General features: G+C 47.8%; 4 protein-coding genes across 7 annotated transcripts; 3 read left to right on the top strand and 1 right to left on the bottom strand.

Annotated features, from left to right (window-relative positions):
* Positions 1-42,710: 42,710 nt before the first annotated feature.
* Positions 42,711-55,012, top strand: LOC144153319 (uncharacterized). Its single transcript, XM_077684969.1, has 4 exons — positions 42,711-42,716; positions 43,847-43,885; positions 52,550-52,654; positions 54,653-55,012. The coding sequence occupies exons 1-4, from the start codon at positions 42,711-42,713 to the stop codon at positions 54,959-54,961; spliced, it is 459 nt and encodes a 152-aa protein (XP_077541095.1). The 3' UTR covers positions 54,962-55,012.
* A 19,676-nt stretch (positions 55,013-74,688) lies between these two features.
* On the top strand, positions 74,689-100,250 carry LOC144153320 (uncharacterized). Its single transcript, XM_077684970.1, has 6 exons — positions 74,689-74,701; positions 79,129-79,281; positions 92,694-92,929; positions 98,525-98,710; positions 99,330-99,467; positions 100,095-100,250. Exons 1-6 carry the CDS (start codon positions 74,689-74,691, stop codon positions 100,248-100,250), a joined length of 882 nt encoding a protein of 293 aa, XP_077541096.1.
* A 9,252-nt stretch (positions 100,251-109,502) lies between these two features.
* Positions 109,503-111,599, top strand: LOC144151942 (FAST kinase domain-containing protein 5, mitochondrial). Its single transcript, XM_077683121.1, has one exon. The coding sequence runs from the start codon at positions 109,700-109,702 to the stop codon at positions 111,563-111,565; it is 1,866 nt and encodes a 621-aa protein (XP_077539247.1). The 5' UTR covers positions 109,503-109,699; the 3' UTR covers positions 111,566-111,599.
* Positions 111,600-115,931: 4,332 nt separating this feature from the next.
* On the bottom strand, positions 115,932-140,683 carry LOC144151943 (protein FAM76A-like). 4 transcript variants are annotated; one of them, XM_077683124.1, is made up of 9 exons: positions 140,460-140,683; positions 130,023-130,087; positions 127,990-128,050; positions 127,758-127,913; positions 123,749-124,032; positions 120,968-121,045; positions 120,240-120,390; positions 120,016-120,117; positions 115,932-119,054 (listed from the first exon to the last, which is right to left on the bottom strand). In XM_077683124.1, the coding sequence occupies exons 1-9, from the start codon at positions 140,541-140,543 to the stop codon at positions 118,956-118,958; spliced, it is 1,080 nt and encodes a 359-aa protein (XP_077539250.1). In that variant the 5' UTR covers positions 140,544-140,683; the 3' UTR covers positions 115,932-118,955. The 4 variants fall into 4 exon arrangements, with proteins under 4 accessions (XP_077539250.1, XP_077539249.1, XP_077539251.1 ...); XM_077683123.1 differs by having other exon boundaries at positions 127,990-128,053; XM_077683125.1 differs by lacking the exon at positions 140,460-140,683 and adding an exon at positions 140,186-140,295 and having other exon boundaries at positions 127,990-128,053.
* Between the last annotated feature and the right edge of the window lie 3,496 nt (positions 140,684-144,179).

The following is a 144,179-nucleotide window of genomic DNA, read 5'->3' on the forward strand; positions in this document are numbered from 1 at the left end:
TTTGCATTAATTTGGTCTACGTACATTTTTATGCTCGCTCTGTCGATGATACTCTCGTTAAAAACGATTACTCCAAACTTTTCCATGCTAAGACTTACCCGATCTTGCGGTCCCATGGCCACAGGTATTAGTGAAGAGCTTAATAGCCCTTCTGTGGGCTACAAGACAAAAAAGTCTTGTGCGTGCCATAACGCCAGAATACACGGTTCACGTGCGCTGTTTCCTATTACTTCCAACTTATCTTTGGGCATACGAATGAGCTCTCTCTAGCCCATGGTCTCTCCACTCGCTGTCACTGCTTATCTCCTTATCTGTCGCGGAGTATAAGTGGTAACGACAGACAGGCGACTGTCAAGAAACATTGATTGAAGCATATGTAAAAGTAAACTTCCAAGCGCACAGGCGTCATTATAATCACGAAAATTGGCTTCAATCATGCTTCGCAATGCAAAAATACAAGCACGTCTATAGAGGCAAGCCCTGCTAACGCAAGCCGCAACGTTACTGGGTCATTTCCGACATTTGACACTGTTTTCTGGAATTAGGGAAGCCGTTTGACGACGGTGATGCTTATCATAAGCAATATTTTACCTTGCACACTAACCTGAGAAATAGCATTGTTGCAATGTCTAGCACTAAGCACCAATAATCTGCAAAACATCCTGCTGATATAAATACGCTTAATAATTATTTAATAGATTCTAACCTATAGTACGAAGACAAAACGTGATGCCAAGCGTGAAGCAACCGTTTACCTCCCTGCGAAATTCGCAAAAAAAAACAAAGAAAACGCTACAGGGCACTCAATGACCGCAGTTTTATATTTGGGACGGTGACATAACTTCTCAGAATGAACGGGAAAGAAATTGGAAAAGAAAATGTGGAACACCTGAATGGAGAAAAAATTCGCAGTAGACGGGCAGGCATACGCACTTTATGGTCCACCTTATCGTACCCCAACGTTTAGCCAAAAATTCACTTTGTGTAACGTACGCTGTGTATAAGCAAGTTATCCGGCACTTTGGCATTAAATAACATAAATGGTATGTTTTTAACAATGAAGCATGTTCTGACAGGACGTGCGGGTTCAGTACGAACGCCCAGAATTTGTGAAGAACGAATTAAAACCACGCAGCAAAGTCAGGGGCCAAATATTGCAACTATCTTGCGGCCGTTAGCGGAGATTTTTACATCTTCTTTGATCATGCAGCGAAAAAATGTCCTAAGGTAAGAACCCCACCCACGTCCCTGATCGAGCAGTGAATATAGGTAATTAACTCGAATACACACTCGTCTTTGACTGATTAGGCAGGTAATTTAGGCGCTGCCCCATGCGTGTTGCACAAACCGATGAAGCATAGAATTTAAGAACTCCTTTTTTCCCGAAATGACCGTTAAACGACTGTTAATTAATTGACCCGGTGAAGTGTATAAGTAAAAGATAACGCTGTTCGTTTTTTCTTCGCTCAGAAATTTTTCTGCGGCTGTATCACCTGCTGGCATTACAGTGAAAATAAAATTTCTGCACATGATGTCGTGTTGTCTTGGGTTACCCGCTCGGCGTGCTGGACACGTCAAACAAACCTACAATTCCGCGTCCTCGCCACATCCTAAGTTGCCGGTCAGAGATGTTACATAGTGCTAGCAACTTCGCTAAGAACCGTAGCTGCGGGGGCCCATACGACTACCTTTGAAACAGCTTCAGTCCCAAAGGGACCATACCTACGCATTGATAATGAAATGGCTCAGATTTAACACTTGTAAACGCACTTGTCACGAGCGAAAGCGAAGACCATGCACACAGTGTTTCGTGCAAGTCTGCCGTTGGCTGCGTCTAGCAGCCGTGAGAATTACCTCCGGGAAAGTCTCACGGTAGTTTCCATGAAAGCTGGCTGATATTACGTCCCAACGTAACCTAACATACCATAACCTCATCGAACCTAGCGTAACCTAACCGAACGTGTCATAACCTACCCAAATCCAGCCCAACTGCGACAAACCTAATCTAACCCAGCCCAACGACACAATTTAACCCATTCTGGAAGTCCGTGCGTCGATCTCATGAAAAAAAAAGTACTAACAAAATCACGATGAACGAAAAATTCGGTAAGTTAAAAAAAAAAACATCGCAATGGCGGACTCGAATTGTAGCATTCTCGTTTAAAACCCCAGTACTATACCAAAGCGCTACAGGGGCAGCTGCATACTCGGCTTTTTAGGGAATATTGATCCCATAGAATCTCCGCGTAGCGTGCTTAGCCAACTGCCGTAGCGTGCTTAGCCAACTTAGGCGACTGCCGTGAGAAATTTCTGACGGTAATTCTCAAGGTTGCCGGGATAATACACACCACCTTTGCCTTTGCTTGAGATTTCGCAGCCTGTCGTCTAGCTATATCTGCTGGATGACTGGATTCCTCCTCTCGCTTGCGCTGAGACAGCCCTGCCGGCGCGCCAGTAATGGTAAAAACGATGGACCAAGCGTCGGCTAAGCAGCGTTAAACACTTGCCTAGCCACGGCATTCGCGTCAGCTGAAGTTCACGCCCAGATTACGCAGCCCTGTCTGAGCGATCAAGTGCAGTACCGTGGTGCCGCTGTACCGTGGTTACCGCAGTACCGTGGTAACGTGGTACCGCGGCAGCGAGGCCCCGAGCGAGTGATGCGACAAGCAAGAAAGGCACAGCGTGCACGTCGGCGGCTGGAGGTCTTTCGCAACCCGGTCAGTGACCTTGAAAGATGCAGCGTTGCGGAGCTGAAAAACTCGTTATTTGCAGTGCGCGGAATGCTAAGCATCGTGGCGCACTTACCCAACGATTTTGAGCATGCCTGAGATTTAGAGAACTGGTTGCGTAAAACAAGAACCCGACCGCTACTTGTGCAGGCAGCACCTGGGACAGCAACGCCCACTGACACGCAATGGATAATGGGGATGGTGACGAAAGAAAAAAAAAAAGGCGCTTTCAATTTGATTAATCTGAAGGCGACGATGACGACGCTATTCTTCGCATGGGTGATATCTTTATAAAAAGAGGGAGTGACGTAGCTGGTGTACATCCACGTTCCGTTTGTCTTCACATAAAACTTTGCTTCGCATTTACTTTAAGCTTACACACTTCGCAAAAAGATAAAACACGGGGATTGGCCCGAAGTATCGCGGTGGTGACAACGGAGACGAAGTTATTCGGGTAGATGATGACAGCTACCGCGAAAACGCAGTCGCAAGGCGCAACTTACCAGTGGGATCATTTTTATTTTAGGTGCGGAGTACCTTAGGAGCGCACAATGCCCTTCCGCGTCCGTGCGCACACCATTTACAATCGCAAAATTCACACAGGCACCGGCAGGATTCGAGAACGAGTCAGGTAGACCTTACAGAGTTAGTGCCAGTCGTCTTACCCATTGGGCTACGACCGTGAGCACTAAGAGAGAGACCAGTATCATTAAAGACTATTCTCTCTCTTAGTACACGAGTCAAACGGCTTACTCCCTCAACTGTGACTGTGCGGACTACCTTAAGAACTCCCAATGTCCGTCCGCGTCCATCCGTGAGCACACTACCATCAAGCGAAAATCAAGCGAAATGCGATTTGAGCAGTGAGTTGGAGTTTCATTTAGGGAATAATCTAGGCGCAACTCACTGCTCAAATCGAATGATGGTCGGGGCGCAAATCGGTTGTCACTCGGGGCGCAACTTGGATGTCATTTCGAGTCCCCGTAGCCTACTCCGCACCCTCGCCATCGTCCACGGAGTGGAGATGCTGCCATTTTTCCGCAGTTGTGAAACGCTACTTCCCTCGCTATGCTGAGATACTAAGAGACTTCGCAGCTGTTGTTTGTCACTCCCCCCTCTGCCCCCCTCTGATGGTTCAGGGGTAACAACCAGGGAGTAGACACGTGCTAACCGTACGGGCTCAGCCAGCTCCAGTGGATTGGTCAAGCTCAGCTGATTAGAACTGGAGAACATTTCTGTCCGTCGTCAGAGATCTTACCGAACTGTCAGTCTTCTTACTGCGCAGAACATTAATTAAACGACGTGATAGGCTGCGTAGTGTGCCTAAAGATATTCTTGCACAACTCATCAATGAGGCGAGACCTTATTTCAGAGCCATCATACCACTCATCCCGCACTGATCACCAGCATAATGTTGCCATTCCTTTTTGCCGTACGTAATTATTTTTAGCGGCCTTTTTACCCAGAACCTGCGCTGAATAAAACCACTTACCTGCTTTCACCGTAACCATCCAAGTTCCTTCATTGTTTAAAACTGCGATTACTCAGCACTTTTTGTAACCATCTGCAGTGTTCTTTTACTGATGTGTTTTGTTTGCTTGTTTGCCGTGTGCATATCCGTTCTTTTTGTAGTTTATTTCTGTTGTTTTTGGTCTTTTTGCTTCTTCCATTTTTTTCTTTTTTCCTTACTTTTTATTTTTATTTTTTTCCTTTGTGTGCATTAAAATGCTGTTACCCACCCCTCTGTAACACCATATGGGCCTTGAGGGTATTCTAACAAACGAACAAACAAACAAACAACAGACCCTCAGTTAGGTAAGTCAAATCCATGGCCGCCCCGGAGCCCGGATAGGCCGGAGTGGTTGTCATAGCCGGGATTACCCGCATTCCTGAAGTGTGTTGATTGGTGGTAACCGGGCTCAGTTGACCCGCACTCGTGGCACTTCGAAAGACTGGGCTTTCCCCTTCACGGCCGTAAGGCCAGTTTTCACACACCCGCTTAGCCGCTGCACTCGTAAATACGGCGTTGCCCGTGGGACACCGCATGGAGGCGGGTGTGGACCGGGGGGAGCGTTCGCCGTCTGCTACTCTTCCCCCCGGAGCAGATGGTTAATGCTCCTGGTGCCAAAAAACCTCTCCCTTTGCAGTATCTTTTAACGGGGGTGGTGGGGGTGGATAAGCTTTTAACGCAGTCTTGAGAGCCGTCCGACGGCACTAGAGCTCAGCGCTACAGCCGTGGCCAGAGCGCCATCCGACGACATCTTAATTTTTAAAACTAGGCTGGCACAAGTCAGCGCGTCTGCCGTTTTGGGGTGAAGGTTCTGTCTTAGCTTCATGTCACTAATGGCGGTTGTGCGATTCCGGCTCTTGCTTCCGCTTTTTCTTTTTTTACATCTTAAAAGGGCCATAAATACAAAATGCAAGTTTCGTTTATTCAAAATATTGCTTGGTCAGAATCATGCTGGCACCACTTTTAACATAAATTTCGCTCAAATAAGCTGTATAATTAGGAAAAAAGGGAAATGGCCATGGGGACCCACTAGCTCATTTCCCGCAACAGAACCTATGATGTCATACCAGCCAGCTCTGCGATTGGCGGAAGCCGGAAAAAGCAAACGCGAATTAGGCAGGGCTTATAAGCTTGCTGAACGTGCTTTTTGAGCTTAAGTTAAGGGCACATTCTTTCAATATCAGTAAAAATAGTGGGACGAACAGTGAAAGTTACGAAAGCACACGTAAACATACAAGTACCGATGCGTACTGCTGTTGGTACTGCGCGCACTATGCTGCTTTGTTTAGATGCACAGCCCTGCGGGGCTTTGGGGTTGTCTCAGACGACACTGGCCGACTGACGCAAGCGACTGTGTCTTACGTGACCATATTTGTCGAGCGAGCACGATGTGTCACGAAACGATTTTTTCCATGAACAAAAACATGCCAGGTTTAAATACGGTCAAAAGCAATCCAAAAGCCGAAAACGACTTGCCGCGGTGTGGTGGTGCCATCTAGGTTGACTAACAGTAAACAAGTCTCCGTTCCGCACCAAGTTTATATGAAACACCTTTTCTTATGATGTCATTGCAAACGTCGTTCAAACACACGTTCTGGCGTGAGAATCAAAATTTTAGCTTAAATTGATTACTTTCGCAGTGAATAAAGCATCGTTTCCTTCCGGAAAAGCGCTGGGGCACTATAGAACCCAACATCTTTCCAATAAAACAAACTTGTATTTTGTCTTCATGGCCCCTTTAATTTTTAATTATAATTTTCTTGACTTCGGTTAGTTTTTGGTATTTTAAATGATTGTATTTTGTTCGTGTGGCTATATTAGGTTAGTGTACGTTACGTTGCGCTAATGGAGGGTGAAATACTGCCAGACGCGGCATTTTGTCACCAAAACGTCGGTGGACGTCGCTTTAGGGGAGTCGGACGGCCCTCTAGACACAGGCAACTTTTAATGTTAGAAGGGAAAAGAGAGTGAGGGGAACAGGAAGAGCCAGGAGATCGGGGGCAGAAGCGCGTGTTTAGGGGCTGCTGAGGCTGTAGCCTCTACCCTCGCCCTCTCGGCCGGCATGAGCTGATCAGAGTGGTGGACTGGCCAGTGCGGCCTCCCAAGTCTCTGGAGTAGTCGCGTACGTGTTGTTACTCCTGGGTCATATGCGAAGGCAGGCCGAGGGGGCATGAAGTAGTGTTGGTGGTTCACTGCGATTTAAACAATTGGCATCTAGTGTGTCATTTTCCTCAAATATTAAGGCCAATCGAGACTTTTGAATGCAAGTGTTTGTGTTAACAGAACGTAGAGCAGTGGCGTCGTTGGCGTCTAATTCAGCGTTTGGTCCCGGGAAGCATCGCTTACTGGGTCGGATTGTCTCGAGGCGCTCGCCAAAGGGTATCGCAAAGTTAACGTGGTAGCTGTGATCTGTGACGGGTCGGTAAGGTGAGTAAGCTCGCGCAGCACCTTATGTGCGGCTGCATTTCGCCGACGTCCCTCGTTTCCGGGGGTCTAGGTGATGTGTATTTTGTTTAGGTGATATAGTCTCCGTGGTCTCCGTGAGACTCTCCCTGTCACGAGGAGTCGCACAGCTCGTCGTGAATCTGTGATGACATTTAGCCCACTGCTGGTGTGCTCACCCTGTCATAGTGCCAGTATTAAGGCGCCCGTTTCGGCCTCGCCTGTGCTCGAGTGAGTACAGCTACGTACACACTAGCGTCGAACTTGCCGTGCCGCCCTGCCAACGGCTGCCAGCGGCGTTGCGCCGCAGCCTTCACCCGCAGTGCGGCGTGAAGCCGCTGGTGGCCGTCGGCAGGGCGGCACGGCAAGTTCGACCATAGTGTGCACGTATCTTAAGGGTCGGTGAATCGAGGACTCTCCATTGGTTGTCCACCACTACGAGCATGGCAGTATTGTTCGCTGCCATGCACGGATCAGTGTTGATGGTGTTGTTGTGATCTCGACATTTTTGGCGCAGAAAGTTGGTGGGATTCATGTTTTAGGCACAGGAAGAATTTTGAAGGATTGGCGTTAAGGTGTCATAAAAAAGCGCATTGTGCCATCTACTGGCACGTTTGAGTGGGCACGGAGCAAGGCTCACGCTATGCAATTTCACGCCTTGCAGTTTAGTGAAAGCCATTACTTGTGCGCTGGAAAAAAGCAACAATCCTTGTCTAGTGCTGTTCCCGTGCCCGCAAGTGCTCTTTGGGGTAGTATGAGAGAGAGAGAGAGAGAGAGAGAGAGAGAGAGAGAGAGAGAGAGAGAGAGAGAGAGAGAGAGAGAGAGAGAGAGAGAGAGAGAGAGAGAGAGAGAGTCATCTTTATTTTGAAAACAAAAAGGAGCACATGGTCGGATTCCTCATTTCAGGATCCCGTTATCCCGTTGGAGCTTGGTGCCTTCTCCGCACGTTCCACCAGCCGAAGCTGAGTTTCGCTGCTGGGTTTCTTGATATGGGGTTTGTTCAGGAGATGTAGGCTTATCCCGCCCCCTTCCCCCAAAACTCGCGGTTATACGGTTTCCGACCGAGCCTCTGGAACAGAAGTAGTGACGATCGACAAAACCGTTGAAGTCACACAAAATAGAGCAAGTTCCTCGAAATACCGCGAAATCCTACGACTGCTGACGAACGTTCACGGTGACTCACTTGATCAATCGACAAGGCATAACGAACTTGCTCCGCATGTTCTTGACATGAAAACCCCCCAGAACGACATTAGGGAAAATTTAGATTACATCAGCGACAGACTCTCTACCCTTGAATAAAATCGCTTGCAATTGACAGTCTTTCCGCAGTAGTGTCTCAGGCACAGACTGAGTTTTGCAAACTTAGCAACGCAGCACAATTCTCCGGGACACTCCAGAAATAACCTCGAGGGCCGTCCCCGCAGGAATGTGGTATCCCAGGCTGCAAAGAAACATGGGCGGAAACTGAAAACAAAGTTGTGGCGATCTCGTCTATCTGCCCAGATGAGGGTTTCAACCCCGATAGCAGTGAACAAGCGCGCCGGCTCGGCTCATACTCGCAATTTCGATGTCGACCGGCATTCGTTAAATTTAGTCACTACAAGACAGGAGAAAAAGTTATTTGACTGCGCACTCAACTGCATATCGGTAGACCTTTCCGTTAGTATAAGATTGGCCCATGAAAAGCTAACGAAATTTGCTAAATCACAGCCTGTCTTTCCGGCTTTCCAGCTCAAAGATGAAGAGTTGCACATGAACAAGAAGTGATATACTTACTGCAACAATCAAAGGAATGAATGGCAAACCTCAATATTGAATTACTGACCACTTGGCACATACGTATTCACGCGATTCTAAGGCACCCCCGATTGTAACGCGCGGGTGAATTTACTCAGGAAAATTTGAAAAAAAAATTTTTGACAACATTTTTCCACCACCACGCCGATTCTATTCCGCAGACGTAAAAATATGACACCACGTACCTGGCAAAAGACGTTTTAATTGACGCGTGCAACTGTGGCCACAAAAATTCTTCCGCTTCATAAATTTCTTTATTCAGCAGCTCCTGTTGGTATTAAAACGTGATGAGAGAACTGTTCCAAGCCCCTTGACTTTCATAATTTCAAACGTTACTGGTGTTTGATTCAATCACTGCTCGAAGGCTTGCAAGAAAATTCGGTTGTGTTTTGTGTACGCCAATCGTATACTCATGTCTCCGGAATCATCCTCGTGTGTGTAATTTAGCTCGGTTCCCCCTGCTCTCGGCAAGTAAACTTACCATGCGCTTGAAGGGCGCTTGATAGGGTATCTCTTCGAAACCATAACAGATTCGAGCTTTAATTAAAGCAGCATCCAAAATTCAGGGAAGCTTGCCGTCACGCGGAAGACGTGAATGACGAAGTTTTAGGTGATCATCGAAGGACCCAAAGTTTAGTTTATTTTCAGTGTGTTGTTTTGGTTGATGTTGGCGGCATGTCATTTCAATGACGTTATGTTGAGCAAGGCCAGAATGAGATCGTCGTTTTCGTAAGCCTCTCTGCAAGGGCGACATTTGGTCTCTAGCGTATGCCTTGCACGCCGAGCCTTTCGAAGCAGAGAGCCTTTTCCTCGGCCGTGCGGGCTATCCGCTTCCCGGCCATGTGGAGTCAATAATGCTCTACAGCAGCTTGCACATTGAAGTAGCGGCTCTGCACGAGGACGAACGAACGAGGGACGTGCGCTATGGCGTGTCTTACTCGTTCCGAGCAAGTGTTGCCACAATACGGCGAATGCTGGAGTTTTTTTTGTTTTTTTTTTTTGGGGGGGGGGGGCAGTAGTAGTAGTAAAGTCCTTTGGTGGGAAGGAATGGCCGGTTGGCCAGGGGGAGGGGGGGGGGAATGGGAATATCAGAGATGGAGGAATAGCACTTCTTGAATCTTCAAAGGTCGTGCAAACAGCTTCCAGGTGAGGCAGTAATTGTCCAGTTTGAGGGGCCGACTGGGTTGTAGGCCCCGGCTCACACTACTCGAGCCAGACCGCTCTCAAGGGAAAAAAAAAATTCCCCCGCATTTCCCCGAAGGGGAGTATGAGGAAGTGCGAAGCACGGGGTGATGCTATGAGGGGGAGTTTGTTGAAGTTTGGTGGCATTTTGCCCGTTAGTTACATTAACACCCCCACGTGATCACGTTCGGCTTAACACGCCTCGTTTGTCCCTCTGCAGAAATCTTGGTGAATTAACGTGTATGTTCGAGAGGAGGAGCGCACCGCACCGCAGCGCACCGCAGCTGCGAAGCGCCGACCGGAGTGAAGGGAGAGGAGGCGCAGTCACGTGAGAGAATGCAGAACTAGCGGGTTTGTAGTATCACGTGTACACCACGCAGTTATCAAGCCGCTATAACGCCGCTGAGTCGCCAACGCACGCCGCTGACGACGTAGTTTGAATTCGTTAAAGATATAAGGCGCGTTACTAACACTGATATCAACGTCGCGTTTGTGGCTTAGTCGGTAGAGCGTCGCGCTGCGGCCGCAAAGTCCGCAGATCGAAACCTGGCGCGGGATGCTGTTTTTTTTTTATATAGTGTAGTGGCTGGCGCGCCGAGAGAGGGTGTTGCGAGCTGGAGAGTAGTAAAGGGGCTTTAGAAGAGTAGGCGAGGGGGGAGAGGAGGCGCTATGCGAGCGCGACGATTCAGGCTCGCTTAAGAAGTGCATTCGCACTTATTCCTGGCCAATCTCCCACGTGGGTATGTGCAATGTCAGCGGCCAGGCAGCGCGCGCCCATCTCCCCCCGTTGCTAAGGAAGACGAAAAGCGCGCGCACCCGCAGCTGTTGCTATGCGGACGGCGGAAGGTTCGGGGTCGCTTATAAAGTGCATTCGCACTTAAAAGTTCCTAGCGCGGCGAGGAATTGAGGGTGATGGTATGGAGGGATTATCTGGGGAAGAACCATTTGGGAGTGCACGTTCGAGAATATATCGATGGTGTGAGAATGCAGCACAGTGCCAGATTGAATGGTTTAGGTCCGCGATAGAAGTCGCCGAACAGTGCGGACAACGTGGCGGTGGTGACTTCCCAGGGTGAATCAATTTGGCTATGATGTGAGTGGTGAGAGCAGCGTTGGCCAGAGTCTTATTGATAAAAATTTCGGCTGGGCGTGGTAGAGAAGGGACGCCGTTGAGGTAGCCAAGCGGAGTTCTTGATGATAGGCGGCATCGGCGCGCGTGGCGAGCGTGGTCCAATTGCAGGTGAAAGGAGGTGGGCGAGACAGTGTTGGCCATTCTCTCTAAGTGGGCATGCTTAGCCTGACGAACGTGCGTTCGAGGCACCCGTGCACGAGCGCTGGGCGTTTTCTTGGTATTTTTAACTGCGGACACTATGCACAAGCGATTTGTTAAACAGCTTCGCTGTTAATATGCGCAACAGCTAGATAAGCTATGCCAACTGGAGAGTGGCTACGCCAAAATTACCTTGCGTGATGTCGAGCGGTTGTGTGGATATATCGGATATATCTGCTGGATATTGTCACGTGCGTAACTGTGGGATAACGCCATGATAAAGTAGGACGCACAACAGTCTTATACGGGCCGTGTGATGGCACGTACCCACAAACTCGTCCCCACACGTACCCACATGTATGGCGAACAAACCAAAACACGAGCCGCTAGCCAACGCGCTCCTTCGTCGTCGTCTGCTGTGCCGCATCACACGCTACGTGCCCACGTGGGGTGTTAGCCTGAGCGTCCTACTCTATCGTGGCGTTAACCTGAAGTTGCGCACGTGACAATATGTGGCAGAACTTTTTAACACGAAAAGAAGTGAGTGAAAGTCTCTTATTCACACAAGAAGGGCCCAGGGGCCGGAAGGGGAAGAAGGGGGGAAAGGGAAGGGGAGAGGCGGTCAAGAGGTGATGTTCATTTGAAGATCCTGGAGAGGAGTAGTCAGTTCCTGAATGCACAGATAGGGGTGGTAGACCCCGGCTGAACTACTTTTGCGAGGCCACTCTCGGGAGCGACGCGCCCAAGGGCAGCAAGGAAATCGGGGTCGCTGAGTGTCGTTGGAGGTATCTCGCTTGGATTGGGTAGGGCATTCAACAGGATGGGGCGGAAGGATTGGTACGCAGAGCAGTGCCAAATAAGGTGTGTCAGATTTGCTATTGTAGCTGTGTTGCAATATGGGCAGTAGGCCGGAGGATCGCCGGTCGGGTGATGCCATTTGCGTGTGATGTGGGGAGTCAATGCAGCGTTCGCGCGAAATTTGTTAATAAAAACTTCGGCAGGACGAGTTAGGGATAGGACATTATGCGGGACACCTACAGGAGTGGCAGCGGCAAGGCGGTTGTGCCTAGCCTGGCGAGCGTGATCCAGCTGTTGCCTGAGGAAGAGCGGGGGAGCAGGGCTGCACCCGTGGAAGAGTTACTCGAAGACTCTCCTGCGCTGCCTCATGGGCAGCCTGAATGCCGGAACCCTGAGCCATGGGTCCCGGTATCCACGCAACACGTGCAGAGGTACTATTGCGATCAAGCAGACTAATCATATTTATTTATTTTTTTTATTTATTTATTTATTTATTTATTTATTTATTTATTTATTTATTTATTTATTTATTTATTTATTTATTTATTTATTTATTTATTTATTTATTTATTTATTTATTTATTTATTTATTTATTTATTTATTTATTTATTTATTTATTTATTTATTTATTTATTTATTTATTTATTACCCACAGCGCCACGCAGGCATTACAGCAGGAGGGGGGGGGGTTACAAGCCAAATAATTGAAGAATAAAAAATACAGCGGATATCAAATCGCAAAAAAAAGCAATCGCTTAACGGGGATATGGCACTGTGAAAATTGAAAAGAATATAGGTACATATAATTCAGTACTACACATGTTGACAACGAAACAAACTGCGCATTTCCCTGCGCAGTTTCATACCATAAAACAGCATGAAAACCCATTTTTCGCTTAATAAGGTCAACGGTTAACAACAAAGAAAATGCACATTGCACATTGCAAAAAAAGACACTTCCGCCGCACACACACACACCCACACACGCACAATAAAGCCCTGTCACATTCATCAGTTCTTTTTGGTTGATAGCACAGTTTCAGACAAAGCATCGTAAAAAGAGTTGCTTCCAATGCGCGACACGACTGCTGACGATAACCGATTCCACTGCCTGATAGTTTTGGAAAAAAAGAACTTGCAAAGGATGCAGTGTTGCATTTGTACTCTGGCACTTTGTAGGCATGGTCCAACCGCGCTGATGTATAATGCGGTGATGCAATGTACTCTTCTCGCGGAACACCTGTTTTAAAAGAGTATACTTCATGGAATAATTTCAGACAGAGCTTGCTTCGGCGGTGTTCTGATATTTCCCATTGCAATGTTTGTTTTGAAAATGTTGCACTGTATTCTTTATTTCTCGCATGTTTGCCTAATACATATCGCACCGCGAGGTTCTGAACGCTTTCTAGTTTTTGTTTGTCAATCACAGTCGAAGGGTCCCACACTGTACATACATATGCATGTTGAATCTGGTGAACCAGAGGGTGATCGGAGAAGGGTTTCCGGAGCTCACGTAGCGCCATTTGGGAGTCAGTCAGGAACCCAATGCGGAGTGGTAATGGGGCAGTCAAGTGGTCGAGGGCTGCGAGGATGGCATGTAGCTCAGCGTCCATTATAGAAGTAGTGGATATTTGTCCAGTGCGAGCGCCGTCTAAGTTAGGTAAACCCGGACATCGCCAAGCCAGTCCCACGCGGCTAGCAGACATGCTCGCGTCTGTGTAAATGTCTTGTTCATCAGGGAGTTTAGCCGCCAGAGTGAGAGAAACAGCATGATGGCGAACTCTTGATCAGGATATTGGGACACTTATGCGTTGCAGATTGTCAACCCCAAAAGTCGTTTCCATGGAGGAGAGGGAGGCTGCGGTAGGGTCTTGGGGAGCTCCATTTGTGAGTCCCAAGCTGTAAGAGCCGCACCCTGTCAGGTCAAGAAACGGCCATCTTCGTGCAGTTGTCGGGTTTCCTCGAGGAGCGGTTCGAGCGGGGGTACCAGGGCTGATTGATTCAGTGCTTCCGTGCGGGTATGGCGCGGAAGTCCGGTAATGGGGCGAAGAACAGCCCGATAAAGAACCTGAAGATGTTTCATATGCACTTTGTTGAGCTTATAGACAGGACCGCCATACGTGAGTCCACTCATTGCCATTGCTGGAGTAAGCGTAAGGCAGGCTGACTGGCATGCTCCGCCGTACTCGTTCGACATACGCGAAATGAGACTAAGCACGGGTTTCTAGTTGCGCTTAAGTTGGCTGATCCAACACCTAGCGCTATTGTTGCACGCCAACCGTACACCTAAAATACGAAGTTTCCCACTTTTAGGGGAGACTGGCGTGTCGCCGAGGTAGATGACCTTGCGCATATCCAGTAGGAGCTGATGGCGACCATGAACAAGGAGAAATTCCGTCTTTTCAGGGGCAATCTCAAGTCCCAGTGTCGGAAGGATATCATTGAGGCTGTTAGCGGCACCTTGAAGTTCGTCCAACATGTGATCCGGGTCGGAAAATTCAGCGGCTTCTACCCAAACCGAGAGATCATCTGCGTATATAGCAAACCGAGCGGCAGAGCCTCGTTCGAGCATACGAGCAACCCGAGCCATGACTAGGTTGAAAAGCACGGGCCCAAGGATAGAGCCCTGGGGCACGCCCCTATCCACGTAGTAGGTCAAGGGGCTCCTTCACGGATTCGTGCTGCTAAGACGAATGGGCCGGTTCTCAAGAAAATTACGTACCCAGTTTTGGGCCCCCTGACTAGGGAATGCCTAAGCTAACTCCTCAAGAATAGCAGCCTGACTACACGATCGAATGCTTTGCGCATGTCAATTGAAAGGACGTAGTCAGGGTTACCTGCACAGGAGGTGCGATTGAAGACTGGTCGTAGCAGCCAAAGACAGTCTTGGGTACTCAGATTTGGACGAAAGCCCGTCTGCGTCGGATGAAACCATGGTGAGACATACACGAGATGATGTTAAAGGTGATTATTAATGAGGCGTTCTATGACTTTACAAAGCACCGGGGTTAAGGAGATCGGTCGGAGATTAAATAGATTAGCGGAATCTTTGTTCGGTTTGGGTATCGGACGAATGTGCGTAAGTTTGAGTTGTGTTTTTTGTGTTTGTGTTTGTGTTTGTGTTTCTGTGTGTTTTTTTTTTCATTTCAATAAAAATTTCTCCCTCTCTTTCTCTCTTGAATATTTCTGACAGGCCACTATACTAGCATAAAAGGAGCCCCTCGGAAAAACACTGGGACCGGCCATTATGCCGCACCTCCAGAGAGGAAGGCTGGACGCCATGATGGATATGTCACCAATCCAGCGGCTCTCCATTGAAGCCCTCCTCCTACTGAAAAGCCGAGTCGCAGACCTACACAAGAACAGGCCAAAAGCTAGGATCAAGTTGTTTTGAGGAAAGCTCCAAGACTATGAAAACATAGTATACGCCTACGCCTGGACGTTTGAAAGGACGAAGGCAACAACTGTCGCAGTGTACTACAATGTCAATCGCTGTGACTTCATTACCCTGCACACACAGGAAAGGAAAAGCGGAAATCGTCGTTATAATCCGCTAAACGGAACCATGATTAACCTTCGTTACATAGCCTAAAAAGCCATTACTCTCGTGGCTGCAGGCATAGTACCTAAATAATTGAGGAGGATTCTTGAATCTACGAAGATTAAAGTTAACTGCAACAAGGTTGCGAATTGGGCGAGTTGGAGTGCGTTCATAATGGTCAGCGCAGACGAAAACTGGACAAGAAGAGTAAGGACGACACAAGCGCAGCGTCCTTACTCCAGCGTCCTTGTGTCCTCCTTACTCTTCTTGTCCGGTTTTCGTCAGCGGTGACTATTATGAATGAAAGTTAACGTCACATTGCAACCATGACACGGCGGACTGGAAGGGAATGATGCAGCCGATAAAGATCCACGCAAACTGCAAACTCGCATACCGTGCTCCAGGTTGACCACGACTACCACACTTCTCTACCCCCAAAATATAATATTGGGAACTTCTCCTCATCCTTCGCCTAGGAACACCATCCTTTCCCGTGCCACAAAAGGATCTAAGCGCCGAATAACTGCAAACTAGGCGCACGATACAACCCAATTAATATTCAATAAGTTTTGATGGGCCAAGATGTGAAATAGGGAACGTGGTGCATTAACCTTAAACTGTGCTAAATACGGGCAAACAACCGCTCTATTGACGCGACGTGGTCATATTCAAGGATGTGCTCAGGGGCGAACAACTTCCATTCAATTTCACACAATAAAACTCTTACTCTCTCTCTTTGTGTGTGTCTCTCTCTCTCTCTTTCTCTCTCACTCTACGTGTGCTGTAAATAAACCAAAACATCCAGTTAGGCCACAACGCTAGAGAATAAAAATGGCAGCATCTCCACTCAGTGGATGATGGCGACGGTGCGGAGTACGGGGACTCGAAATGGCATCCCAGTTGCACCCCGAATGACATGCGATTTGCGCCCCGACCGTCGTTCTATTTGAGCCGCGAGTTGCACCTTGAATATTGCCTAAATGGAACTGCGACTCATGGCTCAAATTGAATTTCGCTTGATTTTCGCTTGATGGTGGTGTGCGCACGGATGGACGCGGACTAACTCTGTCTGGTCTACCAGACACAGGCTCGAATCCTGCCGGTGCCCGTGTGATTTTTGCGATTGTAAATGCTATGTGCACGGACGAGGACGGACATTGTGCGGTCCTAAGGTACTCCGCACCTAATAAGGTAAGACACTGACACTGCTGCCACCTGCTTGCTCAACCTGACCAACACAGCACAGCCGCAATCTTTCGTGCCGACATCCTAAACCACACAAGCGGGAATGTCGCCTGCCTTTCTTGTGCCACAGTGATCAGAGCTCTTCGATGTAGGCAGTTGCGAAACTCCGCCTCAAAAAACGGCCCGCACCTGGACCCCCCCTGCTTTGGATCGTGCGTACCGTGGCGGGACTGCGGCCGCCGCATGCACTATCCAAAATACAAACTAATTATTGAAACTGACAATTTAACGTTAAATTTTGTTTTAAAGTGCATAATTCTTGATTTTTGTGCCTTCGTAAGTTATTAATTGCTATCTTATTCCGGTTTTTAGGTTGCAGTTATTTCTGCGTCCGCGCATCTGTCTCGACCAATTGGCGATTGTGCGGGCACTCCGGCACAACATAAGTCCGGATTGAAGTACTAAATTTGCAGTAATAGTTTGGCCTACAGCTCATTGTATATCAAACATAATCTAGTAGCCGATCAAGCTGCTCTAAATAATCAATTTCAGCTTGCATAAGCCGTCAAAGCGACTTATTTATTGTTTTGCCGCCAGAAGACCGAGGAGGACGCGCAGCAGACGACAGGGCGCAAGCGACGGTTGACCCCATGGTCGCATTTCTTTTTACTATTTTTGCTTTCTATGTATATAAAACACTTGCATAGTTGAGTACATTGGGCTCCTTTGGCATAACAAGTTTACGTAAGCACTCAAATACCTTTTTTCACCCAGGTCGTCGAGCGGCGAAGCAAGTTGTATAGTTTATTTTGTCACCAAAAGATGGCGCCGCTGTAAAACACGATTCAAAGCAGTGGACCAATCGTAGGGCCACTTTTTGACGCATAGGGCCTATGAGGAGTTTCGCAACTCCTACATCAAGTAACTCTGACAGTGATCATTGTGGCTAATATATCTATCGTCGCTGAACTGCAATTCTCGGAAAGCATAAATGGTAAAGGCACGACACCAATCCAGAACGCTCCCTCAACGCCGAAGTAACGCTATCGCGCCATACATCTAAAGACCTAAACGTAGATGTCACCTGGAACATTTTTCCCCAAGTCGCATCGTCCATAAAACTGCTTCTTTAAATGACACTTATAAAGGCAAAGCTCGAATATGCTGCTTCAGTATGGGACCCTGGCCCTGCTTTTTTGGTTCATAAACTAGATATGGTTCAGAATGATTTCACCCGTTTCCGTTTCATTTTTCTTCAACTGTAGTACAGCAGCCAGCATAAGTTCTGTAAAATCAACACTTAGATTACAAACCTTAGCACTACGACAAAAGAATGCGCGCCAATCCACCCTGTGAAGGTGGTTGGAAATCAAAGCTCTAAACGACGCCCATAATGATTACCCATGCGACGTCACTTGAATTCACACACGTGGCTCTACAAAAAAAATTCTTCCTGCGTGGTGTGCGAAATAAACTTTTAAAGAAGGGCGATGACCCCGTGCCGGCGCCGGTGCCCGCGGAGGCCGCAGACGCGGCCGCGGAGACCCCAGCGCCATCTCTCGCCCCCGCCGCGGATCCTCCCGCGGCGAAGTGCGAGGAGGTGGCGCCGCTCGTCGGCACCCCGGCAAAGAAAGAACTCAAACTAAAGCGTGGCAAACTGTTCGCATGGCGACGCAGTGAAACATCCCCCTCGCGAGGGGCACGATCAAATGCAGAGCATTTCCGGGGGCGCACGACGTTAAGTAGTTTGCGTTACGTTAATGTTGTTGCACTTGTGGCAACTGCCGACGAGAGAGCGCTCGTCAGCAGTAATTTGAATGAGTCAAGGATATAAGGCGCGTTCGTAGCCTCCCATTATGTGTCGGCATTGTGGCGCAGTGGGTAGAGCACCATGTACATTGCGTTCAGCCCGCAGGGTCGAGGGATCGAAACCAGGCGCCGGATAGTATTTTTTTTTATATAGTGTAGGGGGAGGGGTGCGGACAACGACGGTGCGGACTACGACGGGACAACGCGGCTGACATCGTGAGTTACTGAAATGCTCTGCATTTAAAAGTGAAACCAGAGACAACTGAGACAACTGAAAAAAGGTCAAATCAATGCATAATCTATGAATGGTGGTTGGCTGAGTTGTATTGGTAAAGCACAGGAGTGGATACTTTTTTTACAAACTGAGAGGAAGCTCAAACCCGGTGTTAGACGATCTCACTTCTCCGCCTCTGCCGCTGCCGACAGAGGTGACAAGATCTGGGGCAGAGACGGAGGAGACATGAGGTTCCACGCGTTGGTGCGATCTTCCTTTAATTTTTACTGACTCCTAGTGCAGGCGCAATGCGCGCAAGCGGCCGCTACACGCACCGTGGGCGGAGCGCATAGCGGCGTCAGAGGTCGCGTGAATCTATTCAGCGAGGCATTCAGCGAGAACCTAGGGTTTAAACCCGCAGATGTGCTCGGTGAGTGCACCGTCTGTCTCCCCCGTCTCCGCGTGGGCTCGTAGATCAATCAGTAGGACAAGGGGCTCTCTCTCTCTGTTTCTCTCTTCGTTCCAGGTGTGATTCCTGGCGGTGCCAGTAACTCCTGTTATTTCTTCCAGGGAATTTTCTCTTGACCCAACGGTCGCGACAGAACCCTTGGGGGTAGAGGTAAAAAGCTTCGTTTAGAAATGTCTCGTCTCTGCCTTTTGCACAAACTTTGCGATCATTTTCTTTAAAAAAAAGAATTCCTTCATGCCCTATTTACGGGTCTGAATGACGTGACCATGAGCGCAAAGTTGCTGTCCCCTCGTAATCTTTTCGTCTCTTCTTTATTTCCCGCGCGCTTCAATAGGCTCGATTGATTGATTGATTGTAGGGTTTAACGCGCCGACGCAACGCAGGCGATGAGGCGCGCCGTAGTGGAGGGCTACGGATTAATTTTGACCACCTGGGGATCTTTAACGTGCGCCGAAATCTCGTACACAAGGGCATTTTTGCTTTTCGCCTCCATCAGAAAAGCGACCGCCGCGGCCGGGAATCGAACCCACGACCTCGTGTTCAGCAGCGCAACGCCTTAGCCACTGAGCCACCACGGCGGGTTTCAGTAGACTCGAGTCGTCTTACAACCGCCATAGCTGCTGTAGATAACGTGAATGAAATTAGGCCTGTTCTCGCCGGGGAAACTGAGATGCCTAGCCTTGCAGAGCGTGTTTTTTTGTTGTCAAATGCCCCTGTTGTAAATTTTTTGAACTATTACTGTATAACTCGTGTTCGATGTCGAAACTATATTTTATTATTTATGGGTCTCCTTGAAATGTATATGTATTTTTCACTGTTCACCATTTCTAATTGTTCATGTATTTCCCACTTCTTCTTTAATGCTTCCGCCCTGAGGATGCACGTAAATATATATAGGGAAAACATTCCGCTATTCCGCAGCAGTAGTAATAGTTTTAGTAATAGTAATAGTAATAGTAGTAATAGTAATTTATTCCTTAATTAAGGGCCTGTAGGCAAGGAAAAAGGGGTAAGATACATCGGTTATAACATTGTTCAAGGAGGGTGGAATATTATTCATCAATATCTGCAGGAGGATTAGAGCTGTAGATAAAGGCAACGGCAGTGGCTAACACCCAATAGAAAACACTACTAACAAGAACGAGGAACAACCAATAAAAAAGCAATACCGATTTCACAGTTAATTACAAAAGAAAATGCATAATTTATGTTTGAGGTTAGCAGGGATGAAAACTATCGCCCAGATTTTTCTAAAGCATGTGCTGTCAGTGCATAATACTATATCGTCTGGTAGTGCATTCCAAAGGGTTATTGCGTAAGGAAAAACGAAGCCTGGAAATGCTGTTCGGTGGGGTGTCTGTGTTATCGGGTGGGTGTGGTTTAGGTGAGCTGTGGTTCGTTTAGGGGGATTTAATAATTTGTACGTTTATAGCGGATAACAGCACACGCCATAAAGGAGGCATAGATATGATAGCGCGATTATGCGTCGGATGGGAATTAAATGGACAGTTTTAGGGCTGTGTCGCTAGTGTCTGGGTAATATAGGCAGGGTACAACGCGAACTGCACTGTTTTGTAGGGCTTCAAAGCTAGTGGTCAAATATGCTAGGAATGTAGGTCAGATTGATGAAATGTATTCAAATTTTGGTCGGACGAACGTTAGGTAAGCTAGTTTTTTTTTATTCCAGCAGTGCATTTCAGATTGTGTCAGAGTTAACCAAGAGTCGATGCTACCGAACAGAAAGTTACGGCGCGTAGCATCGATGTGTCCAGGCGCAGATTGGTGTTTAAAAAAGAGCAATGTGAATTTCGGATTGAGGAATTTTTACTGGGAAGCAGTATATGTCTCCGGTCCCCCGTTTTCAGTCCGGTGAAGCCGATTTACTCGGCGTCGCTCCGGGGATCCTCCTCGCCACCGCCGACTCCTCTTTCACGACAGTTATTACAATGGTTATTCCCCTCGCCAGCACCGCTGCCTCGTGCGCAAAGTGCGTAGTCGGGTGACAGCGGCTGTAGCGCCATTTTCAGACAATTGCGGAGAATTAACAGCTGCGCGAATGGCTGTAAAAACGCCCAAAAGCCGCCGGCACCGCCGCCGCTTAGAATGTAGCCACGGCCGTTGCTGCCTGAAATTCGACCTCGACCACTAGCAGAGGGTGCCTGCCGGTTGAAAGTAACTTGTCCCGTTTGAACTCCGCCGTGAGCCTAATACATCTTCAGCTTGAAAGCCATTCCTAGCAACATTATCACGTCGGTGACCCTCATTGACCAGCTGGTCATAGTTCTTCTGGCGGAAGGATAATAGTAGATCTAATCTGGCCGCATATAAAGTATTTCTCTGCCCCTTCGCCGGTGTGTGCGATTATGAGTTTATCCCCGGTTGCCAGTTTAGGTGTGCACGGGTTGGCGGTGGAGAAACGGGGCATGCACGCACAGCAGGGCTTAATGCCGCTACCGATGACATACCTGTTGTGGTGGTGGGAGATTTAAACGTGGAAGTCTTATGGCTCAATGCTCCCTGTCAGCTGTCTGCCGCAATCGAGCGGTTTGGGTCTGGGTCAGTGTGTTGCACAGACAATAAGATGCCTACGACTGGACAACAAAACGGACACCCACGTGTGTGTCCGCTCGAATAAAGGCCGACGCGTTCGAGGTGTTCCCGCGATATGGGACAAACGCATGTCGTTCGCTTGGAGGAAGAAGAGCGGAATCTGAAAATACCTCAGCCAGAACAGAAGCTTGAACGGGCGCGAAGACAATAGAAAACCGCTGCCGCCGCCATCGCTGCCTCAAGTTCCAGCTGGCCAAGTAGCTGCGAATCCCTCCCGAATGAACTGTAACTGGCCCGTTTGGAATGCCGACGTGGGCCAATATTCCTTTTCAGCTTAAAGAGGGTTCAAAGCGACATGTTTGACAGTGTCCTTCCCTTCAAAGCACCCGCTTATGAGCGGTTGGCGGTTTATGAGTGCACGGGTTGGGAGTGCAGGGAAGGGGGAGGAAAGCGACCAGCTCGAGGTTTCATGCGGTTACCGATGACATGTCCGTTCTGTGGGCTTGAGGTTTACACTGGGCCGTCAAAAAGACCAATGCGACCGGTCTGGTGTCCTGAGTGGTAGAGTGGATTGGGTTGGCATGTTACCCAAACAGTAAGATGCCTACGACGCGGGTGGGAATAAAAGGCAACAGCTCTACATCTGTCCGCTAGGATAAAGCTCGGGTCTTTCCAAATTTCATTCAGATAATTGGCTAGGAAGTATGCTCAGTCGTAAATTACAAACAATCGTGTTTTGTTTCGTGGACACAGTGGAGGGCGTGAAGATTTGCAGGTCATTAGTTTTCACAGAGTGGAAAGGCGCTAATTTTTTATTCCAGTGTTGCAACGCTGTTAATTCCCATTAGTGTGCCTTCGAATTCGCACGTTTCTATGTCTTTTTCGTAGGGATCAGACCACCCAAGCCTATTCAAGGCGCTATTCGATGGAGTTTTTTTCAGCCAGCAGTACTAGTTACCCGTAGCAGAAACGCAGATGTCATGAATACGGGGTGACAGGGTTCAGTTGCTATATTTTGACGCACGGAAGTAATAAAAACTCTTTGATTAACGAGGCTTTTTTTTTCTATTGGACCACAGGGGCAGGGTTTTGTTGTCAGCCTCAAATTTTGTCAGCCTCAAATGTAACCCTCCAGAAATTCGAATTCAATTCAATGCAGTTTATTTCTACTTTTACAAGAAGCGGGCACCGGAGAAACATCTAGTGAGTGCTTGACTAGCTCCGTGCCCTGCGTATTTCGACAGCGGCAGCAGAATAACACATTCGGGCAGACAGAAAAATGGAGCGAAACAGCAATTACAAAAAAAATTTCAAACAACATTACGAGAATTTTAATAATGATACAAAAAATTCGCCTCAAGTATGATATCACAATGTATAGGCTTGAGAAGCTCAGGAGAAAAATAAATGCCGGGCCATCTCCACTAACGTGAAACTTGGGGAGGAGCGAAGCATGCAGTGTATAAGTGTGTTCTTGGCGCCTCGGCGCTGTTGCCAACGGAGATGAAACCGTTTGTAGGAAGAAATATATAACTTTGCTGTACAAGTCTCTTTTGTTTTGTAGCACTAAGCTCTCAGTTGCGAGGCGTAAACGAGTGTCGCGGTGTATTATAGGGGCGAAGCCCGTTAGGGGCTGAGGCTGTTGGTTTCTCCTGTCGTCGTCGTCGTCGTCGTCGTAATCGTCGTCTCATGTAGTCACGGTGCTAAAAAACTGGGAAGTTTGTTTACGCCTCGCGCTAGCACGTAACGCGTACTAAAAAACGCCGGGACACTCGTTTACGCATCGCGCTGAGCGCTTCGTAACGGGTACTAAAAAACACCGGGGCAATCGTTTACGCCTCGCGCTACGGTGGTAGTGGTGATTCATTAAGAAGACAGGGAAGAGAAAAGAACTGGGGATATTGTTGAACTCAACGGGGAGTTCACCCTCATGCAACCCAGTCCAGGGAAGGGAAAGGGGGTTCAAAGGATAGGAACACAGAAAGCGAGGGAAGAAAGAGGTGAGTGGGGTACAGTCTATGCAGCGTTCGTCTCGTCCACGGCTCGACGGCTACAAACGATGCACAAGAACTGTAACAACCAGGAAGTTGAGGAGGTGCTGAAAGACCTCCCGTCGGAAGGCGTCCGGACCCGTTGGGAAAAGCAAGTCTTCCAGCTTGTGGCTTGGTGCACCGAGTCGCTGGAGGGCGGCCCGGAGTTCTTCCCTCGCGGTGTCATGCTAGTGGCAAGAGCACAGTATGCGCTCGAGCGTCTCGGGCTCTGGGCATTCGGCGCAGCTGTAGGATGCTCTCTCTCAACACCGGTTTGATGAGCTGCAGAAGCGGCTCCAGCTGGGTGACGTGCAGGTTCCGGAGCATCTGATACGTCACCCCGTCTATGTCAGGGGCGCTCCGCCGCTTGGGGCATCGATCCATGGCGGCCCGCAGCTCCCGGAGTGTGATGTCTCCACCGCAAATGGCCACCACTTGCGGATCCTGGGGGACCGCCGGCAGTACGTGCAGCTGGGCCGCAGCGGCAGGTGAAGCCGGGGTGAACTGGTCGGCTAGCCGCTCTGCCAAGGCCTCCTCGGTGATGCCCAAGGAAATGCCAGAGGCTTCGTGCTTCAAGGACAAGAGACTTTTACAGCAAAGCTGTATACCTCTACCTCCCAACAGTTTCACCTCCGTTGGCAAAAACGCGAATGCGACAAGAATACACTTATACACTGCATCCCTCACCCCTCAGGTTTCACGTTAGCGGAGATGGCCTGGGATTTTTTTAGCACGCGTTACGAAGCGCTCCAGCGCGAGGCGTAAATTTAGTACGCGCTACGTTCTAGGGCGAGGCGTAAACGAGTTTCCCGGTGTTTTATTACCGTGACCTCATGAAACGAAGATTACGACTACGATTGCGACGACGACGACTACAGGAGACACCAACAGCCCCAGCCCCAAAGGGGATTCACCGCTAATCGGATTCGCCCCTAAAACATGGCTACTTGCACAACATTACACTGAGTGCAAAATTTATTGACGGCGGATGGACAGCAGCTTTCTGCTATCTTACGTTTGAACAGGCGTGCTTACAGGCAAAACTTCACGACGTCAGTAGATATTACGAAAAGCGGTAGTAGAGGTGTAGTGCGTGTTTCTGCTAGTTCATAACATTTCGCATAGCAGTGAGTGCCGCGGAAAAATATATTTCTTGGCACCTCTCAAGTAGGCGGTGAGTATCCAGAACAAAGTATCTCAAGCACGAATACAGTCAGCGACATTACAAATCCCCCAAGCAACACTACAAAATTCAGTTCAAAACTCTTGGTGTTCAAACCTGCGGCTTGCTTACTGCTGTTCAGTGTGACAAGCGCGCGACGATAAACAAACTTAAAGTTCACCAGAGCCGTAGGTGCTTCGAACAGCCCTCCTTCAAATGCTTGCGTGGTAACCCTGGCAATGGCGTTCTTGAACGGAGATCTAAGAGTAACGACAGGACCCGTGACCCAGTTTAAAGTATTTTGGCCAAGCCACACATAACCGATCGCGTCCAGAATTTGCGTCAAATTTTCGGTGAGTTCTTGCGACAATTGATCCATGACATACACGCGCTTTGAAGACCTCCTTACAGAATTCTCCTCCCAGCATGCTCCTGTAGTGCCAGGCATTTTGTATATTACTTTCTTGCGCCCGTACAAGTTGTGGTTTCCGCAAATCAGGTAATATGATGTGTACCCTGACGTTACTTTGTTCGAGATGGTGGGAAACTCGGGCAGCCGTCCTCTAGTCGGAATATTCTCGAGCATACTCATGAGCGCGCTCCTGAATGCGCTGGACATAAGGAGAGATTGTAAGAGCCACGCACCAAGGAGAAGTCTGAGCGATGACTTAGTGGAAGTTGCTGTGACAAGCGTCGCGCTTTGATTCAGTAAAGACGACACGAGCCAAGCAGCCACTCCTACGGCTCCGGTTTTCTGATAACCATAAAAACGCGGGTGAATGGTAAGAAACAAACAAAAGCATACATAACAAATGACCAAGCCCAGCCACAAGGGCCATTGGAAAGCAAGAATCAGGATAGCAGTCTTAGGAACGCGAGGTAGTTTTCTTGCGAAATGTTTGGCTTCAGCTGAGCCTGTCGGACGCACAAGGGTTACATGAGGATGCATCCTGCGAATGGGGCGCACCTGGCGCACAGTGCTACCCGGATTGTAAATCACGCCGTACGGACCTATGCATTTGAGGAAGTGTCTCACGAAGTCAGCATCGGTGGTGTCAAAAACGCTGCGTTCTTTGACAGTGACTGCGGCGTTTTTGTAGTGGAGAGCATCGATGAATACCCTGATACTGGGCAGTTCACATGTGGTTGCGTAAAGACAGTGCAGTGACAATGACGCGTTACCAAGTGGCTGCTGTGAGAACCGTGTCGAAGCGGCGCGTCTGTTTGCACTTCCAGGAACGAATGACTCGCACTGAGAATCTTCGTGGCGATGAACAGAAACCTGCTTGTCATTATACTGTGCGATGTACACGTCCACTTCTCGGAGGTAGACGCACAGAGGATCCCGCGAGCGAACACCGCAGTTTCCACGTGTTCGGTTCATTAGGTCGATTATCATGTAGCTGGCGTATTTTGGTGGCGTTCGCCTCATGTGTGTGCCCCAACTTGTGTGACCGCAGTCTGTGAACAAGAGGACCCTGCGGCAGACCTCATGTTTGAAACTCCAGTCGATAACCCTTTCCATGTGGCAGGCGGGCGGGTCGTCCGGAACTCTTTTAAGGTCGGTGAAGAACATCTTTGGTGGCAGCTTCTCGTTCTTCAGGAACATCTGCACGATTTCGAAGTTCCCCTCCAGACAACATCGAGGGATGACGACGTGCAGCTCCATGTTGTGGGAAAAATTAGGCAGCATATGGAGCAGCGACTGGTCTTCGAGGAAGTTTCCGAGGTGCTTTGTCAGGTGTACATTGGATGTAAACACTTGTTGATACAAAGCGCAGAGAATTAGGTACTTAGCACATCTCATTGTGCTGACAAATCACTGTGGCAATTGTTTCTAAGGTCTTCCAGAATGCGAACCCTGAAAATGGCGGAAATATGTTGGCGCCACTCGTCATTCGTTAGTAATGCAGGCTATTGTTCTTGGCCCTTTAGCACGTACGCATAGATCAATAGTGGAGCCGTTCGAGAGAACCTTAGTTTGCCATGGCGGGCCGGTCGGCGCACGCGATTCACTTTTCAGAGGGCAGCGAACTCGTCTTGGCGCACTTGGTTTAACCATGCCTCACTTGTGGAGCCTTGGGGATTGGCAATAAAAATGAACATGAAAATGGCGGCACTCTGTCTAATGGCCGCACGGCGTAAAACAAAGCGGGTTCCTCCCAATACGAATATTTCTAAAAGCAGGGGCTCCGTGGTTCATTTGAACTTCTACTTCCATTAAACCGGACTGCGATTTCGCACGGTTTATTTATCTTTTTTATTCATAACTGGGGGGAAAACGGCGTGGACAGTCAATACACGTGGACAAGGTAGACAAATATAACGGCAGTTCTTAGACGCGTGATTAAGGTTAGAGAACCGGCAAACTTCTATGCAGCAGGAGGAAATCAATGCGGCAGTAATGCTGAGAATTTTACCCGTTCATGAAGTGGCCTTTCTGGCTGCACTTTAAATCAAGGCCGTGTATTGGGTGGGTGTGAACTAGGCTCGCGGATGTTCAGTGAAGGGGTTTTATTCATTTTTTTTCTTGATTTCGGGTGACAGTGCTTGCCATAAAGGAGGTATAAGCGGCCGATATGACGGGGGAATCAAATATCGGAAAGGTATTGCGTATGATTAGGGCTGGTGCGGTGTTTCTGGGATATATTGGGAGGGGTTAAAGCGAGCTGCACGATTTTCCATTACTTCTGAGCGAGTTGTCAAATATGCCTACGATTCATGCTAGACTGATGAAGCGTATTCGAGTTTTAATCACACGTACGTTAGATAAGCTAGTTTTTTTGTTTCAGTGGCCGAGGATTTCAGATTGGTTCGGAGGTGCTTAAAGTTCTTGATGCCTCAGAACAGATACTGCCGATTTGTAGCACCCACGATAATGATGGGGCCATGTGAACGCCGAGGTATTGATAAGATGCGAGCGGAGTTCTTGGGACATAATTAATATCCTAGGTCTGGTGGACGATTGCGCGTTTACGAGAAAATGAGACTAGTTTATATTTCGACAAGGTAAGGGGCATAAGCCACGCATTTCACCATAATGCGATTGTGTCAACGTCATCAAGTAGCGTCGTGGTATCCTCGGGACTTTGAATAATAGAGTACACAACACTATCATCAGGGAAAAGCGAAATGTCATTGTTCAATTTTGATATCAGTGGTCAAATAGTTATTTCGATTAGAAGTAGTAGAGATAGACGCGTATGGATGGAGAAATAGCCACGGCGTCGGGAGCGAGAAAATTAACTTGGTGATAGTAGGATGTCTCGTTCGGCTTACCGGGTGTTTGCAATATTATGTTTAGGAGGTCATATTGTAATGTAATTGTAGTATTAATAATTTGTTATTTATTAATAATCATTAATAATAATTAGTAATGGGTAATTGTAATATTACATCCAGTAGTCCACGAACGGCACTCAGGCGACATACCGTAAAAACCCGCGTATAATACGAGGTATTTTTCCAAATTTTACCATGTAAAATTTGTGCCTCGTATTATATGTCGATCCCAAAGTTTTCAGCCGAAAATTTGCACTTTCGGTTTCGGCATCAGCGGAGGGTGCGCCATCTTGCGGTGGCGTAAGCTGGCTGCGGCTTCTCTCAGCTGGCACCATTTTGATTGTTTTGACCACTCGAAGGATCGGCACGTTCACCACAAGTCTATCACGATGTCAGGTGCGCGAAGGCAGTATTCGGCTGCAATTAGAAGAAAAGTTATTTTATGTGCCGAGACCATCCCGAATTGCGCCGCATGACGGCAGTTCGGCGTCACCGAAGGCAGCATTCGCGGGTGGAGAAAGCAACTGGTGCTTGACTGGATAAAGTCTGTGTGGTGTCGGCGGCCTGGAGCACTGTTAGGGGTTCCCGTCAGTGGTCGTGTTGGACGCCTTTCGCTGCCACCTGGCTGATTCAGTGAAGAAGTTGTTGCGCGAACCCCGCACCGAACTCATTGTCATTCCAGGAGGAATGACATCCCAGCTGCAACCGCTAGACGTTTGCATCAACAAGCCTTTCAAAGACTGCATCAGGTCCTGCTACCAAGAGTGGATGAGGTCAGGAGACCCGTAAGTGACAGCTACCGAATGGCTGACGCGGGCCTCTCCAGCGGAGCTTTGTGGCTGGATCGCGGATGCGTGGGCCAGCATCCCAGAGGAGCTCGTCAGTCGCTCTTTTAAGAAATGCGGCATCTCGAACGCCCTTGATGGCACTGAGGACCCCTTTCTGTGGGAAGACATTTCCAACAAGGCGACTTCCGGAGACAGCGGCAGCGAACTTGACGATGTCTGAACGGACGTCGGGAGACAGTGCCAGCGAAAACTGACAATGACTGAAGGGTTGAAGGGTAACTGCAGTGCAAATAAATGTTTTCTGTGCTCTTTACCTCGTATTATATGCGGATGAAAACTTTTTTTCTGATTTTGCTGTCCCCGAATTACACCTCGTATTATACGCGGGTTCGTATTATACGCGGGTTTTATACACCTTCCCCCCAAAATTGAAGAATAAACAAGAAAAGTCTGCCAAAGAACATTCAAAATGTGAATAAAGGTATCAAAAATGACGAAACTGTAACGCCCTGCATTTGCACAAACTGCAGATTTGGCGGAAATAACACCTTTAGTTGTTATATCATAAATGAAGATGATAGTGGAAAAAAAAGTTGGAAAACCTTACATAAGAAACAAAAAATAAAATGTTCACTAAAATGAGTTGACAAAATCGAAAATATCCATCCTATACATGTCCCCCAAAACCGAACGGCCTGTGGTTTGCGGTTCTTTTCTTTGCCCGGCCTTTTGCGCTGTTTTTCTTCCTATTACAAGCGCCAACTGGCCCTTCAGCAAATTCTCCTGTAAACAAAAAAGTACGCAAAACAACGTTAAAAATAGCGTGAAATAAAAGCGTGAACGGGCCAATTCTGCAGCTCGCTTAAATTATTCATGTGGGAGAGGTTTTTTGCACTTATCTCACCCCGACTATTGTGATTCTAGCCACTCAATGAGTCGTAGCTTTTAGTCCTGTTGGGCGAGAATCAGGACTGCTCTCAGTAGGTTGTCCGTTCTGGTTTTAAACCAACCGGCTGAAGTGCTACCCTTCACTGAGTAGCTAGAACCACCGTAGTCGGGGTGAGCCCAAGTGCAAAAAACCTCGCCAGACTCACATAGGTTTCGAGCGGTGAGATTGTGTCCTGCTGTTAGCATCCCGTTATATGCTTCCGTTTGCACCGCTTCCGCCGTCTCTCTGTTAAAATGGCCGAAAAACTTGGCTGATCTCGCAATTAGCACAGCGTGAACTCTCCTAGTTCATAAACATGCTTCGCTAGCTTTGTATTTAGCGTGCTCCAAATACTCTTGCAGGCATACAGCGGTGAAATTGTGTCCCCCTTTTCCTTCGACATTGTCCTTTTGCCTTTGCGTCATTTCGTTTTTTAACACGAAAGTGTTTTATGCCGGGGTCCACCAAGCTCTCACGACGTCATATCCGTCACGGAAATGACATCGCCAGAAAAACTTCGATTGACGTGGCTGCATCCAGATTCGAGCCACAAACTCTTTTGCTGCAACGGGAGGTACGAAACGCGCTCCCGACGGCGCTATGAACAGACGCGTATATGGGACGACGAACGCGCCTTATATCCTATCTTTGGGTGGAGACACGTATGCGTTGACGCCGCCATTTTGGGTCACTCGCTCGCTGCCGCAGCAAGTCATAGTATCAAAACCACGCTGTAGTTGCCGCCGCGACGTGGTTTACTTGCGAAGTATCAATCGTTTCGTCTGTTTCGCGTCGCTGGGTCTTGTAGGAAACTAAAATAACAGCGCGGTAAGCACTTTGAGCCAATAGCGGCCGCAAGGGACCGTCCAAAGGGTGTCTCCACCCTGTATGGCGGCGCTGCTCCTTTGGCTGCAGTGGACCTTGTGTTCACCAAACAATTCGCCGATAACCGGTTTGGTTTAGTTCGCACGGACGGTTTGCGGGCGCCTGTGGTTTCAGTAGGATTTACGCAATGCTAAAGCGCGTGCAATCCAGTGCCTAACGTTGATGCGTATAACGGTGCAATATAGCGATGTGCAAGTTCATATCGATGCACAATAAACATTCAACTGCTCCTGTGAAGGCACATTTCACTTTCGTGTTTTACTGGTTCCTATGGAAGCGGGAACAAACACATTTTTTGTTTGCTTCTCTTGTTCTTCTTCTCCTGTTCCTCTAGAGTATTGGCGAGTACTCACGCAGGAGGGATCATTTTCTTCTTCTCTTTCGTCTCCTTCCTAGACCTTGTAAGTGCATATTCGCTGTTAGCGTAAGTGTGCTTTGCTATTTATGTCATTAACCTTCTAAGATTAAGGCCGAAAGTTGTGCTATGTGGTAGTCACTTAGAACCATATTACCAGAGAAAAAAAGACAGGGACCTAGAGAGAAGCAAGCAGCTCGCGATTGTGCTGTTTTCTTCTCTCTCAGTCCCTGTCTTTTTTCGCTGATAAAATTGTTCTAAGATTGCTTCCTGTAAGCCTCAACACACGTTCTAACATACACTTCTTAGTCGAAGGAAGGTCGCACGCATTCCCTAAGTCGTCATTTGAATTGCTGTGGCGGGGGGGGGGGGGGGGGCAATTCCTGACAAATCCTTGGGAGGGCCTGCTCCACCGTACAGTTCCCTTCACAAGCAATGACACCGCTGACTGTTTTCCGACGTTCGAGTGAGAAGTGTGGATGGTTTAGATTTTAAGTGCGAATGCACTTCTTAAAGGGCTGGTGAAGAGCTTTTCAAAAAAATTTTGTTGGGGGCATTACATTATGGTTTTCCTGTCGCTGAATTCGAAAAACATGTTTATTTGAAGTGTAAATACACCCAAACCATCTTTTTTCGTCAAAACAAACGACCCCTGCCCGAGGGCACGGTGAGAGCCCTGGCTGCCTTTCGCGATTGGCTGGCGGCAGATGACGTCATATTCGTAAGTGCCGGCGCTGCGGGGACCGCACGGCCTGAAGATATCATTCTGTTCCCGTTCAGATACGGGCTAAAAGGTCCTCTGGTGAGTGGAGGGCTCACACAGTCTTTCCTTAGAATAGGAGAGCCTGAGGGAAGTATAAACAAAACAGGTTCGCTCGCGGCGAGCATTAGAAAGGGGTTCTCCCCCGACGACTCATGGCCGACTTGTTTCTCGGATGCAGGGAAGTTGCGCAGATATTGGTTCGCCGCTTTCACTACCAGCGCTAGCCACAATTCCTAGCACAACTTTTCAACCCACCATAATCCCCATCCTCGAATGTGGAACTTTGTTTTTACATTTGGACAGGCGGCAACAAGCTCTGTGCAGCGGCCTGCGATGCGCACAGGCAGCTCGGCCGCCGCCGGTCGCCGCGTCGCGCAGAGGTGCTGGTGCCGGGTCGCTGCTCGGCCGGTCAGCGGAGCGTGGCATTGCTGCACATACGCATGTTTTAGAATAGGGGAGTTGAACGTTGGTCGCCCCCCAAAAGGTAGAGGAACCCAAGCGCAGCACGCTGGTCCCCGACGAGCTTTAGAACACCTTCCCCAACAGCTCCAGCCGGCTCAGGTTGCACGGATCGCCGGTGATGTAGGGAACAAGTTTAACACCAAGGGAGATAGTTGGTCGCCGCTATTTCTACAATTGCGAATGACTATCCTTAACACAGTTTTTCACCACATTATCATCCCCTTTCTCGCATGTGGAACCTTATTCCTACGTCGATAGTCATTCTAGCGATCGGTGCTGCGCTCATTCTTGCGCGCAGGTAACGCCATCTTTCGGCTTCTGGCCGCATCTCTTGCTCGGGCAGGCCGGTCGACGAGCCTCCGCGACGGGTCGGCGCTCCGCATCGCGATACAAATTCGATCACCTCTTTCGAAATCACTTTCGATGACAATCCCCAGCACAATTTTTCACCACACTATCATCCTCTCTTGCACGTTTACCTTGCTTTTCGCGACAGCCTTGTTTCTGGACGGCAGCGAAGAGCGGTCGCTGCCGCGGCATGTGTGGTGCGAGCCGTTTCGTGCGCCGTACGGGCATGCACGACCGGCGAGTGTGCGGAGCACTTCCGCGCGCAGAAAACGCTTCATGCTTTCAGCTTGCTTGATTTCTTCTTAAAATCTAGCTATTCTGCTAAGCTGTCGTCACAGCCAACAACGTTGATCGAGAAAACGAGCAAGAAGTTCGGGAAGCCCAGAGCGCTGTGGTCCCACAAATTTTCTAATTCCCTTATAATAATGGATCAGAAACCCTGGGTACCTCCGTATTTGTTTGAGGCCGTCGCTTCGCGTGTGAAGCACAGAGCAGCCGACGACACGGCCGGCCCCGCGACTACTCGTGAAGGCAATGTAGTAGCCACGGGCGCTCGGGTAGGAAATTTCTGGTATCTAGGAGTCGCTTTAGGGAATCACACAGTAGCATTACGGTTAAAAAATCGACGCGGAAGCAACTTCAGACAATGATGATTAATAAAATGCAGATTACACGCCTGCTTAATTCGGAACTTCGCCCATAAAACTGGGACACAGCAAAGCGGCAGCGCACGTCGCTGGCCGTCTTCCGAATATGACGCTACTTCCGGTCGCTGCCTCTCAGTTTCTCGCTCTTCCGGCGATGCGGCAGGAAGCAGTGGGCGGGGCGTAGGGTCAGCTTTAACGACGAATACCGCTGTCCCCAAGCTAAAAATGACCAAAAAAACTTTACAGGCACAAACTGACCAATGTAATAATTGTAAAAAGTAGAGTTTTGCCCGGTTTTAAAAGTGCTTCAGTAGCCCTTTAAGCGAGCCTGAAGCGTCCGCCGCCGTCCGCATTCCGCCGCCGTCCGCATAGCAACAGCTGCGGGCGCGCGCGCTCCTCGTCTTCCTTGGCAACGGGGGGAGATGGACGCGCGCTGCCTGGCCGCTGACATGGCACATACCCACGTGGGGGATTGGCCAGGAATCTCCTCGTCTTCCTTGGCAACGGGGGGAGATGGGCGCGCGCTGCCTGGCCGCTGACATGGCACATACCCACGTGGGGGATTGGCCAGGAATCGGGCGTGAGAAGGGCTAATGCACCCGCTTAAAGGAGTACTGACACGAAATTTCAAAGCTGAGATCCGCTCTAGCAATGAAGTGCAACGACAACACAAATAGGTGTCTGTGCATGGCACATACCCACGTGGGGGATTGGCCAGGAATCGGGCGTGAGAAGGGCTAATGCACCCGCTTAAAGGAGTACTGACACGAAATTTCAAAGCTGAGATCCGCTCTAGCAATCAAGTACAACGACAACACAAATAGGTGTCTGTGAATAAATGCATCTTTCTTTCTTTGTAGTTGTGTGTGTGTGTGTGTGATCTCTCTTTCGCGAACATTACCGAACCGCGCAAATTCAACTCCTGCATTCGCACTTTCACATTCTTCCCCTCGGGGAAATGCGGGGAATTTTTTTAATTGCTGCAGCCCTGACTGCAATTGATTCGAGCTTTGTATGCGTCACTGATTGCCTTCCATGTAGCGCCTAGACACCCTGCGGGAAAGCCAACTTTACACAACGGGTTTCACAAAACAGTGATGAAGATAAGCGAAGGCGCATCAAGTGTCTAAAAAAAATCAGGGAAGCTTGCACTCACGTGCAAGACTTTAATGGCCAAGCTGTTGTAGGTGAGCGTTGCCGGACACATAGTCAATTTGGGTGTATCATTGTTTACCTGGGTAGATACAGTGCTAGTAATCGTCGTCATATGCATCGAAGAGGGCGTCGTCTTCTCAGCGGCTAGTGGTGGATGCAAAGTCATCCTCAGCATTGTAGACTTCCACCAGCTCAACTGGCGAACCTCGCACTAAGTCGGGCAAAGCGTAAACCATAGCGAGGATGCAGGGTTTCTTTATATGTGAGCATTGAATGACGTATCACCACGCATCAGTTCAAGTGTCAACCTGTTTATTTTATTTTAGTAGTATTCATCGTCATATGCATCGATATCATCGTGTTGCTCATGCCATGCATTGCATGCGCGATAGTGCTTGGCGACAACGCGGAGTTTTCTTTTTTCTTTTGCTAAAGCCACTGCGGGAGCTGGGAATTCGGCGGTCGTAGCGAGGCACGTGCTCACGAGCGCTCGCGTTTTCTTGGTATTTTTTTAAACGCCGGATTCACGGCTTGTACAACCGTTCCGCTGTTAAATCTCTTCCCGTTGTCTGAATCGAACTTGGGTCCCTCGCGTTGGGAAGACGACGCCTATGTTGCCAATGGTCGCCGCCTCGACGAAAACGACGGTGACAAATAGAATTTATAGCATCTCGTATGTCACTCCATTCCTATGACGAGAATAGCGATAGCGATATTTTCCGGGCGCACAAAACGCTGAGGCGCAAACCGTATAGATTTCCATTAGCTGCGCGTCGCAGTAGAGTACACTAGAACTTGCTCATATAGCTTCTGCACCTGGTTTTGCAAGTTGTATAGTGCGTGGATGCGTGGATGTGCGCGCGAACTCGAGTGGAGAGTGTGCGCTTTCTTGCATGGGCGCTACATGGTAGTTGAGCCTTAAACACTGATCAAAACGCTTTGACTGCTCCAGGGTACAGGGGACCGGCATCATTCTTTAAACCGGTTACGGAACACAGAAACATATTGTGGCCCCATAGGGAAAAAAACGTCGTAATAAACTTCCTACCACTTTCTCGGGCACGGATGTATGATATTATCTACTGGAGTGGCGGTGGAATCTGGAACTGAAGTGGCTGGAGCTGAAGCGGTGGAATCTGATGTTAGCTTTCGTTTTGGCAACTTTTTGTTCGTCATTATTGCACTCATTTTCTTTTCTTTCGTCAGCGCAGCAGGTAATATTTTATCAACTCTCCAACATTACGTGGCAGTTTTAGGCCCACTGACCGGATGGCTGCACTCTTATGTTTAGGAAGTCGTAAAGCCTTACTTTATGAGTTGTCTACTGGTGGGATATAAAGCACGAGGGAGGGAATACCAGTCCAGTTTTCAACTATCATACCTTATCGGAAAAAAAAGGCTCTCTACATAATTAGGCTTAATACCAGCTAAAGATCGGTATACTTCATCAATACAAATAAAACTATCAGGAACTAGTCCACGTTGAGCGCGAAGAGGAAGAATTCGGTGGCGTTGTCTACTTCTTCCGTTGACACAGCGCTGCGGCGCGCACCATTTGGCTGGTGTGTGGTGCCGTTTTCTACAGCCAAGTTGGCGCCCATGTAGTCGCCCGACACGTTGGAGGAGAGAGCGCCCAGCGGCTTCTTGGGGTGTCCCTTGGCATGTCCCAAGCCGAGCAGGGCAAGCAAGACACCCACGAAGCCGGCCAAGGCCACGCAGCCGCAGTAGCAGAAGAGACGCCGTTTCCTTTCCCGATGCTCGTCACTTGACGTCTACGTTACACAGGGAGAGCAGAAAAAGAGTGAAACTCGGGCGACTAGAAAGGGCGCAAGTGCTTCCTTCCAAAATGCACCAGATAAGTGGTTGGGTTGTTACAAACGGACACTTACGCATACAGTGCTACACGGCAAACAGGGAGGATATACAGGTTGCGACAGAGAGACAAAACGCGATATATATATATATATATATATATATATATATATATATATAGTGAGAGAGACGATAGCGTTTGTCCAGTTTCTTAGATTATTTAATACCCAACAGTTTCGAAAGGAGGACCGTCCTCCTTTCGAAACTGTTGCGTATTAAATAATCTAAGAAACTGGAAAAACGCTATCGTCTCTCTCACTAGGCTATACGCCGCTGAACTGGCCCATTGAACAAGATACCCGACCAATATACATATATGTATATATATATATATATATATATATATATATATATATATATATATATATATATATATATATATATATATATATATATATATATATATATATATATATATATATATATATATTGTTACGTTGCCAAAGACGAGACGCAGCTGTTTTGAAGAAAAAACAAGTTTATTGGAGCGACCTTGCACTCCCCTAATAACTCAAAGAATACACAGGCGGCGAAACAGCAGTCAACAAAGTGACGTGCGTAAACTGGTGTCGGCAATTCGAATGCCGCGGCATCTGCTCAGAGGTAATTTATCACTCGGCGCGAGGGTTCTCTGGAATAGTCGAATTGTATCGAGAACACTGTGGATCAACGAAGATTATTCTAGGCTGTTACGTTAGTTCAGAACGCTCTCCCTATCAGAAGAGATTAACACATGCAGCACAGAAAGAAAGAACGGAACACGCGCCTCCCGTGGCGCACACAACACCGATAACACAGACCGGCGCAGCCGGGCGGTAAAAGCAAAACACAAATGAACACAAGAAAACTTCGAACAATCCACTTCCTTCTCTCCTCTCACCTGGGTACCTACCCCTATATAAAGCGTGCCAGCCAGGCGAGAGTCTGTGCTGACTAAGGCAAGTCTCTTTGCTAAAACGTTGGCAACAATCGTGGTTTGTACCTTGTTGGAAGCTTTCTTATAGATATATATATATATATATATATATATATATATATATATATATATATATATATATATATATATATAGCGAATAAGAAAATTGGAAATGAGGGGCTGAGTGAAATAAGACAGAACATCAGGGTTGGCAGTCAAGACAACCTCGGAAAGCAAAGGGGAGGTTGTGGTGCGTCATAGAAACAGATAAAGAATTTTTGAGCCAGAAAGAAAGTGGTGAAAAATTGCCCGCCGAGTGGGATCCGAACCCACGACCTCCAGAATACCGATCTGGTGCGATAACCACTACGCTACCGGCGGTGCTGTTTCCCCACCACTTTCTCAGGTATTTATGTTAAGGTATTTTTTGTTTTCCTGCACTTAGGGGTGGTAGCCAGCGCCACTCGGACTACTCGGGGTGAAGGGGACCTTATTATTAACCCCCGGGCCGTGACTCGAGTGTCTACGACATGTCAAGAGTGGTCGACCAGCGTTGAACCCTCAGCTACCTTTGGCACCAAGACTGCCAGAACAGAGGCCCTCGCTAAGCATGTAGCGAATCAGAAAATGGGAAATGAGGGGCTCAGTGAAATCAGACAGAAAATAAGGGTTTGCAGTCAAGAAAACCTCGGAAATCAAAGGGGAGGCTGTGGTGGGTCATAGAAACAGATGAAGAATTTGTTGAATCAGAAAGAAAGGGGTGACAAAATGCCCGCAGGGTGGGATCAGAATATATATATATATATATATATATATATATATATATATATTATTCGAAATTTCTTCTGGTCCCAACCCAAACGCATGCATTTTTGGCCGCATTGCTCGCAGCGCTCGAACAGGTTAACCCGCTTAAAATGAAGTGGAGAGCGGAGGCGTCGCCGAGCGGCGGCGAGTCAGGCTGTCATCATGGCAGGTCAACGCAAGCAGGTGTCTCCCTGGTGATCTTCTCGAGCCAATCATGCTCGATTAGCGCTATCTGAGTATAAAAAAACGACCCGAATCCGTGGTATGGCAACTGAATTTTGTTCCTAGACATTAGTCAATTGCGTGGACGCGACGTTGTGTGAACACTGACAATCGAACCATAGAAGTAGCAGTGCCGTCGACAACGCGGCGCCGAAAAACTTGTTTTGGAAGCTTCAAGGCTTCACACACCGGGAAAAAATTCCCAGTGAGGCGAAGAATCGGCAAGTGTTTTTCCTAATTAACAATTGCCTCAGTCACGGGATGATCGACAACCTCAACCGCGGCGGCCGCTTTTCTGATGGAGGCGAAAAGCAAAAACGCCCGTGTGTACGAGATTTCGGCGCACGATAAAGATCCCCAGGTGGTCAAAATTAAACCGGAGCCCTCCACTACGGCGCGCCTCATCGCCTGCGTTGCGTCGGCGCGTTAAACCCCACAATCAATCAATCAATCGACAACCTCAAGGAGGTCGCTTTACTGCAACCTATGGATCAGGGTATCATTAAAACCACCCGGAAGATGTACCGCAAGGCTCTTATGCGGCGCATGCGCACAGCGTATGACGCCAGTAAGACGTACAACATTGATTTCCTCAGTGCGATCCATTTTCTCAACTTTTCATGGAAGGAACTCGCACCTTCATAGGTCGCCAACTGCTTTGCGTACGCCGGCTTTTTCCGCACCGTTGTCAGCGACCCAGACGATGACCAGCCTGGCGATGACCGGACTGGCAGCGATCTACACGAGGCTGTTCATAAAATTGCTGGCCAAGAGATAGAAGGCGACTTCGAGACGTTTGCGTTGGCGGACGCTGCAGCTCCCGTGGTCGCATCAACGACGGATTCGGAGATAATTTACACTTGGTGGCCCCGACGAGGACGAAGAGCAACGTGAAGTGGCAACTATGGTGCGGACGCGGGAGTTCCTACGCGTGCTGTGAAATAAAGTTGAATGCATAGGCGGTGACCACAGCCTCATGCAGTGCTTGGTCAAATTGGAGTAGGGGTTGCTCGCGTCCGGCAAGAACATTAAACAGCCAAAACGCACCGTCATTTTTTACCTTAACAAACATTTTGCTTCACTAAATACCTTGTGTTTTGGTTCCTCGCAGTTCTGGCGCAATTAAAGATCAACTTTCTAGTTTTTCTCGATTGGTCGCTTATATCGAAATACCGCTTGCTTCTCCCGTTGTAGGCACCTCTCGAGGCTTCTCGTCGTCCGCATGATCAGCTGCTTCGTCCACAGATATATCAACAATGCAGGCGTCGGGCCGCATTTCGGCAGCGGAAATATCAGCCTCGTACAGCGCGTACTCCGCGTAAATGTGCCGTTCATAACCTTGTTCGCAGCGTAGACGAAGCTAAGCCTTCAAAAGGAGACCTTATCAGCTGCCTGCAGAGAAATTTGTTCTGTGCCCTGTCTGACAACTCTGTTTTGAGGTATTTGTGGTACCCCGAAAAAATGTTTCGAGATAAAGGGATTGAAACACATAGTCCTGTGGGGGTAAACTCACGGTGAGGGAAAGTTAGAACCATTTTGGTTTTTGATACGCGGTTGGCCCTTTGTTGTAAGGATAAATGAGCAAATCTCGCACGCTCAGACACATGCACACGCGCACACGGACATAAAGAACTCAGCGCATCCGCAAAACTTTTTGTTGTGGGCGTTGCCCTGCTGATAGAAGAGTGATAGCGCATGTATCTTATAAGCTAGTCTGTTCGTCTTCGTGAAGCTACTGTCAGGGATGCCAGGTTGGGCTATAAATTGCCAAATTGGGATACTTGATTTTGTAGTTGGCGGGGAAAATTGGTCGTGGGCTATTTGGCTATTTTTGGGCTATTCTGTATTACGTCCTAAAGTCTTAAAAATGCTTTGTTTCAGACTTTTCGACCCACCACTTTTGGGCTGGCTCGAAAGAAAAAGTAAACGAATCAGTCACAGCAGGAATGTGGTGCGAGCTCGTTAATTTCCTGGATGCCAAAAACAGCGCTGGTGCCCGAATGTTTCCGTTGCTGTCGCAACTAGCAATTTCACTGCTCACGCCGCCAGTGTCCAATGCTGCAGTAGAACGAGTGTTCAGTCAAGTCACTCTAACAAAAACTGACTTGCGGAACCGAATGTCCATAGAAACTTTGGAGAACATTCTACATGTAAAATTTGGAACAACGAGAAGTGTAAAGTGTTGTAAGGACTTTGCATCATCCGACATCTTTTTGGATTGTTTCAATACCACCGCGATGTACACTGTTCAAGCTGTTTGTACTCCAAACTGATGTTTGGTTATATAACTTGCTCTCATTCTGTAAATATGTCAAACTTTTAGCATTAGTCATCTGATAAACGTTTCAAATTAATTGTGTGTGCAGTTTTCTCCTTTGGCTATTTGGGCTATTTCAAAATGTCAACATTTGGCTACTTTTGGGCTATGGAGCTCAAAACATTTGGCGGGTTACTCTCTGAGAGCCTGGCATCCCTGGCTACTGTTCGGAAATAGCATTTCCTCTCTTCCCTGACCACGTGGAACGGCTAATTCCTCGAGTACAGTTCGATTTAAATTATCGTTTATTTAGGCAAAGTTATAAATTTGAAAAAAAATCCCAGACGTTTTCGCTATTATTCTTCGGAATTAGTCATTGAAGGAGATTGTAGGGTGCTTCGGACGTTTATATAACAAGAAGAACCTCAGTATTGAACGATAAGAAAGATCCACCGAGACGAAAGATCCAAACGAGCCTGAATATCGACCGAGACGAAATATCTGCAGAGACAGAAGATCCAATTCAGTCTGAATACCCACAAAGACGAAAGATCCGACGAGACAGAAGATCTAATCCAGCCTGGATATCCAACGAGATGAAAGATTTAAAGAGATGGATGATCAACTGTTGGATCTTTCGTTTCGTCGTATCTCTCGTCCCGCTGAATATTTAGACGCTGAATCGTTTTGTAAGGTGGACGACCGCTTGCCGCTGACACCCGCACTACTAGAGAACTGTAAATATTAAGTCAAGTTTCTCGCATCACTCACTAAAATCGCTCCTTGTGGTTGCCTCCTTATATATTCTCCGTCTGATAACGTTTCTAGCGCATTGTGGTTTTTCTTGCAAAAACTAATTCATCGTGTATTCCTTACCGGAAGAACGTCGGTACTGCCTGTTGTGTAGTTATATATTTTGCCTTGAATAATCCTGAGGTTTTCTTCCCGCTTAAAAAACGTTATGTTTCATGGCAGCGCGCTTAGTAGTTTGGAATGGTCTTGCTTACCTATACTTCGTGAGCAAGCATTTTTTTTTCCTTTTTTTTTTTGCCGCGCGGTTGAATAAAGTGGCAAACAAACAGAAAGACAGGCCAAATTTTAGCGTTTAGAGGTTTAGAAGACGTCTCGCGGTTAAAAAACTGACTATTCTCTCTAAAAAGCGTCATTCGTCGATACCGCCATGAGTTTATGATTGGCTCGATGTAAGCTTCGCTAAAGCAGGGTGAGCCGTCGCTGTAGAAGAATACGAAGTAGAAGTGAACGATGACCGACACAAAAAATTCACACATCATCAAACGAGCGCACAACCGAGAAGAGGCTAGCGGAGACCGGCATTTTTAGCAGCGGCATAAATGGCGGTTTCTCACATTTCCGGTCATAACCCTCCTCAGGAAACAAACAGGGGAACAATGTTTCTTCAGGTATTTGAGCTTCTTCGAACAGCAACGTTCGTGGACGCCATTTTGTGTGATCCTTAGCTTCGAAGCAGGAAGGTGATACGTACGTCGTCGTTGTCAGACTCGCCGTACCGGGAGAGCTGGGAGAGGTGGAAAGAACGCTCCGCGCGGATCGCCTCAGGGGTCTCCGTGGTCGAACTCATTGTCCCTGCCTGCGTGTACGAGCCGGCACGAATAATGCTCCTGATAGACGTGTTCGCCCTTCATGGTTGCTTTAGTATATAATTTCGGAACCTGGCTTTCACGAAGTGCTACTCTAAAGGCTCAGTGTTAGGCCACTTGTGCTTCTAGGAAATCTCTGTCGCTACTGATTTTCAAGTATACGACAGCAAAAACAGTGCGTGAAGTCTGCAAACTACTTTCCCCTTTTATCCCGGTATAGCATCAAACGCCATTTCGTATGTAACGCTACGGTTAGAAATAAACTGATACATACGCGGTCGCGCAGCTAAAGCGCTGTCGTTAAGACTTCGACGAATCCAACAAGCATGAAGGAGGCACTTTGGTCACCTGGGTTAAAATCCAGCTGTGCGCTTTCGGCGAGGAATCTCCTCCGGCTAGGCCTTCGCGCAGTTGTTCTGATCCTATACTCATGCTTGTGGCGATGAATGCAACAAAGATTCTTTCGGGTCGGGTCCTCACCAAAGGCGATGGGATCAATAAGCCCGTCTCCCACAGTTTTCAAGTTTCTTCTTCATCTTTTGTTGGTTGTTGATGACGGCGATGATGATATTTCTGCTATGACTTACGATGATGCTGTTGCTGATGATGACCTTCAATGAATGGCACTTTCCCGCGTGCTACTGCTCGCTCAGAAGCGCAACACGCACCATCAGAGAAACGTTTGACCAAGGCTTGACACAAGGATAACCAGATGGAAGTGCGAAATCATAAGTTAGAGCAAAAATCAGACGGGGAGAATCTCAACGAGAAATATATGAAGGCGTATGAGCACGCGTTTTTTTTTTTTTTTTTTTTTTACATAATCGTGATTCCTCCCAGGTCGCAAAAAGGATTTCCCAGAATTCAGTTGACTGCCTCTCGACAGAAGATGGATCGGCCGGCATCTGAGAAGAGAAATCCGGGAAGGCTTCAGCTTCCCCTTCCTCCTTTCACCCAGATTTTTGCAACATAAAGTTGCTATCATTTTCCTCATCATCAATATCACTCCAATTATTGTCACCGTGTCCGACCTCGTTTGTATATTATCTCTTCTACCTGGTTCCCCTCAGCATCTTTGCCTTGATGGCAAACCTGTCGAGCCCAGGTCTCCCGCAATTGTAATGCGTGCATGCTGAACTTCTTTGTATGTAACAAATAAAGATTACCAACACCAGGTAAATGACAGGGATCTCTTGGCCTGCTCTCATGGGTTTTTAAGGTAGTCAGCCTCACAGCGAAGGGGTGCTATTAAAGCTGAGCGTCCTTTTCCTCACTGATGGCGACCCCCCACGCCAAAACGCACCGCAGAAAGCCAACCTTCTCTGACGATGATGATGATGATCATGGGCGAAGGGAAAGATGGTTGAAATGGAAAGCTTTTTCTGGTCGAAAGACAATGTCTTGAAAGTCCAATATCCAAATCGTTCCACCGAAAACGCACTACCGGAAAGCTAACCTACACAATGTGTGTCCGCAGGGGCACATGAAAAACATAAAGAAAATCAACGCATCCCATGGTGGGTACCGAACCTGGGTCCTTCGTTTTATGAAGCTGCCATACCCCATCGCGCTACTTCGACACGGTAGAAACGGTTCATATTTTAGACTTTTCACTTTGATTTAAGAAAGAGATGGTTAAAACGCGAACCATCCTTTTTGAGTTTTAACCATCTTTCTCTCAAGAAAGGGGCTCAAGTGTTTTAGGTGGATACGAATTTGTGCCTTGGAAAAATAAATTAATAGTAAATGTGGCATTAATTGTGTCGACACATATTCCATTTGCACCCAGCATCCTTGGGGCTTATTTTCCCGCTCTGACTGGCCCCTCACGCTACCTGCGGTTATCAGCCGACTGGATACGTACCTCGAAGAACAACGTACATTTGGGTAAGTTTGTACTAAACTGCTACAGCGCTTGGAAAAGTGGGCGAAGATGCTAGCTGCACCGTAGCAAGAGTTTGGCAGCTGCTCCAGCCCGAGGCCTTCTGTGATGCTGTCATGCCTGTCGATTGTTCGCCCCGTGAAAGTGCTGCTGGAGTTGTATAGGTCGGGACTGATTGTAGGGTTTAAGGCGCCGACGCAACGCAGGCGATGAGGCGCGCCGTAGTGGACGGCTCCGGATTAATTTTGCCCACCTGGGGATCTTTAACGTGCGCCGAAATCTCGTACACACGGGCGTTTTTGCTTTTCTCCTCCATCGGAAAAGCGGCCGCCGCGGCCGGTAATCGAACCCGCGACCTCGCGCTCAGCAGCGCAACGCCTTAGCCACTGAGCCACCGCGCCGGGTATTGTTTTATAGGTCGTATTCACTGACGTCGCTCGCATGCCGTCAACCATTGGTGTCGCCTTAACAACGGGGACAAGTAGCCACCATCATGGCGGCACACGCCACAGGCCCATGGGCATTCCTCTAAGCACCATGATCAGGCCGTTCCACCGTGATCAAAAGCATTACCCTGTACTCTAAGCAACGTATTACAAGTGTCCCTAGCCGCGGTGGAATGCGCTCTCAGCTTTCACGGTTCCGTTGCGAGTATTCTATTGCGGAGCCAGCGGATATCTCATCGCGCTGTTTTCGCATTCTAACGCTCTCGGAGAGAGAGAGAGAGAGAGAGAGAGAGGTCACTTTAATTAGTAACAGATGTACAATACCGGAGCTTAATTTTGATTTGCATCGCGCTGGTCTCACCTCCTCCGGTCTTTGTGCTAAAAGAAACAATTGAGCACTTTTTCTTGTACTGATGGGGATGTTAGTTCATTCGGAAACGGTATCTAGCGGCAGCAATTCAACGTATTGGCCTTACTCGGTTGATGCCCGTGCTCCTTTCGTTCGGGGACACATCCCTGGGGTTTTGTCATAAAGGCATTATTGCGGCCATTCACGCGTACATATCAGAGACTAGACGCATGTCCTGCTAACCCGTTCAAATTTTTTTTAGTCTATGCTCCCAAGAATTGCATCAATCGCTGATTCTTCCGTAGATGTACTATATAATTCGGTAACCCTTTCCCCGGGCATTATAGCCCAAAAAAGTCACCCAATTTTTTGTGGCAATCCCCCACGTGTGTATGTGCCATCATAAAATGAACAACAACAGCTCACGCTCCGGGCGCCGAGTTAGCGCTGCCAAAGGCAACCGGTACTATAGCTGCACCTCGTTTTGCCGACTGTCGCGAACAAGCCTTCAAAACCGTAGGATTGGCAATCCCACCGAGCCTTAATGACTGGCTTTATCCAGGCAGTTCCAATCAGAGCGAAGAACGGCGCCTGCTCGTCGCTCTACGAAACTTCGTCGAGGACTCTGGTCTTCACCATTTCATTTAATTCCACACCCAATTGGATGTACCATTGGATGTATCCTACTTTTTCCCCAACTCCCATTACCTAATCCCTCTCCCCTAGACACCAAAATTCGCTAAAGCGTAACATGGCGTCTTTGTATCCCTTGTACATAAAATAAATGCGTGTTACCACCACCACCCGGGGACGGCTCTAGGAAAAGGGAAAGGCCAATTTCTCGAGGGAGGGACAAAATAAGGGAATTCGGAGGTAAAGAATGGACTAGAGCGGCGCGGGACAGGACCGGTTGGAGGTAGTGGGAGAAGAGGCCTTCATTCTGCAGTGCACCTAGTGGGCTGCTGCTGATTATATGATGACGCAACAGCTGGTTCCGCTGACCAGGAAAAGGAACCCGAGGTCTGCTGTTTCTCCTGAGTTGCACCACGTGGGCAAGCTGCGCCAATTTCTTGCAATCTTCTATTTGACAAAACCTCTATTCCGGGATTTAGTACACAGTGTGTTTTTCCTGCGCGAAGTATCAGAACCCGTGGCGGGCCCAACATAACAAGTTCGAATTGCTATTTAGGGCAACAATTAACTAGTACTTGTTACTTACGCTTTTAATTACAACGGTTGGGCGTGTGAATGTTATGTGGATATTGTAAAGGATCATCAGTCAACCCCATATCCAGCGTTAGATTTCCGAAAATGCATTTGCTTACTGACCTATGGGCTGAGTACCTCAGTCCCCCGGACTCGCGCACCCGGAGCTCGGCGGCGACAAAGCGCCGCTAACCCACGCGCTCATGTTGCCGTCACTCAAAGTTGTGCATGTCACCCGTACGTCGCGCTTCTTTCCGTTCGCGACAAGGTGAAACCACGGCCGGGCTATACTCGGTGACAACTTAAGAACGGCACCGGAAGTTGCCGCTGTGCCTTATCACCGTAGCCGGATGTTTCTCCGCGCGGCGCAAGTAGGTCGTTACTGGGAATATTTTGAACATGGCGTGAGCCGTTCTTGTAATTTTTTTGACTTAATATGCTTATAAACGACTCCAGTGACGACAAAAACACTGCGTGAGACAAGGCAGACGATATCACGCATGCATAGCAAACCCCTTTCAAAACGCGCGCGCTCTGACGTCACGGGTCCGGCGCTTTGGCGGAGTGATACACTACATGAGGTGGTGCCGTTCTTGAGTTGTAACCTATGTTGTAACCGAGTATAGAGCGGAGGCCTCCGCTCTAGCCCGGCCGTGATAAAGCGCGGCGTACGTGTGACGCATACAGCTCAGAGTTACGCTAACACGGGGGCATGGCTTTGTGGCGCTTTGCATTCGCCGAGCTCCAGATGAGCGCGTCCGGAGGACAGAAGTACGCAGCCCACAGGTGTGCTGGCAATAATATTGTTACGGTGCAGCTTTCCTTTGCGAAGCGCTGAAGCCACTGCTCTGACGAGAAATCCCCCTGCACGGCATAAGGCCAGTCGTGGAGGACGACAAGGACGACGATCGGTGCGGCGCCCGGCAGAAGCTAAAACGGTCATGAGCTGTGTCTCCGAGTTTTTCTTTATATGAACAATCTTCCCCTCCCCTTTTCCCCGTGCCCCACACCAGTGCCTATTGGCCTCCTCCTGTAATAAAGTCATCCATTCCATTCCATTCTTTTTGTAAATAGTGTAAATACAGCTAATTCTAACGGCGTCTACCTCGTTTCAATATGTACGCAAATAACCGGATACACGATTGACTTACGATCCCCTACAAGTTCCACGTTACAATCACACACCTAAGTGCAGTAACTAAAGAGTTAATTAACAAGTTCCCGTCAATTGTTACCGTAAATAGCAATTGGAACACGTATCATTGCGCACGTCTTGGCCTCTCATAACTTCGCGACAGAAGAACAGTTTTACCTACGAAAGTCAATTTTTAGAATTAACTAAAGTCTTGCCTGCAGTCTTGCATGTGCCGTTTTGTTTCCGTTAAAGATTTGTTAAGAGTACTTAGTCCTTCACCTGGCACTCCTGTTGGGCAATTCAGCTGTCAACGACTACGGAAGACAAATATGCACTACTATTTTCCTAATTCCCTATGTTTTCGTCTTTGCAACATTCTTAGCGTTTGGTTTTTTTCTCTAGTTTAGGATTAGGAATATTTATAGATGGGTAGCTAGCAGAGGTAAATATTTCTCCGATTGGCACGTGCTACGTTTATGTGCGAAGAGCAGTACACCAGAAAGCATCACGAGAAGATGAAGAAGAAGAAGATAAACAACCTGGGGGCGGTTTATTCTATCGACTCTCTAGGGCACAAACCCTGCCGTAATTTCTGTTGCCATTGATCGCAAAAAACATGAGCCAAGGGTCAGGCGAACAGCTCGGAGGCCACAACAAAGGGGGCTCTTCGTCCCAACCGGACATCGGAAAAGCACAGGTGACAACGCTGTTACGTGCATCGTTTGATCTTTTGAACATTCTAACCATTGTTTACGACCAAGAACGCATGAATTTATTGGCCCTTTGTTTGACTATTGTAACTAGCCAATGAATCCTAGCATGAACACTCGTATACTTGGTATTAGTAATCGGGGGTGAAGTCTATGTCTACATTTACACGTAGACTAATGCAATAGGCACGAAATCTTGAACCCTACGGGTAATGCTTATGCGCTCTACCGCACATGTTCAGTACCGGCTACAAAAAATGAGTGCCGGCTTGTCTTCGAACAAGCCCACACTCATTCGTCAGAAGTTCTACCTCCGAGATGTGTCTTGAGTCTAGAAGTTCCAATCCAAACGCTTCGATTTCTTTTTTTTTTTTAAGGTAACTACTCAGTTTACAAGATTTATGAAGCTGGAGCAAATAGTAGTTTTAGGTGTCTATCGACGTTGGGCTCGAGTATGCTGTGCTCTGCACACTGGGACCTCAATCTTTCAAGGCAGTTAGAAGATTGATTGTCGAGTTTTCTGCAGCGAAGTTACGCCTCGGCTATCAGGCGCGCTGTAGTGGAGGGCTCCTGATTAATTTTGGCCACCTGGGGATGTTTAACGAGCGTGAATCTGCATGGGCAGATGGCCGTTTTACCTTCTAAGCAGACACCGCGGCCGGGATCAAACCCGTGTCTTTGAACTCAGCAAAACAACGTCTCAGCAACTGAGCCACGGTGGTGGGTGAAGGAATACACTGAATTTATTTCACTTACACACAGTATTTTGTTAGGTTTGGGTGGGGTGGTACTTTTGCGTCGCTGTCGACACAAACCCACAGGTAGATGTGTGAAATGCTATACAACTATGCTCGTTGCTATGCTCGTTTCTATGCTCGTAGTCTTTTCTACAGTCAAACCCGTTTATAGCGAACTGCAATATGCACCGCAATTAGTTCGATATATCCAATTGTTCGATATAGCCGAACCCGCCTATAACGAGCTTATTGTTACGAGTTCGTAATCCGCGGGAGTCCACCCACAGCCCCCCCCCCCCTCCTCACCAACTCCGCCATCCGCGTATGCAGAAAGGAACAGAACAGTAGCCATTACCATACCAAAATAATCAATTTATAGCAAGTAATAAAGCTACTTTCCGCGTTCACTGCCCACGATGCAAAAAAAAAAAGCGGCGATTTTTGTTTTCACTTTCGTTTTGGCGGCTTCAACTAGCATAGCATTCCCTACACGAAACATTGTTCGCACCAGTTCGAGTCCGTGTCCTGAAAAATCTAACAAGCATTGGCGGAGCACATCGACTGCCGAAAGCGCTTCATTATAAGCGTTTGACGGATTGCACTCGCGACATCATCGGGAACGTTGGCGAGCTCTTCCCACAGTTCACCGATGCTGCTGTCTTGGTCCGGACTCGCTGACAGGGCGGGTTCCGTCGCGAGTCCCGAGCGTCAGAAACAGTTACGGAAAGTATTGGGCGTCACGTCGCTCCGTGCGAGGCGCAATGTCTCAGTCGCGGCTCTTGCTCCGTGGTCGCGGCCAATCCACATCTCAATCGCCGCTCCGAGATCATGCCTTTCAGCGGCCATTCAGGCGCCCAGAGTTCGATATATCGGATGTGAACTTCGTTATAAGGAATATGTTTCCCATTTACAGTCAAACCCGGCTATAACGAACCCGGATAGAGCGAATTATGCTATATATCGAACAAAAATATTTCAGTTACGGAAATACATGGGAAACATATTCCTTATAACGAAGTTCACATCCGATATATCGAACTCTGGGCGCCTAGAATGGCCGCCGAAATGCATGATCTCGGAGCGGCGATTGAGATGTGGATTGGCCGCGGCCACGGAGTAAGAGCGGCGACTCAGACATTGCGCCTCGCATGGAGCGACGTGACGCCTAATACTTTCCGTAACTGTTTCCTATGCGCGTGACTCGCGACGGAACCCGCCCAGTCAGCGAGTCCGGACCAAGACAGCAGCATCGGTGAACGGTGGGAAGAGCTCGCCAACGTTCCCGATGATGTCGCGAGTGAAATCCGTCCGACGCTTATAATGAAGCGTTTTCGGCAGTCGATGTGCTCCGCCAATGCTTCTTAGATTTTTGAGGACGCGGGCCCGAACTGGTGCAAACAATATTTCGTGTAGTGAATGCTACGCTAGTTGAAGCCGCCAAAACGAAAGTGAAAACAAAAATCACCGTTTTTTTTTTTTTTTTTGCCACGTGGGCAGTTAAGGCGGAAAGTAGCTTCGATACTTGCAATAAATGGATTATTTTGGTATGGTAATGGCTACTGTACTGTGTTCGTTTCTGCCTACGAGGATGGCGGAGTTGGGGAGGCGGCGGGGGGCTCCAGCGGATTGCGAACTCGTAACAATAAGCTCGTTATAGGCGGGTTCGGCTATATCGAACTATTGGGTATATCGAACTAATCGCGGTGCATATTGAAGTTCGCTATAAACGGGTTTGACTGTATTTCTGTAACTGAATTATTTTTGTTCGATATATAGCATAATTCGCTCTACCCGGGTTCGTTATAGCCGGGTTTGACTGTAGTAGTTTCTATGCTTGTCTTTTCTATTAGTTTCTCTGCTCGTAGTCTTTAATTAGGGCGTGTCAGGGGCGGACCAGTAGTGTAAAAATGAAAAGGGTGGTTGTAAGGCGGCGCTTTAAAAGGGCTCAGTTCTTCTCGCGCTGAAGTTTTCTCTTGCATTAGTTTTACGCAGTTTTTCGTGCGTCCGCATTGCCTTGAGTTAGATCTTTGCCCTGGTATTCTGAGTCCTTCCTGCACGCGAACTTCCAGCGGAGGAGGTCCTTGAAATAGGCTTCCTCATGCATAAGCATTGCGGAATACTCCCCTCAGACGAGTGGAGGGAGAAAATGGAGTGGAGGAGCGACACAGAATGCGACCCTTAGTCCTTTTTGTGCAACAAATGGCTACGCTACCTTGTACTATGCGCAAAAGTCAAAAGCATTGTGCACCTTTTGCCAGAATTTTCTATCCCGCGCAAAGTTTTCGGGCCGCAGAAAATTCAAAACAATATTTTAACATTCAAGTGGGACCGAAGGAGGAGGACAGGGACCATCAGGACAGAGGAGAGACAGTGGCCTTCGCCAGCTTTCTGGCAAAAGCATTCAAGGCTCACTCCATAGGCAAGCCTGTATTTTGATTTGTTTTTCTCCTATTTACATTTGCCCCCCCCCCCACAAAATTTTGATTGCGACCGTACTTAGATGCTTAAAAACACAGGACTGATGGCGCTCTAATAAGTCGTTGGTTGAAAAAGATTGAGGGGTGAAGGTACTTTGACCGACGGGAGGGTCGCCGTACGAACGCGTTGCGAACATTTGCAAAAGCGTTACAGACCAACAAAAAATTACCCTTTTCTGCATCAAAATTGTGAATAAGGGACAGCTACTAAGGGCAACGCAATGGAGAGAATTGACGAAATACGCCACCTACGGTGGGTGGGGAGTATGAACCAACGAAATACAGTCGACCCTCGATAATCTGAGGTCGCTTAATTGGAATTTTCGGCTAATTATAAGTCATTTACTGGTACCGGCAATTTCACATGCCGAACTAAGTGAAAGAAATCACTCGATAATTCGAAGCTAAAGCCAATCATATCACTTAATTAGAAGGTATTACGAATAAAAAGCATTGAGGTGATCATAATTTCCCGATAAAATTCATAATTTTAAGCACCAAAACACCGCCGTTTTCTGCACTATGTTGGAGTCATCGCAACTGAGCAGCGCAAAATTAATAAAGGAGCAGCCCAGTCGAGTCTCGCGCCAGCGTATGTATCCCTCTTTATTCATGTCCTCAACCTTCTTTGTTCCCGACATCACTATGTGAGCCTTTTGGGTGGTGGATGCTTCAGGCGTCGATTAAAGCGATAAGACTTAACTATCAGAACAACCCGTGTCGTACGCTAGAATTGGTGACGACAGTCGAGATTCTGAACAAAATCAAGAAGGGACACGCGTTGTAGACTAAACACAATGCTGTTTTTGTGCGTTTTATTTTATCGGAATTTCAATTTTTTTGGAAGGGTTTCGCGGTCACCGTGGACTTCGTATTAACGAGAGCAGACTGTACAGAAAGTATAAACCTGGTTGATTCAGTTCACCATGAGTGGCGCCTTTTATTGCAGGTCCAACAGCTTGGAGGGGTAATTATTATGACAAGGAAGTTTTCAACAGCCGGCATGAATGTGTACGACCATTGATAATTTGCTCGTGCAAAGACGCGTTGAGAAACCATGCTGCTTCACCCACTATCATCTGGAGGCCACGTAGTGCCTGCTCGTTCACCAAGGGATTACAGCACCTGCAATAGATTCTGGATGATGTAAAAACACAATTTCTGTTAGGATTTGTGTTAGCTGCTTAACCTGGACGAACCACCTAATGTTTCATAATGTGCGAATGGCGTAACAAAAACGCCCCTCTACATGCTGCAAAATGTTTTTCACCCCATTCCCTGTGTTCGTGAAGGAAAAGTACAAATTCTGCAAAGGTTTGAACTACCAAAATCTTATTAATTACTTCAGATGAATCGCTCCTTAGGAGAATGCGATTAGTAGTTGTTTGTGAACATTCAGTCCTGTTTTGGCTGCCGAGTACATGGAACCTCGGGACGGTAAAGATCCTCTCTGGCCCAAGTGGGCGTCTCAGCCATGTGAAAGTAATTGCAATGAGTGCCAAGTTGCGAAGCTCCTGCATACATATCGTCCGTGGTATATTGCCGTCAAACATACCTGGGACCTCTGCACTAACCCCCCCCCCCCCTTTTTTTTTTCTCTTACACGCAGAAGGAGGAGTCTGCCAGTTCGAATGCAGAGAATCTCGACGGGATTCACGCAGAACGCACGTTCCACCTCTCCCAACTGTCCCGGTACAACGAGTATGAGGACGACGTACGTACTCTTTCTTACTTTCAACATGCAAACTCGGTTGCCCGCGTTGCCTAGACGGTGTCTGTATCGGCAGGTAGAATATAGTTTTACGCGTAAGACATCACTTCAGAGGCTCATCAGAGTGATCTTTTAGGAAAGGTATAGGCCTTAGCACATGGATAAGGGTAGGGGCGTACTGTGCATACATTTGTCATTATCAGCAGCAACTCTCCCAGCAGCCTAAGTGTCAGTGCTGTGTTCACCGAGGGCATACCTGCCAGGTTGGCGGGATGGGATTCGGGAGATCTGACCCGGGAGCAGGGGAAGGGGGGGGGGGTGGCTGGGTGGAAGATAGAAACATTAGTAGCAGCAGAAGAGAATAACCCACCTGAATTTTTAATTTAGTTACAACCGAGCAGGACTGCACTGTTTCGTCCAAACTACTAACAAGCTACACCAGTCATTATTGATAAATCTTCGACGTCGCTGACGAGGCCCATGTTCCTTCCATGTTTCTTCCCGTGACACTTCGCTAAAAAAACGCGACTGAGGGTTGTATCAAAAATGGTTGCTCGGTACCGAGTGCAATTTTCTCGCGTTGAGTGCTTCTGTGGTGCAGACCAGTTCCCCTTCCGCGATGGCCGACTGCGGTTTTTAAACTGTTCACTCTCAACGATTTAAATTGGTGTAGCATTGAATCGGATTGTGAGGTAACTACAGCGCAATATGGCCATACTGACAGAAAGGTTTCGCCAAACATGGGTGCATGTTCGTGTTTCGGTCGCACACTCATACACAAGACCATCAAAATTCGGGAGTATCCCGAAAAATTCGGGAAGCCTGGCAGGTATGGAGGAGTGCTCTGACGCTTTGTACTCTCGAGAAATTAGCAGTATTAGACACAAGAAGACACGTGTCCTTGTGAGGACGTGTCAAGAAAGATTGATCAACTCGGACGGAGCTCGCTAAGGCAGTGGGGTACACCCCTGCAAGGTTCGTCCTCTCGATGAGACGACAGGATAATGAATTTTACCATCAGCGAATGGTGGTCAGCGCTTGCAGCCGCTCTGCCGTGTCCCAGCTTAGTAGTTAAAGCGGTGTCTGAATTCCTATGTGCACGTTCCTTCGAATGCTGGTATTACGCAGCCATTATAAATGCTGAATCACCAATTCGAGACATATTTGTTACTCCACAGCCAAGAAGAAGTGTTTACTCAACTAATACGGATTGAGGTGTGCACGCGATGCGTCAGATTCAGCTGCATTCTTTGCTTGCATCTAACGTCGGGCACTCCGTTTTATCCCTCCCTCTCTCTACGTCAATATTTTCTGTTTGTTTCATTTCACGGCCATGCGTGCATATTTCATTTCATAAGGCTCACGTATTACCACTAACGCGTTTTAGAAGTAGTGGTGGCCATTCTTGTTCCCGCAACTCTCTTTTAAGTGCAGAGCACTTTGGGCGCTCGCCTTGTCGTCCTCGCTCGCTCGCTGGAACCAAGCATATCGCCACGGCGTTACGGTGTAGCCTGTCACGGTCCCTTCGCTGCGGCGTACCACAGAGGCGTCGAAAGCCAAGCGGTTTATATAGTCCTAAGCGTTCGAAACTCGCGAAACGCTGGCGTTTGTCATTTCTTTCCGTTGTTTAACGCAAAGAAAACTATAGGTACATTTGAGGAAAAATATATGCGTAATTCACCGGCAGCGCCTGCGTTCCTTTAGTTAAGGACGCCCGTTGGGTTGGTTTTTGCGACGGTGCCGCAAAATGTGGCAGTGCAACGCCGGCACGTGCGGGGTGAAAAGCACAAAGGGAACAGAACTCTCGCTGGCGCAGTTTCAGGCAGGGGGCGCGCGATCACTGCGAAGGCGGGAAATTTGAATGACATGGTTTGTTAGCAGTAAGCGGATAACGGCAGTACAGCCCATTATGGCGAATAACTGCCCTGCACTTCCGACTGCGTTCACATTGAGTGCAACGGCTTTAATTTTTCTCTCTCTTCCTGGCCTTGCCCATCGCAGACGTCGAGCAGCGAGCAAAGGCGGAGCAGGTGGCGTGTCTGCCGCTGGGGCTGTCTGAGCCTGGCCGGCTTCGTGGTCACCCTGGTGGGCGTCGTGCTGGCCGTGCTCGCCATAGGACGCGCCAGGGGAGAGAAGAATAAATCGCTGCTCGCCAACCTCTCCGGCGTCGTCGGCGACTACGCGAACGCCTCTGCAAGCACCGACAACGGCAGCACGCACCAGGCCCGTGGGTTACGCCGCACTGCTGTGTCAACGAAGGAAGTTGGCAACGCCACGGAACCCTACCTGTTCGCGCTCAACGTGGACTAGATCCTACCCTTCTCATGCGTCATCGTGACGTACACCTGTCTTTATGTGCCAGTGCTCATGAATATGTAAAAAGCTATTTTGTTTGACAAGAATCTGTTTTAAAAAACTGCTAAAGCAATATGTTTCTGATTCTTCCATTCCCATGTGTACATACATGACTAAATGCCAACTACTTTGCTATCTAGCGGCCGTGGCAAAAGCAAGCATATGACCATTCTTCACATTTCCAAGTGCACCCACTCTGCCTCCTCGCCCAAAGTTGTAGCTTGTTCAAAATGTGGGCATGACACACTCATAGATGACGTTTTTGTAAAGAAACAAGGCGCAGAGTTTTCATAAAATTAGTGCCAACATGGCGAAGAGAGGAAAATTGCAAAGGTAAGGCTGACGTGAGCTTTTACAGCATTCCACCAGGAGGGACAACAGCTAAACTCGTACGTTTCAGCAATTCCAGTGAGCGGAAGTGGGGAATGTCCGGGCCATCGCTGTTGGTACACATTCTGTCCGCCATTCTATATTTGACTCCCAGCCTCGCCTGTACTAATTACTCTATCCATAGAGTACTCAGTAAGGTCTCGGATCAATTTTTGCCAGCTTAGCTGTTTTGATACACGCACGCACGCGCACACATGCACGCACACATGCCCGCGTGAACCTTTGAGTGTACGGGCGCGTGTGCGTGTGTTTGTCTTGTTTTGCCCATGACCAGTTTCAGAGGAATTCACTCCGGCTTGCTCAACGTTTCGCTTCGTCACAAGCGCAGGTCACACTCCTAGGCTACCTGTAACCGCAAATCGCGCTGTACCTTTCCCGCAATACATGGATAGCGCGTGCACAGAACGTTCGGGGCCCTGGTGCCCAGATTACGAGATGTTCACACGATGACGCTAGTAAGAAGCTATTGTCCATGAAGCTCTGAAAGCAGTGAAAATAAGGGGGATGGTAAAGCAAGCGCTGTCATGTCCTGTGGGAATGGCAGTGTTCCCTTATTATATTCATATTTTGAGAAAACAACTTCTACATAGTGGACACCGGCCACTGGCCGGCCGCTTCCCCGTTGCTGGCTGAGCCGCCTAGTGGCTTTAGGAAGCTAAGGGAAGTTAGGCGAATTAGGCGTGTAATTTCTCGATACGAGAGAAGGATATCACTTGATGTTCTTGGTTGCAAAATGAAGTACCCTGAATGAGCGAGAATCTTTTGCCCGGAAACAACGGCACGCCGGTAGTTTTCCGAACCCGATATTCTGGATTCGCATATTCTGACGCCTACAAAGACACATGCAAATGGAGAGAGAAACATGAATCACTTACTCACATATATATGAATTTTCTAAACCTTCCACGCTTAGATCACCTGTTCAGGTAACCGCACTACAGCTGTGGAGACATGCCTTCCCAGCTCCCATGCTCAGCTTCAGGAAGCTGTCGTTCGACTGGCATCGGGCGCCGTCTGGGCTCAAGGGCCACGGGCCGTCGTCTGAAGGAGTTATGTGTTTCTGTAACCTCCTACTCCCGGCCCTCCTTTTCTTACTTTTGGACAAAATAAATCATCAAACATCAATAGCTCATAAATTATATCAATAGCTGTGGAAACATTTTTTGAAAGTAACTTATGAAGCTAGCAGAACAGTGTCCTTCCTGAGAGCTGAGCAATCCACCCGTTACTATTGTTCGCTGTCTGGCGAGTTTCGGTTTCATTGTGGGTGCAAGCCAAGCGCTTTCTGTTGCATGTGGCGCGATCTGTGGTTTGCTTGAAATAACCGCTAAGCTTTACTCGCGGCTCTACCAGTGGGCTACCAAGGCGGAATGAATGAATAAAAACTTTATTCATTCATTCCGCATTGGTGACCAAGTGGTATAGTCGCGATTTCGGATGCTTGATGCTGGGTACAAGCCCCAGGTTTTTTAGGAAATTTTCTTTCGACACCATACTAATCCTCAAGCTAGGCAAGCCGCCAAGCACGCACAACCTCTGCCCGATCTCGCCCACAACGTGCGTGGAAGAGATGCTAGATCACATCCAGCTCAATAGATTGCAGGAGTAACTCGAAATAAAAGAACTGTACCCAGATACAATCATCAGCTTCAGAGCGCACCTCAGCACTCAGGACGGCATGATTCAACTGAACACATAATCGAAGGAGACTCCAGGTGTCACGTGAACCGATGGTAGGTTGTCTTTACCAGCTCAGAGCAATGGACACAGGGAAGCCGCTGACGGGTTTAACAACATACATTTAATTCACACTCAAAAACCCTAACGCAAAGCACTCAATAATTAAACTACACGCAAATGATACACACTCAAACCTCTAACAATCCCAAAACACAACTCAAATACAAACCCCTAACTTAACAGCTCAATATACAATTCAACTCAAAACCCAAAAGTGTCTACCATAAAGTCCTACCCTATCAGTTCAAATACACTCCTTAATCAAGTTCAAGTTCATTTCTCTCGTATCACAACTCCCTAGTTGTGTCCCTTACAACTGCGTCCCTACTGGACTGGCCTACCCCGCTGTCGTCGCCGCTGACGTGTCGCACCCGTTGCGTGGCCGCGACTTGGTGGTAGCCGTCCTCGTCTTGCTTCGGTACCGGCGTTCGATGCGCGCGGTCAATCCTTGGACGGCGTGGGCTCCGCGCGTCCTCACTTCTTTCCTCTGTGGCTACCCCCTGGTATCCGCTCTCGCTGGAGGTTCTTGATGCCGGAGTTCGACGCGCGCGGTCATTCCTTCGGCGGCGTGCTTCCTTGGTGGCTACCCCCTGGTAGCCGCTGCCGCTGGAGGTTCCAGGTAGGCTCGGCCCGAACGTAGCCTTTCGGGGCCGTCGAGACGAACGTCGACGGAGCGTGGACGTTGGCCGCTGGTGCCCGACCGATGCCGCTGGGGCCACAAAGACACGGGTTCGTGGTGCACCTAGGATGACGGTGCCGATGCGAAGTCGGCCCGCTCCCGCCCAGGCTCGGATGGCGTGGTCGATGGCCTGGCCGCGTCCCCCTGGCTCGTTCCGTGAAGCTCACGTGCTCCGGCCGCCTCCTGGTTGTCTGCCTCCCGTTGTCTTGCCTCCCCCTTCTCTTTGTGCTCCCCGCTTTTATACCCTCTGGGCTCTCTCGTGGCGCACTCTTATTGGCTTCTTGCTTCTTCCCTGTCCTTATATGGTCAATACGCAACTTGTCCCATGCGCGGTCTTCCCTGATTGGCCGACCAGTGCGCTGCCACCTTTGCCCATGATTCCTCGGTGCGTCGGCGCTTGCGCTTGCTGATTGGCGCGCTCCTGGCCCGCACTTCAAATGGCCGTTCCTTTGTTCTTTTTCCTCGTTTTCCGGGGTTTTCATGCATCCCCTCTCGGGGTGGGGGGGGGGATGCCCTTGACACATGACACCAGGAATACCAAGGCAATACTTGGTCTCGACCTGCAGTGTGCCTTCGATAAAGTCAAGCACCCGGCAGTCCGGAGGCAGATGTCCCGACTCAATATGGGCAAGAGGACGTAGAACTAAGTCAAGGACTTCCTCCCGAACAGAACAACTGAGGTGAAAGCGGGCGACCTAAGATGAACAAGAAGAACCTCGGCAAGATGGGCACACCACAAGGCTCCGTCATATCGCTGATGCTGAGTGCACGATACGAGCGTTTTCCTACCACTCGTATGGCTACGAGCAATTTTCACCGATGTACGATCCCAGCTCCCCAAGTGACTCTTATAACAGGAAGCCAGAGCACATCTCCGCCCTGCAAGTCCCGTATGTATAGGTACCGCCGAAAGGCAGGACACTTATCGCAACGGGTGAGATTTACCATTGTGGGATGCCAGCTGTACAAGTTACACTTCTGACAGGGAGTGAGAGCGCATCTTTAGCCAGCAGGTCCCGGATGTTGCTGCAGTTGCAAGGAAATACGGCTATAACCTTCTCATTAATGGGCTGTCAGGTATTCTTCATACGTTCAGCGCAGCTCTGAATACCTGATCTCCAATAGCAATACCATTGCCCCTGAAAACTGGCGATGCACCCACGAAGGGGTGGGATGGTGACGCCCAGTGCGCCGTGGTGAGAGTCGTCTTTTATACGCGAAAAGAACTACCAAACTGACATCAATTGCGACAGGAGGTGGGCATAATATAGCAGAGGCACGAGAAAGGGTACCCTGTGTTCCAATTCGTGAAGAAAGAAACGCCGGCACCATTGCCTGGGACGATTCGGATCGAAGATGGAGACGGGACAACCACAGAAAAGATAGCGGATAACGAAGCAGCTGAAAATATATCGTAGACGCGATCCGCCGACATTCCACAATAAGCGGCTTGCTGACTATTTCGCGTCCGATTCGAGGTACGCATCGGTAATCTTGTAAACCCAGATTCGTGTAAATGACACAGATCGAATTGACGGCATTCATCGCCAAGCGGCAATCCTCCGTAAGGCCGGAGAAGACGACATTGCGCCGTGACTCATGGAGGATATTTCTACCCAAACTCCGGAACCTCCCGTTCGCCAACCCGAGACGGCCGCCGACGTTTATTAGGAGAAATCGGAAGGGTCCGTGGAAGATAAATTTCCATTCCATCTCAGACCCATTTCTCCTGCCATTCAAGAAGCTAAGATGTAGTTGGTGGAACCGCACAAAGCCGACGACCAGAGGCGATGCTGCGGGCAAAAAGGATTGGGACGATGGCACTGTCGATAATCAAGAGCACAGTGACGCAGATGCGGGCGACATAGCCTCAGGAGAAGGAGCTGCAGACTAGGTCACCGAGGGACCACAAGGAGCCAACGATGCCCTTCCACGGGTCATGAACGCTCATCAAGAGGCAATCGACGCTCCGCCGGAGGTCGCCACTGCCGTACCAGATGTCACGAATGTTCCTGTACAAGCCGCCGATCCTCCTCATGAGGGGGGAGGGTGGGGTTCTGGAGACGAAAAGGAAAGGAAAGGCAAATTTTGAGCTCGGCAGGGAGCTCCCCTGCACACAACCCAGTAAAGGGGAAGGGAAGTAGAGGAAAAGTGATAGGATAAAGTAAAGAGAGAGAGAAAGGTATAAAGAGAGCTGTCAGCCCTAGAAAGTTGTCAGTCGGGGTACATCAGTATGGACACTGCAGTCCGGGCTACAGCCGCTGCGTGAGGCCGGTCGTCTCCAGGTAATGGAGCATATGGGCGAAGACTTCCCGTTGGGTTGCCGCAGGCCCCTTCGAGAATAGAAGGTCCTCCATGCCGGCGCTGGGAAGGCCTCGACGCTGGAGCGCTCGGTGGAGCTCTGCTCTCGGGCCCGCGTGGTGGGGGCAGAAGCAGAGTGGGTGCACCAGCGTCTCTGGTTCCGGGCAGTCCACACATGTAGGGGAGTCCTTGCGCCAGCGTCGGTACAGGCGCTCCGCCACATTGCAGCAGTCGAGCCGTATGCAGAGAAGCATGCAGCGGGCATCCCTGCATTACTTTCTTGTCTGCTCACCTTTGCACCACAGGGCAAATCTTGGACACTTTGTTTTGGGCTGAAAAGACGACGTGCACACCATATCTTGAAGCCACTTTCTTCAGCCGATGTGATACACCGTGTAGGTAAGGAATGACAGCTATCTAATAGGGCACCGAACCCAAACCTTTTTTCCTGCCCCGGGCCACGCTTCCAGCCTTCTTAATCTATCGGCGATTCCTTTCAAAAGCCAAGCGAACAGAGACGGAACGGTGTTTCAGAGAAGGTGGCGCGGAAAAACCCGCGAAGAGATTTTCCGTTGCCCCAGGGGCAAAGAGGCTCTCCCGTGGCGAGAGACTCCGCCGTGGCAACGTAGTGTTGTAGAGAGGCACGCAGGGATAAAAGGGTGATATGTTTCCCTCGCGCAGCGGCATCACCCGACGGCGGAGCAGTCACTGTAGTGTCTATGACAATACCTGCATTATTAGTTTGGTAATCGGAGAGTATGCTTTCTCATTCACTGCCTCTATAAGGAGTGCGTAGGTGTCCTGGAATTTTTGTCGTCTGTAAGCGCGGGGTGGTCGTCCATATCCTTCACACCTCTGCTTCCTTAACATGTAAGTACCCCCACAATCAATCAATCAATCAATCAATCAATCAATCAATCAATCAATCAATCAATCAATCAATCAATCAATCAATCAATCAATCAATCAATCAATCAATCAATCAATCAATCAAATAATTACAAATAATTAATTAACAGGTTAATCGCAGAAAATACTTTATTATAAGAAGAAAAATGCGCTCTGTAAACTTTAATTTCTCGGTGGTTCCGTTCTGGCAAGAGTTACGTTGGCAGCGCCTTGGGTCAGGTTTGCGCCGTGAAACACGTCCAGCAACGACGCATCCGAGCTGTTGCCAGCCTCCGAGTCGTTTCTCGGTCGTCTCAGCCGGAAGAGCGTCCAGTTGTCGAAGTCACCGACAATGCGACGCTGGTGGCCCACGCTCTTGACGGTGCCGTACACAAGGATAGCCACCACACCCACCAGGCAACCGGCAATGAACAGGGCGCACGCCAGGGCCCACTTGACTGAGCCACCCACCGACACCATGTGCCGGGGAGCCGCACCGGGACTCTGCGTCATGGGGCGTGAGAAAAACGGTAACGCCACCGACAAAAGCGTCCTGTTGAATACAGTTCAAGGAAGGAATTCGATATGCATTCCGTGCACGGCTGTAATAGGTTATCAAGCATGTTACTGCGGAGGAATGGACCTGAAAAAGATCCGCTAACGTCATTAAGCAAGTACGCTACGCATAACTAAAAATAGGGAGTTTTAGCAGTGCGTCTGTTCCGTCGTGTACGTAGTTACCGTGATAAACGGGACCCGACTGCGCATGCGCGCGCGGAAGGGCGAGGAGGCGCACCCCACCGTGGCGAATGCACGAGCATGGCGAGTGCCGGTCCGCGGAACTAATCCCCCTACCGTGACAAATGCACAAGTACCCAGACGAGTCCCGGTTATCCCGGTAACTACGTACACGACGGGACGGACGGACTGCCAAAAGTCTAATGTAATAAAGCTACGTGACTCGGTAATGCCCTCAGAAGAGATTTTCTCGCCCTATATATTTTGTTAAAGTAACATTTTACAGACAATTCGTAACAAACCGCTTATTTAGCTGTTTGAGGCACTGCTCGGGGCAGTTCTCCTTTAATTTTTTACTTTAACGGAGCGGTTCAGTTAGTATGCAAACATCTTTTTGCGTTTACGTGTATGTATTTGCTAATTCGCGAAAGAATGCAAAGCCTAAAGTAGATCTAGCAACCTTTCGTGCACCGCGAATGACATTTAAATGGACGAAAAATGGCCAAATATTAATGTCAATTTCAAATCAAGTGCAGTAGTACACAGGATGTACGACATTAAAATGAATCCAAACTGACCATTTTACCTGGGTTGGATAGGGGTAAAAATATTATGTGGGAGACACAGGGAGTGGTTTGGGGCTTCTGTACAATATCGGCAGCAGAGAGAATGGCAGCCATGACATGGGCAATTAGTGAGACCCCCACCCGCAAGTATCACGTTTTGTAAATGGCCTCATATCAACCATTCGCGAAAATTTTTGTAGCGTAAACAACACTGGCCGAGGTTTAGCAGTTTCGCGTGGACCTTGAAGGGCCGTGCTGCGTAAGCGCGAGGAGCATTGGATTGGATTTGATTGGTTTGGATTGTGTTGTGTTGTGTAATGTAGTTCTGTTCATGCCACCAGGTTGCGCACAATGCTAAGGTGGCCAATTTCCAGCATCATCATCAGCAACCGCAAGCCCGGTTATAAATATCGTGCAACAAGAAGAAAGGCTCTCTTTTCCGTGGGGGAGCCTTTCTCCGGCGACGTTGCTCGATTTTTCACGCAGAAAAATCAACATTCAAGGATGCTTCGCCACTCCAGTCCAGTATCGAAACCGGCATGCTCAACTCATTTTCTACGTGGTACCACAAGGCACAAATCTCCTGGGCATCGACGCCATCAACACACTGCAACTACAGATAAATGGTACGTCACTGAGCTGCTTCCACACTCCTTGTAAACCGGAAGGGGACTCTCCTGACCTGCTATCCAACTACACAATAGAATACAAGAAGGGCACTGAAAACACTGTCGCAGGTGCCCTTTCCCGGTTACCGCAGGAGAAGTATGGAGCCCGTCCGGAGCCGGAAGGTAGTTTGCTTTGTTTCTTCATGTTCAACTCACGAGGAATTGGTAACTGCAACTGCACAGGATTCTGTACTTTGCCAAGTGGTGCAGTGGACAACGTCCAGGTGGCCATCAGCCAAGACGCTGCCTCCAGAAGCAATGCCTTTCTACACGGTTCGGGACGAACTGTCAGTAATGAATGACCTGCTGCTCCGAGGGGAACAGTTCGTGGTACCTTCTTCGTTGGTGAGCACACCTCTGGATATCGCCTATGAATCACACCCAGGCATCACGCGTACAAAGCAACGACTCCGAGAAAAATACTGGTTGCTTGGCATGAACAAGCACGTCGAACAGCTGATCAAGTCTTGTGCCGTTTGTCAGTCTGTTGACAAATCAGCAAAGCCAGTTGTGCCGCTAATGCAGCCGGTACCATTTCCTTCAGCACCGTGGGAGAAGATAGGCATCGACATCGTTGGTCCTTTCACAAGGGTTCCTCAGGACTGTCGTTTTGCCATTACTTTAGTAGACTACTTCAGCAAGTGGCCAGAAGTAGGGTTCACCTCCAACGTCACTTCGGCGACGACCATGTCCTTTTTGCGGAGTATATTTAGCCGTGAAGGCTATCCGATGGAGGTAGTGAGTGACCATGGGCCACAATTTACATCCGTCGAGTTTGAAGAATTCTTGCGCAACAGAGGTATCCACCACACATTCTCGGCAGTCTATCATCCACAGTCAAATGGACAAGTGGAACGGTTTAATCGTGTGTTAAAGGACTACGTTCAGGTGTGTCTGGAGGAACACCGCCCACTAAAGGAGGCTGTCAGAGAGTTTCTTGGGATCTACCGCTGCACCCCGCATGCAACTACGGGTCAGAAACCTGCTGTTCTCCTACACGGGCGTCACCCTCGATCTCGCTGCAGGACCGACTGGAAGTGTTCCCGAGGTCGGAGGCGTGGAGCTTCAAGCCGTCAAGCAAAGGGTAACTCGGAAACAGCTTGCAAGCAAGCACTACACGGATCGACGTCGTGCAGCCAAACATTCGTCATTGAGCGCAGGACAAGCAGTTCGGATTAAGCTACCGGGACATGTGCCAAAAGGTTCCCCATCGTATTCACCTCCTTTCACCGTGGTTCGGCTGTTGTGTTGTGCGACGGTGTGCTGCCCCTTTTTGGGAGGAGGGGATGTTGTGTTGTGTAATGTAGTTCTGTTCATGCCACCAGATTGCGCACAATGCTAAGGTGGCCAATTTCCAGCATCATCATCAGCAACCACAAGCCCGGTTATAAATATCATGTAACAAGAAGAAAGGCTCTCTTTTCCGTGGGTACGAGGTAGCGTCTGCGCCTCTCTGCCACGTATGGTGGCTCGGTGGGCGGCGGATACAACAGATTGGATTGAATTGGATTGGATTAAATTGGATTGTATTGGATTGCATTGGAAATTCAAACCGATTGGAGTACGGGTGTGTAGAGAATTGGGTCTCCACTTTCGCCGGTCTGCGCATTCCAGAGGAGTGACGTCATAGCCGCGGCAGACGCACTGGAGCCGGAGCGTGACCAGCTGTGCGTCTCCGTTGAGCAGTAGCCAAGTCTGACGCTGCGCCAGAGCCGCTTGATAGCCGCTTCGCGTGGCTCCTGTAGAGCCGTGCTGCGCATGCGTGAGGAGCAGTGACTGGACTGGACTGGACCGGACCGGACTGGACTGGACTGGACTGGATTGGATTGGATTGGATTGGATCGGATTGGAGTGTACTGGACCGGACTGGACTGGATAGAATTGGATTAGATTGGATTGCTGAACCTTAGCTCACGCTACGTATATCCTGGCATAGCCGAGCTAAGCCACTGCAAATTTTTGTTTAAGCACTAGCTGATCGGAGAATAATCATAAGTAAAAAGAAAATACATGCGCCACAGCGACGCCTACCTGACAGCGTGTGGCAGACCTGGCCTACTATATTACACGGGCATGTTCAGCGGGCTACCTGATGTTCGGGAGACCAATCTACCTGGGTCGCAGGGAGATCCGCAGGCCCCGGCTGAGGGCTGCCCAAAGGCGGTCGTATGGCGGGCGTAGTCGGCCTGGCTGTTAGCGCAGGCGGACTCGATGGCCTGCTCAGTGACCCACGGGGTCGATTACGAGACCTCTTATGTGGTTCTGCCCGAGAGTCTCCGCTTCGCTCTTGGCTGGCCTGGCGAATGTCAGCTGCTGTGGGCGTAAATTCCGCCTCGGGCTCTCTGGACTGCTGCACACAAAGACAAAGAAACAGATGGGTTAGTAGAAATAACGTGTTTCGTGCATTCATTGCGCGAACCTGCGGGCGCTTCTAGAAGCGAGTAAAGATTTCCGGAAAATAGTAAGTTTGCAGCAAACCGGCTTTTGTTCTCTAGGGCATGGAACAATTTTACGGCGCCTTCATGAATCGATGAGTGTCTTGGGCGATAGAAAAGAGCCCGCCGAGGTCAACAGCCGCACCCCTTGCTGGCACTGTGAGGTATACCTGTCACCGAACCATGTTTTTGCCCGGGACTGTCGTGCGTTTCTTTTTATTTGCGATAGAATGTCCGTTGGCATAACAAAAACCTATTTACAGGTAGAGATGGGCACCCGTCTTCAGGTGGAAGGCTAGTTATGATAATCTCTGCGGTTCAATCATTAGCTTTACCAGAGGTGCAGACAACACTACGCGCTACATTCAACTCACCCGCACCCGGTTGGCCCTGTGCTCTTTAGCCGCTACGTCTCCTAGCTCCACGGGCGGAGGAAGGCCGTCCTTGGAAAGCGTCTGCCCCGGTGGAGAACAGTCATCCTGGTGGCCCACGAGGGCCTCGGGCGGAGCGGCGGGCCCCGCTTTTCCTGCCGTGTTTTCTTCGGGAGGCCCTCCTCCCACTTCGAAAGAGCTAGTTGCGGTGATAGGGCCATCAGCTGCGACTTCCTCCTCAGAGGACTGCACCTGGCCCATAGAGAATGCGGGCGTTTGGCTTACCTCACTTGTTTGAGAACAGTGCTATGGCGCCACACACCTAGAGGAAGTGGCGCGTGGTGGTGGTGGGAGCCCATAAAAATGGCGCATTCACATTTAGGCGGGTTGGCCAAGAGTTGTATTTTTTCTTGGTAATCAATCGGATAATGCAAGGATAATGGAGAAGAAAGCATTTAACCTACGTTCAAGATAGACGGAAAAAAGACAACAGAGAAATTAGTAGGAAAACTAGATACAAATCAACCTAATCGGAATACGTTCAGCATGGCGGGCGAGCTATGAATAAGTGGATGGCGTTGCCGACGTCTCTATGGCAGTGGCCCAGCTTAGTGCACCCAAATAACAAAAGCACTGGCACAGTCAATGGCAGTCCCAGACGTCACAGAGGAGTCTCCAGCAGCCTTCTCCAATGATTAGAAAATCGGCGGCAAAAAAGGAACAAATGTTTTTCAGATTCAATTTCGCAGCAAAAATGGCACAAGGGAGAGTTTGTCAGATCCGCGAGATATATGTATCGATTAAGGGGGGGAACAACACAGCGAAAAGAGGTCAGCGATACTTTGCACAAGCGAGTTTGGCAGAGAATTCTTTTCCAGCGGAACCTGAGATGTTGGAGTTCAGGAGAACTGTGAAAACCGTGATCAGAGGCGCCCTGGGCCAACAAGTGTGGAAATCATGGCAGTTGTAAGTGAAATGGCTGGGGGAGATATCAGACAGGATGGTCTTGTTGAATAATGTATTTGTTTGAAGACGCCGCCAGATGCGGAGTCTTTGATGGTGAGGGTACGATTTGGAGGAGGGTATTCTTGTTGGGTGTGGCGATAGTGCCTTAACATATCGGAGTAGATGGCTGGTAGTGGGTGTAGCATGGTGTCATGGTGTCCCAGTCGTCAGACCTTGTCAGGAGTGCCCGGTTGTGGAGTGCGCGGGCCGCAGCGTGAGCTGCTTAGTTCCCGGGGAGGGAGGCGTGACCTGGGGTCCAGACGATGGTTCATTTAGGAGGGAATGCTAGGGCTTGTAGGTGCTTTAGGGCCGGTAGAGGAACTTTTACAAGGAGGTATCTTCGACAGGCTTGCTGCGAGTCGGTGATAATCGCCAGGTAGTCGGACGTTGCCTCGTGCACTGCTAAGGCTTCCACTGCAGATGGAGATAGATGGCTGTAAGTCGCTGCAGTGTAGATGGTGCCGTTGGTGTCGGAGACTGCTAGGGTTGTATGGGAAGGGGATTGAGCGATGTCGGTGTAGCAAGTGTCGGTGTCTGATGAATACTTCTTACGTAGGTAGCGAACACGAGCGCTGCCATGTTATTTGTTGTATTCGGGATGCATATGTCTTGGAAATGGGTGACTGATGGTGTCCCGTATCTGAGGTGGTGTCGGCTGTAGTGCTTCATGGGGTCCTGGTATAGGACGGCATACATCCTGGAGTACTGTGCGGCCTTTAGGGGGGAGCGCAAGGAGAGAGAGTTGGCTGCTGCGTTGGGCTTCTATGAGTTCGTAGAGTGAATTATGTAGGCTAAGTTGAAGACGATGGGAGTGAAATCGGGCGGTTCCAGGGCTATCATAAAGGCTCGACGGACGAGAGCACCAAACGTCGATAGTTCTCGGGGTCGGAGATGGATGTAGTGAGTGACATACGTAAGCCCCCTGAGTAGTATTTCTTGCACAGGTTGACAAGTGTCTTTTTCTTTAAGACCGTGTTTGCGCATACATATACGTCGGATGAGGTAGGCGAATTGTCATATGGGGGAGTGTAGTTGGGGTAGGAGTGCTACTCAATAAAGTTTTCATTCACTCACTCACATCCATCTGCATGGAAGCTTACTCACACGGTTCGCAGGGTGTTCATTTGTGAAATAGGTTCCTGGTGGATCATGACCTCAGGGTCCGGTTCTGGTTCGGGGGTCTTCTACGGGCACGTGCATGAAGGACGAGACGGTCTAATTTTGAGTGGTGACAGGTCAGACCGCGTGGTGCGAGGTAGTTGATTACGGTGCCCAGCCCTTGTTTTATTTCGGATTGTAGGGCGCCGGATTATTCTTGGGTGATCCAGAAGTAAAGATCATCCGCGTAGAGAGCATGATGAAGGTTATTGATTTTGAAAAGCTGCTCAGGCAGATCTAAAAGGGCCATATTGAATAATAGGGGGGATAACCGAACTTGGGGGGCTCCCTTGGGGGTTGTGGAGAACGTCGGAAAGGTCAGTGATCCGAGTGGAATTGTAGCAGTTTGGTCGCATAAAAATGCCCGTACATAGTCGAAGGTGAGTTGACCGCAGCGTGTGCTGTTCAGGACATTGAGGATGGCTTCATGGGTGAAGTTTTCAAAGGCACCATGAACATCCAAAGCTATGATTGCGCTAGGGAGAATTTTGATACGGTTGTCTATGACCTGTTCTTTTCGCTGAAAAATGACGTCTTGTGTGGAAAGGTGGTTGCGGAACCCAAACGTAGTCTGCGGAAAAAGGGCAGTATTTTTCAGATGAACAGTGATTCTTGCGTTGAACATATGTTCCAGCAGCTTGCCGAGACATGACGTGTGGAATACGGGACGTAGGTTATTTTGGTGAAATCGGTTATTGGGTTTGGGAATGAGAGTAACGTTATCGTGGCGCCATTGTGGACAAAGGGTGCCAGCTTGCCAGGGGTGGTTAGAGAGAGCAAGAAGAGGTTCTTGTGCCTCAGGATGTTGTTGGTGATGCGATCACGGCCACAAGTCGTATTTTTAGTGAGCTTGCTGGGGGCCTGGTGCAGTTTCCCGGCGGTGAAGAGGCTGTCCAGTGCTGCGTTTGTGGGACCTGAATATAGGGCAGAAGTGGGCATGAGATGGGTTTTCCGGTGCCCAGAGAGGTGGCCACGGAGAGGGTGGAGGTGTTCTTGAGGAGGGTAGATCGCTGTTTCGGATGAGGCGATTGATTTGGTGGGTGGTGGTAGTGCGTGTAGGCTTGTCTCTTATAAGCTTGCGAAGGATGGACCTGGTACGTTTCGCGCCTTTTAATGGATCGCAGAAGGAGTGCTAAGTTTGTGCTGTGAGCCTGTGTGCATGCCTCACAGCTTGCAGGGTAATGTTGGAGATCTGCACTTCTGACAGCTTTCACGTTGACTGTAACGGCTTTAATTTTTAATAATCCCTGTTTCGTTATTTCTTTTTTCCTTTTTTACGGTGCCCATTTTATTTGCTAGGGCCACTAGGGAGTTCGTTAGATGCTTTAGTACTGGCCAATCGCTTTGTAATCACGTGCAAAATTGGTTGAGGGCATCATCATCATCGTTATCCCGTGCCGCTAGCTTCGTTCTAAGGTGCCTCGCCGCAATCACGGCACGAAGACTCGGAAGAGCAGTACGGCCGACTCTTCTTTTTTCTTTGCACCTCGTCTGCGATGGCTATCCCTCCGCGTAAGTGAACGCATTGTTTTCTTTCCGCTGTAAGCTCAGGTCCGTACGGTGCGCTGTAACTAAATAGAAGGTTAGGCTTAACTGAATGGAGCCCCATTTACCATCATAGGTGACTCGGTAGCTAAGGCGCTGTGCTGCTGGGCCCAAGAGCACGGCTCCGATTGCTGTCATGGCAGCCGTTTTTCTGACAGAGGCGAAAAACGAAAACGCCTGATGTCGAGATTTCTCGCACCTTAAGGATCCCCAAGTAGGTAGTAAAAATTAACACCCAACGCTCCACTACGATGCGCCTTCTAGCACAGATGAAGCTTCCACGCAATACCCCCAAAATTTCAAATTCAGAAAAGTTGGTTCTTTGTAAAGGCTCATCAGTTATCTACAGTGTTTTTAATATGCGATGAAACGTGGTCCCCGAGAATAGACGTGCCACATAAAATCGGCCTACCACTGCGTCTGACAGCAAATATCTTTGGAAAGTGTCATCATCGGACACAACCCCTAAGATTTGCTACTGTCTCGGCTCTTGAATTGGAAGTGGGCATGGCCGGACGAATGAAGCGGTCATTAGTTATCGCGGCTGCGGGTCACGAAGTAGAGAAGAGCAGCGACCCACTCGCAGAAACGGATGTCTATCATCGGCTTCAGTACGATTTTTCCGGAAACAGTCGGAAGCGATGTGTTGCGCACGGTATTACTTGTGGTTTTCTACTTGTGGTGGAAAGCCCAGACTGGGGCGGCTTTTCGTACTCACCGGAGCGTTTCCCTGGGGAGGTGCTCCTGAGTACATTCTTTCGTTAACTTACGGCACATTCCTGAGAGACGGTTAGATACCGCACTTTTTTAGAAGTTCAGCCCATCGTATACACCAATGCTTCATGGCCTGCCACCACGCAATGCGATGTATGAGGCGACGATTTTGCCCACCATTTCCCATACGCCGATGACACTACCGGGGCGGCCTGTTGCACAGGAAGGCATGAATTGTACATTTGCCTTTTAATATGATGAGAGGGATGCTGTAACGTCCCGTTCACAAATACCACGTCACCACTGTTATCAAGTACTGTTTACGAGTAAGCCTAGGTATTTTTTGTATGCGTAAAGATATTAGTCGCGTAGGAGTGCCAAGACAAATAGCATTTTGCATACGTAGTTTAGCGAAAAGACCGCTGTTTTTATTTTTCTCCCATGCATCTATTGTGACGCATAAAAAGGAAGCTAAAGAAGCAATAGTAAATATACGTGGTCAGATCAGGCCTCATCGTTTGAATCTTAGCTTGCGTAAAATTCAATTTGACCGTATCTGTCTGCGCCTTCCTTGGTTTGCAGGACCGGACATTCCGCAGCTCGGCTAGGTTTAATTTGTACTGGCTGCTCTAGTTTTATCTAGTCAAATAAATCTGTCTAACAAATGTCGGCCTACTTGGTCGTATTAGAAAACGCCTACACCATACATCACCTTCATATTGTACTCCTTCAGACTTATAGCGTAATAGCAGCATTGAAGGACTCTGGTAATATTTATAGGCCCTGCCATAGTGCTGGCGGGAAAAGAGTTTGTCACAGGAAGCACTCTGTAGGATGGGTGCCGTTAACGCGGTGCACGCACTGTTGAAGGTCGAGTGCTGTGGTGAAATTTCTGCTTCTTCTGTATCGTAGTAAGCCTGAGTTTGCGTCTGTGCAGCCTTCAAAAGAGACGAGATTTTTTTTCTATGTTGATATTTAGCGTCTTACACGCCTCGGAACGTTTTTCACGACTCCTGTACAAAGGGTATCGCAACACAGGTAACACCCCGCGTCCTTTTAAAGGTATTGAGAAATGTCGGGTAGACTTCCATGGCCTATAGGCAGATATAGCTTCTTTGTTACCGCGGGAAGTTGTTGCAGTTCTCCAAGATATATATCAGCGTTGTGTTCTCCACCTCGTCGTCACATTAACCCGGCCGTTCTTGTCAGGCCGTGAAAGCGGCAATGTGAGGATCTGGATAGCAAAAGTAAAATGAAACCATGCAGTTTTTGTTTTATACATATAGTGTAGTTTAAGGAGACTATTTCAGTGAACAGGCCCCGTTGTTCGCGATTACCCGCGCGCTCACCGAATATATGGCTTTTGAAGGCCTCCTAGCATCGAGCATTAACGGCGCCTTGCTGTTAAACCAACTAAATAGCCAGTCTGGTCAGCTTTGACACAGCTGGGTAACCGTTTCGGCCCAAAGTAAGTGGATATTTATAGTACCTCGAACATTTAAGAAAGACGAAATACAACGTAGAGGTTCTATCTGAAACTCCTGACGGAAAGAAAGCAGGCACTGCAGCTTACTTGACTTGCGTCCTTTTCATTGATTTGTTCCAATTGTCTAAACTATTTCACAGGCCAAGCCCGCCCTCCGCCCCCATCGTCAGAAGCACGAGGTGGGTGACCGTAAACGTCATGCGCTTAACACAGAAAGGTTTTTTGTAGTGACTTCGGTATTCAAGAAGGTGACGTTGCACTTCGCTAAAACCACGTCAAATTTCAGATGTTGTCGAGATTGAACGTGTTTATGCAGGTAATATTCCTTGGAGACGTTTTTTGTTACCAATACGATAATTTTATTATCTGTTTTAAAAACTGTGATCCTCAACTTCTCGTCTCGTTTCAGGTTTGCCCGGAACGTAAGCTGACTTTCTTTGCTATGCAAATTTCATATGCAACCTGTGTTCCTTTTCAGTTTAGTTTCACGTTCGTGACTTGTTTCAGACACTGGAAAATATGGGAACGTTGTTCGTGTCCCCGAAAAGCTGCAAGACACTTACATTTAACAAAAGACAACTGAGAAATCCAATCTCACCCGTTTCACCGCAGCAAAGTTTTGATCAGAAGACTAAGCATCTAAAGGCTTCCTTGATTTCCCTGTAAATGCGGTTGCCGAAACAAAAAAAAAATCTAGATGAAGGGACAAAGAAAATGCGTCGTACACGTGTTTATATGTAGGCCGCAAACGCGCGCAAGTCACTAATTCTGCTATCAAAATTTTGCGAAATCAGAAAAAAGAACGCTAAGCATGACGTCCAAATTGTGTTTTCTGCACTGTCTGTCTAGGCTTTGTGCCAGGATCGCAAATCCTAAATCGAGAATAACCTGCCCTTCTCTTCGTGCCATCAATTTTTACATGCAACGCATCTCATGCTCGCCCCTCTGTCCTTCCTGCTTCTGTCCGGCGTTGTCCGCAAAGCTGCGCCTCTCCTCCTCTCCTCTCTCCGATAGCGAACACTCTCTCCCAAACATCTGCGGGTTGGCGCAGCGCGCTCTCACTCCGTTGCTAGGCGCCGGTGGGCGGCGCTGCGCTCGGCGCTGCGCGCGCTGCGCATGTGCAGTACTCTCTCTCTCTCCGCGCTCTCCTCTCCTTCGGGCGCTGTGAATATAAAGCGGCATGCCGCGCTCCGACGGTCTCAGTCGACGGTCGTCCGCGTTACGCTTGCACTCTCTCGCAATACTCGACGATTGCTTGATGCAATCGTCGAGCCCCTAACTGTGCACTTCACGGACCACAAGGCACTCATTCTTGTCTGCAATAAAGACCGTACCTGAGCATACGTGTACTGCATGTGCATTGCATGGTGAAAATGGAAAATTACGCCCACCTCCCCTTCGCGTGAGAATCTATGCTATAAGCGTAATCAATACGATGGAAAACGCCAATGGAACCTCCCATGAGATGCGTTGCATCACACCAGGGTTCCCACGAGGGGAGGTGGGCGTAATTTTTTTTTCAAAAGCACTACCCATGCTGTGAACCATATTTCCTTGTACTGCGGTAGATTGTGTGTAAGAAGGATGGGACGGTGTAGTAATGTCACTTACAAGTACATTGAACATCTCTGACGTCAGGTGGAAAGGCAAATTTTCCCGACATTGACCAGTGTTTGTATACTTTTCCGTTTTACGTGCCAAGCACTGTGTCGCAGCTCCTTTACGACCGCGCTATCTAGCCACCACAGTCACGCGGCGTCACACATCCAAACAGGGCCCCATGGCGTCACGCACACAAAAAGACGCCTCGGAAAGATGCGCGCTAGTCCCTCGATTCAGCCTTCTAGCCAAAAGTTGAACAAGCGGTTATATACGCAGAACTGTTCGAAACTCCTGGAACCGCTGGAACTTGTCATAGATGTCCCATTGTTTAGCGAAAAAGAAAAACTGCAGGTGCATTTGAGGATAAATTAACCGGCAGTTCCTGCGTCCATTTAGTTAGGAATGTTCATTGGGCTCGTACGCCAAAAAGTGGTCACCGAACAAAAAACGACGCGTTCAAAGTGCCGAGCAAGTCTTCAGCACGTGCGAGATGGAAACAAGCTCAAAAAAACAGAATTCCCGCTCATGCTGTTCCGGGCAGAAGAAGAAGATGAAAGTCGAAGAAAGTAGAAAGAGAAAGTAGACTTGGATGAGAAAACCATGAAAACACTTTTGCGAACTCTGAATAGTAATTGTGTATTTCGTTGTTTAAGCTTACCGCCTGTACATTACAACTGTACAGTTTTTATGGCTCTGAAACATGGTAGAGAAGCATGCTAAATTTGAAACTGCACACAAAGGAACCTGTCGTGCGCAGTGTGACCTGTGTAAAAATGCTTTGCATTACACCAAAACACTTCAGAGCGCTAACCTGAAATCAATATTACGTAAGCTGGAAAGCTGCACCTGGAGGGTATTCGAATAAAATATCACGTGGGCTCTCATTTGATGATATTGTCCTGGACCTTATAGAATAGCAGCCTCCTGGTGGTCATATCATCAAATTTACTGCCCCTTATAACATAAGCAGCAGTCGGGTTAAGAAATCGAGGAGAGAGACACGTAATACACTACTACGCCCTCTTCACTCTTCACGCACATGCACACACAAACACGTGCGCGTTTGCGTGTCTGTGCGTGTGCGGGTTTACGTGTGCGTGCGTGCGTGTGTGTGTGCGCGCGCGGGCGTGTGCATGGGTGCGTGGGAGGACACATGCTCAGGTATGCATGCATTTGTAGGAGAAATTACAAAGTACTACTCCTGCAGAATTAGGTGCCAGGTTCACTAAGCGTTTTTTAAACTATCCGGTTCTAAAAAGTTATCGTATTTGTGAGAAAACCATGTATCGTGATGCGTGCACATCCATGCAACTCGGCGCATTGCAGGAACACGGACGAGATAATCGTCGTCCTGGCTGTATTCGTAGTCCTGTTTCTAGCGGGACTCACGATCTACATGGCGAACGCAAGTACGTCATGTTTCCTTGCCTTCTCTTCTTCCAGTATTTACCAACACCTAGGAATAGAGAGCTGCTCTCAGGGAACATGTGACAGGCTGATACTACAATATAAACCTTGTATCTATAAGATGCAATTAGTTTCGGCAAAGCTTCAACACCTGTTCTAGGAATTCACGTTTTTTTCGCGGATTCTGAGCATAAAAACTGCAAGACGAGATCATACACTAACTTGTTCTTGCGTGTGTTGAGCAGGTTAGAATCTAGTAACAACATGGAAGACACGACAAAGTAGTATTTGTATGTTCGTACATTGTAGTAATAACGCGGTTACGTAATGCTGGAGGCAAGGTGATTTTTCAAGCATGTTGCAGGTTTCAACGAACTCAACCATACTCGCCTAATAAAACTGCATCTTAGCGGAGTTTAAAGAAATCTGGATAAACTATAATGTACTAACACTCGTAAGTTCAGTCTTTCCAGCACTGCTGTTACTCAAGTGTCTTCATAATGTGAAGTACCAAGACTTATTTGGTCCTCCGATTACCTTTCTGTAGTAATTCTTACGGGCTCACAGTGGTCAGGAAGATGGTTGAGGCTATGTTCCTTCTTCTGGGAGATTTCAGGAAACGTGTATGCGTTGGGGGATTCATGCTTCCAAACTAACGCGCTGTAACAACTTATTGCTTTGACGCTTTGCAAGCGCGTTTCACCTCAGTAACACACAGTTTGCAGTGGTGCACCCTATACAGGGGCGCTGACACCTTTCAACTCCTTCGTTTGCGCTGGATGCAGAAACGCATTAAAAGTCATGTAGATGATGACACGGCATGTCAGAATTCATCGAATGTGAAACTCCGCAATTGATGAGCTGAAGCGGATGATTCTTAAGCGGAGTTCCGCAACTCCGCTTCAGAATCAGGGCCTTGTGAGCACGCCTGCTTGGTGGTCAACGTATTAGCGATGTATTGGTCAACGTAGTGGAAGTGTATTGGCGCGGCATCTAGAGGTCAAACCTGAACTTTGCTAAACAACTTGTTTATTAACAAAACATACCAATAAAACTTGCTTTCAAGTTTTCAAACAATACAATATGCAATTCCTACCACTGTTTTCGTGGCATTTCGTGTATTTCTGGTTTCAACAGCCGCAAGCATCTGAATATTAATGTATTTACCTTCGACGGACGGCAGGCTATATGGTTGCCCCGTTTTTTAATGGTTTGCCCCAGAAGCAGGGTTATGTAAAACTTCTTGGTCAATTCTGTGTACTACGTGAGCAGCCAGTTTCTGATTAATGCAGTGAATCTGTTCCTTAATTTTATGTGGGTGCGTGTAAGCGTGCATTCGTGTCACCGTATTTATGAGCCTATTTACGACCACTTCAGGCAGAAAGTTCCCCGTACCATACTTCTATGCAACTGCTCCTATCCTGCTCTTCTGGCATTCGTTTTTATGAAAATTGGTTTGTAGTTGCAGATAGCGATGCGAGGGTGTTCACGTCATCTGTCTACCCTGCCGAGGTAGCCAAAGATGCAGCCCCCCTTGTACGACCACCTGTAAAGCTCGCCAGTGCGTTCACAAAGACCAGTTCTAAACGAATACGTCATCGGCCTTTTCCTGGTAAGTGTGCATCGGATGCACCTAAAAATGGATAAAGCATTTTCAGTTTCCTGAGTACGACGACCCTGATGTAAATGTCTTCTACTCTGGAAGGTTTTTATTCAACTTTATCTTTTTAGGGTTGTTTTGTTTACACCGAAGCTTGTGTTATGCCGTAATCATGCTCTTTAAACTGGACCTATAAGTGTTTTATCAGCACACAGGCATTGAAATTTGTATTTTCACTGCACAGGACCACTGTGGTTGCGGCAGCAAAGTAGCAGACACCTTCTGAGTTTTTCATGTCGGCTGGTACCTAACAAAATCTAGGACAAGAGTATACAGTAAACGCTGGTTATAATGAAGTCGATTTCTTTCGAAGCGTTTCGTCCTCCTCACTGCTGTGCATTGAGAGCAAACAATCTCCGCTTTTAACAAAGTACGGCTAATAGCAAAGTTTTTTTGTTGTCTTGAGGACTTCTTTATAACGAGTGTGTACTGTATTCTCTTCCAGCGCCTCCATAAGCAAACTACGACCCGCCCAAATGGGAGAAAAACGAGTAATCTAGTTGTACTTTCTGTCCTTTCCATGGTTTGCCACACCTACGTGGTGCTTACTGTCTTGTCACCTATTCTACTCTGCTTTTCTGGCAGCTTTCAGCTTTAATAACGGCCGTTTGTGTTTTGTCGGCGTTTCTCTTCATAGCTATTAAGCGGAGACTTTCGATGTTCCAGCCGCATCTGCATCACGAAACGTGCTGTAGCTTGTGGCAGGCTTGACCAGCGAACGTTCTTTGGCTTGCGCTGACGTTTCGTACACGGGGGTGTATTCGTGCTTAGCAGCCGTCGGAAGTACAGCATCCGTTGCACGAAACGAAACTACCAACCTTATGCTAGGTAGAAGGACGCTTTGGTCCCTGCATCACACCGGCTGGTTGAGCATAGAACTTACGTCTAGCGATTACCCGTTTTACCCTCTGGAAATCATGGATTTAATAAAGTGCGTTGGCCTTGACAGTAGCTTTATAAATCCTGCACGCATAAAAAATAACCACCAATGCTTGAAGTTGGCGGAATAACTAAAGCCAAGAAACCCTTTAATGTTATATCATTCGTAGCATTTCATGGTGCATCCGTCTTTGTGCCTCGGTTTCTTTTTTGACCTGCTTATGCAAGCTGCTGTCTGGAGGGTGTATTTAGAAAGCTATAGAGGGAAAACTTAGGATTAAGGATAAACGGGGAATGTTTGGGCCATTTTATGTTTTTGGACGAGTGAGAACGCAGAATACATGCAAACAATGCTTGAGAAACTACAATCAGAAAGTACGGCCGTGGGGCTAAAGAAATATGTATAAATGTAAATTAATGAGAAATAACTATGCCAAGAACGTCTTCATCAGCTTATGGAAATAAATGCTTGAAGAAGTAACAAAATATAACTACCTAGGACAGATGGTTAGTGCTCGAGCACAAAGACCAAGAAACAACACAAGAAAGAAGTCAGGCGCAGAATAGGTGTAGGCTGGCGAGCGTTCGGCAAGCACTCCCAAGTAAGCTGCCTCTGCCACTCAAAAAAAAATCTGCAACTAGTGCATACGTATCACCGGTGATAACATACGTAGCTGAAACTTGGCACCTTACTAAACAACTAGAAAACAAACTTATATCGGCTCAACATGCCATGGAACGAATAGTGTTCAGCAAAACACTCAGGGACAAGAAACGTGCTACCCGGATCAGAGAACAAAGTAGAGTAAATATCATAGTACAAATAAAGAAAATGAAATAGACTTGGGCTGGACATGCAGTTAGACGAACAGCAAACCGGTGGAAAATAAGTTTAACAGAGTTGATACTAATAGATGGATGTAGACGGGGAAGGTCAATAACACGATGGAGGGATGAAATACGGAACTTCGGGGGTAAACGCTGGACTCGACTGGGGTAGGACCGTAGCGGTTGGAGGTCAGTGGGAGAGGTCTTCGTCCTGCAGTGAACGTGAGCAGGCTGATGATGATGATGATTACGATGGTGATGATGGTGATAATGATAAACAAGAAGAAGAGGAACAGAGGAGAAGGAGAAGGAAGATGCATCATGCAAGGTGTAAGGAATAGGCGTTAAAGTCAAAATTCACTTTAAAGTTCCGAATCCTGCACTAAGTTTGATTAGAAAGGGCCAAAAAATTGTAGTGCAGAAGATGTTGGTGAATCTAAACTTAAGTAATGTTGCCTTTTGTGAGAGATATTCCGTTAACGTAGGTCTTGTGCGCCATAAAATTGCATCTGCGGATGTTCCGAAGTGATTTACGATGCTTGGTCGTTAAGCGCTGCCAGGATTATTAGCCTCACAGGTATCAGTACTCCTAAATGTGCCCGTGAATTTCCGTAATAAAGCGGCAACGTACGCAAGAACCGCGACTGGGATAAGTACCTCATTCCTGCCTATCGCCCTATCATACTCTGTTACAAATTCACTGCTGTAATCTGCTTCGTTGTATTTGCTTCTAACATACGCCATTCAACTAAGGTGTCGCGCTACAGACCTCTTGCGCAAGATACTATTGTCCATGTTTCGTCAAGTTTAAGCGACCACTGCCGAAATTCACGTGTGGCACCTGCTGCACGTTGTAACAGCTCCCATTTTTCATCACCTCTGATGGGTGTTCTTTCTTCATGATATCCTCACATTCAAAAACGTCAATTATGACTCTTACGTTTTGATTTATTCCGTATGCGATGTCTCTGCATTGGGCTAGCACGTAGCTCAAGGGAGGGCTATGAGACCACACATACGGCAAGGTTGTCACTGCATCCGGCCGCCATGGGTGCCTCGCAGAGCCCGTGCTGCTGTGCGCCATCGTGGCTCCGGGTCGGCTTCCCAGCGGAGCCAAGGACACGTCCTGGGTCCCGTGGAGACATCTGCCGGCGCATGGCGTTTGCGACTACATCATCCTCGACACCGACGTCAACCCGGACGGGTCCTACAATGGTTGGCCCCTGATTTTCATCCGTTATGCGCAGCGCAAAAAATTACTGACAGTGTTCATGTCCAATAACTGTCTTTCAATGCGACACATTCTTTAAGGGGCTGTGGATACGTACTGGCTAGTACCTCGAAAAAGTACCCCGGATGCAGCTGTACGGGTAGACAATCATGTAGCGCGAGTATTGCAAGTTGGATCAGCGGGATGTATGAATGCTTCGCTTTATTACTGATGTATACCCGCCGCGTTGGGCTAAGGCGTTGTGCTGCTGAGCACGAGGACGCGGGTTCGATTCCCGGCCGCGGCGGCCGCTTTTCTGATGGAGGCGAAAAGCAAAAACGCCCATGTGTACGAAATTTCGGCTCACGTTAAAAATACCCAAGTGGTCAAAATCAAGCCGGAGCCCTCCACTACGGCGCGCCTCATCGCCTACGTTGCGTCGGCGCGTTAAACCCTACAATCAATCAATAATGACTGATGTATGTTTCACGGCCGTATTATTCTTTCTGTGGCGGAGCATCCTTTACAGGCACAATGGTCTATAATTTTCGGAGAGGAAAGATCCTCCACAGCCTTATTGCGAAGTGTTTGAAGTACCCAAAGAATCTTTTGCATTAAAATGCAAAAAAAATGAGAAGGAAGCTGCTCTTGGTTTGGTTGCACTGGAAACTCATCAATCTACGTTTGTGACGTAGCTGTGGCTGCGTAGAAATGTCCGAAAAAGCAGCCACCAATCGCTTCATTTGCGAGCAGGATAACGGTGTATGTTAGTCCTTTTGAATGAGAGCACATTCACCCACTGTGTGCTTCTGCACAGCGTCACGGGCATATGTCAATTCGTGTGCACTAGAAACAACCATGCGCCTGTCCTGCAAATGGAATGCGCCGGCTGTGCGAGCCACCGTAGGCCCTACTCGTAGTTCTTAAGAATCACACAGAGTAACACACCCGCGTCACGCTAGCCTGGCCTTGATTTCATTGTCCCCGTAATTCAAAAATTTGTTTCGTCACATGCCGTAGTGGTTATGTTTTTTAGTCTAAAAAAGGCGGGGGCCGAAATGTCTGTCAGTATCGCATAGATAACATTCTTGGAGGAGAAATTAGTGGTGCATCTGCTTTTACGCCGAGACTGGCTCGGGTCTCATTCTCTTATTCCAAAAAAATATAGTCAAATAGGCCAGCCTTATGTGTTGGTTGTAGGTAACGTAGTTATACTCCTGTTGAGGTTATTTATCTCTTTAAGTTATTTTGTAAATCGAGAATGACAGACCATCTGACAGTTCTTTAAAGCGAAAGCTTTCTTTGTGAGATCAATGGCGCTCGGTCAAAATACTAATGCATTTCACCATAGACCAGTTGGTCTACCGAAACTGCTCTGATAAGATCTCTCGACATACGGTGCGCGCGTGAAACGGGCTTGCATCGTCTCAAAATGGTTACTTAAAAAATGCGAGAAAGTAACGGCTGTATACAAGATAATAACAGTACCGATCATGAAGAAGGATTACAATACCCTTTATCACGTACCTTCATCTCATAAACCAGGTATCGAAATACATTTAGCTCGTTCGTAGGTGCATTTACTCAGTGCACGGAAAATCGTCGCGTGGGTTTTTTATTTGAAGGATAGTTGGACATCCACCTAAATGCAGCCAAACGGCTACAAAGGAAAGCTATACATCTTTCTCAGCAACTTCGCAGTTTAAGAAAAATTCGTCGTGGTCCAGGATTCGAACCCGGGACCACCGCTTAACCGGAGCAGTCGCTTTACCAACTAAGCTAACCAGGAGGCTAGTCGTTTGTAGCGCGAGAGCGAATTGATCAACAACTCGAAGTGATGGATAGGTGTTAATCGACCAGATTTAGGGGAAATTGATTTGATTGATTGTGGGGTTTAACGCGCCGACGCAACGCAGGTGATGAGGCGCGCCGTAGTGGAGGGCTCCGGATTAATTTTGACCACCTGGGGATCTTTATCGTGCGCCGAAATCTCGTACACACGGGCGTTTTTGCTTTTCGCCTCCATCAGAAAAGCGGCCGCCGCGGCCGGGAATCGAACCCGCGACCTCGTGCTCAGCAGCGCAACGCCTTAGCCACTGAGCCAACGCGGCGGGTTAAGATTTAGGGGAAATCCCCAAGGTGGAGTAAGTTTCTGCGAAGGAAAGTTAGTCATCCACCTAAATGCAGCCAAACGGCTACAAAGAGGCTTCCTTTTGAATAGGTTTCCTTTGTAGCCGTTTGGCTGAACTTAGGTGGATGTCCAACTTTCCTTCGCAGAAACTTACTCCACCTTGGGGATTTCCCCTAAACCTGGTCGATTACGCGTTTCTTCTTCATTTGAGATTTGCGACTTCGAAGTTATGACGACCGATTTAACGCAGTTTCAGCGAAGATTTAACCCACTTTAAGCAACGTTTTGCCGCACGTTTGAAGAAGTTTTGATCTGAGTGAGCTTTCCAGCTTCTTGCAACTTTCTTGAGGAAGAGATGGTAAAGTTTTGCGCATGCATCGCAAGGTGTCGCCCTGCCGACACAGTACTATGCAGCATCGTTTCATACTGTCTGAGGCTTATCGACTGTGTTTGCAAGCAACATAATGTCTATTGTCGAACCTCATTTGCCTCTGTAACCATTATAACGGGCTTGTGTACTCAGAATAAGTTAGGTGCAACACAGTCTACGAAGCAACGTCATCACAGATAATACATGTCATGGTAGATGGTAAAATAAAAATCACAATTTTTAGCTCATTTTTAGACTAAGCATACTTACGAAGGCGCCGAAATAGTTCTGGCGACTCGTTCAGTTCAAAATTCAAACAAAGGAAAAATTAAGCGAATTCAATCCGCTTCTTCGGGCACGCTTTAGCGCGCTTAAAAATTTGTTTTCATCACACAGATTTTTTGGGCGCTAAGTTCTTCACACGGGTGTCCTTTAATGACCAGGAGGTTTGCCATAAATTAAGTTGCAATTCTTCCTCGAAAATGTTTTTATAGATTTTCTTCAAACTTCTTGTTTCTTAGCGCTGAAGTTTCCCATAGAGTTTGCAGTTATATGATAATATTTTTAACCCATAAGTTTAACTTGAAACATTTGTGCTTGCGAACGGCTCGATTTCAGAGTATAAATTTTCTTGACTGCACACTTCGACAAATCAGAAAGAGCACGACGAATGGTTTGTTTTTTATTCGTAGTGCGGGACCTCTGTTGTGAGTTTAGGCGGACGCAATGCTTGCCTTCGCCAACTTCTGATGAAAGCCTTACGTACGGTAGGAGTCTGAGACACGCACGTGGCTGCTCGTTCGGTTTACGTCTTCATTTCCATCTCTACAGTTGCCTTGAGTTTCGTGTTTCTCAATGCTTCTTCGGTATTTGTCGTAATTACAAAGGGTGCGCTAAACGAGACAACGTCACTAAAGTGACATAGATTCAAAGCCACTATCACCAATAGTAAAATTAAAGAACCTTCAGCTCAAAACAATGTAGAGGTGCATCATAAGCAACTGGAACAATGATTTGGGAATATCGCAACATATTAGATGCGGAGCAACTTATAGTCTGGGCATGTCCCGCGTCGGCGTCCGCACTCACACTGCGCATGCGCAACTCTCCTCCTTCCCTCTCTCCCACAGCTGCGCGATACTCCCGCCACTTCTTCTCTCGTACCAGCTGCGTGCACTTCGCTTTCGCTTTCTCCCGCGTTCTCGCTTCTGCTTTCGCGGCGCATGCTCGGCGCTTGAGCATCTCTCCTCCTCTCGTCTCCTCTCCTTCAACCCTGAATGTAAATCGGGTAGCGCGCTGAGCGCGTTCAATTCAGCGCTTGCTACGGTTGACTCCACTTCACTCCGTTCTTCCGATGAAGTGTGATGGAAGCAACAGTCCCGTCAGTTAGTGGGTTCCCCAAATTCGACTACGAACACAACGGAAACACAACGGAACCACGAGATGCTCCGCATCTACTCAGCGTTCCCTTCGGGAAGATGGAGCTAATATTTTTAGGTGCGGAGTACCTTAGGACCGCACAATATGTCCGTCCGCGTCCGTGCGCATAGCATTTAAAGGGGCACTGAAGTGAATTTGTCAAGCTCCCGTTTTTGCTTGCACTGCGTAGACTGGCTCAAATTAGCACACTTTTCATCGTTTATCCGGTTGACAAATCGGTAATTATTTTACAAAGCGCGAAAGAAGAAAAACTACCATGCGCGGTTTGCGGCGGCCGCACCAACTAAACTGTGACGTTGGGAGGAGGGGCGCCGTGATTGTACGATGCCCAAGGTTAGCAATCACACAAGTTTCGGTTTCGGTTTCGCTTCTGTAAAACATAACCAATGGCGTTGTTGGATGGGCATTCTCAATATCTCAGCAATCATCGTACCGCGCTTCTGCCATGTTGTCGGCTGTAAAATGCACAAGATAAGCCTCCCAGGACGGCTTGTAGTCGTAGCATTCACTAGCCGAGACCTACGCAGTGTATGAACGCGCTCCGCGTACCCGCAGACGCCCAAATGTCATGCGCTTTTCCCCCATATTTGGAGCTTGCCTCACTCATGCCTGTATCGTAAAAAGCGTGTTCGCACCAGGCCAAGGGTCTGTTCATTCTGGCCTGTGCCCACTGCCTGCAAGCAGTCGGTGCTTATGGCAACGCGTGTTTCCGTCTCCAAAACGCCGTAACACCAAAACTTCCGGTGACGTCACACAAAAATAAAAAACAAAAAACAAATACGCAGAAGCCGTCTATGCATTAAGTAGTAATAAGGATAATCATAAAAAGTAAAAATATTGCTGCGCGTGTAAGCATTTGCATCGAAACGTTTCACGCATTAACGAAAGTGGGGCGGATGCGCCACGAGCGCCTACTAGTGGTACAAAGCACCCGTAAAAAAAAAAAAAAAAAAAAGAAACAATGGCGTCTTTTGATGTGTGCGATTTGTCCACGAAGTTTGTGTAGGAACCGTTACGAATGTAGTGCATCATAAGGCCGATAAGGCTCTAAAGTCGTCTGCGCCGTGTGTGTCTTGCCAAGTCGTCATTTGTACGTGAGGAAGTCGTGGTGGGCTGTTTTCACTCGGAGCGTCGTCACCTATCTCCTGCCGAGAACGTCCTGGCTTCATTTGTTGCTGGTGTGTTGTGTGTCTGTAGCAGTTATCAAAAAAATAATAATAATAAACAGCGGGCGAGCGCGATTATCGTACAGGAGGCGATGGTGCGCTGCTTGTGTTTACATTCTCGAGTGACAATGGTTGTGATCGCATTGTTTTTCCGCAGTATGCCAAGCTTTTCACATGGACCATTTCAGTGCGGTTGCTTGCCCCGAGGCCCGTCGCCGAAGCTGTAATTAGCGATGTTTTTATTGAGGGTATTTACTAATTAACAGTGAGCGGTAGCGGTATGGTAAAAATGCACACAGACTGCCTTCACTGGGAGTTGTGAGCCGGGAACGCTGTTTGGCGTTCCGCCTGGACGGAACGATATAAGCAAGGGCTTTCTCGAAATCGAAGTTCACGAACAAAAACACAAACACAGCCTCCAAAAAAGTTGTAGTTCTGGGTATTGTATTTCTGAAATGCAAGGGCGGAAAGTACATTGCACGATTTCTTTCTCAGCCCGCTAACAAACGGTGATATAATCGCAGGAATAATATTGGAATAATACTGCAGCATTTGAGTTGGGACCATTTTTGCAGGGGCCGTGCTCACATTTCTCGAAATTTCTATTTCCCCAGAACGCGTATGTGTCAAAATTGGAAGGTTAGCAGCAAAAGTAGATAAAGAGAGCGTTAAAATTAAACTGCACCTGTTGACTGTCATTCGCGAACGGTTTTGTTTATTGTCTGTACCATCTAACAGTGGTTCAGAGACCAGAGTCACGTCACTTTGTTGGTTCAGTGTAGGGTATGGGGCATCTCATAGCACCATTCCCTAGTAGGCTGCATTGCAGGTGCTTAAAATATAAATTATAGCCTACATCTGAGAATGTAATTCCCAAAACCTGTGTCACCGAAATCATGCAGGTGCAATTGACAAAACTTTTTTCACTTATTCTCTACAGCTCCAATGCCACTATCTACCACCAGCTCAGTTCCAATTTCTAAAATTTCAGTAACTGGCGGCAGTGCCAGTGTTTCAGTAAACTACTTATGTACTTTATTGCCGCTTTCCAGTTTTCGCTACAATTTGCGTAGACTTTTTGTCCTATTAATTGCAATTTTTGAGGTGAAGATGTGAGCTAGCAGTCCCTTTTTCTTATATTGATTTGATCAATCGTGTAGGGACACAAACCAAAAAAAAAAATTGCACTTTCCAGCCACCTCATTGCATAGAGGTGATTTCCTGTACAAGCTGGGTCAACTTTTCAAGTGTAGTCACACGCCAGGAGCATCTTCTAGTGGTGACAAGGGCCGAGCACCAGGCTTGTACCTATTTTCTCAATAGGTGCCCGGCACCACCAAGGCACACGAATGCACATGGCGACTTCCACAGCTACGCTGCACACTCTACTCAGTAACCGCCTGTGGTAGGACATGCCGCCAGACTCTTCCTCCCATCGGCAATGCGGTGTTGTAGAAGGCCGGGGCCCCACCAGATTGACAAAGGTCGGAAGCCCCTCGCACGGGTAAAGGCAGCTTTCCAGGCGTGAGTTATCCTTTCAAAGGTCCGCACTTGACCAGGGACACCTGTACCCATTACAGAAACCAGTGGGTGCCCGGCGGTGTGCAGATTCGAACCCAGTACTTCCCCCATATGAGGCGAGTGCAGTACCTCTGAGCCATCGCTGATGAGGCATAGCCACATTACGTTTCTGCAGTGCACTGCAGAAAAGTTGTGTCCACGTAATCCAGGAACACATTGACCGCCAGACTCATAGGGTTTTCTGCAGAGGGTTTTCTGACACCAGTGCTTAAGGCGGTTGCAGACTGCCTCCGTATCAAGTTTAAAAGGCAAAACGAAAGTGCAGATGCCCGATGAAAACAAGGTGAAAGTGATGCCGTATCTTCATAAGCCGTCGCACAACACAAAGAAAATTATTTCATGGCGCAGTGTTCGAGTAGTGTTTTCCGCACCATGAAAGCTGTCCAGGCTGTGCACGCACATTGAAAACGCCAATACTGGGAGAGCTGGCAAAGGTCATGGTGGAGGTGTGGGTCCTATACAAAAATTACACTTGTGTTCGTGAGAAGCACCAACTTCACAGTCTCTGGCATGTTCTCTCACCGCGGCTTCATGGCTGTAAACAAGAGGTGCGCTTGAGAAGCAGCGGCTTTACAGCCCGAGGGCCTCACATGAATCCATTCCAGTGTACTACATAAGTCTGCAATTCTTGCCGTAGCCTTCTAGTCAGAAGCAACAGCCCACCTCTGCAAAGGAGCAACATAGCACCTCGAAGGACTGACATCAAACCATTGCAACCTGCTGGGCAACTGGTTCCTATTCTTACTGCAGCTGTACAGCCAGAATATTCTTGAAATGCAGCAACATGAAGCACTTAGGTCCTGAAATATTCTGATATGCCGCATCATTTTCTATTCTTACCGCAGCTGCATAAACAGATGCAACTGTGCATGCTTGAAAATCAGTGACACAGCACTCTGAAGCCCTTCAAACTAGTCATAGTTGCTAGAACAATAATAACTTCCAAGTGTATGGAAGAGGTGTTGAATCTAAACAAACTTTATATTTATGGGAAGTCTCTGAAAAAATTGTCCCACTTGGTAGAATAATGGCTCTATCGTTGTAAGGGGACGCTGGACACCTGACTGTTTGCCAATACACTCTGTAAACTCCTTTGGAAAAATTTATACTCTACTGTTAAACTGCACGAGCACCAAAATGTAATCATGAAACTCCAGCCATCACTATGAAGCACAATTTCAAAAGCACATTTTTATTGCTCACGAAGGTCATTCTACAAACTCTGAAGAAAAATAAAGGAAAGATAAATTGCTGGGTTCATTCCTCAGAAATGCACTGCACAATTCCAAAATAACTTTAATAGCTGACAACACTCCAGACAGAATCCAACACTGCCAACAAAATAACGGCAATTTGAGATCAGTACACCCTTAGTCGGCCCCTTTGATGCCACCTTCATTAGCAACGGGAACAACGAACTAGCAGCGTAGCAGGCATAATAAAACACTGCATGTATGTGGATTTTTAAAATCAGTTTATCAAAAACACATCAAGTAATGCCGCGGGGCCACATACTTTCAGATTTCTGCAATGACGGGGTCCAAATCCAGCAATGTCTTTGGTTCCTTTTTCATAACTTGTAAAGAATACTACTGTGGTGCCCTATGTAGTGGTGCTGTCATCCCGTACTCCGGAAACACAGCCGCGTGTGGAAATTGCGGCGCACAAAACTGACAACTGTCTACCTCCGTAGCCAGCGGTTGAACCTGCTTCACGTGTGGCCACCTCGAGGTCACTTTCAACAGTACTGTCGAAGTTTGCGTCGCGGGCGTGGAAGACGCCCGGCCTGAGTCGCCGAAATTGTTCCAGAGGAAGACGCTGAGAGTCATGAACATTCTTACTGTTCACACTGATAATTAAGCGTACGGGTGTCCACTTTTATGTCGGGGTTCAACCTGTTTCTCTGGCATCACCCCGGCGCATCATAAAATTTTTAGTGGACACTGGCTCAGCTGTATCGATAATGAAAGAACAAAGCTTTCAAAACCTATTCAGAGACCAAGTTGAGCTGAAGAAATCGCAACCAACATTACTGGATTTTTCACGTCGAAAAATTCCTGTGCGTGGACAGTTCCCTGCCCTCACTGTGCACAAATCGGAAACAGCTGTAGTGACCTTCCACATTACCAAAGGTGGAACATCACTTCTGGGTATTGATGCCGTACAAGCTTTTGGTCTCCAGATTGTGGGCACAGAATTACACTGCCTTACTATGGCCAAACAACACAAACCAAGTAAAACGTTGACACAAGGCCCCAAAATGCATCCACAGCACTCAAACAAGTTGTCACCGCCCACCACGAAACCACGCGAGTCTGAAGAAATAGTCTCTGGTGACGTCTGTACATCAAGATGAACTGAGACAAGCGACAGTGGAGGATAACACTCTCCGAGAAGTTTCCCGTTACGTGCAGACATCGTGGCCGCCCCGCAAGAATCGGGCACCTAAGCTGACTCCATACTATGAAGTCCAAAAGGAGTTGACAGCAGTTGATGGCATGCTCTTCCGTACTAAGCGCATCGTAGTTCCTGTCAAACTCACAGCGACTTTTGTCCAGCTGGTTCACAAATCCCACCCTCGTATCGTGAAAACCAAAAACTGCCTATGATAGAAGTATGATGGCCAGGGTTAGGCAAACATGATGAAACAGCTATCCGCAGTTCCATTTGTTAGCACGCGGAAAAAAGTGCCAAGATCTCACCCACACCACTTCAGCCAATTCCTCTTCCTGACAAACCTTGAGACAAGATAGCTATTGACGTTGTTGCTCCTTTTCAGCGTGCACCTGGAGACTACCGATTTGCCATTTCAGTAGTTGATTATTTTTCAAAATGGCCAGAAGTGGCTTTTTGCACTGACGTTACCACTCACACGGTGACGAAGTTGCTTCTAGCACTCTTCGTACGTGAGGGTTACCCTACTGAAATAGTGTCTGTTCACGGTCGACTTCACATCAAGGGAATTTGAGTCCTTCCTTGAAGACCGTGGAATCAACCACATCTTTTCTGCCGTGTACAACCCACAGGCAAGTGATCTCGTTGAGATTTGATCGTGTATTGAAGTCATACATTCAACTGGCTCTGCTGGAGCAGCGTCCAGTGAAGGAAACTGTGACTGAGTACTTGGGAGTATACAGAGCCACCCCTCGCAGCACCACCGGTCTCTCCCCGGCCGTTCTTCTACATGGCCGACACATGAGAACTTCTTTGGACGTCATTGGTCAGCTAACAGCTAACTTCAGCACAAATCCTTCACGGGAGATGAGTCCGCTCAGAAAAAGAGTCGCAGAGTGTGAATGATAAAGTAAGGCATACGCTGAACAACAGCGAGCTGCAAGAGTCCCCAAGTTCCAAGTTGGCACCTACATACGAGTGAAGAAACCAGTTCCTGGACCAGTTCCTGGCTCCAAGTTATGGACCACTATTAAAGATCCTCAAAAAAATTGGCCGCTGGTCCTTCTATCTGGAAGACGGTAGAACTTGGAACGCTTCACAGCTATCAGCGGTACCAAAAGAGGCATCACCAGGGCAAGAAACTAAGGACCACTCTTGCACGTACAACATGCCCCCGTTGACGGACTACAAAAGTAGAGCTGCACCATTGAAGACTTGGATCACTGCACCTGGGGGTCCGCCACAAACACAATCTGCGAGTTCATCCGCAGATCAACTTGAGTCTTCACGCGCTGTACCACCGCACACAAACGGTGACCGTATTGGTGATTTGTTCAGACAGGACTGTCTAGTCTAATGATTGTTTGTTCCCCGGGAGGGAAAGATGTAGTGGCCCACAGAAGCACCAGGTGCCGCCATATTATCCGTCGATGCCAACATGTGGTATCACCTCTGTAATATGCGTACGCGCGCGCGCGCGCGCGCACACACACACACACACACACACACACACACACACACACACACACACACACACACACACACACACACACACACACGATGTGCAGTGCAGTGTATCTGTACAGCCGACATAACTACTTATGCTTACGAACAACCATAGTCCATAGCAGTCATGAAACACTCTATATAACGCCAGCGCATTTGATTACCTGAACAATATTCGCGCTCATTCATACTGCTTTGTTTGTAAGATACGCAGACTCAGACGATTGTGTACAGGATAAAAACGCATCGTTGCTCCGATTGTACTACCACCCAGAGCAACCTGCGAAACCACTCCGTAAAGGATACCTTCCGTTGTCAGTAGAGTGAACTAGACTGTGAGTTGTAACACCAGCTACGTAGGCCTCACGTTTAACGTCGGGTGAGCCCATGTTCACAGCCAGAAAAAGAACCCTTGTAGCTTGTCACCACTGCTGTCGTAGAACAGAGCCACTCAAATTCCATCAGGGAGATTTTACACAGACACACAACACACCAGCAACAAATGAAGCCAGGACGTTCTCGGCAGGAGATAGGTGACGACGCTCCGAGTAAAAACAGCCCACCACGACTTCCTCACGTACAAATGACGACTTGACAAGACACACACGGCGCAGACGACTTTAGAGCCTTATGATGCACTACATTCGTAACAGTTCCTACACAAACTTCGTGGACAAATCGCACACAGCAGAAAACTCCATTGTTTCTTTTCCTTTTTTTTTTTTACGGGTGCTTTCTACCCCTAGTAGGCGCTCGTGGCGCATCCGCCCCACTTTCGTTAATGCGTGAAACGTTTCGATGCAAATGCTTACACGCGCAGCAATATTTTTACTTTTTATGATTATCCTTATTACTACGTAATGCATAGACGGCTTCTGCGTATTTGTTTTTTGTTTTTTATTTTTGTGTGACGTCACCGGAAGTTTTGGTGTTACGGCGTTTTGGAGACGGAAACACGCTATGGCAACAGCACGCCAACGAGAACTCGCTAGCGCGCCAGTGCCAGCCTGCGCGCGTTTTGTGAACTAGTTCGTGTAGCCATGAACGTTGCGGCCCAAAAAAAAGTGAACTCAATATAGAAAACATCGGCGGAAAACAAAAAAGTTTACTTACAAAAAAAAAAGCACGTACGCGCGGGGATTCGAACTCGTGACTCGCAAAACATTTGCGGTGACATACCTGGCGCCCCAGACCACTGAGCCACGAAGCGGGACGCCAAGGCGTTGCTAATATAGGGTATATATTGTACAACCGGTTTACACTTTTATTTAGTTTTGGCATTTCAAGCAGCTTAGGTGACTATTTGTTGTACTGCGATCGTGCAGTAAGCGTCGCCCGAGTTTCCACAGTAGCTCACGTCTAGCAATTGCATTTCGTAGACGGAAAAGCGTTCGCAGATGCGTAGCCGTGCTGCTGACCGCTGTGCTTGTTCGCCCAGCGCAAAAAAGTGCTTCCCGCGCCCTAGTTTTACGCTGTACGGTAAAAATATCAGTTGATTTTATTTCCTTAGTACCTATATTGACTTCGCTGACTCTTCGCCCGCCTTCAAGAGGCCTTATATTTTCCTACTGGCGTACCAGTCAGCGAAGCGTCGCATGTGCGCTTGTGCAGCGCTTCTGTGAAGCGACCTTGACTTGGAGCTAGATACAGTGTACAAACAAACCAAGTAAAGAAAGGCACATTCTTGCATTCACAAACGTGTCCTGGCTTCGTTTCAACTAAGCGAACGAATTGCGACCAAGCAATTTTTTTTTAACCTCCTTGATTGCGACGACCCGCCGGCGGCCGGCGGACGAAACGCTGGGCCGACTGACTCTGTCGGCCGGGGAGCCGTGCAGTAGCGCAGCCGTGGCGCAGCCAATTGCCAGCTCATCCCCTCCTGACGTCACACGAAAACGCCACAGAAAATGGGCGAGCGTAAAGAGAGAAGGACAGCATTTTCGAATTAGTTTTTCTACTAAATAAAATCGCGTAAACGCGCCTAGAGTGGTCGAAACATGGCCTGGGGACGCCGGACTACAATTTGCGCTAGTAATCCCGCAATGTTTACATATCACTTCAGTGTCCCTTTAAAATCGCAAAAAATCACACAGGCACCGGCAGGATTCGAGCCTGTGTCTGGTACACCAGACCAAGCTAGTGTCAGTCGTTTTACCTATTGGGTTACGACCGTGTCGAAGAGTCGAAGAGTCAAACGGCTTGCTCCCTCGCCTATAACGGTGCGGAGTACCTTAGGACCTCCCAATGTCCATCCGCGTCCATCCGTGCGCACACCACCATCAAGCAAAAATCAAGCGAAGTTCGATTTTAGCTGTGAGTTGCAGTTTCATTTAGGGAATAATCAAGGTGCAGCTCACGGCTCAAATCGAATGACGGTCGGAGCGCAAATCGGATGTCACTCGGGGCGCAACTTGGATGTCATTTCGAGTCCCCGTACTCCGCACCCTCGCCATCATTCATCCACGGAGTGGATATGCTGCCATTTTTTGTCTTACTGACTTTATGACAGACAGGCAGCTGCTTCTATCACGAAGGACGCCTTTAAACGCGCTCCAATGCACCCAGGCAGTTTCCGGAAGAAGGAATTCCTATAAATTTACGCGAACTTGTTTTAATTACTTTTGAAAGCACCTGTACTTGCATTGCACGAAGCCTTATCTCGCACGCGTAAAGAAATCAGTGGCCGAAACTGGCTTTAAGGGTGGGCCCTGTCAAGCCAATCTAGCCAGAAGTCCACGGTAACTGTGACCAAGGAACATCTTTTTCTTCTGTTCCTAATAACAATGTTTCCTTCCAGTAACCCATCTGGTATCGGCAATTCTTTCCCAGAATCGGAGTACTCCTTTCTTCGCAACTACGACACAACGGCGAAGTTGTTCACTCTGGCCGCCCGTCCGTTCCACCAACTCCGGGCGACGTTCCGCGAGCTGCCTTTCCTGGGCAGCGCCGCCGTTCTACGCCGTACGATGAGAGTTCGTGGCTTCGGACTCCTGGACGGCGACTCGGGAACCGCCGGCAGTGCCGTCACGGACGGTGCTATTCGTGACACGGTCCGGCTGTTCTCGGTGGGTGGCGCTTGTAGAATTATGCCGCAGGACAAAGGCAGTTACCGGGCCGTCTCAATCACAGCTTTAGCGCACAGTATACGCATGCCACCAAATATGTTCAAAAATTTGCGCGCGCCGCAGACTCGCGCATTCTTGAAATTTTAGATGATGATGTGGCCGAGATTTGTGGCGACAATGTGAAACACCTTTGGTAGAAATTCAAGAGCTTATGTAAGTTTTGTTTAGACATATTCATTCCCAACAAAATACGAAAATCGCACTAAGTTCACTCCGCTGGTTACGAGACCTATATTGCAGTAAAACGAAAGGGTGAATGTCTCAAAAAAAACAAGGTAGCTTCCCACCGTCCAAGCGAAGTTCGGTCTGCTTTACAAGAAGCGATTCACCGCGAGAAAAGCTTTTTATTTGAATACGACACTGGCTAATTTTATTAAAGATGACCCGCAGTGAGCATGTGCTCCGTAAGTGATGCACTACTGAGAGTTCTCGCAACCGTGTTGTTTTTTGCAAAAAGATGGTTCGTAAAAGAGCTGCCCTTTTTTTCTGATTTCCCAGGAGCTGAAAAAAGGCCTGGTCTCAGCAGGATACGAAGAATACAATATCGTCAGTTTTTTGGGGTTACGACCTGTTCACCTGCGTCGATATTTTCTGAACTTCTCTAATCTTTTAAAAGCACTCGATGGGTGAGTCAGGATTTTTATGACCCTGTAGAAAATAGATTTATGGAAGGGTAGCTTTTGTAAGAACCTGTCGCACAAGTACTGGCCTTTAGAAACAAGCCGGGCAAAGTGTTCTTTGCTCTGTGCATTGAATATTGCAGTTAGTTAAGTGCAATAACAAGAAAATGACAACTAATATTGTATGGACATTTTCGTTGATAGATAGTATTTTTTTTCTATCAAGTTCTTAACCGCTGTGACCCCTCTTTATGAATAAAGATTCCGCGTGATCTAAATCAAGTTACGGAGCCTATGAGCGAACATACTTGTAATGATCGTCCTGGCGGCCTTTGCGCCTTGATACATCATGTTTAGCCCAGAGGTAGGCACAATGGCATATCCACACCCTTGACTTAGCCGTTGCCTCTAAGTAATGTCTGTAAGCAACTAAGAACCACCTCACAGAGTTCTACCTCGATCAAATACCACAAAGCCACAAAAACTTCGTTGTACTTTTGCACAATTTCCTATTACATAATTGAAAATAGTGTTTACTGTGGACATGAAAAGCCAAGCAAGAATAGGCCCTTCTTTAATATCAGCATCCCACAAGTTAAATCTTTTTCTGTGGTTTGTCACCCTCAAGGCACTTGAATCTCTTCGAAAATAACAGGCCGATATAAAAAAACCAGACACGTGTCTGAGGTAGTGCACTTTCACAGTGAGCATAACAAATTCATTTTCGTCCGCTACACGAACAGACGGGTGAGGTTCCTGATACTGCTCTCCCTATCGGCCTCAAGACGTGAGTGTGTCGTGGAAGCACCATCAGCGTGGGATGCCAATTCCGGATGCTTCGTCCCTGATGGCGTGCAACCCACAATGGTGAGTCAGACACAATTTTCTACACTTCAGAGGCCATCCAAACACCATTAGATAATTGTGCGAGTACCGATTGAAATATTGTAGGAGGCGAAAAGCACAAGAGAATTACAAGAAGTGCGTTAGACAGTAACTGGATTGATGCTGTCGACGCGGTGCTGTACAGCGACTGCTGTCAATTGGCGGTGAGCGCGACCACGGGCGGCGCTGCGAAGCGCGTCTCCGTGACGTCGGCTCAGGGATTCTCGCGTTTGTCGTCTGCTTCAATCGGGCTCGCTCTCCTATGCTGTTTCTTTGCGCTTGGTTTCGTTAACCTCCTTGATGAGGCTTTCTGCGACCGAAGCCATCAACTCCAAAGGGAAGCCCGCATGCGTCAGACGCGCCACTTGAGCTTGCACACTACCAGATACGTTGTGAGCGCACGACTTCTGGAGGGCGCCGCGCAGGCAGTTCGCCGCTATGCCGCGCTTAACCAACTCGGAGTGGGCCGAAGAGTAATTCAAAATCTGCTTTTTTGAGCGCGGTTGGTATGTCCAGCATATATGCCCCTCGGTAAAGCATAGCTTCACACCCAGAAACTGAATGGCTCCATTATCAGGTTCCTCAAAAGTGAACTTCAATCCCTTTGAACACGTCTGAAAAAGATCTAAAACACTGTCAATCACGCCGCGTATATCCTGACGGCTGTCCACATTCACAAACACAATGAAATCATCAGCATGTCTAAAACGCTTAACTATACTGTGGTTGAGGCATGCTGAAATGCGTTTATCACAATCGGCTAAAGATTTCACTAAGTATTGGGGCAATGCAGGAACCAATACAGACACCATCTTTCTGCACATTGTACTGGGCATTAAAAGCGACAAAGGTTGACTCCAGATAAAACGTTACAAGATCAATGAACCCTTGAGTGGATATCCCGCTAGCATTCTGAAAACGAACCGGTCCGCTTTCTTCAATCAACGTTCTCACGGCGTCAATCAGTTCTTTTTGAGGGACACTATAAAGCAAATCTTCGACGTTTATTGAGAACGCCAAATTGGCCCCCTTCTTGTCCAAGTCCGGCAACACCTCAACTAGCTCGTCGGAATCCAAAGTTACTTACAGCACGAGTGGAGCCACCCCTTCCCCTTTGCGGGAGGTGGCTGCCAGCGTGTCAAAGTCAGTCCCTCTGTTTAAGCTGGAGTCACAGCCGTAGAACTGGCTTTATTCGTTTACTGAGGTACCCTTATCTGTGCGCTGCGCTTCGAGGATGCATCTGTCTTCGCGAATAACACGGCGCATGCGCCACTGAAGGTGACTACTGTCCCAGGAAATTATCGCTGGCGCCTTTCAAAGTTACCAGTGCCTGTGAGGTTCCTATCTTTTTTTTTTTTTTTTACTCTAAGCCGATGCTTGCAGTGGCGTAACGTTTACAAGTCGCCAAAAATGTTTCTTTTGCCAGTGTTTTTCTTCTGCACTTTCTGAAATTTTTAAATAGATTTAAGGGCTGTGGCATTCAGGGTATTGCCAAATATAGCCAGCTGCTTTTGAACAGGAGGCGACGTGGGAAAGACAGATCTCTCATGGTGTGCACGTCGAAGAAGAATATTTCGGGTGATCGAGAAACGTTCAGAGCTAATCTAATAAATGATGTGTAATAAAGCTAAAAAACCAATGAAGAAATATTCAAACGCAAGAGTGTCATGGTGTAACATTTACGGAATTGTTGTTTGCCTGTTGTGGTCTTCAAAGTCTGCTGATAAGCTAGATAGTGCGTTCATTTTGTGTGCCTCGATCGGTTTCACCTTAAGGGGCAACTATACTGGACAGTAACTGTTCACTTCTTTCCGCACACTTTACTACGTATAACACCATGCCCTCGTGTGCTCTAAAGTGGGCGCAGGGATTTTGCGCAGAAAATGCTGCATTTGAAACGCACATGAAGAAGTCCAGTATCATGCCCGTCGCAAAGGCTCAGTGGCTAAGGCGTTGTGCTGCTAAGCCAGGACACGGGTTCGATTCCCCGTCGCGGCGGCCGCTTTTCTGATGGAGGCGAAAGCCGAAGATGCCCGTGTGTTCGAGAATTCGGCGCATGTTAAATATCCCAAGGTGGTCAAAATGAATCCAGAGCTCCCCACTATGGCGCGCCTCCTCGCCTGTGTAGCGTCGGCTCATTAAACCTCATAATTAATCAAGTCCACTATCACAAGAACAAGGTATTACAAAATGGAAGAACCTGCACTGCAGGGACATAGGGAGTTTAGCGATTCATGGGAATACAAGTAGTGGAGAAGGTCACTGTTAGTAAGTAATGTAAAGTAAGACCTCCGTCCACTTTGATGCAGGACAGACGCTGGTTAGCGCCACAGGACATAGAAATATATATTTACAGTTTGTTTGCCGCACTTAGATAGTTTTTTTCCCCAGCCGCAAATCTCGCTTCCCAATCCGTTTCGAGCCATGTCGGGTCGGCTACGGGATAGCTGACGTACTGTGGACAGCACTTCACGCGTGTGGCTTGTTTTCGTAGAGTGTTCCGACTAGTTCCGATGTTCACCGAAGACAGTGACAGTGTGTTGAGTATATATGTTCGCTTGTCTAATCATCACTGCAGTCTCTGGCGCTTGCGGCGGCTTGCTGCTGGCTCTCTGCTGTGTCGCTGAGTTTGTTAGCGTTAGCGGGTCCACAGTGCTGTTCCCAGAGGCGGAAATGTTGCTTCGTGAAAGCGGTCCCTGTGGCCCGGTCCTCCATTCAGTACCCACACAAGGCCAAGCTTTCGGCTCGGTCCTTGGAGGCCGAGACGACTAAGGACATCTTGGGGCAGTAGTAGAGGATGTGGTCCACTGTTTCGCGGGGGGCTCCGCCCAGCCGGCCCCTTGGGTCGGAACGGAAGTTCGCGTCGGCACTGATGTGATAGGGCGACCCAGTTCATTCTTGAAGAAGAGGCCGTTTTCTCCGTCTCCGAACTAGTACGGGTGGTGTTGTGGCTCAGTCGTGTGTTGCGCGTACAGTTTGAGGCCTTGCTTTTTTGCTACTGCCGCTGTCGAGGCGGCTATGGTAGCTTCTGTGGTATCTTTTGCCGCAAAGTTGTTACCAGGTGGTGGAGTTTTTGGTTCGTTGTGTTTGGAGTCCCAGCCCTATTCTGCTTCCAGTGCTGTGAGTATCTTGTACCTCCACTCCATCAGACCTCACACTTCTAGTTTGATGGTGCCCAACCTTTGCCAGCCACCGTACATTTAAATGATCCCAACCGCACCCCGATCCACAGCAAACTGATGCACAAACTATTATCAGAAATTTCCGTTCATTCGAATCAAAGCTTTCTAGGACGGGCTGTTTGCGGTCCTCCACCGAGCGAACTGGCAAACATGTGCAAACTCCTGACTCTTTTTGCGATCACCACAAACTGGACCATTAACTGCAGATTCTTAGAACTGGCACAGTTATACACTCTACTAAGAACGACCCGCATTTGCTTATTTTCCCTTACCCCCATCACGATTCCTTTCGTCCATCATGACCAGTGGTCATCCTTTTCTAATAAACGTCCTCTCTTTCTCTCTTAGCCAAGTTCATCTTGCTGTTTCTATTGCACAGGTGTAGGAAGATTCGTTTGCCCACATTTTTTTCCGGCGTAAATTTTAGACGGCCCGCATACTGACTTTTTGACCTTGCTCCGCGAAATTCGTGGGAGAACCACCTGTTTTCAACGACGAATGGCGACACTGAATTCCCAGGTGCGGTTTCGCAGCGCGGTCGCTACAAATAAGCCTACTTGACAGCCGACTACACTAAGCGGATGACATTGGCCTTAGAATACTGCATCTAGGAAAGAAAAGTTTTTCTTTCCCCCTCGGAGAATATAACGCACCTCATGAGTACGACGGGGCGAGATGTCTACCGATATCGAGCTAGACATTTGGTCACCTCAGCCCTCCTTACAAAGCGTGTACAAATGACAGACTAGCCTTGAACGTCTGAAGAAGCCGTAAGATCCAGCCCGGGCGTTAGCTACGTGCAAAGTGACGGGCGTATACTATGCTGTACGTCTGCTTAACTTGTGCAGCAAGATTGTCTCGAGCTCATCGCGAGCGTGGAGAGACCCACGTCGCGGTTCGCCCTTACGCTCAGCCTGAGGATCGACGTGTTTCTGGACGCGGACCTGTCCAACGGCGACACGGAAGGCGTGCAGGGGAACGGGATCTTCGGCAGCAGGTGCTACGGCCACACGCACCAATACGTCCCCCAACATGTGAGAACCATAGAGTTGGAGCGGGCACGTGAGCTCACGTGGGACAGGCTTCCACTAGAACTGAAATTTGGTTTTAAATGAACAATTCATCTTAACAAGGAAGCTTTGATTCAATGAATGGCGTGCGGCAGTCCTGAAATTTCTTCCTATCTAAGGCGTCGGGAAGGGTAATGAAGGCATCCTGTACGATATTAAATCGTAGAGCAGAATAGGGGTGGCTTGCACCGAAGCAGATATTCTGTTATGTGCCTGGGGCCATCTGTTGTTCAGCTCGGGACGCGGTCGATATTCTCTTAAAGAACTGCTAAAAATAACTTGCTCCTAGACTTAAAATCGACGTACATACGGGGCTGAATCGTCCTTCAGCCAATCTTCGGCTGCAGGTCCTCTGGAATGAAAAGCAAAAACTGCTCCGTTGTCAACTAACGGCTGATACTTATAGGCGACGTCGCCTGGTAATAAAAAAAACCTAGCATGATTCGGGGAATCCTGCTTGCTCGCTAGCTTTATTGTTCGCTTGGCTGGCACGATTATTTGAAGTGCTTATTTTTCTAATTAAAGCAGGGCGTCAATTTTTTCGGTAAAATCTTTAACTACCTTTTTCTCTGATTTCTTCCAGTCCTGTCCCGACGCCGAAGAACCAGATGACGAGTCGACATCTGACGAGGCTGCCGCGGAGTGCAACCTGCGAACCAGCATCTCACAGAAGGAGTGGCGTGTCCACACCTTTGAGACACCCACCAGCATAGAAAACAAAGTGCGTACTCAAACTGCAAGCAACACTCTCACAAAGTGTTCAAGGATTTCGCCTTCGGGTGCCGCATCCTTGATGTCATCCGTGACACGTTACACACAGGAGAGCCTGATTAATTCACTCAGTGCGAAGGAAAGTTTGACATACACCTGAATGCAACCATACGGCTACGAAGGAAAGCTAACTTTCCTTCGCAGAAACTTACTCCACCTTGGGGATGCCCCCCAAATCTGTTCGATTGATTCACTCACTTTTCTATGCATGGTATCGGTGAATGATTCTGTGTCCCGACAGTTTTCTGAAAACTAAGCCGGCCGAAATGTGGCTGACGAATCCTTGCAACCCTGTCTTCTTCTATCTAGCTCCTCACACATAACGAATTTTGTTGTAGAGGAGGTCACCTTGCCCGCGTCTGTCCTTAAATGTAGAAACTGGGACGCAAGGATTGAGAGCTGACGTGACCGCCACAGGGTCGTCATCTTTGAAGGACAGTATAACTTAGTTCAGGAGATGCAGTCGAAGGTCGTGCTACAAGTATAATGCTTGCGTTTGTTGTGCTCAGCCTGGAGCTTCGGAATTCGAACTGCGGCAGCCCTGAGCACTCACCGTTCGCGCACACGTTCTTCGCAGATGATCCGCGCCTATAGGAGACTGGGACCGAGCAAGCAGCGTCTTCTCAGCTGGCTGATCTACAACGTGACGTCATACGTGGCCGACGGCCCTTGCCCCAAGGGTCGCACCCGCATCGACCGGATCCGGGATGTGATTCAGCGGTTCCGGCACTGATAAAACATTTTAAACTCACTGCCATTTTTTTCTGGACCTGTAGATACACGCTTCACTGTCTTTCACTTTATTATTAGATGATTGTTATAACCGAGGGTGTCGTTTTCTACCCACGAAAAATCGTTTTCTCTGTTATGATCGCGAACACAAGTGTCATTGCGGGCATTATTGAGTACGGGCCGTAAAACTAAGAACATTTTTGGCTTTGTGAACATCACTTTTTTTCCCAAGTGTGTGAATTTGAAGTTTCAAGTTTATTCGCTTCTTTCCGATCTGCGGAAAGTGCAGCAAGAGCTAAATGCTACGGCCTGACAAAGGCTCTTGCTCCATGGGCAATCCAGCCGTACAGTGTATTAGCAAATCAGCTCAAGAACATTCAGTGACATGTCAGAATGCATAAATCATGCAAAAAAAAATACACTCGCAGCGTGAAAGTAGGGAGAATCAGGCAGGAATGAATACATCTATTAAGAAGCTCTCTCATACGGTTGTAGAGTACTTAAATTCACCTCAAAAATAGTTGGTAGCTTACAAACACACCTCTTATTGTTTAAAGTTACACCTTGTAAACATATAATAAACGGCAGATACGTAATAGCACATTTACAGACAGACAACAGCAAAAACAGGCACACAGTGAGTATTCCACACGAAGATCCAGCAGCGTTTTCTTAATGAATTTATTAGACAACCATTTGCCACAATCATGGCGTTCCCCAATATTATTTAAGAGCATTGTCATCAGAAAATCAATATGTTGTGTACCGTGATTCGTACGGGTCCTGGGAGTTGTTCTAAGTCCACCCCGCAGGCCGTGCCGACTCGCTGGCTGAAGTGTATGGTGGTTATAAAGGTTATTAATAATTATGCACTGTAGCCGTCTGTAATAATAAACTTCAATAAGTATAAGCAAACCACGTTTCGAGAATAAATCTTGGGTTCTTAGATCGTGAATGCTTCAATGGTAATTTTCAAAAATTCTGAGCACCTTTTTTGCAATATAATGACTCTAGTATAATTATAACCGGACGTGGTACCCCATACTAGTGAACAGTATGATAGCATAGAATAAAATAAGATTTAATGTAATTTTTTTCCCCCAGAGCCGCGTAAGAGAGGATATTTTGAAAAGGCCACGAACAGTTTTACCTAGTTCAGAACACAGTTTTTCTACGTGTGTATTACAGAAATAAGTTACTTCTTAAAGGAGTACTGACACAAAATTTTCGTGTTATGTTTTTTTTTTTTTTTTTTTTTTGCTGTTATGCGTGCCTACCAGCCCACTAATCATAGAATGACACATGGGACGGTCGAGCGCAGCGTAAACATTCATTTATGGCGTCGTTTATTCGCGTCAGTTTCGGTTTCGACAAAACGAACTCCGAGCGGCCGCCATGACAGGAGGTATCGTGTCGCCATTCTTGCCTTACCGATGCCGCTCCGGACGCGCGGGTGAGCGAGCGCACGCGCGCGCCAAGACCGGCCGAGGTCTTCACCGTCCCCACGCGCCCGGGCAGCATGACGTCAGTCCCAAAACCATGACGTGTACACACGCCGGAGCAGCGTGCGCCAACCACAGCCAGGGCGTCGGCTTCGTCACGGGAGCCCCGACGTCGGCAGTTTGGGGCATGTAGCAGATGATGTCACGTCGACCCGAACCGGGCTTTCTCGTGCGGGCGAAGATTAAGATGGATTTAAAATGTTACGCCGAACGGTTGGTCTTGAAACTTGCTGGGAGATATCTCCTGATAATAAGGAAGCATTTTACATAGTTGTGTCAGCTTTGAAATTTCGTGTCAGTACTCCTTTAACCAAAATCTGAGAGTTTCCTGTTTTCTACTTGGTCTACTTTACACTTTCGGAACAGTATCCTTAAATTACAATTTTTGATTTAATAACTGGCGCAAACATTACATATTTATTTTTACTGACATCTAGTGGAAGTTTATTCATATGCAGCCAATTTGACAGAATATCCAGGTACTTTGTTAACGTTTATTTCCAACCCAGGGAGTAATTTTAAGGAGAAGAACATATTAGTATTATCTGCACGCATAACCAACCGTGGGGAGTCGCATACTGCCGAGAAGTCATTTACGTATAAGTTAAAGGCCAACTGTAACGAAATTTTCGATCCCGTAAATGCACTGTTTTCCGGTAGTAGTACTTTAAATGTGCCAAGTGCAAAATCTGGAGGCCCAAATATGCGTCGCAGCAATGCAAACGAAGATTGAAAATTGCTCTTTTCGAAACCAAAACTGGATGAAAGAGCGCACATTACGATCGCCCGGAAGTGAAGTTCAGTCAGAAACCGAGTGGGCGCGGCCGGCGAGTCGCCAACGGCTGCCAGCGAGAACACAACGCGCATTCGATGAGTGTCAGGTCTTTCGTTTCTTCAAAAGCGCAAATCATGCGCGAAAAGAGGTTGGGAAGATCGGACAACCATTGTTGCTTCACTGTGAGCGGCTGAGACGCGCCTATACGCCTCGATCGCTGCCTGTAGGGGCGCCACTGAAATCCCCCTAGCGGTCCGTTTCGAAAGTAGTCGCGGGAGGCTCCGGCCCGCGCCCCACTGTCGCTGTTACCTTTGCTGCACGTTCAGGACTGAGATTTACCGGTTGTATGAGTCGGAAGTACATATTTATCTGGAGCAGTCACTCTGTTCGCAAAAGTGATGTATTTAAGAGAGAGTAAATGTTTCTGACGCGATCTTAATGCGGTACACTCGGTCCGTATATAAGCGCCAAGAGTGTGTCACAGGCCGACGTCGTGAAATCGGCATATGCGTGGAGCTGATTGCAATTCCACTGCCCTGAAATTTACAAACAGTATCTCCGTAAGCAGCGTTTCTTCAGATGGTCGTGCTACGACTATACACTACGATGTCAATAGGTTTTGTGTGCTGACATAATTTAGCGGAGCACTCATACCTGAGGACGCCAGTTTCGCTTCATACCTCAGATATTAATCACTACCCTGGACAATTCAATGTGACATAAGTTTCACGAAGTTACGAACATCAAATAAGTACGATGAATGATGTAAAATTCTACGTGGGAATCAGCACACGACAAGAAATTTAGTGTTGGGTCGTCTTGTCGTCAGGTCAGCGCTCGCAATGGATCCTCTGCTGCATAAATATCCCGCGAGCAGGGCGTCCGCGACTAAACGTTTCTTCGAATTATCGTCATATGACGCAGGGAGCTTGAAGAATCTAGCACAAACTGAAATCAGAGGGCCTTATCAGATACCACACTCTTCCAACAACACTGTTTATCGCTTGTGAACTTACTGTATACGTATTTACTGTATTCTTCAAAAAAGGCGTCCGCCGAGTGATCAGCTTGTTGAGTCTAAAAACAAAAGGAAAGTGAACGCGTAGCTTGTGTGTGTGGGATTACAAAAACGTTCATTACTTGAGTTCGCTCCGCATTCGTACACAACGAAAGTTAAGCACCCCCTCGCCCCCTCCCCTCACCCCCCACCCCCATATCTTGCGAAATATCAGTGCATTTTCGCTTCTGATTGGTCTGCAGAGTACTACTTTGATTATGTTTCGACAAATGTCTAGCATTTCCGAAGCTGCACTGGGTTTTTTTTTCATTCCCGCACGAGCTCTTCTGTTTCTTACGGACTTTGCAGACCATTTATTTTTTCGCGGTTTTATTAACTTTCTTTGGTCCTTGTTGTAGGGCGTGAGTAGGCACATAATTAACGAGACGGCCTTAGAATATACTATACATTTTCACGTGGCTTATATTTTCATAAAAGGCACAAGTTATTGTCAGGTATTGGGTAGTCACATTCCCGAAACATATTACAGCGTATCTCCTGGGTTGGTCGGTGCTTCCTGCTTTGGCGTGATTCTTTCCAGGCCATCACTAACAACGGTGGCAATGTTGTGCTTGTGCCAGCTAAGCCAATTTTTTTGACACTTTGTGATCAGTACTTGTAGCACTGCAATGTATCCCTTGCAACTTTGGAAGCTCGGAAAAGTTGGTACATGACCAAAGATACAGAGTTGTCCCTTGCAACTTTGGAAGCTCGAAAAAGTTGGTACAACATGACCAAAGATACAGAGTTGTAGTCACGACGAAAAAAGGTATTGACACAGTGTTTACTCCAAACACCTTTTTGTCACATCCAATACACTTTAACTCAGGCCTCTTTTGTCCCAGCTGTGCTGGTTTCACTCCCCGAAATAAGGCACCTGCTGGTCTTTTTATGCACAGAAAGTATGGCGAGGTTGCAAAACATATCAGGCTGCTGCGCCAAAACTACGGATAAAAACGCTGGTGTTCAGCGTCGCGTACTGGGGTGCACAAAAACCATAGAATAAACTTGTTTAGTGGAAGATCCAGTGAGCACTAGGCCCAAGAGAACTCTTGTCAAATCAGGGCCTTTAAAGGTATTCTTTGCGCCTATTCTCTCCACAGAAGCCACAGATCATATGATCTAAATGGGAGCGCAGGCAGCAGTCAGGCGAACACGTGGCGCAAGCGGCTTTCATGCAACACTATTTAGACCTTTGCCGGCAGCCCCTTCAGCCAGAGCCCACGTTTGAGGACACAGGCCCATTCTTCCCTATTGAGCCACAGCATCAAACCTGGTATCGTGAGATGGCGCACACACCTCCCAAAATAAAAAGAGAGAAAGATGTAAGGTGACAAAAGCCGGCGAGCTCGGGGTGGCTTTGCCTTGCCCTCAGGTGCGCCGTAGATAACACGACACTGAACGACAGCCGATGGGTGTAGAAAATGAAAAGCACAGCGGCAGCCGACCTACAAATGAGTGCCGGTGCCGACACGGCCACTTAGCAAGGCCGGCACATCAATTGTACTAGTTTCGGCGATCAACAAGAACAAAAATCCAAGTAATAATAACAAAAAACAGGTGACGTCATTTCCGTGGGGCGCTCCAGCCGTCAGCGATTTGGCGAGGCTGGAGCACCTAAAGTCCCTTGATCGGCGCTAAAGTCCCCGGGGGACAGTGAACCACTGTACTCCGGGGGAAAGGGTCCTCGGGAAGCAACAACCTTTGCCCCCCCCCCCCCCCCCCCCCCCAAAAAAAAAAAGTACACCATCGTATGCGGATGTGACGTCTGGGGGGTGAACAGCGCTTTTGGCCGAAAAGGCCGAAAAGCGGTATATCCACAGGGTGACATAAACTTTCATATACGAAACTCTATGCCGGGTGGTAGCCGTGGGAGCAGGCACTTGCTAGGTGGCCTGAATTAAAACCCCTTCAGGGACTTTAGCCTGAATGGCCACCTTACCATCACCTCCTTTACTTCAATGCCTGCGGTGTCGCGCCAATTCCCTTTATTATATATGGTTCCCTTAGTCGGATGCGGTTCCCATTGCTGCCAGATCGCTGGTCTATTTCACTCACCCACCGCGCGGTGGTGCAAGTGACCGATCCTCGGTGACGGTTGCGGTGTCAGCTGATGCCGTGTTTTTGTGCGCCATTTTGTTTTCGTTTGAAGTACATTCTAAGATAAAATTTGTTTGCCTGTGTTTTTGTTCTAATTTTGGGTAACTTTGCTCCTTTCCATAGTGCTTTCTTGTGCAATCATTAAATGAACAGGTTTTGTTTCGCTCGTACAGTCCACCAGCCCGCTTTAACTGCATATCGGTTTTGTCGTTCTTTGGCTACTTCTAATAGGCAACTGCAACTCCTATCTGCAATCCTTTTTCCGTACCGTTTGCTGGTCTCAGATTTTCTGAAAATTGCGTTATTCCACGTATGAAACAGCAGCGGTGAAGCTTCCAGTCTACGGTATGACTAAGACGGACAACACATACGTTTATGACAAATTCAAGCAAATTAAGCGGCATCAGACAGCTTCAGAACAATTATGAATGAACACAAACGAAACAGATGTGAAAACAAAGGTGCGAGTTGTTACATTACAATAGTACATATGCGTGCATGCACGCGTGCATGCATGTGAAACCATAAGTTCGAGTTCTGACGTTACACTGCGAGTACTTATGAGCGGAAGGATGATTTTCAAAGCTTCAGAACTTTCAGAACTTTCTGTCATAAACAGGCACATCATGCACTATTTAGAAGAAAACAACTTGCTCTCTTCCTCTCAGCACGGATTTAGGCCTAAGCGCAGCTGCGAAACTGCTCTGGCTTCTGTTGCCAACTTCGCAAGTGCCAACGTTGACAACCGCGATCCTACTGACATCATTCAGCTCGATTTTAGATGCAGAGCATCTGATTCACTCGCCTTGTCCCTCCGGCGTTGTCGTCGTCGTCGGCGGCGTTGTCCGCCCCTCCCCCATTCTCCTCGCCGCGCCAGCTGCGCTCTCCGCCGCTCACCCCCTCTCCTCTCCGATAGCGAACACTCTCTCGCGAGGGGCATTGGATTGGCTTGGATTGGATTGGCTTGGATTTGGATTGGATTGGATTAAAGTGGATTGTGTTGCGTCATAGCCGCGGCAGACGCGCTGGGGCCGGCGCATGTGCAGTACTCTCTCTTCCGCGGTTTCCTCTCCTTCGGGCGCGCTGCGCATATAACCGGTGGGTTGTTCTCCGGCGAAGCAACATCCACGCTTGGCTCAAACACCAGGAGTCCACGCCGCTTTACAAGTACGCCAACGTCGTCATCGACTGGGACCGGCTTACGCAGTCCCCTCAACGTTATGCGCGCTATAAAACGCGGTCCCTTCGACGCTCCGCCTATGCGTCGCATCTACACAGGGGTTGCCGCGAGGAGAGGTGGTAGTTTTTTTTTTTTCCAATGCTTTCGACGCATTAGACTACACTATGCTCCTACAGAAAGTTTCCCAATTGGGTATTCTGGGCTCCCTGCTTCTGTGGCTGAGCCGCTTCCTCACTGGCCGCTCCTCCCGTGTACTCTTCCATGGAAGTGCATGTCTTGATTTCGCAGTGCCCTCATGGGTCCCCCAGGGCTCTGTGCTTGGACCCACACTCTTCCTTATCTACGTCAATGACATGCCGGTTCATGCTGATACTTGCTAGCTGGGGCAGTACGCTGACGACACCACGATCCTATGCCAATCTCATCTCCAGCATCATCTGCCAACCTCCATGCGGTGCACAACTGGGCCCGCACAAACTTGCTCCACATCAGCAGCGAGAAGAGCGCTGCTATGCGCATCAGCCATAACAAAGCTGCTGCATGCCCAGAATACTTCCTCGGAGACGTCTTCTTGAAGACCACCCAGACCCTTCCCATCCTGGGTGTAACGTTCAGTCCCTCTCTGGACTTTTCTGCTCATATCAGCAGCGCAGTGTCCAAGGCCCGCCGCATTCTGGGATTTGTGTACCGCATCTCCCGTCCTTGCGGCCCTGAGGTTTTCAGCATAGAGTTTCATACTAATATATACTAGAGGGAAATCTGGCGCCACTGTCTAGGGGAGCCGCGCTTCAGCGAGCGTGCCGTCATGTACCGGGCGGGCACGTTCCACTTGTCCTTGGCGTGGCTCACGAACAGGCTGAAACGCTGGCTTTGGCTGCAAAAATGCAACAGTGTTACTGCAAAAACCTAATCAAATTTGTTCTGTTATTATAAAATTAAAGCTCCCGAAAGATTTATTTGTCAGGGATTATTTAGAAGCTTCATGGAAGATGAACAAAAAAACAATGTTACCCTTTTGGCTTCAAGACGAAAAAGAAGCCATGTGGCTAACCAAGCCAAGTAGGCGAGGAACGTCGCTAGCTGCAATGGCGCCGCCCACGGCGGCCCGCGAATGCAGCGCCAGATTTCCCTCTAGTATATATTAGTATGAAACTCTATGGTTTTCAGGGCCCTGTACACTAGCCCTTGTGCTACCGCGGCTCGAGTATTGCGCCTCCGTGTGGTCCCCACACCAAAGCCACCTCATCGACAAATTTGAGGGCATTAAGTGCCGCGCAACGCGTACCCTCTTTGCTCGTACCCTCGGTCGCCGCAAACCCCTGCCTGGCTATGAGGATCGTCTGAAAACCCTCAAGTGGCACACCCTGCAACAACGACGTGACGTATCTCGAGTCCGCCTACTCTACAGGGTGCTTGATGGCTCCCTCGGCGACACCAGCTGCCTCTCATCCTCTGTCCGGCTGAGCAAGCAGACTATATACGCGCCCGTGCCATTCGTCACCGACACTCGGTGCTCATATCCGGCATTAAGTTTTCTGTCTGCACCCCTGACCCTCCGGACTCACCTTCCTAAAGACAGGTCTGAGTCCACACTCCTTGCGCGTGCCATCTCGCGCCACTAGTCCCATTAGTGCTGCCCATGGACACCACAACCCGGTTATCCCCCCCCTCCCCCCCCGTGCCAATATTATTATTATTAGGGGCTTGGTGTAATATACATCCTTCTCACTGCATTCTGTTGGTCTTATAAAAATGCGTGGTTCGTCAGCAGCGGCTTAATGAACTTTCTACATACGAGTTCCACCAACTCTCGCCGCGATGACCTAGCTTCGTCAGGATTTTCACAAAGACTGGCATTGATGTGATGAGCTCAACACTGTTTCAAGCATGCTTCGAGGGGTTTCGTAAGCGACCGAAGATCCAAAAGCATCGCTTCAGAAAACTTCAAGGCAAGCAGCAGTCGCACTTGGATATCTGCCGGTGCGGATTCTCGCTTTCCATTTTTGAAGCTTACATCGCTCCTTGCTTCTCTTTTCGGTGCCGGCCTCATGTACGAAGGGTAGTGCGGGAAAACACTAGGCATAGCATCTTACTTCTTTTCTTGTTACTCGAAAAGTCTTCCGGCCGAAAGTGCAGATTGCAGACCATCGAGTAACTAACTGGACGTTGAGTTGGGTTCCCTGTCCTTTCTAGAAATGTTATTTAACCATTGTGCTATCAGGGCTTCGTTCACTGAGAACTCATGGTACGAGACATCCGGATTCTTCTTCCGCACGCTGAAGAATGGGCGTCAAATCTCGTATTCTTCGGTTTTACATTTCACGAGCAAAAAAAACACAACATTTCGTCGCTTGGTTAATGCGCAGGTATTTTACTTACACGAATTTAGCGGCAGGTATGCTTGCAGATATTGTAAAAAATATGTAACATGAAGAGCCGTTCACTGGCAAAAAGCGGGAATGCTCAGTGCACGGTTTGCCCGCGGTTCGTCTGCTACAATGCGATTTAGCGGGAGAGGATCGGTGGCGGGAGGATCGGTGGGTCGCGCCACCACATGGAATTCAAACGCAGTTGGAGAGGGCAAGGCGGGCACGCTTCGTGTGACGCCGCAGGCATTGTAGTAGTAAAGGAGGCAATGACCTTACAATTTTGCTTTGCGTGCCGCAGACATGCCAATCCAAATCCGCATGGGCAGAAGCATGGCGAAAACAAGACCATCGTCCGTAAAACAATGTAGTTTTTGATGCCGCTGTCGTTTTTTCATACGCGCCCCCTCTTTAGGTGTTCTTAACGTCATGAAAACTTGTTTCTGTCAGCTGTGAACGCCACTTACAAGATGCTTCGATTTCTCAACTCCTCAACAAGGCGTCTCGAATCCGTCCTGCTAGCACGACGGGAGCTTCACGGAAAACTGCACCGAGAATACGAGAATGAGTTCTACCACGGAGTTCTGGAAAGTTTCCCGGAGCTCAGGCATAGCGTGATATCGCAGCCGAACAAAACCACTGTGCGTGAACTGTTTAGAGCGGCTGCCGCGTCGGCGGGCGATCCGACGCGCCGTTTCGTTGATCTGTCCGTACGGACGAACGGATCCGCATCTACCATAGAAAATCGTGAACACAAACCGCTTATCGAGGACATCGTAGCTAGCTTACCCCGCGCGTCGCACAACGACCTAAAGTGCCTGCTTACGGGTCTCTGCCTGTGGCCGCCAACAGAAGCGACTACTACGCCTCAGTTTAAACTGCTGTGGAACGCGCTGGATCAAGAGTGCAGCGGCCGGTGCTCTGAATGGGATCACAGCCGCCAGCTCCTGTTCGCGGACTGTTTCTACCATCTGCGACTGAGCAGGATCACCAAGTACAACAGAACCGCCCTACACTCCCTGGGACGCTTCGTCACCAAGCTGACAGTGCGCGAGTTGATGCAGTACTTGTTCTACTCGAACCTCCAGCGATGGATGGTTCAGAGGACCAAACCGATTATCGAGGCCAGGCTGCTTGACTCTTTCAATGATCTTACTGTCGCGGAAGTGGGCCTTGTGTGTCAGAGCTTTTTCAAATGCCAGGAGGCAATCAAAGACAGTGTCCTAGTGCAACGTATCGTGAAGTCGTTGGAGCAGAACGCTGCGAAAACGCACAGCATCGTCGTGTCTTCAATCGCCAAGGCACTCCGCTTTAGCAGGTTCGACCAGGACACAGTACGGTGGGAGAGAGCCCTGGTTGCGTGCGAGCCTGTCATGGCAAACTGGTCGCCTTCCACGGTTAGCCAAGTGACGGTTCTGGCCACCGCTCTCAAGAGCTACCACCCGGGTCTCCTGGACATTGGCTTGGAGTACCTGATGACGAACCTGAGTGCGGTACGACTGAAGGAAATAACGAGAACGCTGCGTGCTCTGGCTGTCTTCAACCATCAGCCCGACAGTATTGGCGAGCTCTACGAATCCATTGTGCGCGAACTCTTGAGTACGCGTAGGAAGGCAGAGGTTTATGCCTACCATCACATTTTTGTTTCGGCAGCGTGGTACTTGGCGGTTGCGGGCATCTACTCCGCCGACTTGTTGGCGACCGCTCTAGATGAGAGCCGAATCCACGGGAGTCGCAAGCATGCAGATGTCAGTTTTCATGCAGAGGCGCTTCAGAGCTCCATGCGCGTTGAATTTCCGCAATACAATGGACCGTTCCTCAGTCAGAAGACATTGGAGAGCTTGTGTACCGAGCGCCACCTAACGGGGCGCGACCTTGATGCAGAGACGGAAAAGCTGCTTTACAGGGAGAAGGTTACGCTAGACGTTGTGAATCGCTTGCGGGGGAAGTACGGTGATGTGTTCAGCATCAAGCGAACACTGCCACACCACCATTACCCCGACGTCTTGTTCAGTGTCGAGGATGGGCCGGAACTGAAGGTGTCCAAGTGCAAAGTGGACCTTTTGAACGGCGCGTGGAGACCACAGCAGTGTCCTGCGGAATGGCCCTGCGCTGTGGTGGTTCATGGTCCAGGATCATACCGTGCAGGTTCGAACATGCTCATGGGCATTGAGAACATGAAAGTGCGTCAGTTGAGACACCTGGGATACCGGGTGATTGAAGTGCCCCACTCACTGTCGTCCCAAATGTCCGCGGGTGCATTTGACTGTTGGTTTGCGCAGCAGTTGCTGATGCATTGTAAGCCCGTAGGGCTAAAAGCTTGTGAAATAAAGTGAATACGTTCCTATGTTTTGTAGGTGAGCACCAAAAGTTTATGCTGCCCTTGATAAATGCTTTACCCTTGGTTGCCAAATACCTCTGGTCACCTTGGAGCAGATTTTCTTGCTCTGAAAAGAAAAATCGCTGTTTCACTGGTTGATTTGGAGCATATTTGCTTGTGTGGCTGGCTCGTAGATTTAAGTTGCTTTTTGATGGAGTGCTTTATTTTGCGACAATCCGATGAGTTGGACTTGACTATAACTCCCAAGATTGCGTTATTGTTAGTTCCAGTGCTTGCTTGTAGCAAGGTGGAAGTTTGATGATGAGAGCAGCAACAAGCTAAAAACCAGCTATCTGTTAGCATCGTCTGCTGACACATTGTACCCAGACCGTGTCTTTTTTTTGTGCGTGTGTGCGCCAAATTAATCGTTTTTATTTTTCTTGGAGGGGGGGGGGGGGAGGGAATCTGTAAGGCTTCCGATCTAGCCACTCCGTATTGTATTTTGTTGTTTAGTTGTGGATGTGGTCACCTTATCCAGATCACCCAATGGGATTTCCCACAAGTATCAAATGGCACTCAAAAATAGTGCGGTCAACTCAATTACTTTAGTGAATTTTCCAGCATGGATGCAGGTTACAGCAGTGAAATTTCCAACATCGATTTTTGATCCTGAATGTTGAATATATTGATGATAATGTGCAACATTAGTGAGTATTGGAGTAGAATAGCGTTATTTGTGGTTCAAGAATTCACCAATGAGTGTACATTAATTTACGCTAATTAAACCGTACTGATAGCCTTAAGCTCTTGTTCAATCTAGCCTAAGTTACGCTAGCTATCATTGCGTGGTTGTAGACCTTTGATTGTAAAGCTCCAAGGCATGACACTGCACCTTTTGCTCCTATAATTGGCTCAAGAAAGCTGTTCTTAGTGAAGAGTATCGTTAAATAGTAGCTGTTAACATGAAGAAAGCCAGCGAAATGACCCTTTTTGCAGGTTACTTTCACATTTGCTGGTCTCTCTCTACCGTCTGCTAAGTCATATCCACGTGCTATTATAAAAATTTGAAGGCTTTTTGGCGTACGGCTTCTTTTCTCTCCTTGTTCAGGTGAACTTCGAGAATTAGACCTTCTGCCTTTAACGATGGTGACGAAACATGGGACATCCAGACATCTTAAATTAAATTGCATTAAATTAAATGACTTCAACAGTACCCATTACTTTCTATGCCTGCACATGTGCACGTTTAAAACAGAAAAACCGAAGGATTTTATCGGTGCGCAAGTTCTTAGGCTTCAACCCAGGCTCCTTTTCCTTGAGAACGATACTCTTCACCTCTCTGCCACAACACTTGCTGGTGACAGGCTTGGCTGGGAAGCGTTATGTGCACAAGTCCAAAAGTAAAAAAAAAAAAATCTCCAGATTTGTATATTTGAACGTAGGTAGAAACGGCAACCAAAAGAAAGGAAAATTTCAGTGTTGAGGTTTTATTTTTGCTGTTTGTATTCTCACACAATGCATGCTGTTATGGAAGAGTATTGCCAAACACTTGCTATGCCAAGTATTTGCTAGATACCAGGATCACCTTTCGTGACTGACCACGCTAAGAATTGACTTGGGGTGGGTCCAATCAGCGAGCCACATGCTATGGATGCAATTTACTCGCATCCACTTTTGTCTCAATTTCACCTGCTTTCTTAATAACTTTGGATATCATTCCCACGTAGATCATTACAAACTGGGTCCAGACATGGTGCGTTGAATTTTTAGGTGCGGAGTACCTTAGGACTGCACAATGTCCGTCCGTGTCCGTGCGCACAGCATTTACGATCGCAAAAAATCACACAGGCACCGGCAGGATTCGAGCCTGTGTCTGGTAGACCAGACAGAGTTAGTGTCGGACGTCTTACCCATTGGGCTACAACTGTTTTTTTTTGTTTCTTTATTGCCTGTCTTTGGTATACACATTACGAACAAAAAAAAAAAAAAAGATTACGAAGTGTGAAAAGACACCAGCACGTCACTCGCTAGTGTGTGATTGTTAAAAAGGCTGAAGCCATGCCACACTTTCCAACACATTTAACCAGTCAGGTGGACAAGGTTGGGCTTTGTACACTTCTAAGATCTCCCGTACACTCTGGCAGAACAACTCTCTGCTCAGCCTCACATCAACATCATTATGCAAACTGCCACTCGAGATTTCCATATACTATGCAGGGCCAGCAATGTCAAAAGATCATACGGGACGCCGCCGTAGTTTTCAATGGCCAACATGATTCCATGGCTATCCAACGGGAAATCCTTTTTTAGTGTTCGCTGCAAAACGTCCCAAGTCTACTGTTTCTGGCTTTTTACAAAACAAGCAGTCAGGGCCCCTGGGAACAAACAAACCTTTTTGAATCATCCAAGTTTTAACAGGTAATACTCCTGCAAGTAATTTAAAGAAAAAAGACTTAACATAAGACGGGACGATCGTGAGTTAGTACCCGAGAGTTGAACGGCTTACCCCGTCGCCTGTAACGGTGCGGAGTACCTTGACCTCCCAATGTCTGTCCGCGTCCATCTGTGCGCGCACCACCACCAAGCGAAATTCAATTTGAGCCATGAGTTGCAGTTTCATTCAGGGAATAATCAAGGTGCAACTCACGGCTCAAATCGAATGACGGTTGAGGCGCAAATCGGATGTCACTTGGGGCGCAACTTAGATGTCATTTCGAGTCCCCGTACTCCGCACCCTCGCCATCATCCACGGAGTAAAGATGCTGCCATTTTTTCACGTAAAAGCGGCGTACATTGAGTTGTGGGCATGGTGTGTCTTTACTGTAACACACGACACCACTTCCAAGACTAAAAAAATATTTGACATTGCTTTTAAAGAACTATCTCCAAAGCCTCTGCTTTTTTTCCTGAACCTGTTCCCGTCCTCCCCTTTTATAATCGTCCATTCCTTCAACCCAGACCACGGCTTTTCTTTCAGTGTTAAAAGTGATACTACCGCTACTACTCGCACACTCGCTCAATTGCAAGGTTCGTTTTCTGAATTTCATGCACTTGATGACAAGGGTTTGCTTACACACATCTGTCAATGCACTGCCACTAGCATCAGCCAGCTCTTCATAAAAGGAGCTTCTTTCAGGCCCAAAGATGCAGCATTACGGGGGGACATGGCTCTTGAAATAATTTTAATTTTAAAGCAAACTCTGTGAAACTTGGCAGACTTGCTGCTTTTCCCCCACTGATTTCAAATATGCCATTATTTTCTGAGTAAGTGAATTAGTTACCAAGATAATTGGAAATAATTAGTCACTTTTGGAGGAACAATAGACAGAGCAGTGTTAGCCATAAAACTGTAATCTTTAATTTTCCAATACTATGAACCCTAGTGAATGCAATAAGAGAATCGGTTTTTTGATGCACCGCTTGGAACTAATTTTACCGCTCATTAAACTTTGGCGTTTGAAATGGGCCTCCAAAATTGTTCCTTGCCACTGGTGCCACCAAGGTTTAACGAGCTGTAAAATTAGTTCCAAGCGGTGCATCAAAAAACTGATTCTCTTATTGCACTCACCAGGGTTCAGAGTAATGAAAAAAAAAGAATGATTAGTTTTAAGACCAACAGTGTTTTGTCCATTGTTCCTCCAAAAATGATTATTTTGGTAACTAATTTACCGACTCAAAAAATAATTGCGTATTTGAAATAAAAGAATAAGCAGCAAGACTGACAAGTATCACAAAGTTCACTTAAAAATTAAAGGAAGCTGTCTTAAGAGTCCTCCCCTAAGAGGGAAAAAAACGCTGCTTCTAGACCTCTCGCGACACTGCAAGACAGACCAGCCCATGCGTGGCACTGTGGTGTAATTTTTTTTCCCTTCTGCATAAATCAGTTCGACAGGACTGTCTCCATCATTCTGATGTACACCCTGATACTCGTCTCTATTGAGGAAAAATAAACTGATAGCAATTTCACCTACCATATTTCAAAACAGGAGCCTAGCCACATTTGTAGATGCGCATTACTACTCTCCACCCATATGGCACAATCAGTGAGGTGTACAGCAGTCCATTGCAAATAAGCAGCAAACACTGCACAGTAAAATTACCCATGATCCCTTGCGAGATAAAGAGAGGGGAGGGAGCCAGCGCAGACCTGCCTAGGTAATATGCCTCGTCCAACGTGGCACCATCCTATCAAGGCTAAACTAAACTCGTTACATTTGACTGATAAATATTTGAGTACTTTTCAAGCAGCAGTACTTTGACAGCTCCCGAAACCACGCTCACAAAGTAAAGTTCGCCCCAGGGGCAAGTCTTGCTTTTATGTCGTGTGCCTTGCAATGAAATATTTACTGCCAACCCAAATGAACAGACACCAACAAAACAACTGAGGTTTCAGCGAATCCATTTATTGTTTCCTTTTTCTCTTTTTTTCCCAGCGTACAATGCTGCAAATGAATTTTACAATGAATGCCGAAGCAGGCTGGGCTCCACAATCGCTCGACACTCCGCATCCAAGGGCACATGCAAACCTGGCACAAGCAACGAAGCGCCAAATTCTACACCAGCCAGCCTGCCTGCCTCGAGCGTAACACAGTAAAACATGCACGGGGCACAAAAAACACGCCAAGATTCAAGACTGTTACTCTACAAGCAAGAGGCCTACGAAGACTACAAATAGAACTTTGCATTCTGTACAAAAATAAAACATGCACAGCCTTTCACGAGCGCAGATTTGAATCACTGCAAAAAAAAAAAAAAAAAAAAGAAAAAGCAGTTTTGAACTGCCTGAATTGCAGTCGTAGTACTCAACTAGCAAATGTCCTCACAATATTTCATAAAATGCAGCAGCAAATAAAAATGGAAATGAGCTTGGCACAAAAGGTAGAACCTAAAAACGCCTCAATGTTCCCGTTTTGAGGGGGCAACCAAAATACATTCTCCATTACCTCGAGCAATAAAAACCAGTGTTGGGAGTCTTGGAATGGCCGCAAGGTACTACCGCCCATAAAAAAAACTCCCCCCCAAAAAACAATGTTGAGCTTGACGTGAGCAAAAGACAGATATTAACGAACGAATGCAAGATGAACACTAATACCCGCGGTTCGTTATTAGCCCTGTCTCCTGTTCCAATAAAAAGTATAACTGCAGACTCTGCCAGAGACCTGCAATAATAGGCTTCAGGCCTCTCCAAAAACATCCAAACACGAGAGTAACAAATCGGAATACAGGAAATCATGGTACCATGCAGCGAGCCATTTCGAGTAATCCAGACTGCATTTCGCAGTTAGAAGCTTTAGGCCATAACCCTGTGCTCAGCAGAAGCCGATATATACCTGGGCTGATGATGAAATAAACATCCTCGGTTAAATAGCCAGGAACGTTTCAAAACAACGAATTTCTGACAAATCTTGGTAAATTCTCGTCACTGAGAACAGCCGGTGAAACAGTTCCTGTCCTTGACAGATAAAATCATTCCAAAGAAGGAACTAAAAACATTAAAATTTGCGGGCCACTACGACGCCGCAGGATATGAATTAAAATATCTGAACCAAAATTCAGTTTAGGGGACCGATTTGTGCTAAATACCTAAATGAACCCACTTCGCTTATTTTACAAAGACTTTGCAAAATCAACGCCACCGAGGTTTTTCCCGAATAACCTTACTTAAAAGCACAAATGGCCCCGCTCCCCTTAAGCTGCATGAGTGGTTAGACACTTTCCCTCAGCGAAACCCCATGGGGCGCCGGCTTGACCTTGCCCGAGCTTGGTCAGGCAATGCTACAAGGCGTTGCATGGGTTCCTACCTGCAGTTAGAGACAAATTTCGCTCGGTGCTAGTTCAGGCCTGTAGAATTTCTAAGGGTAGACGACATTCTAGGGCTGGCCCTCGAGACGTTTGTAGTACATGTCCAGCCTAGCCAGAAAGCCTAACCAAAGCAGAGTGGTGTAATAACAAACCTGGACACACCAGACGCAATGCAATAACCGGATGCGATATCACTCGAAGTGACATTAGTGGCACACAGCGAAGTGAATGTATTCTGTGAACAAAGAGTCAAAAGAGCAGAGGAGAGTTCGTACACAATTCGCACAGGATTTAAGCGTGGCTGCACATATTGTACTAAAACTTTCCCCCATACCTGGGGAGGTCAAGGCTTTTTAAATACCAAACACAATTCAATGAGGTCACCGGGACTCAAGTCATTTCATTCCATCAAGAACCTCGCAAAATTAGGAGAGCATCAAGGCCATGCAAAAACTGTAGAGAGAATTCCAATTAGCTCTCCAAGCTGGGAAGTTGGTACTAAAATTGAGGTTCAACTGCGCACAGAACACCTTCACGCGACGCTTTTTTTTCCCCTTCGCACTAACACTTGTCATTGTCAATACAGAACACCACATTACACTGTACAAACAGGATAACGGACTGCTACATGTCACAACTATTAGACTCTAGGTCACACTCACAAGCAGCCCGGAATGTGCCTGGGATGGCAACTCCCAGCTTTACGTACATGCATGCGGTCAGCTGGATCTCGAGTCCTACTCAAAAGTCCTGTACAGAAGTTTACACCACAATCGCGCCTCAAAGACGCTGAACGAGTTTACCTCATTATCCCTCAAAATACACTACGTGCTTTCTACCCACTCTATCCGATTTCCGTAAGAGCATCTGATCTCGCTACCTCTTCGTTTCTCAGTCCCCACTTGACGAAGCTAGCAGTACAAGGGGCCAAGTGCCTAAGCAGTACACACTCTCTCTTTACGCAACTCTCGAACAACCACAAATCCAATCCCTCAATCATGCAGAGGTTGAATACATGGGAGGAGGGAACGTACCCTCCAGACTGAACCTTGTGCAGATATAAACAGACCACGCAGGCCAACTGGTCCAGAGTCCAGATTCAGTGATTTGTCAGCATGACGTTAAAAAGACGGGGTTCTCCACCGCGCACAATAAAACCGGGATGTCCTTAAAAACCTGGCTTAGTTATGAAGTGAAATCAAAACATTCGAAGTGAAACAGCCTTACGCATGCCAGTGGCGCTTCATCCTAGTGGCCCGAACCACAAACGATCTGTGATTTCAGTGTTAACAGCACTAATGAGATCTCATTCCTGCTGCGAAGCGCGGCGACGTTTGGTTCGCCATCGTTCCCAATCTGGGCCTACCGTTGTACCCCGCCGCCATTCCAAGACAACAACTACCTGAACAAACCAGCACCCAGCCGAGCCTTCCGAAGACGAAAACCGTAAAATCCTAGCCGGCAACGTAACATAGAGTGGGGATGAGGAGACCCTCCCGGCCCAGGGAGAAGAAAAGATGCGGATGCGCCATGAGACAGGGGAAGGGGACCCGTCGTCGCCGCGGTGGCAGGGGCTGCACGCAGGGTCGGGGCAGCCACTCGGGTCATGTGATCAGCGAAGACGGGCTGTCCGTGGACGCCGTGTTCTTGCGGTTGCTCTTGGACTTGGCGGCCATCTGCTTCTGCAGCGTCAGCAGCTTGTTCTGCAACGAGGCGGGACAAGCGGCAAAATTGTCCACGCATCTGCTCCCTTTGCTGCAGATGTCGTCGAAAAGACGATAAACTTCTGCCGCCCCTGCCACCGTGTCAATACCTTTTGATCTATCCCTCGCCCACCCCTCGCGCTCTTCTGCCGTGATGAACACGGTGAGTGTTTGCTGTAGCCAATTCAATTCAATTTTCCTGCCTTGCACGCCATCTATTGGAACCTTTTGTTATTGCTGGATTGCTTGGAATGCTGGTAGAGGTCTAGCTCAGGCCTGAGCTATTTTTGTATTTTGGGGAAAAAACAGTTTTCAACGCACATTTTCAAATTTGCTATCACATATATGAAGCGCAGATCTCTCCTCACAAAAAAAAAAAAAAAAAAAAAGGAAAAATACTGCCTACTACCAGGCATCTACTGACGTTTGTGCTCCAAATATGCCTAACGTTGACTTTTTACTGAACAGGTATGACATACCTTACCAGATTTAGAAAGATTCTGCCCATTTTTGTTTCAGAATTCCTTCAAATTTTAGCCGGGCAGCTGTAAATAAAAAGAAATTGCTCGGGGCATTTTAGCCCGCTTACGTGCTTTGAAGACAAAACCTCAAAGGCTTCCCCTGGTAACAGCTGTCAGAGACTTTTCTACTGCTGCCCAGTGTCTGCGCTTCTTTGTTTGCTTTTGCTTTGCCATCTTTTCGACCACATTACTTCGACGGGAGCACTGGGGACACCCCAGCCTGTCCAGAATAAGAGCTCTCTGTCGTCGTGAGTGCACACCTGTTCCGCTCGTGCGATGTCAGGTCCGATCGCCGCGATACAAAGTCCCTGATGCACGCACTCGGTCCCTCTCGAAGCCTCGAATGACCATCGTTTTCCAGATCACGCGTCCCGCCTTCAACACTCGCAAGGCCAACCTAGTCACCCACCCCGCCCCAAAGGAACAGGAGAGGGGCCCACCATGAGGTCCTGCACCACCTCGGAGTGCTTCTTCTGCTCGGCCAGCAGCTTTGTGCGCGCGTTGCGCTCGTCCGACGACATGTGTGCCTTGAGCTCGGCAATCTGCACACAATGCGGGGGGGAGAGGAGAGGTGACGCCAGTGCACTGCCCACCAACCAGGAGGGAGCAGGAGGAGGAGAGGAAGAGGGCCGGCCCTCTCCTCCCCAATCAATCCCGTCCGTACCTGCTTGTCCTTGGCGAGCAGCTGCTGGTCCTTGAGGGAGACCTGCTTCTGCAGCGAGGAGACCTGCTCGCGCAGCTGGGTCAGCACCACCACGTGGTCGCTGCTGGTCGGGTCCAGCAGGCTGCTGCTGCTGCTCTCGGGGGTGCTCTTGCTGTCAGGCCAACAGGGGGAGGGGAAGAACTTCAGCACAACTGGTCAATCTGAAAGGACTAGCCACTGCTACCGTATTTACACGATTGTAAGTCGACTCAAATGTAGGTCGACCCCCCCAAAGCTGCACCTCCGGGGAAAAAAATAAAAAGGGTTAATTCCCGCTCGCCAGTACCCCCGCGAGCTTGCTTGAGTCTATTCAGCAAGTGGTCTGGCCTTCCTGGGGCCTTTGCACATCAAGCAGCGTCAAACGGGGGCTAAGAATAAAGACAGGTTGGGACGAGGCAGCAAAGCGGTGTAAAAGATGGGAAAAACGCCGATTTGTCCCCACCAGGGTCCGTCGTATAAAGCGGACCGCGCGCACCCGAGCATTGTATAATCGGGGCTTCTAATGCTTTGTTTCTATGGGGAGTTTGACAAGACCCTGGCGATCCGTCGTAACAAGTGGGTCATTGTAGGGCTGACGGACGCAATATCGGGATTCCACTGTACAATCATACCAGAGAGAGAATAAAAGTCAACACAATCTTCCGGTCTCAGAGGAGCATATATTGTAGTTGTGTACCAGCAATGCTCACCTCAAAGCGGTGCTTCCATTGGCCAACTTAGCCGGGTCCAACCGTGGTTTCTTGCCACTGCCGTGTTCACTGCCGACCCTGCAAGGGGCACAGTAGCCACGCTCTGCTCAGGCGTGGGACTGTGGAATCTCTTTGAGCAAGGGGTGGGACAGAATGCAATACTGTTGCAGTCTCAACTGCTTAACTGATTGCAGCACTTAAAGGGACACTGAAGTGAATTTGTTAAGCTCCCGTTTTTGCTTGCAATGCGTAGACTGGCTCAAATTAGCACACTTATCATCGTTTATCCGGTTGATAAGTCAGTAATTATTTTACAAAGCACAAAAGAAGAAAAACTACCATGCGCAGTCTGTGGCGGCTGCACCAACTAAAGGCTGTGACGACGGGAGGTGATGCGCCGTGATTGAACGATGTCCAAGGGTAGCTAGCATTCAAACAAGTTTCGGTTTCGGTTCTGCAAAACAACATGCTTGACATCCAACGGCATCGTTGGATGGGCATTCTCGATATCTCAGTAATCGTCGTACCGCACTTCTGCCATGTTGTCGGCTGTAAAATGCCTAAGATATAAGCCTCCCAGGACGGTTTGGGATCGTAGCATTCACTAGCCGAGGCATACGCAGTGGATGAACGCCATACGCGTCACCGCAGATGCTCAAATGCGATGCGCTTTTCCCGCATATTCGGAGCTTGCCTCACTCGTGCCCATGTCGTAAAAAGCGTGTTCGCACCAGGCCAAGGGTCTGCTGATTCTGGCCTGTGCCCACTGCCCGCAAGCAGTCGGTGCTTACGGCAACAGCACGCCAACGAGAACTGGCTAGCGCGTCAGTGTCAGTCTACGTGCGTTCTGCGAACTCGCTCGTGGAGCAGTGAACGTTATGGCCCAAAAATGGTGAGCTCAGTATAGAAAACATCGGCCGAAAACAGAAAAAAATCAGCTTACAAAAACTCTGGGATTTGAATTTGCGAGTAGCAAAATATCATACCTAGCGCTCGAGACCGCTTGGCGACGGGAGAGCGCTCTCGACGGCAAATATATAAGGTATATATTGTATAACCAGTTTAACTTTTTTTAGTTTTTGCATTTTAAGCAGCTTAGGTGAATATTTGTTGTATATCGCTCGTGCAGTAAGCATCCCCCCAAATTTCCACAACATCTCACATCTAGCAATTGCATTTCTTAGACGGGAAAGCATTCGCAGATGTGTGGTCGTGCTGCTGACCGCAGTGCTTTTCACCCAGAGCAAAAAAGTGCTTCCTGCTCCCTAGTTTTGCACTGTACGGTATTTGTTTCAGTTGATTTTATTTCCTTACTACCTATACTGGCATCGCTGACTTCTCACGCCTTCAAGTGGCCTTAGGTTTTCCTACTAGCGTACCAGTCAGTGAAGCATCGCATGTGCACTTGTGCAGCGCTTGTGTGGACCAACCTGGACTTGGAGCTTGATAAAGTGTACAGACTAATAAATTAAAGAAAGGCCCATTCTTCCATTCACAAACGTGTCGTGGCTTAGTTTCAATTGAGCGATTGAATTGCGACGACCCGTCGGCGGCTGGCGGACTAAACGCTGTACCATAAATGCTGAAATGCTGGGCCGACTGATTCTGTCGGAAGGTCAGCGAGAGGTGCAGTAGCACAGTCAAGCCAAGTCATCTCCTACTGACGTCACACGAAAACGTCACAGAAAATGGGCGAGGATGCAGAGAGGAGGACAGCATTTGCGAATTGATTTTTCTACTAAATAAATTCATGTAAACGCACTCAGAGTGGTCGAAACATGGCCTGTGGACTCCGCACTACAATTTGCACTAGTAATCCCGCAATGTTTACAAATCACTTCAGTGTCCCTTTAACTACATAACCGACTGCAGTAGTCCAATGACGCTCAGCGTATACAGCAGTGACACTGGAAGCCTTCAAAAATTCCCACATCAACTGTTTCCAAACTATGTTTCTTATGTTTCCAAACTTTGCAGTTCATTTCCTCAGGACCAATTTTTCCCCACGAGATCAACTGTCAAGTACAACATTATGGGATGTTCTGGTCAGATTTGTATCATGTTTGCTGCATTCGAAAGCTTAGGAACTGAACAATGCGACAAAATCACAGAAATATGGAATTTCTTTACGAAATACGAAACAAAATACGAGACGCACGTCTGAATGACTTGCGGCGAAACAAAGGACTTCGATAAGGCTGCGACAGCAACCTTTGGTGCTGCATTCATTGTTTTGCATCCAATCTCCTCGGATCTAGTGAAATGCGATTTATTTTGTTCTCAAGGAACTTCAAATTTAGGGGTTACCCAGCACCATCAACACAAATAACGGAAAGTTGGCAGCAGTGTTGTCATTACACACCAACACATGCCCAGTTACTACTAAATGCCGCCAGGCAAAACCATCCACAGAAGAGGAGGAAAGAGGATTCAAATATCGAAGCCACACCTGGGCTCTGGGGCGTGCCGTGGTGGAAGGCCCTTAATTAATCTGAGCAACCTGGGTATCTCTAATGCGCACCTAATTCTCTACACACAAGCACTTTCGCTGTTCGCCTCCACCTGATAAGCGGATGTTGGGGACAGAAATCGAATCCACGGGGTCCTTCGGTTCAGCAGCACGACCCCTTAGCCACTCAGCCACAACAGCAGGTAAGAGGAGAGTTGAGATCTGCACCCAAGAGCTAAGCTTCTTTACTTTTACTTCCCCGTTCCAACGAGCCATGCTGCCGAGCGTCGTGTCCCAGGCACACGCGGAGTCAACGACCGCACGCCACTCACTTGTGGTTGGAGAGGGCGGAAGACGAGGAGGAGTGCTTTCGGTGGTGGTGGTGGTTCTGGCTTCCCGAGGAGGTGGTCGCCGAGCCCGAGGAGGACCGGTGGTGGTGGCCGTGGTGGCTGCCGTGGTGGCCGCCGCCGTGGCTGCTGTGGTGGCTGTGGTGGGAAGAAGCGGTCGCGCTGGCCTTGCCCAGGGTCGAGTGCCGCATGGGGTCGTTCTGCTTCGCCTTGGCGAGGGCCCGCTTGTACGACAGCGTGCACAGCCAGCACAGCAGCTTGCCGTCCACCTGAGCGGCCAAGCAGGGAAGCAGGGAGGGAGCATTCGTTGGAGGAAAAAATTAAAGCCATTCCACTCAATGTGAAAGCTGCCTGAAGTGCAAAGCAGTGAATCGCCATAGAGAACTGTGGCGCCGTTATCCGCTCACTGCTACCACTCAATGCACTTCAAATTTCCCGCCATCACAGTGCTCGCGCGCCCCCTGCCTGAAGGTGCGCCAGCGGGACGTCTGTTCTTTTTGTGCTTGCTTTTCCTCCCGCACATGCCGGCGTTGCACTGCCACTTCTTTGCTTACTATTGTAAAAACCAACCTGCCGGTTAATTATGTATATTTTGCCTCACATGTACAAAAGGACATAAAATCGGGATAGTTGTCGATGCTTCATACTGAATTGTGCTAAGTATAGGACGCTAACAGGACTGGGACGAGGCGCAAACTTGCAACTGTTTTGCAACTGTTTAATTAAAAAGACAACAGAAACGGGGGACACCTAAATATACACACAAGAGCGACACTCTACGTTTGCGCAATAAAACCGATAAAACCTAAAACCAAAATATGAAGGTGCAGAAACAGATCTGCTCAGACAACCAAGAAACAAGAACACTGGCAGGAAAATGTAGGAGTGTCTGCTTGCAATATGTTATCTTTCATGGTATCTTTCTTGTCTTTTTAAAAACAACAGGGTGATGTATGACAAGCGGCAGCGGTTCACGAGTTTCAAACGCTTATGATAACCGCTTGGCTTTCGAAGCCTCTGGGTCACGTCGCGACTACAGCTGCTATGCCGGAACGCCGGCTCTACTTGGGTCCATCGAGTGAGCTACGACAAGGTGTGGCCCTAAAGTGATTAACTCTAATAGCCACCGTGACTGTCCCTCATGTAGACAGAGCGATGGCATAGTTTTCTCCATGGTATTGTCACACACCATTGCAGTTAGGATGGGCTGGGCATGGGTGGTTTACTAGCATGCATCCTTAAAGAATGCACTGCATGGACATCACTGGTTCTTCCAGTTGGCTTTGTGGTTGGCACTGGCAAGGGCATACAAACTCGAATTTTTTGTGGCACAATGACGTGAACAGCCACAGAATATTACAGCAACACTTGCAATCTTGACGTGAACCACTGCACCATGTTGGGATGACGTCCCAGCAACAAACTGCTCTCTGCAGGCTGTGGCCAGTCAATATCAAGTGTCACTACAGTGGAATCTCGATGATACGAATTTCCGAAAAGTCCCGGCGAAATTGCATTGTTTGCAATGGGAAAAATTTCGGCTGATACAAACAGACCTGCGCGGCCCTGCAAATGACACGAACGAGCCAGCGAGGCGCCCAACTGCCGAACTAGCAAGTGATGGCTCTCTCTCCCCTGTTTGTCGCTCTTTCTCCAGAAACGGCCGGGCTGGTGTTTTCTGCTCGCAAAAACGCGCCACGCAAGCCCCACGCGCGCTGACACGCTGCACGCAGTGCGGCCGGCGGCGGCAACATGGCGGCGGCTTCAGCCGCGAAGTGGCGCAGGCGCTCGAGCGACTGCTTCAAACCGCTCTTGCGCGGTAAAGGAGCTGATAAGGCATGCGAAAACGATACTATAAAACATAATCCGCGCCGCTAGTGAAAGCGCCCATTAAATATTTGCCGGGGTGCTAAGCCTAACCATCTCCGGCGGAGCCAAGTCAGCTGTCTCGAGCGCTTCACCAGTCGTGAGGCTCCGCCATTCTGCCGCGCGCGGCGTGCGTCATTTCCTGATCGAGGTAGGAGCTACCGCGGGCGCGAAATCGTCGATGCGGGCGTGAAAATACAGCGCGTGCAAAGCGGAGGCGCGCGAATCGCGTGCAAAAATGCACCATGCGGCTCACGCTTGACTGTTGTGGCGTGTGGCGAGCTTGGGCACCGCGAGTGAGGAGACGAGCGTGAAGCTCTATGCGCTCCAGAAAGGACTGCTTTGCGACATGGGGGTTAAAAAAAGCAAAAAAAAATCACGAACTTCTTCACGCGAAAGTAAGAAAAGAAATAAACGGAAATCTTTTTTCAGTGCTCAATTTTTTGGCCTGTGTTGGTTCATACGAATTTCGGAAGATACGAATTTTTTTCGCGGTCCCGCGAGATTCGTATCATCGAGATTTCACTGTACAAGTTCGTCCTGCCGAGACTAAAGCACTATTACTTACTGACTTTCAATTTAAAGGCAAAGAAGAGCATCAGCCAGAGAGTTCCAATAGTGGTGACTGTTGCCTGCATCCACGGAACTTCCGAGGCCAGCCCGCATTTCTGCACGTGGCTCTTGTGAGCAACCAACGCAGATGTTCGAATAAACAGGCATAGACATACCTTATGCATAACTGGAAATGCACTGTGTGAATGCTATGCCTTCCTTAACTTAGTGCAAAAACAGCAGAGAAACTTGGCATGCGGCTTTCACGACGATAACAGGAGACGAGCAGAGACCAAAAGACAGCGCAGAGGCAATTTTTCATCTCTCATCCCTGTGCTGACCCTAAGGACTGTGTTAATACTTTAATGGGAAGAATTTCTGAACTAGTGCGCTCCTGTTATGACACTATTTTCTTTGTTAAGTGACTGAACAATGAAGGTAAGTGCTATCAAATTAGAAGTACAATTAAAATCTACAATCGTGAGAACTCAGGGTGGGAGACAGTTTCATGAGCCTTACAATAAAACTAGAGAAGCTGCGCCTTAAATATTGTACACAGTCGAAACCCGCTACCGCGAACTCCGCTTCAACGAAATATTACCAATTCCCCGTTAGCTAGCCATAGAAGTCAATGCAACAAAGTCCTTGCCACAACGGACCATTTGTCTCGCCTGCTTTCGCTTCAACGAAACTTTTGCTCACTTGGGCTGGGTTCGGGCATTTATTTTACGACAAAATAAGCATAACACCAGCCATCTGTAGCTGTTTACACATTCAGGGCACTTAGTTTCACCGAAAACGCGCACCACGCACCCACACCACCACCCAAAACAAAAACAAACTCATAGATGGACACCATTGCTTGCTGATGATAACGAGGTGACTGGTCGTCTTTACACGAGGCGCAGGCCCGGTTTGCCAAGCCAGCTCTACAGCCAATCCATATCCAGTTTAAATCGCGTGGTGAATGTGCAATGCTGCTCACGCGGCGCCGTCATGAATGCATTGTGAGCAGCTGTCATTTGCAGTTTTCCTCCTACAATTCTTGGTCAAAAGCAAAACAAATGTTTCTGTGTTTAGTCCTGAATCTGCGACATCCTATCTTAACCGCGAGCGTGCGATCGCGATAAATGCAAGCACGTGTGGCCTGGCTGCCAAGGTCAGTTGCCGCCGTGCCCAGTCAAAGGATAACATAATAGCACCACTCCAACGTCAAACGAGGGTAGGTGTGCTTCAGACGGCCTAGCAGCTATCTGCAAGCAATCAATTCGGTAGATACGCCTTGTGGTACAGCAATACATTTTCTGACTGCATTTCTTGCCCCCCCTTCAAAGGGCAATAGCTTCGTAAATACTTACGGCACAGCTATAATATTTAGCAGGTACATTCTTCGGGACCTGTAGAATGCAAATAAAATTAATACAAAAAATTGATTTTTTTTTTTGGCAAATTTTTGGTCCTCAAGACCAGTGTCCCCCCTTTTAAGATGTAGACAGTAGGTCTTCCCTCACATATGCACACGCAGAAGGTAAGGAACGACTGGAAGACCCTGCCACCACACGCAGTGGACGCTGACCTTTCGGCGGCTGTCATCCTTGCGGTCGAAGGCGCAGCGCTGCTTGCACTGCTCGCAGTTCACGGGCGGCCCGTACCGCTTCTCCGAGTTGGTGCAGCGCTGGCACTTGTTGCCAATGAAGGCCGCAATGATGTTGCAGTACTCGCACGCCGTCGGCTGGGGTCAAACGGGAGCAGAGGTCACACACAGGGCCACACACACACACACTACCTTTAAGAGTCTCTCTCCGTACCTTTCCATATGCCTTGACATTCTGCTCACACTTCTTGCAGATGGTGGCTGTGCTACCTTTGCTGCTTTGGGGAACAATGGAAGGGTAGGGCATTTAGGAACCAAATCATGAGTTTACATGAACACAGCAGGCAAAACAGCACTCAGCAACATGAGGTACTGACATGAGTATTGACACGAACATGAGTACTGACACGAAATTTTCATGTTGCGTTTTTTTCGCTGCTGTGGGTTCCATTAGCCCACTAATCATAGAATGGCACATTAGACGGTCGATCGCAGCGTAAACGATCATTTATGGCATCGTTTATTCGTGTCAGTTTCGGTTTCGACAAAATGAAAGCCGAGAGGCCGCTATGACAGGAGGTAGCCCCTGACGTCACTATTTTTGTCGCACCGCTGCCGGTCTGGATGCACGCGCGAGTGAGCGAACGCCCGCGCTCGCCCAGATCGAGCGAAATCTTCACTATCCCCGCGCACCCGGGCAGCATGACATCAGTCCCAAAACCATGACGTGTACACACGGTGTAGCAGCGAGCGCCAACCACAGCCAGCGTGTCGGCTACGTCACGGGAGCCCCGACGTTGTCGGTTTGGGGCAAGTAGCAGATGATGTCATGCTGGCCTGCTCTGGGCTTTCTCGTGCGAGCCGAGATTAAAATGGATTTACAATATGTTATACTGAACGCTACTGTTGACACTTGGTGGGAGATATCTCCCGATAAAAAGGAAGCATTTTACATAGTTATCTCAGCTTTGAAATTTCGTGTCACTACTCCTTTGAGTTCTACAATTTTTTTTTCTTTTGTTTTCCTCGTCAATAGGAATTTAAATTTCCCAGGAAGAGGCATGGGTCCAGGCAGTAATCACAGAACATGAACCCTTGTATATGTTGTACAGTCTACGCTCGCTACAGTGGATCTGGCAACAATGGACCTACGGGTACAATAGATCAATTCTGTTGGTTTGTTTGGTTTCCATGCATTCCCCTCCACTCATAATGGACCCGGCTATAGCAGACTCTTGGCTGCAACAGACTAAAAGTTTAGGCGAAAATTGTTTCGATGATGTGAATAGTGGAATTCCGCAACGCTGGCACCCGACATGCTTCTTCATTAATTTTAGCGAGTAAACTTCTGTCTGGGAACATTTTTTTGCGACGGTCGTTGGCGCAGCCAAGCCAAGCCAGTGAAGGTGGCTTTTATTTGTGTGCGACCAGCAAGCACAAGCAGCAGGGTAGCCGATTTCACTGTCGAATAAACTAAACACAATTGACGCTGTCGAACATGGCAAAAAAACAGGTCTACATCACCAAAAGTACGGGTCTTTCTAAGCAGACGGTCCGTTCGACCATCAGGAACAAGGCCACTGCCGAAAAACGTGACTACGCGAGATGGAAAAATAGTGCTTTCGAGTAAAGTGTCACTTTACTTTGTGTCCTGGCACTTCCCTGAGAAACTGGGCGCCACTCTAAACATTCTTTCACCTGCTTTTTATTTTTTTTTTATTTTCTTAGACACGCACAGAAAAAGAAGAAAATGTCACGCACCCAGTCGCACAAGACCGCGAGACAGCCCGCCTATTTCAACATTCATACGAGGTTAACCTCCTACACATAATAAAAGGGTGCCAAATAAAGGGCATTGATACAGGATTAGGGGACAGTCACTCTACGAGCCCCCGTCACAGTACTGGCAACCAAGATTGGCAGCGCTCACGCAGCCTGTTTCCCACACACGTTTCTGGATATAAGCAAACCACACTGGTGCATACTAGAGTCAAACACGTCTACCTATAAATTCTTTAAAGGTGTTGCTTAGACCCACCTCCGCATCTATTACGATACAGACTCCATTCAGTGTCTATAAAAAGGATTACTAATGCATCAAGCACACTTGCACATAGTGTTACGTGCCAGCCAGTTAAAAAGTCATCAAACAAACAAAACAAAGGACACACACACGGTTGTTGGAAAGCACAGACAAACCAAGACCAAGAAGCAAAGTCTGCCATCCATAAGCATCGTTCAACTCACTTTTCCTGCTGGAACTCTGTACGGCAGTAGGTGCACTTGACTATAGGGAACGCACCCCGACAGTCCTGCACAAATAGAGGAAAGCAGAAAACAGAAATGGGTTTAAGTTCAGTTGAGAGGCTCAACAAGACGTGTTCAAAGCACTGTGTAAGTACAACACTAGAGAAGCGAAAAAATATCTGTTTGGAGGCACAGCTCAGAGTGGCAAACATGAGGCTTGCTTTATTCCACAACAAAACCTACACTTTCTGGCTGGCATTTGCATTTGAAAGTTTGCATTTGGAAGTTGCAGGGCTATGATAAACTGGGCAGAAAAATTATTTGTAGCGAATTACTGCAAACGCAGTTCCTAGCAATAGCCTGAATTAAGATGTTTGAGGTTCCCCGCAATGCCTAAATCTTACATTCAATACTCCCCCTTAAAAATGAAGGACAGGTGAAGTTGTACTACGGTTAACATCACTGCTGTGTCACTACCTTCTTCTACTGTTTCGTTTTGTTCCCAAATTCACTTTAAGAAGTGTGGCAAGGCCAGCCCATGCCTGCTTCCCTTTAGCTCCCTGCCAATGTAAAGATGGCAGCCAGAATTTTGCTCTTTATGCCCATTTATATACTAGTGTTGGGAGTCCACAGTTTGGGGGAAAATTGGGAAGGGCAGAAGATAGAGGGACAGTAAAGTAAGGACGCACACAGACCTGAGATGTTTCCACAATGAGCAGTGCCTCCACAAACTTCAGCTCAAGACAAGTCAATGCTGAATGAGCCCGTTATGGTATTTTCTTTTTCTTCTGTTTATTGAATTTTTTTCTTTTATTTGACCATGCTCACTGGACTGCTTTGTGTGTTGTTTTTCATCTCTTTGCCACATGCGCTAAAATACTTGCACAAACTACTCACAGATCAACCCATTTCTTCAACCACTCTACCAGCTCCCCAAAGTAGAATATTTGGCCACCAAGTGGCATGCGCTACACAAAATTATTTTATAAGACAAACAAATGCGGATGCGCTCTAAAAATATTCATTTCCAGAGTGCGTTTCACAACTCGCAAGAGAACGACATTTCGGCCAATGGTAGGCATTCCTGGACTGCATGCAACGAGAGACTGCTCGCCTCATACCCCACCGCTTCCACTGGGAGCAGGCTTCAAGAGGAATGGCTGTGCTTGAACAGAGCTACGATAGTTAATTGTCAGTGGAACGCAACTGCCTCGCAAACTTTACAATGCAGCAATGGCAGCCCACAACCCTGCCCTTCCCGTGGCCGCGATCAGAGATTGAAAACAACACACAACCCGAATCCAGCGGGCCCTCGCACAAAGCCAATGGAGAATTCTGGGCATCTCCTTACCTTCGTCGAGAGCCAGTGCCCTCTCTACTGTGGAGGCACTCTTCATGGCGGAGGATACAAGCTGTGAAAGAGCAGAAGAGAGACACAGGGCTACAACACTCGGCAGCCACAGCAGGAGGCACACACACACACAGACAAGCAGCGCCAAGTTTCACATATGAAAAATTCGCATACAGAATAAATGCGTGTCAACGATAACGGTGAAATGCGGAAACTTCAGACAATCTGGGGCACAAAGTAAATTTTCACTACACCAGAGCAACCTCTGTTGAAAGACTGTACAGATCTTCACATATGAAATGTGCAGCAATGCTTTCCATCAAAGCTGCCTCACAAACAAGATGCTCAAGAAAACTGCTGGCACCGAACGGCGAAATGCTCAGACGCTTTTTGGATTAGAGACACACACAGCCGCACCTTTCGTTGACAATGGTATCCAAGGATGACTGTATGAAACAAAACTGCTTAAACATGAATATGCAGTAATCGGTGCTGGAACTTCAAAAACATGAAAGCACTAATACAAGAGGACACCGCAGCGCACTGTGCGAAGCCAGAAGGTTGCAGCATACAATGAAGCAACAGGCCACATTTTGAAAGTCGTACTTAACCAACCCTAACTGCCAGTGACTTCAAAAGCAACTTTTGAACACTGCCTCACAAAAGAACAAATGCATCAAGTGCAGCTCTAATTTTATCAGCAGCATCCCAAAGCAAACATACCCAAAGAAAAGCAATCAAAGGAATGCAGGCATACCCACTCTTCAAAATCGAGCGCTAGCCACTAGACTAAAACTTATGTACCAGTTCATCCACAACCAGCTAAATATCAACACTTCCAAATATTTCTCCCTTTCAAAAACCAGATACACGTCACAAGCACTCATTAATTCTAATTGAACCCCCATTTCGCACCGACTGCTTCAAATACTCCTTTTTTCCTCGTGCCGTAAGGGAGTGGAAAAGCCTTGATTCATCAATCACTAGCAGTGCATCATTACATACATTTTAGAATTAGTAGAAACACGCTTAAACCAAATATAAACGATTCAGATGCATCTGTTCTGAACTGCATCCTGAACTTACTGTAGTGAGGTGTTTATACTTTTTACATATCTGATACGTTTTTATGAGAACTTTGTTGTTGAACTCAGCTACCGCATGGGAAATGTGTTCATATTCACCTGCTGTTCACATTCTGCCTGCCCTGGTTTAAAGGAGCCATGAAGACAAAATAGAAGTTAGGTTCATCAGAAAGGCTGCTTTGTCCTGATAAAAATGATACCAATTTCATCACAAACTTCCAGAAAATAACGGAGATATTAAAGAAAACGTGTGGAGCTGTGGTGACCCGCTAGCCAGTTTTCGGCAACTTTTCTATGACGTCACAGAATCTTGTTTGGGCGATCGACGGCATTCGAACTAATCGATCGTCAGGACACATGACTGGACGATTGTAGTGGGGCCGCTAATTCCGTTTGATCGAATCACTTGAATGCTAACGTGCACCTAACCCACTGAAAATAATGCTTTTAGTGCTGGCCCATATGACGTCACTCGTGCCGATAACACGTCACTGTGGCGCAAAATTTGAAAGTCCTTATGCATTTCTTGCGATTTCATCGGTTAAAAAACGTCTTTCGTGAACGGAATGAAGCTGAGTGAGGTACTAAAGTCTAACTCTTTAAAGTTAAACAAATTTGTATTCTCTCTTCATGGTCCCTTTAAAAAAGGCAAGCGTGTTCTGGAAGAATGCTCAAAGCAGTTTATTTTCTTTGACAAACAGATGTATGTATATGACTGTATTGCCCTTCTCCGATAATCCTCATTGGATTGGCAGTATGTACAAATAAATAAAAATAAATAAAAATAAATGAATCCCCACAGATTAAAATCGACAGAAACAAAACACAAAATTCAAACAGCCTGGATGCCTGGCCAACAAGCACACTTTGCATCAGATCTACACCATGACACGCACACACAACTATTTTATGGTAAAAGCTCGGACACTTCAGACATCACCAAAAATAAATATTTTTATCTCCCCTCCACAAGTACCATACCAAACACGAGTTCTTTGCTTCCTAGTCAATGACAGTATCCCAGATCAAACGTTACATATTAAGACTGAACAGTCCTTCCCAAGCTAAAGAAGAGATATGACACCGGCAAATGTAGACTAGGAGGAATGGTGGGAAAAGGTGACAGGCCCTATCCCCTCTCCAGCCTTTTTCAGCCATGTATTCAGCATACATCATCAAACAGCACTGTTGGAAATCACACTTCTCTAGCTGTATCCGACTACACACACACACAAAAAAAATTCTACAATTGCACAGTTCGTATTAACAGCACCACAAACAGTGTCGCAACGAAAGAGCGAGGAAGTAAAGCTTGAGACCCAACACCAAATTTCATTGGGGAGAGGGCTAGGGCAGTTTAATTCACGTATTATCCCACTGCTTGAAAAAAAAAAACCCATAAAGAAATATAAAAGGGAACAGATAGGTCAATATAACTCTACCCAGCTGCTCTCCCTTAAAATATGTGCCGAGTCCACTTGACCTGCCTCTGCTAAGTGATAAACGAAGCAGGCTGACAGTTCGTTTCCCGGCCGCGGCGGCCGCTTTTCTGATGGAGGCGAAAAGCAAAAACGCCCGTGTGTTCGAGATTTCGGCGCACGTTAAAGATCCCCAGGTGGTCAAAATTAATCCGGAGCCCTCCACTACGGCGCGCCTCATCGCCTGCGTTGCGTCGGCGCGTTAAACCCTACAATCAATCAATCGAAGCAGGCTGACAGCTTCTTGTCTCATTTGCAGAGCTAGTAAAGCCCATGCAAAAGCCCGGCCACTCTTGGCAGCCATCACCAGCTGCAAGGAGCTGTGGAACATTACTTGGGACAGGTAGGGGGAAACATGTGATCGCTAGATACAGCCACGTTTAGGCATAATCAAACACATCCTCGCCCTTACTGCATCTCATGACAAGGCCCCAAACTTGAGCCAATGGCAGGAACAAATCAGACAAAAAGAAAACTGTTATCATACTGCCAGCTCTAGATTGCCATGAAGGACTGACTCCCGTTCACCAGCCTTTTAAACACTGTCCAGCAAAGAGTACAGGCTGAGGAGGATAACAGTGGCGGCTTTTTAGTGACACAAGCACGTATGTGCGGCCAGAAACGCTAGGAGAGATGGAAGAAGGACTAGGACTCACAGTCCCTCGGAGGGCAAAGCTTTTTCATAAGAACGAGTTCAGTCTTTTGACCAAACACTCCATGCAAACCTTTGTTGGTTGCACAGCTCGTTCGCACTTGCATAAAAATATCTATGGCAGTTTGCAATAGGGTTTGCAGAAAAAGTGGCACGTAATTCCATGATGCATAGACGGCGTGTCTTCCTTGAGACATGCACTGGTTACCACCAACCTCCCTTGCTATGTTATCCCACATAAATCTCGATAAATGCACAAGGGGCACGGAGTCAAGCACGTTATCCTGCTGTTAGCCTTTCCGTTTAACTCGCATCTGCCAGCTTATTAACTTGACCGTGCCACAAGAAGCAACCCAAATGTTACGGAGTCATATGAATGCTTCGACTGACACTCCTTGCTATGGAGCACAGGTAAAGGTCCAGGAGGGTAGCAACAAAGCAAAAAACATGGTACACATCCCGAGATTGACTGTCTAAAACAAACACGAGCAAAACAACATGAAAACTATAAGATAGTGAGATGTTTGGACTTTTTTTAAGTCTCCACGAGATACCAATTCACTCAAGCTACCAGCATAGGAAAATGAAACAACTTTTCACTTTTTTTTTTCTTTTTTTTTTTTTCAATTTCACCTTATTTCAACAAAAGCCCCATCAACGACGCTCACATCCACTGCAATCGCACGAAAAAAAAAAACTGACATCCCATTTCAGAAACTCTCCGATGCCACCCAAAGAATAATCAAAGCCGACACATATTCCAGGCCAACCTGCCGTGCATAATTGTAAGGTGCCGGCCAGCATCTGGGAGGCAGTTGAAAGGCTAGCATCAGCAAAGGTGCCCTGACGGACTCAAGAGTGCACCACACAGGCGGAGCAAATATACCGGCAATTTAAGACCAGTTTAACATTAAAGCGACTGTGACCTCAAAAAAGCAAATGGTAAGCAATGTCAACTTCACAGCATTCAACTCCTCCGGAAGCACACAGGACGAGATAAAAGGTCCCATGTACTTACTCAGACACACTGCTACTGACTCAAGGAAAACAATCACAGAATCTTTGCAACACACCACAGGGAACAAAAGTTGTGCATTCACGTAACTTCCACGCTAACAGACAGGACAGTCACAAACAGACTGCTACGAGTTGCCACCAGACTTCTGCAGTAGTCCATCTTGGACTTCCCACGGACTGCCTGGCAATTTTGTCACGCTGCTATTCCACAGCAGTTCTCGGCCTGACAGTATCCAACAAACTGCCGGAGGACTTATCTAGAAGCACCCACAGCTGTTACTCTGCCATACAAAGTGGCTCAAAAATAAAAAAATAAAAGCTCCAAAGAGGCTGCTCAAATTCCTGCTTCTCCCAGCAATGCATTGAACTCTGGCCATACCGTAACCCACGTACATGTCCCGCTAAAGGCAAGTTTCTCCCCGCACAACACAAGGGAAATGTCGATGCGCATGTGGACACCATTCATGGTAGCAATCCCCGCCTTTAGCAAAAACGGTAGGTGCAACATTGAAGGGCAGGGGTCTAAGTTTGGATGGATTCCTCACTCAGTTCCAGTCCGTTTGAAACACATAGCAACACTTGATTGCAGGGTTTAACGCGCCGACGCTGTAGTGGAGGGCTCCGGATTAATTTTGACCACCTGGGGATCTTTAACGTGCGCCGAAATCGCGTACACATGGGCGTTTTCGCCTCCATCAGAAAAGCGGCTGCCGCGGCCCAGAATCGAGCCCGCGAACTCATGCTCAGCAGCACAACGCCTTAGCCACTGAGCCAATGCGGCAGGTCACATGGCAACACTGAGCATGCACTTAAAGGTGCCATGACGACAGACTAAAAGTTTAGCTCATTAAAAAGATTGCTTCCTCCTGACAACAGCAGCTACAATGCAGAACTTCAAAGAAATATCGACATAATTAAGGAAAGCTTGCGACGCAGTGGCAACACCCCACCCACTTTCAAGCAATTCTCCCGATTGGCAGCAGCTGGGCTGAACCACAGCCACAAAACATGACCGAGAGATTGCAGTAAGGAACCTATTTTCATTTGTTAATGTCGCTGGAACGCTAACCCACAGTTAACACAGGTACTGTCTTTAGTGCTGGCCAATATTATATAACGCCACCGTAGCCCAACATTTAAACTTTTTTTCAATATTTGCTGCATTTCTCTCTCAAATAAAGACGTATTTTAACCCTTTCGGTCCTGGCGTCGTCATTTGACAGCACAACACCTGTAGCACATTAACTGTTTCAAGACCGCTCCCATAGGCCATCGATCCCATATGATCGATGGTTTCGCGAGCCTGCAGAATACAAATTTTCACTCGATGTAACACCTAGCGACATCTAGGAGATAGTTTGAAAACTGGCCTTTTCTCTTTTGTGAAGTTTCTATTTTTATCGCCAGGCGGCAACGCATCAGATATTTTATCCTGACGGGCAGTGGTTTCGAATGTAAGCAAACATAGCATCATACTCACGCGCGAGCACAATAAGAAATCCGTGTCGTCTCGTCTGGCATATCTTCGCCTTCTACTGAGGATTTTAACGATGAGAGTGGCAGTGAAGAGGAGGAAGGAGGAATCAACTTTTACTGAGCCCAAGAAATCGGTGGTGCGCGCTGGCACCAGACGGGGTGGTTCCCTAGTTACGGGACCCATATGTTCCCAGCAGCTCCTAGAGCCTGAATGCGGCTTTAGAGATAGGATCTCAGCTCGAGTGAGGATTCGGGTGTTGGTCAGCCTGGAACATTGAATCGCGCTCAAAAGTGGGTGTTGGTTTCGGTTTCAATTGGCTTTGGAGTAGGTATGTGCGCTGTTCTGGTTGGTTTATATTTGTTCGCTAAGGTGTTAACTACCTATGGTGGTGATCTCCTGCCACCGGCGCAGAGACGGATCAAGTTTTCGCCGAGACGAGAGCCCGGCGTGCATCTGGGCGACGACGTAGCCATTGCCCTAGTGCCAAAGAGATCACACACAAAACAAAAAACCAGTTACACCTAGCCGCATCAAACTTTCGTGATGAAGAAACAAAGCATTGTGTTGGATTTTGCATATCTTGAAATAATTTTATTCTTTTTAATTATTTTTATATTTACGCTTTTTTCTATCTTTTTCTGTAGTTTTTTTTTACAAAGTTCTCACTTTCAGATTTTTTCACGGTGCTATCGTCAGTGTTGAAGTAAAACATGGTATTGTATGTCAAAGAACATATAATGACCTGCATTTTGGTATATGCTGAAGCAGGATGGTGCCTTTGCTTTATGTAATAAAAAATTTGTACCGAGACCTCCCTTTTTCATCACTTTTTCCGGCGGTCCCGAAAGAGTTAAGAACAAAACGAAGACTGCCAGTTTCCTAGGTGAGGGCTGTTCAAGGGTGCCTCTTGCGATAGACATCACCATTATTGAGTTTTCCCGGGGCTGGACGATATGAAACAGACGGAATCTTCAGTGGACACAGGGTGCGACGACCGGGCGGGTAATGAAATGGAAATTCGAGTTTGTCGAAATGTCCATTAATCTGTAAATACTTGGATTACCAGCTTTATATTTTTTCTGTAAGATCAGGGCGTCATAGGTTTTACGACAAAAATGAAAATTTCATTTTTTACAAAAAAGAAAATTTTTGATTGCACAATGACCTAATTATCGGGACTGTAAACTAATAAATACTTGCACTAATAGCGTAATTTTTCATTTCTGTGCTTCTGAGGTCCAAAGCTGTAGGAAAACATGCAGAAAAGAAATTTTCGCTTGAAATAAAAGATCCACGGTTGAAAGGGTAAGTCTGGAATGGAGCTGAGTGAGTTGCCAAAAACTAGTTCTTTCAAATGAGACAAAGTTGCATTGTGTCTCCATGGCCCTTTAACGTTGTTTTTAACTGACATTCTAAGCACAAGGGAGCAAGAAGGAATCTCACCAGAATCTTGCTTCAAATCCCTCTGTATGTCAAGATTAAAAAATCATACATAAACGGGACCCAACTACCATTTTTCCAGACCTAATGTGTCCGAATTCCTAAAGCTTAATTTCAGGAATGAGCCCAGATTAAGAATACTATGTCACTGTTGGATGACTAAAATAGTGCTTTATATATAAAAAAAAAACGGAAAAACTCTGCCAGGGTCAAGGCCCTAACACACCTGTTGTCGAAACACTGGCGCCAAGCCAAGGGGGTCACAGCTGCTACGCACCTGCCGCGGCGGCTCAGTAGCTAAGGCATTGCGCTGCTGAGCACGAGGTCGCGGGCTTGATTCCTGGCCACGGCGGCCGCTTTTCTGATGGATAGCGAAAACCATAAACGCCCGTGTGTACAAGATTTCAGCGCACGTTAAAGTTCCCCAGGTGGTCAAAATTAATCCGGAGCCCTCCACTACGGCGCGCCTCATCGCCTGCGTTGCGTCGGCGCGTTAACCCTACAATCAATCAATCAATCACAGCTGCTAGGCACTGTCAACGGCCCTACAACTTGCCCTACTTTCTCTTCCTGTGCTAGGCCAGGGGTATTCTTTAGGTAATTAATAAATGCACAACTTCATCGATGATTCGCGTCATTCTAGCAATAAATATTCTGCATGCAACATCACTGGGCCACTATCAGCAAAGCAACCATTGCAACGACTGTTCAAACTATCACTGCAAGCACCACCACACACCCAGCTTTATACGCTCCAGTTTACGCTACGTCACTGGCAGGAGAGCCAAAATTGTGCGAAGCTAATCCAGCCCTGTTAAATAATAGCCCAAGGTGATAACATGTAGCTCAAGTTTTTCAATAACTGCAAACATATTTAAAACCATAGCAGAAGGCATATAATCCTAAACTAACGCACACGTAAAAAAAACGACATCACGACATCATGGGAAAAAGGAGGTAAACATGCGCTCCTAAAGCTTTCAAATGACTTATGGAACGAGGCTCCAAGGTACAGGAAAAAGCAGTTTTGGGCGAGTTTTGTAACTCCGTTGCTTTCGCAACTATTTTTCGTGCCGTAAAAGGTCGCCTCCTTTCAAAATTATTAGCATTCGAGTAAACGTAAGGGCAAGGTAAATATAATGGTGGCATTGAAAGACGGATAAACCTCTGATATTACGTGCGCAGACAGCGCAACAGAAATTAAACCTACGAAATACAAAGACGTCGTTGCTTCCTAAGGCACAAAGCGAAACCTTTCAAGAGCTGCCTAACGAAAGTAATTTTTCTTTTCAACTACGCGCTTTGCATTATCGCAGTACGACGAGAAAACTCAGGCTCGCAACTGGAAACTCGCACTGTCGTCGATAAGCAGCCATTATGACTCATTTCTGCGCAAAACTGGGTCGCGAAAGTGCGTCTCCGACGCGCCTTACGTAACAAAAATCTGCGCATCGGAAGAAGGCGACGAAATGCGCAGTTTCTCGTCCTTTGAACGCCGACACAAGCACAACCAAAGAACGCTGAGAATTTCCGTTAATCCGGGCATACGAATACAATAGGGGTCCGAGGAAACTATTAGCATATCATGATAGATTACTCCAACCAGCAAGATCGATCAAGACCTTCACACTTTAGCTAACCGCCTACAATTGAACAATCAGACCGTGTCGACGTCCTGGAACGATGCTCGTTGGGCGTTGACGCAGCCTCCGGCGGGGTTCCGTAGAGAGGTTTGATTCATCCGGTAGTAGAGTAGGGATCGTAGTGGGTTAAGCCTAACGTACGACTTCGGTGCCACTTTGCGAGACCGGTACTTGCGGTGGTTGCACCAATTTACTAACGTATACTTACAATGCTGGCGATAACATTTTCAAGCAGCACCTCTCGGCAAGCACGAATGCAGAGAAGAGCAAGAAACTAAAGCGCTGTCCACCTACTTTACAAAGCTGTTGCCCTTGAGAGAGTTCTTCGAACGGGTGACGAGCGTTGCATCTTGTGCAAGCGAACAACGCCGAGGCCATATAAAAGGTAGTTTGCTGGGTAATAAATAACCGAATGTGACGTCTGCGGGCCCACAATAGGAAGAAAAATTCGTATCTTTCACCAGACACTACGCCTCGCCGCAACCGTCAGACATCAGCGCATCAGTGGCGTCCTCCGACGATTGTTCCCAGTAATGAAGCTCACAAAAATTGCACTAAAAGCGGTAGCCAGGTGGCGGTAGCGTTCATACAAAACTGAAAATACTTGTTTCAAATTTCACGTTTGTGTGCTTAAAATTAAAGCTCATAAATAATTTCAAACTCTTTTAATTACTTTTAAAAAGCAGTATTCATAAGTTTTATTAAATGGTTTGGACGGACCGCACAGCGGTTTTTGAACTGGGAGACCGACCAAGAGCGGTATTCAAATTACTCCGTTACTCAAGCCTTCAGTCGAGGAATCATCACATGTGAAAGCGTTGTGGTATCGTCCTATTTACCGAGTCGAGGTAACACACAGAGTGGAGGGCAGACTAAATACGGCCAGCGCTTGATGATGATGATGATGGAGTGGTTTGACCCTTGTAGCGGGTAGACACCGAAGGGGTGTCCCAGCCGGTATTACAAAAAAAAAAAAAAAAAAAAGAAACGCGCACACACACAGGGGGACATAAAAACACAAGGACGGTATCGAAAATTGTTTCACGGCGAGCGCGCGGTGAAAGTCATCGACAGAAGAGGTTACACGGTGAACGCACGGTGGTCCACGCGCGAATGCACTCACACATGTTGTTGGCGAGGGGAGCATAAGTCGTCAAAGAGTTGTTTCACGGTGAACGCACAGTGATACGCACGCGAACGCGAACTAACACACGCACTCAGGTGACGATCCTATCTGAGCATGTCGAACCAACTGACCAACACAATGGTCCACCACTGAGTCAGTGGCTGTTTGGTGGCCCAATGTGAGCTCTCTCTGCCGGCCTTTTACCAAACAGTCACCCTGCTCATGCAACCCACCCCAGCGTGAAAGCAGTAACACAACAACCTCGCAGGATTTACCTCCAAGTAGAAAGTACTGATGGACACTGCCCCAAGCAAATAAGCGGGCCGTCCTGCACGCCCGCATAAGAGGACCTGAACCCCCTTCTGTTCGGGCTGGAGGGACACCCCTTGCCACTGCCTCACCTCCCCCCTTGAGATTTATGTTTCACACATCGCATTTTAATTGCTTGACAGTCAAGCCCTTCTCAAAGATCCGAAACGAAATCCAAAAGTTAAAGCTGCTTTTTGTCTCAAAAGACTGTAAAGAAGTCGGTACATTCCTGAGGGTACATTCGGAACAAAACAGAGACGCCGACCAGTTCAAACAAAACGTACTGACGTTTCGGCTTCCAGCACAGAAGCCTTGTTCACAATGAATGCATCACTAGAAGTGGGTCGTTTAAGTGGGCTTGAGTAATCGCTGCAAAGGGCGTGCGTAGATCTGGTTTAGATTTCCGTCCTTATACGATTGACTGTGTTAGATGTGGTCTGAATGATTAGTGATTCCAGATGTAGCCGCGATGCTGTCATTTTTTCTGTTGCGACGATTCTTGCGTTGTCCCAATCAATCTTGTGGTCATTCTCGACGGCGTGTTCTGGCTAAAGCATTGTTGTGGACGCTCTTATTATTTACGTAACAGGCGTGCTGCGGCAGACGATCCTTATAATTCCCTGATTCCCCGATATAAACACCGCTGCAGTATGCGCAAGGTATCTCGTATAGCACACCGGGGAAACGCTCCAGCGTTCCTTGACTCTCACGAGCTCATGGCGCATCTTTTTGGCTGGAACGTACGGGCCACCTGCCCGTACGTCATATTCCCGTAGGACACGTGCCAAACATTCACTTGTTCCTGGAATGTATGGTACAGGAGCTCGCTTCATTGGGGCAGGAGGCGCGTCCAATTGTCCCCGTCGGGTCAGTTTGCGTTCCGTTGCGTTTATGAAGTGCCTCGCAGCTAGCCAGGTTGTCCCGTACCTTTGCCGTGTTAACATTTTTTTTTTGTTCCGAAGGCACTGTAAAGTACGAGCTTTATGAAATGCTACCTGTTACTGCTGACGTGCCGCAAATTTTTATGGGGCTTAGCTTTGAAAAGCAAAGTAAATAGGAGTCCGTGACCATCTACCGTTATTTATGTCGACGAATTTGTGGAAGCCATTGACAATGAAGTCTGAATCCAATTGCTCGATTATGATTCGAATATTGTAAAAAAAGACCACCGGTTAACACAAACATGTGCTTCATAAGAAGAAAGTTTCCTGGAGTTAACAAGCCTATACGCATTAACAACCTATACGCATTACAGCAAAAAAGTGCTGTCATTTTCATCTGATGGTTTAACCCTCGCGACGTATTAGCTAGAAATATGCTAGAGCTCACTACTAGTTACACTTCTAAACTAACTTCGCCAACGCACGTTTCTACTCTTGCCTTCTCAGTGCTATCAGGTAGGGCTCCCTGACCGGCGCCGAGGCTGCGGGCTGCCCGAGACATGATCCGGCGCTCGATTTTCCCAGGTATTCCTATGGGTCTTCCGGTCCGAATGCAGCCCTCGGACTTCCCGCGGACCGTCCAGGACTGGTAAATCGAGGATGCTCAGTGTTACATTCCTACGATATACCAGGACTCAGGAAATACGAAGCGAGCGGCAACGCCACCTTTTCGAAGAGGTAAATTTGACGTTTGACTCGGCGGAGGAGGCAGCGGTTGCGCTTGCCATCATCATCACAGCGCCGGAAACACAAGCAGCCTGCCGGAATTACCAAAGAGGACTAATTTCTAAGACGGCACTTCGAATATTATTCAAGACATTCCTAGCACGCCGAAACCCAGTAGACATATCTGTGGACACGGGCACGAATCCCTATAGGCCTCTCACTCCGGGCAGTTGCCGATTGTCGGGAACACACCTCCTCTCCGAGATGACACGTGCAGCCAGCATAGCCATCCCATTGCCAAAACGAATTAGAGATATATCTTGGAACACCAAGGAAATACCCACCTCCAAGTCCAAAGCTCACCAAAGAAGAATTAACATAACTACGAATCAATCTACTACGAATCTACGAATCACAACTACGATCAATTCATTCCCACATGCCACACAATTTCATTTGATGTACCCCACATTATACAGCTACGAATGCAAGTTCTACACTGTCAGGCCGATGGTACTTTTTTCTAGTTTCGGTTCTATTATTGCGGTCCTAAAAGTAGCGGAGCTGATGATGATGATGATGATGATGATGATGATGATTTCTATTGGTTTCCCCTTTGTATCGGGGTGATGACATGTCATCTTACCAAAAAGGACTAATATACCTATGTTTTACACTTTTGGTTCAATACTAGCACTGCTTAGGGCAGGCACAAAAAGCTTATTAGGCACAAAATACTTTTTTTTTCTGTTACAGGTGGTAACTGTCCTAGGCAATATTCCCCTCTCTGCTTTTCGTCCACCAGCATTCTAATCTTCTTTTCGTCCCCTCGACAGCCTTGAAGTTAACTTCCTCTGTGATACCCTTAAATCCTAGGGCTTCTGAAAGCCCAATATTCCCTTCATGTAGATTTGGATGGATACCTCACATTCTCACACGATGTGCCGCATAGTTTCTGTTTCTTTTCCGCAG

The sequence above is a fragment of the Haemaphysalis longicornis genome, unplaced genomic scaffold (assembly GCF_048455015.1).
Source record: "Haemaphysalis longicornis isolate Haplotype H1 unplaced genomic scaffold, Haemaphysalis longicornis Haplotype H1 scaffold_9, whole genome shotgun sequence".
NCBI classification, from domain to species: Eukaryota; Metazoa; Arthropoda; class Arachnida; order Ixodida; family Ixodidae; genus Haemaphysalis; species Haemaphysalis longicornis.

Bases quoted from the DNA above. Each gene is read 5' to 3' on its own strand.
- LOC144153320 (XM_077684970.1), top strand. The intron at 79,282-92,693 runs GTTGGCCCCTGA...ATTCTTTCCCAG, and splicing joins CCCGGACGGGTCCTACAATG to AATCGGAGTACTCCTTTCTT. The intron at 98,711-99,329 runs GTGAGAACCATA...GATTTCTTCCAG, and splicing joins ACCAATACGTCCCCCAACAT to TCCTGTCCCGACGCCGAAGA.
- LOC144151943 (XM_077683123.1), bottom strand. From the start codon at position 140,543: ATGGCCTCGGCGTTGTTCGCTTGCACAAGATGCAACGCTCGTCACCCG. The intron at 127,914-127,989 runs GTACGGAGAGAG...GTTTGACCCCAG, and splicing joins ATGTCAAGGCATATGGAAAG to CCGACGGCGTGCGAGTACTG. The intron at 121,046-123,748 runs GTGAGTGGCGTG...TGCCCCTTGCAG, and splicing joins TCCGCCCTCTCCAACCACAA to GGTCGGCAGTGAACACGGCA.
- LOC144151942 (XM_077683121.1), top strand. From the start codon at position 109,700: ATGCTTCGATTTCTCAACTCCTCAACAAGGCGTCTCGAATCCGTCCTG.
- LOC144153319 (XM_077684969.1), top strand. The intron at 43,886-52,549 runs GTAAGTTTGTAC...TCTTACACGCAG, and splicing joins GAAGAACAACGTACATTTGG to AAGGAGGAGTCTGCCAGTTC. The intron at 52,655-54,652 runs GTACGTACTCTT...TGCCCATCGCAG, and splicing joins ACAACGAGTATGAGGACGAC to ACGTCGAGCAGCGAGCAAAG.